Here is a 140,549-nt window from a genome sequence, read left to right as displayed (position 1 = left end):
TTTCATCCACATGGCTCAGAATAAAATGGAGAAAAAGTAGAAAGAATTTGTAGAAGAAAGAAAGAAAGAAAGGAGGGAGGGAGGGAGGAAGGAGGGAAGGAAGGAAAAAAAGAAAGAAAGAAAGAAGATAAAGTAAAATAAAATAAAGTAAGATAAAATATAAAGTTATTAAAACAAAAAATAATTATTAAGAGAAAAAAAAAAAAAAACAGACGGATAGAACCCTAGGACAAATGGTGGAAGCAAAGCTATACAGACAAAATCTCACACAGAAGCATACACATACACACTCACAAAAAGAGGAAAAGGGGAAAAAATCATAAATCTTGCTCTCAAAGTCCACCTCCTCAATTTGGGATGATCCGTTGTCTATTCATGTATTCCACAGATGCAGGGTACATCAAGTTGATTGTGGAGCTTTAATCCGCTGCTCCTGAGGCTGCTGGGAGAGATTTCCCTTTCTCTTCTTTGTTCTCACAGCTCCCAGGGCTCAGCTTTGGATTTGGCCCCGCCTCTGCATGTAGGTCGCCAGAGGGCGTCTGCTCTTCACTCAGACAGGCCGGGGTTAAAGGAGCCGCTGATTCGGGCGCCCTGGCTCACTCAGGCCGGGGGGAGGGGGGGGCACGGAGTGCGGGGCAAGCCTGCAGCGGCAGAGGCCAGCGGGACGTTGCACCAGCCTGAGGCGCGCCGTGCGTTCTCCCAGGGAAGTTGTCCTTGGATCCCGGGACCCTGGCAGTGGCGGGCTGCACAGACTCCCCAGAAGGGGGTTGTGGATAGTGACCTGTGCTCGCACACAGGCTTCTTAGTGGTGGCAGCAGCAGCCTTAGTGTCTCATACCCGTCTTTGGGGTCCGTGCTTTTAGCCGCGGCTCGCGCCCGTCTCTGGAGCTCCTTTAAGCAGCGCTCTCAATCCCCTCTCGTCGCGCACCAGGAAACAAAGAGGGAAGAAGTGTCTTGCCTCTTTGGCAGCTCCAGACCTTTTCCTGGACTCCCTCCCGGCCAGCCGTGGTGCACTAACTCCCTGCAGGCTGTGTTCACACCGCCAACCCCAGTCCTCTCCCTGTGCTCCGACCGAAGCCCCGAGCCTTAGCTCCCAGCCCCGCCCGCCCCGGCGGGTGAGCAGACAAGCCTCTCGGGCTGGTGAGTACCGGTCGGCACCGATCCTCTGTTAGGGAATCTCTCCGCTTTGCCCTCCGCACCTCTGTTGCTGTGCTCTCCTCCAAGGCTCCGAAGCTTTCCCCCTCCGCCACCCGCAGTCTCCACCCGCGAAGGGGCTTCCTAGTGTGTGGAAACCTTTCCTCCTTAACAGCTCCCTCCCACTGGTGCAGGTCCCATCCCTATCCTTTTGTCTCTGTTTATTCTTATTTCTTTTGTCCTACCCAGGTACCTGGGGAGTTTCTTGCCTTTTGGGAGGTCTGAGGTCTTCTGCCAGCGTTCAGTAGGTGTTCTGTAGGAGTTGTTCCATGTGTAGATGTATTTCTGATGTATCTGTGGGGAGGAAGGTGATCTCCGTGTCATACTCTTCCACCATCTTCCCCTCGTCCCCCTAGTTTCATTCTTTTACGTGTAGCTGTCCAGTTTTCCCAGCACCACTTATTGAAGAGACTGTCCTTTCTCTATTGTATATTCTTGCCTCCTTTTTCATAGATTAATTGACCAAAGGTGCGCGGGTTTATTTCTGGGCATTCTATCCTGTTCCACTGATCTATATTTCTGTTTTTGTGCCAATACCATACTGTTTTGATGACTGTAGGTTTGTAGTATAGTCTGAAATCAGGGAGCCTCAGTCCTCCAGCTCCATTTTTCTTTCTCAAGATTGCTTTGTCTATTTAGAGTCTTTTGTGTTTCCATACAAATTAAAAAAAATTTTTGTTCTAGTTCTGTGGAAAATGCATTGGTAATTTGATAGGGATTGCATTGAATCTGTGGGCTACCTACTCTTCATAGTTGAAGAGTGTGAATATATCAGGGTTACTCTGGAGGTCAGAACCGGCATCTGTGGCTGAGTTGAAGTAACAGGAAGCAATTTGGGGGCTGTCAGTTATGAAGTTATTTTCTCTAGTGCCAAACCAATTCTTTTAGACTCTGCTTTTTTTTTTTTTTTTGTGGTACACGGACCTCTCACTGTTGTGGCCTCTCCCGTTGCGGAGCACAGGCTCCAGATGCGCAGGCCCAGCGGCCATGGCTCACGGGCCCAGCCGCTCCGCAGCATGTGGGATCTTCCCGGACCGGGGCACGAACCCGTGTCCCCTGCATCGGCAGGCGGACTCCCAACCACTGTGCCACCAGGGAAGCCCCCAAGACTCTGCTTTTTGATGTAGGGCCTGGGACTCTGAAAATCATATTTCTCCTTTCCAGCTGGATCATCGTTAAGTTTGCCAGTTAGGGGGCATCAAAGGGAGCCTGGAGAGCAGGAGGAAGGATAAGGGACATCCATGTTCTGGTTTGCTGCTACTGATAGCGTTACTCAGCAGTGGCCCTCCGCCATGACAGTGGCAATTTGTTCTAGTGTTCAGCTGTTTTTCAGCACACCCGGAGCAAATATCATTGTGGCCCTTCAGAGGTTATCAGCACTGGGTAAAACTGCCCCCTCAGAGGTCTCAGTCACAGCTCCACTGGGCTCCTCTCCAACCTCCTGAGGTCCCAGCAGTAACGAGGCAGTGCCCTTCCTCAGAGGTCTGGGTCCAGCTTTATTGGGGACTCATCTAAGCTTCTAGGCTCCAGTAGCCTCTCCCCGTCCCTTTGTGCCCCAGCCTTGGATGAGGTGACTGAAGTTATTATCTCTGTATTACCTCAGTGTCCCCTTTTAGCTTTGTCAGTTATCCAGTACCTAGTTTCTTACAGGAAATTCTCTCCATTGAAATCACTAGTATGGTTTCTGGTTTCTTCACTGGACCCTGACTTAACTACTGTCAAGAAAGTTTCATTTAATATTTATATATAGCACTTACTATATAGAAGACACTGTTCTAAACACTTTGATAAATAGCTCATTTAAACCATAATCACATTCTCCTGTAGGTACTGTTATAAATCCCCCTTTCCTAGGGTGGGAAACCAAAATACAGCCTGGGTAAGTAACTTGCCCAAGATCACACAGATAATAAATTGCAAAGCCGAGGTTTGGACCAAAGATTTCTGGCTTGAGTTCCTACTTTTACCCATTTTCTCTCTGTTGCTGTTAACTAGCAGTAGTGCCCAGATTAGAGTCTAGGACAACTGACTTCATTCTAGCATTCTTTGCCACTCTAGGCTGGAATTCCGTTTGGTGAGCCTTCCAACACTCAGATACTAATTTATATTACCTTTTTATAAACTTCCTGTCACGTATCTCAAGAAGTTCTATGTTATATTGGTTCACCACCTATAGTTAAAAGTTCCCTAGGGCCTTGCATGGTGTCCGGCACTGTGCAGAGTAGATACACAAAGATGTATTTAAAGAGAGGCTGGGTATATAATTACTGTTAGTATTCATATTATCAGCAACACCTAATATTTATATTAAATGTTAAAAAAGTTTTTTTTTTAAGATTTAAAATATTTTTAATTGGGGTAAAATACATATAACAAATGTTACCATCTTAACCATTTTTAAGTGTACAGTGCAGTAGTGTTGAGTATATTCACAGTGTTGTACACCCAATCTCCAGAACTTTTCCATCTTATAAAACTGAATCTCTGCACCCGTGAAGCAACAACTCCCCGTTTCCCACTCCCCCCAGCCCCTGGGAAAGTAGAAGTACCATTATATTTTCTAACGGTGACTATTCTAGAAATCTCATATAATATGTAAGACCTTTTTATAGCCAACTAGTTTTTACCGTCTTAATCTTATTTGATTACAACAATCTCTTTTTAAAATAAATTTATTTATTTATTTTTGGCAGCATTGCGTCTTCGTTGCTGCACGCAGGCTTTCTCTAGTTTCGGCGAGCAGGGGCTACTCTTCCTTGCGGTGTGCGGGATTCTTATTGTGGTGGCTTCTCTTGTTTCAGAGTTCAGGCTCTAGGTGCATGGGCTCAGTAGTTGTGGCTCGTGGGTTCTAGAATGCAGGCTCAGTAGTGTGGCTTACGGGCTTAGTTGCTCCATGGCATGTGGGATCTTCCCGGACCAGGGATCGAACCCCTGTCCCCTGCATTGGCAGGCAGATTCTTAACCACTGCGCCACCAGGGAAGTCCTACAACAATAATCTTATAAGCAGGTAGGACAGAGCCTTTTAGAGTCCTGGACCATTTCCATTTTTCTTTTTTAGACTCTGAAGATATTAAGAAACCTGAAACTTAAAAAATTGTGATATATTAACATTTTTATTACATGGAATAAATGAATACTTTAAAAAATACAATGCCATATGCTTGTCCCAGACAAAATTGTTTTAAAAAATCCTTTAGAATGTGCCACAGAAGGTGTGGTGAAGCTGTGTGACACATCAGCTTGAAAGTGGAGGATGAACATCTTTCGCTCTCATCAGTATTTCTCTGCAGTTGAATGTACACTCATTTTGAGATAATGTCAAAATGTAAATTTAGGGAGCTTCATTAATGTGAGACTCAGGTGAAATGACTCTTTCTCTCCATCAACACTTCCCATTGGGAAAGTCCATGGGGTAGATGTCATCCCCATTTTTACAAACCAGAAGGGTCTCAGCAAGCATTGTTCCTAGTTGAAGATAGGACAGCAGATTTGGTGGTGGTGTCAAGATCTGAACTCAGGTTTTTGGCTGGAAGTGTAAACACTCCAAGCACCAAGCCCTACTCACCGGGCTGTCCACCTTTGGGTTCACTGCCAACACAAGCAGAATGTTAATAAGGCTGCTGTAAAGGACACTGGTGGGTTCTGCTGAACGTGCTGATTGAAGTGGGCTGCCTCGGAGGTAGTGAGAACCCAGACTCTGGGAGCAGTCAAGAAGAGGTTTGCCGAACATGATTTGGGTTTGCTGCAGAGGAGAATCAAGAGTAGGGGGTAGGAGTGAGGAGGAGGGCGTTGCGTGAGTTTATTTCTACTTTCCCTTCAGAGCCCCCAGCATGGAGCTAAGCCCAAACCATCAGCATGTCTGCTCTCTGGGGGGAGGCCGTCTGGGCTGCACGCTCATTCCCCCACCTTTTCATTTGCAGCAACCTGCCGCTGGTTGTTGGGCAGCCGCAGCTTAATTTGCGCAATTGGGCCCTGGTTTCCCTAGGAAAACAGTCCGGGTGCCTGGGCCATCCATCAGTATTCTCTTCAGTCCCCCGACAGCTGCTCACTGCGGGCTGGCTCAACCTGTGCTGACCTCATCTTCTCACACAGAGCACAGGAGGGTTTGGAAAAAATTAGTTATATTAGTGACTCCCCGAAACACTCCGTTTACTTGTGATATGACAAATATTTCAGCCATTAGGATCTGTCTCTTATCATCTTAAATGCACTCACTTACATTCCAAATCACTACTTAATTTAAAAGCCTATTTGTCAAGATTGTCGCAGGCCCAGGGAAAAGGAGAGACAGACACTCAGCTCTGGCTGGAATAGAATCAGACTTGGAACCTTGATTGAATCTTTCTCCCCAAGACTTATGCTCAGTCAGGTACGATCTAAACACGCCGGAAGCAAGAGACTTAAAGGGAAACCCACACTGGAGAGATTTATAAACTCTGCTCTGAAGTGGCAGAGTGGCAAATGTCTTTATTGCTGGGTGTCCTTGTGCTCCCCAACCCCTAGACATAGTGACTCATTCAGTGAACATTTATTGTACCCCTAGGATATGCTGAGGGTATCTGAGGGTACAAAGATGAAGGGGCAAGTCGCTGTGCTCAAAGCTGTTTTCAGTTTATTATTAACAGTAAGCATTTATTGAGCACTGTTGGCCAGCTATGCTATAAGAGCCAACCCTCCCTTGCCGGGGGTTCTGCATCCGCAGGTGTGGAGGGCCAGCTGTACTATGCCATTTTATATAAGGGACTTGAGCATCTGTGAATTTTGGTATCTGTGGGGGTCTTGGAACAAATCCCCCGCAGATGCCGAGGGATGCCTGTACATGCTTTTTTCTTTTAGTCTGCCCCATAATCTTAGGTAATACATTTTATTCCCATTTTACAAATGAGAAGACTAGTCTAATTCTTTAAAATCCATAATATTAAACACCGTGCAATACTGTCTCCCCCCAAAAAACTTCCCCTAGTGGAATTTGTAAATGAAAAGTTTCTGGAATAGACCCACGTTCTACAGACGTGTATTGCATGGTCAAGATATTGATATGCTGTCCGATCTGCAACAGGGACAGAACTGTTCTCAGCATGTGAGATGTAAGGACCGATAGAATTCATCGTGACAGCCATGTGTAGTCTGTACACATCAGACACCTTGTTATTTACATTATTAGATACTTCTCATTTTCCTTTATTTTGGTCTCTTTGGTTCCTCTTGAAGTTTGGGCAATTTTTTTTTTCTTTTTTTAAGTTTCAGCATTTTTCAGTTGTGCTAAAGTGAAGCGAGGAAGGACACTCATCCTACCTGGGCTTGGGTTTGAAGGTTAAAAGCAGAGATAGCAGCCTCCTTGGGATACAGCATGGAGGTGATGGGAGATTTTCAACTTGGGTGACTCCTGGGCACCCGTCTGTGCCAGGAGACTTGGCCCCTCACCTCCCAGCTGGTTGATTCAGAGGTAGACTCTTGACTCAAACTTGGAGCCAAGAGACCTGGACACCAGGTTTTGGAGCAGTCACATAATGACAACTCAGACTTTGCACAACTCCTGCTCAAATAGACATTTATGGTTTCCCATAACTCTGTGAATTGGCTGGGAAGCTCTTCTTCTGGGCCCACTCATGCAGCTGCATTCAGGTGGCAGATTGACTGGGAACTGAGCCTGGGGTGGCTTTCTTTTCATGTGGTCTTGTATCCTCATGAAGTCTAGACCAGGCTTCTTCACATGCTGAGACAGTGTTCCAAGAGGGAAAAGGCAAGACACTGCAGCCCAAGTCTTCCCCGATGTTTTACCATTCAGAACCTGCTGCAAGCTAGTCTGGAGTGAAGGGGTGGAGACATAGACTCCATTTCTTTTTTTCTTTTTTTAAAATATTTATTTATTTTGGCTGTGCCGGGTCTTACTCACGGCACACGGGATCTTAGTTGTGGCATGCATGTGGGATCTAGTTCCCTGACCAGGGATCAAACCCAGGCCCCTGCATTGGGAGTGTGGAGTCTTACCCACTGGGCCACGAGGGAAGTCCCTGAGCTCCATTTCTTTTTTTTTTTTTTTTGCGGATGCGCAGGCTCAGCGGCCATGGCTCATGGGCCCAGCCGCTCTGCGGTATGTGGGATCTTCCCGTACCAGGGCATGAACCCGTGTCCCCTGCATCAGCAGGCGGACTCTCAACCACAGTGCCACCAGGGAAGCCCTGAACTCCATTTCTTGATGGGAGGAGCTGCAAACAATTGTGGCCCAAGGATGGACTGTGGCAGATTAAAAATGGACACAAATTATTTTGTGGTCTTTCCCATTAAGGGGTGGAGTCTGTTTCCTCAACCCTGGAATCTGGGCTATTCTGGTGAGGTTCTTTGACCAACAGAACATAAGAGAAGTTACAGGCCTTACAGCTCCACTCTCACCCCCTTGAAGCATTTCCCATCACCATGTGAAGAGGCTGGTTTAGCCTCCTTGAAGATAAAAGATCAGTGGAAAGAGAGGGCCAGTCTTCACAGCCTTCCCAGCTGAGCCCAGCCCCAGTCTGTCCACCAGCTAAATGTTGTCACATGAGTGAGTCCAGGAGAAACCAACCGAAGTTATTTCCAGCCAACACATAAGGGGAATGAGAAGTAATATGCTATTATTTTAAGTCACTAAGTTTTGTGCTGGTTTGCTCTGCTGCAATAGAAAAATAAAACAGCTCCCAGCCTGTCCTACTCGAAGGGCTCTCCCCAAAGTGTGACTGGTCAGCACTTCGTTTGATCCTGTGACTATCCTGCTAATAGGTCTTTTTTCCCCTCAAGGCAGTCAGAGGCTATTTCTGTTGCTTGTAATGAATACTCAGTATAAGAGAATCCCAGGCAAAGGGAAGAAACTCCCTGTATTCTGGACCCTTTGGTCCATACCCAATCCAGGTGGAAGGTCTCTTTGCAAAATTAAAAAAAAAAAAAAAAGAAGAAGAAGAAATTAGGATTTTTTGCATAATCTCTATTTGCCAAGATCTTTACTAGCTTTTAAAAATTTACCCTTACATCTTTTTTCTTACATTAAAAATCTTGGTTTCTGACAATGTTAGTATAATTACTTATTAGCATTGTTCTACAATACATAAAATAGTTTTAAAATAATTGCATTAATATTATTACTAACAATTGAACTACCAAATGAAGTTGAAAGTTTCTCTCCAGCTTTATTTGCCTTTAGAATACATTTCTCTATTACTGTGGTCTAACGTCACTTGGACTAATTCTTCTCTCTGAGTGTTTATTCATCAAATTGATTTATAGTTAATTTTGCTCATTTTAACTTTTAGAAATTACTTTTTAACATACATACTGTCATTTTTAAATATATAAACCATTTATATGTTTCCAAAGTCAAATTGATATGTTATATTTAAAGAAATCTTGCTTCCAACTATCATCCTGCCAATTCTCCCTCACTTTTATTAGCTTTTGATCTATTTTTCAGTGTTTCTTTTTGCAAATATAAGCAAATACACATGCATATTTGCACTTGGTTCCTCCTCCCCCTTTTTACACAAAAGGTGACATTCTATATACATATATGTTCCACATCTTGCTTTTTTCACTTAGTATATCCTAGAGATCACTGTACATCAGCATATACGGGTCTATCTCATTACTTTTTACAGCTTCACTGTATCCATTGCATGCATGTACCATACATTCAACTAGACATCCATGGACGTTTGAATTGTGAATTGTTTCCGATTATTTGCAATTACACATAATGCTGCAAAGATTAACTTTATATAAGTTGTTTTGAATGTTTTCTAGTGTATCTTTGGGGTAGATTCCTAGTAGTGAGATTTCTGGATCAAAGGGTTAATGCACATGTTTTTCTAGATATTCACAAATCCCCTTCTAATAGAATGATGCCTTTTTGAGTCCCCAACATCGAATGAGTGCCTATTTCCCCACCACTTCATCAATAGAATATACTCTTGAACTTTGGGATTTTTGCCAATCTGATAGATGTAAAGCAGTATCTCAATATAGTTTTATTTTGCATTGCCCTTATTATGAGTGAGGTAGTGAGTCTTCCCATGTATTGGATGACTATGTTCATTTTTCTGCCTGTTCAGATCTTCGCATGGACTTTTAAGTATTATATTGACATACAGTAATAATGTCAGAACAACCAATGAGGTAGGGGGCTGGTATCATTACTTCCCCTTATAAAGATGAGAAAATGGCCGGTTAGAGAGGTTAAGTCATTTACCCAAGGTTACACAGCTAATATGCGGCTGAAGTCACACTCCTGACACTTAGGCCCTGTGGATTCTCTATGGATCTATTTCCAGGAGTGAAACTTGGAGCTTCAGTGTTTTGCTTTCAATAAAGGATCAGCATGTGGATGTCACATCCCTGACACAGGACTGCTTTAGGAGATTCTGCCATGACTGGGCCTAGTGGAGGGCAGGGGAACCTGTGCTTATAAACAGGAGGATGGTACCCGATGTGTCACCTAGCAGCACCCAGCACCCTGGGGCCTTTTGAGTCTCATTGGTGGAGGACAGTGGTGAGACCTGCAACCTATTTAATTCTGTTAGAGAATCAGTGAGGTGCTTGATGAAGCCATTAACTGGGGTTCGTGTCTCCATTCTACTTATAAGACTCCAGGAGGGCAAATGCTGATGGAAATTTATTGATTTCTTTTTCTGCCTTTACCGAATGGGTCAAATCCATGGTATAACACTGCTGGTTCCAATTAAAATCACCTGTTAGCTTACAAAGGTTGGCCCTTTCCACCCTCCCCCTCCTCCCCCATTTAAAAAGGGTTTAAAAGATTTTCATTTAATTGATTTGCTGTAAAATGCCCTTTACAATTACCCAGATAAACTAGGCATCACCTGTGGAGTAAGAGCCAATTTGAGCTGTTTATCAAGACTTCACCTCTGGCCACTTCTCACCCTGGGGTCTTGATTCTCTGTATTGATAGTTTGCATCTGTCAACATTGGATATTTTTAGTGGGCTGCAGAAAGCTTTTAGGGAGATGGGGATGGTGGGGCTGCATCTTTGAGCAGGTGAAGAAAGCATGATGGTTTTGTGTTTTTTTTTGTATGAAGTGAGAATGCCCTATTGTGCTGAAAACAAGTTCAGAAAATCAGTCCTGGCCCCATATGCCTAAAAATAATCAGAGTGGGCCCCATTTAAAAACCAGGCAGTAGGGCTCAAGGAAATGGGAAGGCAGGCAGTGGATAAAACTGAGTAACAAAATTTGCCCAGTTTCTCTTGGTCTGGGTTTAATGTCAAGCTGTATTTTAATGTTAGGAGAAAGCTGGGGAGCTTTTATAAGAGCTGTCTGTGAAGTGACATTTGTGTTCTTTGAGCTGATGGGGGGCAGGTTAGAAGTGATGGAGGATGGGAAGCAAAGAAAGCAGGACATAAGGCTATTTATTCTAGGTCTTGTGTATTTCTGAAGCTATGTTCTTGAATCCACTTAATCACAGAAACAATATCAGTCCTGGCTACAGAATTATGAAAAAAATTGATATCAGAAAGCAAAAAAATAGATAAATGTGGCAGAGGAAAGATATATTCTGCCAACTATAGACCAATAATGAAATTGATCATGGCAAAGTTATAGAATAAATCATGAAAAAGAAATGTTTTCTGCCATTTTTGAAGGAGACGTACCTTTGAAAGAAGAATGAGGTATAATTTCCATTCTGACAAGGCCATGCTCTAGACGTAGGGAGTCTTGATGTAATAGGGTGGTTGAAGAGAATAAATGACAGAAATTTATGGAAGTTCTTGGCACATAGTAGATGCATGATAAATACTAGTTGTTCTACTTCAGGCTTTCAATCCATCCTTGTCAAACGACTTCAGAGACTTGTCTCCTTCTGCCATCTCTCCTTCCTCCTCGCCTTCATTCTCGACTCTGCTGTGAACCCCACCTTCCACCAACACTGCTCTCTCCTTATTTCCAGTGACCAACTGGTCACTAAAGTCAATGGATATTCTCAGTTCTTATTTTGCTTGAACTCTTTGAGAATTTTGACATTGTTAATGTCTCTCTTTTCTACGAACTTTTTTCTGCCCTTGGGTTCTCTGACATCACGCTCTCCTGGGTTTTCTCTAGTCTATCTATAGAATAACAGAAATGCCAGCATTTCTCTGCTGTTCCTTAACCAATAGTGTTACTCGAGGAACGCTCCTAGATTCCATTCCCCACTCTTCTTTTTTTTTTTTTTTTTGGCCGCACTGTGCAGCTTGTGGGATCTTTGTTCCCCGACCAGGGATCGAACCTGAGCCCTCAGCAGTGAAAGCGCAGAGTCCTGACCACTGGACCGCTAGGGAATTCCCTCCCCACTCTTCTTGGAAGTGATTTCAAAACAATGCCTATCAAAATCTCATCAAGGTGGACAACTGAATAGCCATACAAAATAAAGAATTTAGACCCCTACTTCACACCATATACAAAAATTAACTCAAAATTGATCAAAGTTCTAAATGCAACTGCTAAAACTATAAAACTCTTAGAAGAAAACATAGGTGTAAATCTTTGTGAACTTGGATTTGGTCAATGGTTTCTTAGATATAACACCAAAAACAAAAGCAGCAAGAGAAATATAGACAAACAGGACATCATCAAAATTAAAAGCTTTTGCATGTTAAAATATATCATCAAGAAAGTGAAGGGGCTTCCCTGGTGCCACAGTGGTTGAGAGTCTGCCTGCCGATGCAGGGGACACGGGTTCGTGCCCCGGTCCGGGAAGATCCCACATGCCGTGGAGTGGCTGGGCGCATGAGCCATGGCCGCTGAGCGTGCGCGTCCGGAGCCTGTGCTCCGCAACGGGAGAGGCCACAACAGTGAGAGGCCCGCATACCGCAAAAAATAAATAAATAAATAAAGGACTTTATACTGATACCTCCCGTTTCATTCCAACACTCAGGGTTCATTCTACCCTTTCCCTTTATTTGTGATTACTTTCACTCACAGTACAAAAACCTGGTGCTTATTTTTAACAATATATTTACTTATTTGCTCAACCCTAGATTATACACAAAGCAGTTTCGGAATTGCTAACCTATAACCTATTTGAAAAACAAACTTTCTAATTAGAGTACAATACTGTGTACTCTTTAGCCTTAGAGTATATATTGTAAATTACTGTCTAAAGTTACTTAGGTTAATTCTTTTTTTCTTCACACCCTTTATTGTGGTTATGTTATTAACTTGTAATAAAGTCAATACATGTTTTTAAAAATGAATAGTATTTGTAAAAATATTTTGAAAAACATATGGACTGTTTCTCTCTCATAACCCTGAAGGCCTGGAGAAATATTCCGAGGCTAGGTACTCCTAGGGAGATCCCTGCAGGTTATTCTGTAGGGAGAGTCAAACCCTGATCACTTCCTGCCCTACTCCTTTCACCAATGCCCTTCTCTGCTCCTGTATCGCCTTTTTTTAAAATTTATTTTTTGACCGTGCCACGCGGCTTGTGGGGTCTTAGTTCCCCGACCAGGAATCAAACCCAGGTCCTCGGCAGTGAGAGTGCAGAGCCCTAACCACTGGACCGCCAGGGAATTCCCTATTTCCTGTTTCTTTAATGCTCTGAGAAGTGCTTTAAAAGTCCTGAATTTCAATCCAGCCCACCTTCACTGAACTCCCCAGTGCTTTGGCCTCAGCCCACGTAAAACCTTTTGATACCTGTCACACCAGCTTCATCCATGGGGAGTTCTCCACACCCAGTATCAGTCCTACCTGGATCAACCTCTTAATTCAACCCCCCTTTCCTTTCTCTTGAGTTGGAGGAGGCCACCAGGTGGCGCCTCAGAGTCCACTGCAGTCCCATTTTAAGAGTCAGCTTCTGGAATGGTGAGTTTGGCAGTAGTGATTGCATTTCTGAGAAGGGGGAGGGACATTCTCATTGTATTTTTAATTTAGTTAAAAAATTTCTTTCCGTTTAGGTCTTCAGCTCAGCTCTTGGCAAAACAACACAAGAACCACAATTTAGTCTCTGTCCTGTCTCTGCCTAGAAACGGTGGGTTTCTTCCCTTTTCCTTTCATTAAAACTTCCTCCAAAAAAACCCAAACTTTTATCGCTAGTTAACAGCTGTAATGGGTTTACCTGCCGGGGGCCTTCCCAATAAGTGTGACTGAGGGCCTTGGTCTGTCAGCCTCTCTGCAAAAAAATCGTAGCCAGGACATCAAGAGGCTGGAATTCATGCAGGAACTCCACCACAATCAGTGCCTCCTCAAGGGGTCACTGGGCTGTCCTGGACTTCAGTTTTCTTATGTGTAAAACGGAGGGATTACTGAACTCCGTGGTCTTAAACACAAATCCCTCAGGAGCCAGGGGTGGGGGTAGGGATAACATAAATCTAAGTAAAGCTGAATTGGAAAGTGCATGCCCTATTAAAATGCATTCATATTTAAACTTTTAAAGAACATTCAGTAGACCAAACAAAATTACATTTGGACATTGAATGTGTCCAGAAAGCCACCAGTTTGCAGTTTGCGAACTAGAGAATCTTTCATTAAGGTTTCTTTTGGGTCTGAGGTTCTGTGACTACTCTATAATTTATTCATACTCTTCTATCTGCTTGGTAGCCACAGCCATCCCTTTCCATCGCCTCTGCGTGTCTAAACCCTAACTCCTTCTTACAAAACCCAGTCAAATACCACCTACTCCCGGAAGTTTTCCCTGGTTTGTCCTCTGTAAATTGGAAAACATTTTCTCTCTTCTCTGAATTCTTCTAGCTTTCTGACATACCCTCTTCATGACTCTTATTGCTTTCTTACTGCGTTGTGTTTATTTATGTGCTGGTCACCAATCTTTCCCTACATATATATTTTTAAGCTCCTTGAGGGACTCCATAAATGTTTGCTGAGTGACTGGTATTAAGCAGGAACCAGAATAATGAAAATAAGAAAGACAGTCAGTATCAAATGTGGGGGAAGACAGAGAGCAGCTCCAGTGCTCCGCTGGCCCCATAACTTTGCCCTCTAGAGTTTCCCTTCATTATCTTAACGTTGCAGGGCAAGAGGGATTTTGCAGATGTAACTAAGATACTAGTCAGCTGACCTTATGACAAGGATTATCTGAGTGGGTTCAATTTAATCTTGAGTCCTTTAAAAGCAGAGAGTTTTCTTCAGCTGGTGGCAGAAGAGGGTATCAGAGAGATTCAGAGCCTGAGAAGGATTGATGCATTGTCGCAACTTTACTGGGCCTGGAATTGGCCTCTGGAAGCTGGGAGCAGCCGTCAGCTGAGAGCCAGCAAGCAAATGGGGCGCTCAGTCCTATATACCTGCAAGGAACAATTCTACCAACAACCTGAATAAGATCGGAAGCAGATTCTTCCCCAGAGCCTCCAGATAGGAGCCCAGACCAGCAGACGCCTTGATTTCGGCCTTGTAAGGCCTTAAGCAGAGAACCCAGCCGAGCTTGCCTGGATTTTTGACTACAGAACTGTGAGATAATAAGTGGGTGCTGTTTTAATCCACCTAAGTGTGTGGTAATTTGCTATGCAGCAATAAAAACCTAATACAGACGCTCAGCCAGCACTGTGGAGAGACCCTCGTGGAGCGGAGCTAAGGCCTCCAGGTAACAATCAGCGTCAGCGTCAACTTGCCACCTGGGGACGGGCCTTCAGGTGCAGCCCCAGCCAACATCCTGACTGCGGCCTCACAGGAGATCCCGAGCAGAAGCACCCAACCAGTGGCTCCCGAATTCCGGGCTTACAGAAATCATGAACTAAGAAATTATTATCATTGCTGTAAGCTACTGAGTTTGGGGGTAGTTTGTTACACAGCAAATGGAGTAAGTGCGCAGCAAATGTCTAGGGACTGCCTGGCCGCCCAAAGAATGGCCACCACGCGGGCCACCTCCGCCCCTTTATTCTCTGGCGTCCTGGAGTTCAGACGAGCAGGCAGCCTCACTCTCTCTAAAGACAGATCCTCTGGGTCTTTTGTCCAATTCCCTGCCCTTCCGCAGCCCCTCCTTGGAATTCCTGCCTTGGATTCTCAGGATCTAGAGTTGCCCGAGCCGCTCTGATGAGCGAGCCTAAGAGTAAACTAAGCCAATTTTTTGATTGGGTTGTTTGTTTTTTTTAACAAAATTAATTAATTTATTTTTATTTTTGGCTGCGTTGGGTCTTTGTTGCTGCGTGCGGGCTTTCTCTAGTTGCGCTGAGCTGGGGCTACTCTTCACTGTGGTGCGCGGGCTTCTCATTGCGGTGACTTTTCTTGTTGCGGAGCACGGGCTCTAGGCACGCGGGCTTCAGTAGTTGTGGCACGTGGGCTCAGTAGTTGTGGCTCACGGGCTCTAGAGCACAGGCTCAGTAGTTGTGGCACACAGGCTTAGTTGCTCCGTGGCATGTGGGATCTTCCCAGACCAGGGCTCGAACCCATGTCTCCTGCGTTGGCAGGCGGATTCTTAACCACTGTGCCACCAGGGAAGCCCGGGTTGTTTTTTTGATATTGAACTTCTCCAAAGAAGACATACAGATGGCCAACAAACACATGAAAAGATGCTCAACTCACTAATTATTAGAGAAATGCAGATCAATACTACAATGTGGTATCACCTCATACCAGTCAGAATGGCCATCATCAAAAAATCTACAAACAGTAAATGGTGGAGAGGGTGTGGAGCAAAGGGGACCTTCATGCACTGTTGGTGGGAATGTAAATTGATGCAGCCACTATGGAGAACAGTATGGAGGTGCCTTAAAAAACTAAAATTAGAATTACCATATGACCCAGCAATCCCACTTCTGGGCATATACCTGGAGAAAACCTTAATTCAAAATGCTGGACTTCCCTGGTGGCGCAGTGGCTAAGAATCTGCCTGCCAATGCAGGGCACATGGGTTCGAGCCCTGGTCCCGGAAGATACCACATGCTGTGGAGCAACTAAGCCCTTGCACCACAACTACTGAGCCTGCGCTCTCAAGCCACAACTACTGAACCCGTGTGCCACAACTACTGAAGCCTGCATGCTTAGAGCCCGTGCACCACAACAAAGACAAGCCACTGCAATGAGAAGCCCGCGCACCACAAAAAGAGTAGCCCCCACTCGCTGCAACTAGAGAAAACCCACACGCAACAATGAAGAACCAATGCAGCCAAAAATAAATTAAAAAAAAAAAAGACACATGCTCCCCAATGTTCATTGCAGCACTATTTACAATAGCCAGGACATGGAAGCAACCTAAATGTCCATCAACAGAAGAATGGATAAAGAAGATGTAGTACATATGTACAATGGAATATTACTCAGCCATAAAAAGGGATGAAACTGGGTTATTTGTAGAGACGTGGGATGAATCAGGAGATTAAGATTGGGAGGGGTGAGAGGATTAGGGAGATTGAGATTGACACATATACACTACTGATACTTTATATAAAAACAGATAACTAATGAGAGCCTATGCTATAGCTGAGGGAACTCTACTCAGTGTTCTGTGGTGACCTGAATGGGAAGGAAATCCAAAAGAGAGGGGATATATGTAAATGTATAGCTGATTCACTTTGCTGTACAGTATAAACTAACACAACATTGTAAAGCAACTATACTCCAATAGAAATTAATTTTAAAAAAGAGCAAACTAAGCTTCCTTAGGAGGAAGATGAGAGAAAAATCTATTTTTTTTAAAGTGGGAAGAAACAGATTTACTTCACAGGCATATTGGTTTTTTTGTTTGTTTGTTTGTTTTAGATATGGACCGTGCTTTTTGCCCAATTTAGGTTATTTTATTTTTATTGAAATGTGGTTGAGTTATTGCCTTGTGTTAGTTTCAGGTGAACAGTAAAGTGATTCAGTTATATATATATAAATATGTATATTCTTTTTTTACATTCTCTTTCATTATTATTGGTATTACATAGGTTATTACAAGATATTGAGTATAGTTCCCTGTGCTATACAGTAGGTCCTTGTCAGTTATCTATTTTACATATAGTAGTGTGTATCTGTTAATCCCAAACTCCTAATTTATTCCTCTCCCCACTTCCCCTTTGGTAACCATAAATTTGTTTTCTATGTCTGTGAGTCTATTTCTGGTTTGTGAATAAGTTCATTTGTATCCTTACACAAGCATATTGTTAATTAAGTGATAATAGTATGAAAACAAAACACTATATATAGACATCAAAAAGATAGGAAAAAAATCTCTCTATATAGATGTGGAACACTGACCAATAGTAACAGGCAACAGATCTATTTTTAAAGGAAAAGAGCAAGGTTCAGAACAATGTGTCCACTTAGCCATCACTGTTGTAAATATATACTGTGCAGGCATAGAATATCTCTGGTAACAAAGACTGACTTTGGGGAAGAGAACTGGATGGCTGGGGGCAGGGGTGGGAGGGAGCTCTCCTTTACTATGTATCTTTTGTACTTTTTAAGTCCATGTCCCTGTATTATCTACTAAAAATAAATTCCTTTCTTGGAAAGAGATGGTAGGAGCTCACCAACAGTGTACTATTCCCTACTCCCCTCCCTTAACACACTCACAACTAGAATTCTCTGCACACACACCCCTTTCTTCCACGCGTGCATTTGAACAGTTAACGTAGAGCAAATGCTCTCTCTTGTACCACAGGCCCAGCTAGGCACACGAAGGCAGCCATGCGTCTGTGGTGTGCAAGGAGTCCTCATGCATGTACCCAGCAAGAGTCCCATGTGTGAATATGTGTGCTTTAATGTACATTTATGTATGTGCATATATGTGTATGTGTGTATATGCATATGTATATATATGCATGCGTGCCTCTGACCCAGCCCCCTTACTTGCTACCCTCACCTGTGCCTGCTCCCATGTGTGTACACCTGGATGGAGGCCTCCAATGACAAGGCAAAATAGGTTAAAGGTATCCTATTCAGAAGCACTGAAGGGCCCTAATTATAGGTGACTATAAAAATCTAATTAGATGAGGACTCATTAACTGGCAAACAGGGAGGAGAACCAGACCTGAAAAGACCTGAATGACAAACGCAGCCTCCCTGACAGTTAGGAGGGAGGGGCTTAAATACCCTTTGAGAAAACCAGGATGGGGTAGACAAGAAGGAGGGCAAGGCCGATAATCAGAGGAGGGGGAATCGTGCAGACAAGTCTTTCCCTGCTTGTTCCTCCAGCATCTGCTGGGAGGCCATTCCACTTGCCTTCCAGTGCTGGTGGATGAAATAAGAGGAACTTGTGACTTGCATCCGCTCTCTCCTTCCTGCTGTCTGAGCTGCCTCTGGGCTCCCTCAGGAATCCTGGGTCCTTGGTCCCCTCCCACCCGTCTAAATCCATTTTGCGGGCTGCAAGCGTGCCTCGTGAAGATGGCTCACATTCTGATCCTGACTCAGCCACTCCCTAGCTGTGTGACCTTTGTAAGCCACTTACACTAAATGAACCTGTTTCCTCCACTGCAAAATGGACTGATAACATCTATCTTCCAGAGTTGTGAACAAGCACAGAATCGTAAACGAGAAAGTGCTACATAAACTGCAAGTTGCTACATAATTATTAGCTATTATGGACCATATCAACTGGACCACATTGGACGTTCCTGAAGGACAAGAATCATGTCTGAGTCATCTTTGCGTTCAGACTCCAACTATGGGTATCTGATTGAATGGAATTGAAGAGTCATTATCACTGTGGGTTCATTAGCAGACCAGAACAAATACGTCCTCTCTGCCCTGGTGTGAACAAATGGACAGAACCACTGGCAATGGGATGGAGCTGTGGTGACTGTACTTGAATTCCAATATTTATTGAGCATTTATTGTGTAGGAGACATCATCTTAAGTTTACATGTATTTATTTATTTGATCCTCGCCATGTCCTTAAGAGGAAGCACCTTATCAGCATCATCCCCATTTTAAAGATGAAGAAATGGAGTCTCAGATTTGGGAACTTACCCAAAGCTACGCAGCTGGTAATTAGGGGAGCAGGTCTTGAACCAAGGCAGTCTGGCTCCTCAGCCCACGCTCTTTAACAATGTAGAGTTTAGGTACCAGCTAGCATGGGAATTACATTTGGGGTTTGTGACCTTTTTGATGCGCTTGGATTATAGGTAACATTTCCTGAGTAATTATAATACACCAGGTACCATGTTAAGACTTTTACATCTTATCTCTTTTAATCCTTCCAACAACACTGTAAGTGCTACTGTTTATTTTCTCGATTTTACAGGTGAAGAAACTGAGGCCCAGAGAGGTGAAACGAATTACCCAAGATCACAGTAAGAGATCAAGGTACAGGTGTACCTCATTTTATTGCAATTGCAGCCGGTGTTTTTCTTCTTTTTTTTTTTCTTAACAAACTGCAGGTTTGTGGCAACCCTGTGTCAAGCAAGTTTAACGGTGCCATTTTTCCAACAGCGTTTGCTCACTTTGTGTCTTTGTGTCACATTTTGGTAATTCTTGCAATATTTCAGACTTTTCCATTATTTATTTATTTATTTATTTGGCTGTACCACACAGCTTGTGGGATCTTAGTTCCCCAACCAGGGATCGAACCCGTGGACTGTCAGGGAAGTCCTGAAACTTTTTCATTATTATTATATTTATTACAGTGATCTATGATGAGTAATCTTTGATGTTACTATTGCAAAAAATTACAAATCACTGAAGATCAGATGATGGTTAGCATTTAATAGCAATAATGCATTTTTAAATTGAGGTATATAGAGTGTTTTTTTAGATATAATGCTATTGCACACTTAATAGACTACAGTATGGTGTAAACATAACTTTTTAAAAAATTGAAGTATAGTTGATTTACAATATTGTATTAGTTCCAGAGGTACAGCATAGTGATTCAGTTATTTTTTTTCTGATTATATTCCATTATATGGTATTACAAGATATTGAATATTATTCCCTGTGTTATACAGTAAATCTATGTTGCTTATCCATTTTATGTATAGTGGTTTGTATCTGTTAATCCCATACTCCTAATTTGTCCCTCCCCCATCCCCTTTGGTAACCTTTGTTTTCTATGTCTGTGAGTCTGTTTTTGTTTTGTACATAGATTCATTTGTATTATTTTTTAGATTCCACATATAAGTGATATAATATAGTATTTGTCTGACTTACTTCACGAAATATAATATTCTGTAGGTCTATCCATACTGCTGCAAATGGCATTACTTCATTCTTCTTTATGGCTGAGTAATATTCCATTGTATAACTCTACCGCATCTTTTTTATCCATTCATCTGTTGATGGACGTTTAGATTGCTTCCATGTCATGGTTATTGTAAATAGTGCTACTATGAACATTGGGGTGCATGTATGTTTTTGAATTAGAATTTTTGTTTTTTCTGGATGTATACCAAGCAGTGGGGTTGCTGGGTCATATGGTAGCTCTATTTTTAGTTTTTTCAGGAACTGCCATACGGTTTTTCATAATGGCTGCACCAATTTACATTCCCACCAACAGTGTAGGAGTGTTCCCTTTTCTCCACATCCTCTTCAGCATTTATTATTTGTAGACTTTTTGGTGATGGCTTTTCTGACCAGGGTGAGGTGATACCTCATTGTAGTTTTGATTTGCATTTCTCTAATAATTAGCAGTGTTGAGCATCTTTTCATGTTCCTGTTGGCAATCTGTATGTCTTTGGAGAAATGTCTGTTTAGGTCCTCTGCCTGCCAATTGTTTTGATTGAGTTGTGTTTTTTCTGGATATGGTTTTATTAGCTTTTTGGATATTAACCCCTTGTTGGTCACATCATTTGCAAATATTTTCTCCCATTCTGTACGTTGTCTTTTTGTTTTGTTGATAGTTTCCTTTCTTGTGCAAAAGCTTTTGATTAGATCCCATTTGTTTATTTTTGCTTTTATTTCTTTTGCCTTGAGAGACTGATTAAGAAAATATTGTTATGATTTATGTCTGAGAATGTTTTGCCTATGTTCTCTTCTAGGAGTTTTATGGTGTCACGTCTTTATTTATTTAAAAAATAAATTTATTTATTTTATTTTATTATTTATTTTTGGCTGCGTTGGGTCTTCATTGCTGCACGCAGGTTTTCTCTAGTTGCGGTGAGTGGGGGCTACTCTGTTGTGGTGAGTGGGCTTCTCATTGCGGTGGCTTCTCTTGCTGGGGAGCATGGGCTCTAGGCGCATGGGCTTCAGTAGTTGTGGCATGCAGGCTCTAGAGCGCAGGCTCAGTAGTTGTGGCGCATGGACTCACTTGCTCCACAGCATGTGGGATCTTCCCAGACCAGGGCTCGAACCCATGTCCCCTGCATTGGCAGGTGGATTCTTAACCACTGCACCACCAGAGAAGCCCTCATGTCTTATATTTAGATCTTTGAAACATTTTGAGTTTATTTTTGTAGATGGTGTGAGGGAATGTTCTAATTTCATTGATTTACATGTAGCTCTCCAGCTTTCCCAATACCACTTGGAGAGACTGGCTTTCCTCCATTGTATGTTCTTGCCTCCTTTATCATAAACTGATGATGATAGGTGCATGGGTTTATTTCTGGGCTCTCTATTCTGTTCCATTGATCAATATGTCTGTTTTTGTGCAGGTACCATGCTGTTTTGATTACTGTAGCTTTGTAGTATATTCTGAAGTCTGGAAGGGTTACACCTCCAGCTTTGTTCTTTTTTCCTCAGGATCGCTTTGACAATTCTGGGTCTTTTGTGGGGTATTTTTGTTTTGGTTTTTGGTTTTTTTTGCAGTACGCGGGCCTCTCACTGTTGTGGCTTCTCCTGTTGCGGAGCACAGGCTCTGGACACGCAGGCTCAGCGGCCATGGCTCACAAGCCCAGCCGCTCCGCGGCATGTAGGATCTTCCCGTACCGGGACACGAACCCCTGTCCCCTGCCTCGGCAGGCAGACTCTCAACCACTGCACCACCAGAGAAGCCCTCTTCTGTGGTTTTTTAAATCCCGTATAAATTTTAGGATTCTTTCTTCTCGTTCTGTGAAAAGGGTCATGGGTATTTTGATAGGGATTGCATTGAATCTGTAGATTGCTTTGGGTAGTATGGCCATCTTAACAATATTAATTCTTCCAATCTAAGAGCATAGGAAACCTTTCCATTTCTCGGAATCATCTTCAACTTCCTTTATCAGTGTTTTACAGTTTTCATCATATAGGTCTTTCACCTCTTTGGTTAATAAACGTAAGTTTTATATGTACCGGGAAACAAAAAATTCATGTGACTCACTTTATTGCAATATTCTGTTTATTGCAGTGATCTGGAACCAAACTCACAATATCTGAGGTGTGCCTGTAGAGTTAAAGTTGGAACTTTGTTAGTCAGACGCAGAGCCTACATCCTGAACCCCACGATATTTTGCAGTGACTTTGCAAAAGCAGCCACCTCCTTTGTTGAAGCTGTAAGAGTGATTCTATGTGGACTTCTCTCCTCTTGTTCTAAGAGGAGAGAAGTCTGGTTGGGGAGGACCATTATGGATGTAGAGAAGAGACTGAGCAGGTCATGGTGCATGAGGGCAGAAGGAGGGAGAGGGAAAAAGAAAGCTGGTGACAGTGACAGTGTGTCTTCTAAAAGCAAGATATCTTGTTAGTCTCTTTGGGGTGAAAAGATGATATAGGCCTCCAGAGTATTTGTGGCCCGGAGGTGGCACAAAACTAACAGATGATTAGGCTATAAAGCTTACATGTTGAAGAGAGGTGCTTTGGAGGTTCATCATGAAGAGATATGCATATGGTGGAAGGAATCAGAAAGGATAAGGAGGTATTTGACCTGGGTCTTTTTTTTTGGTTGTGTGGCATATGGGATCTTAGTTCCCCAACCAGGGATCAAACCCTTGCCCCCTGCAGTGGAAGCACAGAGTCTTAACCACTGGACTGCCAGGGAAGTCCCCTTGACCTGGGTCTTGAAGGGAGGAGAGGATATCAGTGAATGAAGAGAGCTGAGAGCGCCTTTCCCGGAACTGCAGCTGTGATGCCTAAACTTTCCTTTTTGCAATGGTCCCACATTCGAAAGATTGTGCTATCAAAGTACAATAGATTTATTAAGTGATACGTTTTCCTATTTATAATTAAAGCAATAAAGCTGTCGATTAAAGCTCCGATCATCACTTATTAGCCAACATTTATTCAACAAAACAGGTATTTAGCGCCTTCTATGTGTATAGTGCTGTGCCTGGTACTTGAAATACATTGATAGATAAGAGACTGCCCTCCTTCAAGGGACTTACTGAGATTTCTAGTTGAAACCAAAGAAATTAGACATCTCTGTCCCATACTATCTTGGGTACATCTGTTATTAGGCCTTTTGAAATATTTGAAAAGAAAAATGATTACCATTTACTGAGAGACAGCGATCTGCCAGACATGCATTGGGCACTTTATATGTGTTTTTATTCATTCGTGTCTCCCCTCCACCTACACTCGAATGAAAGCTTCATGTTTTGTTCATTGCTGTGTCTCCAGTCTCACCGTGATGCCTGCCACATACTAAGTGCTCAGCAAACACTAGTCAAAGTGACCAGATTAACTCGAATCTCTCAACAATCCTGCAAGGTAGTGGTGATTTGTGTTCTTTCACTGCTGAGGAATCTAGGACTCAGAGAGACTGAATAAGTTGCTCAAGTTCGCGCAACTCTCAGTGACAGGGCGGGGGTTTAAATCTTAGATCTGTCTGACTTTAAAGGTGCTCCTCTCATTCTATTCTTCTGCCAGAGAGACCTAAAGAGAGGGACACTAGGTTGGAAAACCCTGAGATGAGAAACGAATATGCAAAAGAGGGTTGGAGCAGGGGGGGTGGCCTGGGCGCAGGGTCAGAAGAGGAGTGGGGATGAGGCTGCCTCGCGTGTTGGTGTGGAAGGCCAATGCGCTGGGCAGAGGACTTTGACTGGATTGGGAAGGCACTGTCTAACGCAAATTTCCACTTGATTGGAATTATGTTTTAGAAAGATTAGCAGCAATGCATGGGGTGGTTTGTCTTTTAGAGAGATGGGAGATGAACGGGGTCATTAATTCACCCATCGAGGGAGAGGTAATCAGTAATTGAATGGAGATGGTGACAATAGGAATGGGAAGGAAGCATGGTGTCAGGGCAGACTCAAATGCTCCAGTGAGGGGTCCAAGATAAAGCTCAGAGATGGATTTGCAGTGACAAGTGGGCGAGGCAGCTGGTATGAATGGTCTTCTCCCTCTTCCTAGAGTGACTCCAGGTAGATGGCAGCCTCTGTTTTAGGGCCGCAGCTGTCAACAGTCATTTCGGCAGAGCCTGTGGCTAGCCATTTCCTTTGCAAATATTTACGGAGCTCTTAGTGTGATCTGTTCACAGCCTCAGCATCAGCACTTTTTCGCACTTTGGGCTTAGGTCAATAACATGCATTAAGGCTGTGCTACGGTAGAGTTTGGAGATACAGTGAGAGCAGACATGTGGGACTCTAGCAGGCTTCCTAGTTCAATCTGTACATAACACCTCCTTTCACTTTCTTCAGCTGTAAAATAGGGATAATAATTGCACCCATCTTACAGGAGTGCTGTGAGGATTCAATGAGCTAATACAGGTTAAGCAAATAGAACGGTGCCTGATATGTACAGTAGTAAGTGATTAGTATTTGCTAATATGATGTGGAAGACAAAGTCCCTCCCCTCAAGGCCATCATCATGTAACTGTATTCATCCAGTCCAGCAAGATACTGCAATAATAGATACATATACAAGGGACAGAAAGAGTTCTAAAGGGGAGTGATTTTTTAAAAAAAATTTTATTTAAGTATAGTTGATTTACAACGTTGTGTTAGTTTCAGATGTACAGCAAAGTGATTCAGTTATATCTACGTATCTATTTTTTTTCAGATTCTTTTCCCTTATAGGTTATTAAAAAATATTGAGTATAGTTCCCTGTGCTATATAGTAGGTCCTTGTTGATTATCTATTATATATATAGTAGTGTATATATGTTAACCCCAAACTTCTAATTTATCTCTCCCCCGCTTTCCCCTTTGGTTTTCTATGTCTGTGGGTCTATTTCTGTTTTGTATATAAGTTCATTTGTATCTTTTTTTTTAAGATTCCACATATAAGTGATATCATATGATAGTTGTCTTTCTCTATCTGGATTATTTCACTTAGTATGATACTCTCTAGGTTCATCCATTTTGCTGCAAATGGAATTATTTCATCCTTTTTTATGGTTGGGTAGTATTCCAGTGTGTGTGTGTGTGTGTGTGTGTGTGTGTGCGCGCGCGTGTGTATCACATCTTTTTCTTTTTTTATTTTAAAGAAGGGAAGGAAACTACAGCTTTATTAAGATATAATTCACATACCCTTTTTCTTTTTGGTTGTGCCACGGGGCATGCGAGATCTTAATTTCCTGACCAGGGATTGGACCCGTGCCCCCTACAATGGAAGTGAGGAGTTTGAACCGCTGGACTGCTAGGGAAGTCCCCCACATCTTCTTTATCTAGTCATCTGTCGATGGACATTTAGGTTCCTTCCATGTCTTGGCTATTGTAAATAGTGCTGCAGTGAACATTGTGGTGTATGACTCTTTTTGAATTATGGTTTTCTCAGGGTATATGCCCAGTAGTGGCATTGCTGGGTCATATGGTAGTTCTATTTGTAGTTTTTTAAGGAACCTCCATACTATTCCCCATAGTGGCTGTATCAATTTACATTCTCACCAACAGTGTAAGAGGGTTCCCCTTTCTCCACACCCCCTCCAGCATTTATTATTTGTAGACTTTTTGATGATGGCCATTCTGACTGATGAGGTGATAACCTCATTCCAGTTTTGATTTGCATTTCTCTAATAATTAGCAATGTTGAGCATCTTTTCATGTGCCTTTTGGCCATCTGTATGTCTTCTTTGGAGAAATGTCTATTTAAATCTTCTGCCCATTTTTGAATTGCGTTGTTTGGTTTTTGTTTTGATATTGAACTGCATGAGCTGTTTGTATATTTTTAAAAATACTTATTTGTTTATTTTGGCTGTTAGTTGCAGCATGCAGGATCTTTTTAAAAAAATTAATTAGTTTATTTTTGGCTACGTTGGGTCTTCGTTGCTGCGCGCAGTCTTTCTTCAGTTGCATCGAGCAGGGGCTATTCTTCGTTGTGGTGTGCGGGCTTCTCATTGCGGTGGCCTCTCTTGTTGCGGAGCATGGGCTCTAGGCACGCGGGCTTCAGTAGTCGTGGCACGCGGGCTTCAGTAGTTGTGGCACACGGGCTCAGTAGTTGTGGCTCACGGACTCTAGAGCGCAGGCTCAGTAGTTGTGGCGCACGGGCCTAGTTGCTCCACAGCGTGTGGGATCTTCCCAGACCAGGGCTCTAAACCATGTCCCCTGCATTGGCAGGCAGATTCTTAACCACTGCGCCACCAGGGAAGCCCTGTTCGTATATTTTTGAGATTAATTAAAGGAGAGAGATTCTTATGGATGCCTGTCTATTGCTCAACCTCATCCCAACCACTGACAGCCAAGCTCTCTTTATATCTCCCCAAACTCCTCAGCAATAAAATGACTATAGCTCTTTCCAAGCCTCCATGACCCTAGGACTTCCCACAAATGTTCAGGAGTCAGAGCCCCCCGTACAGTTTTGGAGTTGATCTTTATCCCCCTCCAGCTCAGCTGATCTGCAGATATTAAGTCCCGGGACAAATGAGATTATGTTCCCTTTGGAGAGAAAAAGAAGACAATCATCTTCACCTCTCCCTGGACACAGATATTCATTTGCCCGATCACCTGCAAAGCAGATGAGCCTCTGAGATGCCCTTTTTCTGTTCACTTAGGGGTGAAAAATTACCAGCAAAAAACCAATTAGTATCTTCTACGAGCAAGTCCCAAGCCTTCTGGAGCCAATTCTTTTACTCCATCCTCTGCACATGAGCAGCATCTACTTTGGGATCTGGTCCTAATTGAGTCCAACCTGTGCTGTTATCATGTGTTAATTGTAGCCCCAAGAGAGAAGAGGGAGGGAGGGAGGGTGGAAGGGAAGGGGCTCTCTCCTTCCTTTGTCTCCAGCCTAGAAGAAGGCAATCAAGAAAGAGGGTGGTTGGCCAGAGGGGCAGAGGTCAGAGATGGAGGAACTACCTAGATGCCTGAGTGGCTGATTTACATGTGATGAAAAAGAATAAAAACGATTCTTTTTTGAGCACCTATTATGCACTAGGCATTATTATTATTATTATTATTATTATTAGGCTTGCGGGATCTTAGTTCCCTGACCAGGGATCGAACCTGGGTCCCGGCAGTGAAAGCGCTGAATCCTAACCACTGGACCACCAGGGAATTTCCACCAAGCCCTATTCTACATGCTGTATCTGGATTAACAGATTAACAGATTACCACAACAAGTCTCCAAGTTAGGTATTGTTATTAGTTCTCATTTAAAAAAATGAGGAAAATGGGGGCACTAAAAAGTTAAGTACTTTCCCAAGGCCACGCCACTGAAATGAAGGGAAGCCAAGATTTGGGCCTTGACATTCCTGCTGCTGCCTCTGTGCTTGTACCCACGGTGCTGCACTGCTTCTCCCCTCCGCTGCCCCTTGGCTGCACTTGGAGAGCTGAGTCAGCGGCAACATGGGGGCAAAGACTCAAGTGTAGGCGCTGCCGCTGAGAATCACCAAGCCTGGGTCTCCGAGGTCTCCCAGTTATCTGCTGAGAGAGCCTGGATGAGCGCCAGGCAGCGGGTGGCCCCTGAATGTAGAGCTCTGACCTGGCTGCAGACGGGAGGTACAGAGGAAAGAGACGCAGTGTTTGGGGACACCCGGTCTATTGGGGAAACAGGATATGCAACGGATTGAGATAAGCAAAGGCAAGTGAATACCTGCCATTTGGGCCACGGCCTGAAACCTGAAGCCCAAACTCCCTCGTAAAGCATGAGCGGTCCCTCGCCCTGTGGCCTCTGCCAACCTCCCAGCCTCAGGTGTTTGCCTTGGATGAAGACTGAGAAGAGGAAACCCCTCTCTCCTGTCACAGCTTCTTCTCATTTCCACCCTACTGGCAAAGCCCAGCACCCCCGACTGCAATAGCATTGCTTGGGTTCAAATCCAGATGCCAGGCTCCAATCCTATTTCTTAGAGCACAGGGCTGCCCGTTCACATGTCCTCGGGAAACAAGGGAGGTATAATCCAATAGTGAGTGAGTGGTGCTGCATGCCTTAACCTGAAGAGCGTGCATTTTGCCTGATGGCTTTCAGGATAAAAACATTTAAAAAACACTGCTGAGTAGTGCAAGGCTCTTAGCTCCCCAGGAGGAGGAGTGATGGGAGCAGACCTAGAATTTCTCCTTTCCTGTGAATTCCTAATAGTAAGGAAGCAGCACAGTGTGGTTCATCCACACTGTAAAGGCATGGATGGACTCCGAAGGCAGGTTACGTGATTTTGATCCCGGCTCTGCTATTTATTGCCTCTGTGACCTCGGACAAGTTATATGCCTCCCTCTGCCTCAGTGTCTTCATCTGTAAGATGGGGAGAATGGTAGGACTCACCCACTTCATGAAAGCCGTTGTAGGAATTAAATGAGTTACATGTAAAGTGCTTAGAACAGTGTCCCACACGCATTTAGAGCCATATAAGTGTTAACAATTATTATATCTATAGTGCACATTTCACAAGTTCTGGATGCTGTGGACATGTAGTGACAACCTACAGTTCTGTATGCAGCCTGACAGCAAGAAGGTAATCAAGAGTTACATTTGTCATGATATCTCTAACTTCCCAGGTTCCCTGGAGTTCACCATTATCTCACTACTTATTATTTTATAATTATTAATAATAAATAATTAGGAATAGTATTATTTATTATATAATACAATGTTTAATAATAATAAAAGTAATTAAAAGTAATAATAGTAACAGATTACATATAGAGAGAGCTTTCTGTGAGTTGGGCACCATCCTGTATGTGTTCTATATGTCATCTCAGTCTTCACATTAATTTTCTGTGACAAGGACTATTATTATCTCCATTTTACAGATAAGGTCCCTGAGGTTTAGAGAAGTTAACTAATTTGTTCACTTTTTAAAAGCACAAAAAATGTGCTGCCTAGATTTAATATAATCCTATGTCATTATCTGTGAATATTATGGACAAGAAATTCTGGGTATAAGAACTATTCTTTTTTTATTTGGCCTCGCTGCGTGGCTTGCAGGATCTTAGCTCCCCAACCAGGGATTGAACCCAGGCCTAACCACTGGACTGCTAGGGAATTCCCAGAACTATTCCTTGAAAGGAAACCCTTCTAGTGCTTATTTCCAGGTAATGACCTGTTAGGCTGGGAGGAGACTTCTTGGAGTAAAAGGAAGCAGAGAAACTCAAGACTGAAGATGTACATCTTAAACTGTGCAAATGTGAAAGTGGGAAAATGTGCACAGCACTTGGCATTTTATTAAGTGCTTTCTGGTTGCACCAGATCCTTTTTGAAACAAGGCATTGTGTAGCTAAATAAATAGTGATGTCACATTCTTTTTCTTGAAGAGTCCCCTACAACAACTGTGAGACCCTCATTTTATAAATGGGGAAACTGAGACTAAGAGGGCTTAGGTGACTTGCCTAAGTTTGGTGCAGAGCCAGGATTCAATCCTACGTCTTACAGATTTCCATCTAGCAGCCTTTCCTTACACTGTGCTGCCTAAGAGTTCGCAACACTGCTGGTGCAGTCAATCAAGCCACCATATTCATGACACTGTACTAAGCGCCATGGAGGAATCAGAGAGCATCTGGACTAGCCATTCCTTATGCTTCAAATGGAGAGGCAAGACACACGGGGAACTGAGTTAATGGTAGGAGAAATGTCCCAAAGCAGTGTAATCGGAAATAAAGGGAAAACAGTTCTCAAATGTCAAGGAGGAAGTCAGATTCTGTGCCTATAAAAGAGATTTGTGCACAAAGTATATGGAACATGCTGACCGACTAGAGGAAGCCAAAAGGGAGAGAGCCTGCTGCCCTGGTCAGCCCTCAACCCTGTCATCCAGCAGCCAGCTGGACCCTCACGCGCAGAATCCTCTACGGCCGCAAAATGGCTCTTCCTTTTCCTTTAGAGTCGCGAGCGTGTTGCCAGCGTGTTTCATCGTGGTTTTGATTGAGGACTGGAGAATTTACGCCCTGCAGCCCTTCTCCCCAGCATTCTCGTCACTTTAATTGGTGGAGCTGCCTAATTACCTAAATACTTCTGGCCCAGAAGCAGGATGGGGATGTTGAGGCCGGTGCGCCTCTCCCCTCCTCCTCCCCCAGCTGGGCCATCCCCATCTCAATTCCAAAGGCCCAGCAGTTTCCATTGAAGTGTAGCAGCTCCATTTCCCTCCAGTATTAATAATTATGACATTAGAAGGATGATCTGCTGCAATTCAGCCTTTCTATTTGCAGGCTGGTGGCTGCATATCAATGGCATGATTAGGCAAATGAAATCAGATTGACACTGTCGTGAAATATTCACATGGCCAGAATGCATATGCTTCAATCTCATTGTTCCCATTATTAAAGCCATTTTATAATCTCATAACATTTAGACTCACACTTTGCATTTCTAATTAACTTGAGGAGTGACTTCGCTGGGAATTAATTGCAACTTGTGCATTCTTATACACACAAACTCGCCGAGCAACAAACTCCGGTTGGCAATCATGCAGTTCACCCGCAGGATGGACCCTAGGCTGACTTCTGTTCTAAACCATCCTCTCTGTCAGTTGGGAAAAGTGGCTGGGGACATTGGTTTTCATTAAAATTTGGCTACAAATTGCATGCAGGAACAGTCTGAGTGCCAGAGTCCCATTTCCCTTTGGGGGGACTTGTGTCCACCTGAATAGCCTTTCACAAAGAAGAGGTTTGATGTGAGGCAGCGGTTTTCAGCCTTTTGGATTTCATGGATCAGTAATATCTTTAAAGTAATAATAATGAAGATTTGGGATATCTAAATAGCTGTCATATCGAGCTATTATATTGCCTTTATTGAAAATTACTTCGGGATGAAGAATGTTGTGTATCTCTCACACTTTAGTTGGTTAGTTAGCATTTGAAAATCTCTAATCAAAAGTCCATACCCTTGAAGTGGTCGCTACAAGCGCTTTAATGATCTCTGTCTCCTGTTAACATCAGAGCTTTGTTAATGCGCACAGTTGGTGTCAGAAATGTTTTTTTTTTTTTTTTTACTGGTGAAAGGAATGATGTTCAAGACATGTGGATTGGTTAGAAATATTGATGGGGCACTTTTCATGAATGAACTGTGTAGCCCGGTAGCCTGCACCCTTCAGAACAGTGCCTAGGCCCAGAATTTTGCCTGGTCGTATTTTGAGAAACGTATACAAGATCTGGCTGCCTGGCATTGCTTAAAAAGTGATCTGAAAAAAAAAAAAAGGTTCTGAAGAACCTAGGGGCAGGACAGGAATAAAGACATAGATGTAGAGAATGGACTTGAGGACATGGGAAGGGGGAAGGGTAAGCTGGGACCAAGTGAGAGAGTAGCAAGGACATATATACACTACCAAATGTAAAATAGATAGCTAGTGGGAAGCAGCCGCATACATAGCACAGGGAGATCAGCTCGGTGCTTTGTGACCGCCTAGAGGGGTAGGATAGAGAGGGAGGGAGGGAGACGCAAGAGGGAGGGGATATGGGGATATGTGTATATGTATAGCTGATTCACTTTGTTATACAGCAGAAACTAACACAACAATGTAAAGCAATTATACTCCAATAAAGATGTTTTTTTAAAAAAAGTGATTTGAGTCTACTGTGAGTGAAATTTGCTTGCAAGATGCTTGATGGAGTGACTGATTCTCAGCTGGGGACAATTTTGCACCTCCTGCCCCCGACCAGGGCATTTACAATGTCTGGAGATATTTTTGTTTGTCACAATTGTGTGTGTGTTTTGTGGGAAGCCATTGGCCTCTTGTGGGTAGAGGCCAGAGATGCTGCTAAACATCCTACAGTGCACAGGACAGTCCCCTTCCCCAACAAAGAATGACCCACCCCCAAACGTCAGTAGTGCCCAGAAACCCTGGAAAAGGATAGAGCTTCAACTTCATTGAGCCCACAGAGCTGGCTGTACGACTGTTTTCGTAGCTAATTGCTAATGTTTGCATGTGTGGCAGAATTTAGTCTGTGCCTCTCTTTCACTGTAATTTAGGACCTGCTGGTGAAGTTGGAGGGATGTTACCAATGTCTGTCAAAAAGAACCTAATAGGGACTTCCCTGGTGGTTCAGTGACTGGGAATCCGCCTGCCAGTGCAGGGGACATGGGTTCAAGCCCTGGTCCAGGAAGATCCCATATGTTGTGGAGCAACTGAGCCTGTGCATCACAACTACTGAGCCTGTGCTCTAGAGCCCGCAAGCCACAGCTACCGAGCACGCATACCACAACTACTAAAGCCCAGGCACCTACATACCATGCTCCGCAACAAGAGAAGCCACCACAATGAGAAGTCGGCGCACTGCAACGAAGAGTAGCCCCTGCTCGCCGCAACTAGAGAAGCCTGAGCACAGCAATGAAGACCCAACACAGCCAAAAATAAATAAATAAATTTATGGAAAAAAAAAAGAACCTAAAAATTGTGCAAGACCAAGCTGTCTTAGGTCAGTTTGACACAACAATGTAGAGGCTCAGGGGTGTTTTTACTTTGGAAACTTTAAATTTTGTTAATTCCTGCCTTTAAAAAGAAACAACTACCATCCACTATCACCATCATATAGTAACTGAATAAAAATCTTTAATACCAAAGACATTTCTTCCCCCCCCAACTTTTTTTTTTTTTTTGGCTGCATTGGGTCTTTGTTGCTGTGCGCAAGCTTTCTTTAGTTGCGGTGGGCGGGCTTCTCATTGCGGTGGCTTCTCTTGTTGCGGAACATGGGCTCTAGGTGCGTGGGCTTCAGTAGTTGCAGCACGCGGGCTCAGTAGTTGCGGTGTGCATGCTCTAGGGCATGTGGGCTTCAGTCGTTGTGACATGCAGGCTCTAGAGCACAGGCTCAGCAGTTGTGGTTCATGGGCTTAGTTGCTGCACAGCATGTGGGATCTTCCTGGACCAGGGATTGAACTCGTGTCCCCTGCATTGGCAGGTGTATTCTTAACCACTGCGCCACCGGGGAAGAAAGACCCTTTAATACCAAATACATTTAATAAGAATGATCCTTTAAGTAAAATATGTTCAGCTTTTTAAAAAACTCACTTTTTTCCCTCAACTCATTGCATTACGATTTGCTCCAGTTTCCCCTCATACTGGCAAGAATGTGCCCAATTTAGAAGGAGATGTTGCTCTTTTTCCCTTTAAAGGGTATCTTGGATCCAAGGACCAGCCTAGAAAAGGGACCATCTTTCCCAGAGAAGATTGAGAAAATCTTCAGGCAGCCAGGCCACTGGGACATCCTTCCTTCACAGGGCTGGAAATCCACAAACGGTACACCCCTCCCCCAAACAAAACAAAACAAAGACCAAGTAGCATGACTCCCATTCTACAGAGGAGAAAACACGCTTCAGCCACTTGTCCGAAGTCATATGGCTTATATGTTTTCCAGTGTCTGAGCCCAGATCTCTCTGCCTCTAAGATCTCAGAAAGGAAACATCTCTTCCGGGATGTGGCCTAAGGACTGTGAGCATGTTTCCATGCAGTGTCTGATGGATCATAGGATTGAATGTTCTTTGGTGGATCACCTGGTCCAGAGATTCCCAATCTTAAACATGATAGATCCGTGAACATTTTAATTATATACTTTGACTTTTTCCAAGGAAAAATATTTTTTTTAAAAACCCCAAAACCTGACACTACTAATACCATTTCAGCAAAGAAAGGATATTTTAATGCTAGGAGAATAGAAAGGAAATAATTCATTCCTTCATTCATTCAACAAATATTTATCAAGTGCCCATTACATACAGGTATTCTGGGTGTTGGTGAAAAAACAGAGAATGAGAATAGCAAAGTCCTTGTCCTCTTGGATCTGACGTTGCAATAACAATCTCCGTTCTTTAAGTGAAATAAATGTAACTCTATGAAAGATTCTTCCAGTGTTCTTATTGTTCTCTTTTCATCTTAATCAGTAAAATCCTTGTGTGGCAGCACTGGTCCACAGACCAGCATTTGGGAATTCTGCATCTAATGCATTTGTCTGTTTCCAGGGACAGAGCCCTGAAGTTACCTCAGACAGAAGAAAATCAAATCAAAATTTAGATGCTGTCTGGATTCTCACAGGGCTCAAGTGGGAAATGGGGCATGACTTTGCACACCACTGGGTGGCATGAGCCAGGTTTCCATGAGCGCAACTTCTGACGCTTTGGTTTTATCGGTAAAGTGGCGATGTCCGCCTCACTTTGCCTGCTTTTTCTACACCTTCACGGATAATTCTGGAAACCCTCCAAAGCATTCCAAACACCTTTCCATCTCCCAGTTCATTGAAGCTCATTAACAGCGCTGGGAGGCTAAGTTCATTTCTCAAACAGGGAAATTGAGCCCCAGGAAGAGGTCACCTGGCAAGGCAGAGATGGCTTTAGGACCAATCCCAGCTTTTCTGCTTTTCATCCATGGATCTACTCATGGGACAAGTCAGAGTTATCTCTGTTCAGAATAGAAAAGGCCAGAAGCATCTCCAGGCCTCTGTACCAACAGCCTTGTTTGTTTCTTCCCCCCAATTGTTTGGGTTCTACCTCTTCCAAATCACCCTTCCCACTCTGCCCGAAGCAGTGACCTAGGAGTTCAGGGTAACGGGTTTGCATGGCTAGTATCTCTTACTTGCTGAGCTATCCAGCAGGCTTGGAAATGGCAATAAAATTACTCAAATACTGGGACATCCCTGGTGGTGCAGAGGATAAGACTCCATGTTCCCAATGCAGGGGACCTGGGTTCAATCCCTGGTCAGGGAACTAGATCCCACATGCGTGTCACAACTAAGGAGCTGGCGAGCCACAACTAAGGAGCCCTCCTGCTGCAACTAAGACTCAGCACAACCAAATAAATATTTTTGTTTGTTTTTTGTGGGGTTTTTTTTGTGTTTTGTTTTGTTTTTTCTGCGGTACATGGGCCTCTCACTGTTGTGGCCTCTCCCTCTGCAGAGCACAGGCTCCGGACGCGCAGGCCCAGCAGCCATGGCTCATGGGCCCAGCCGCTCCGCAGCATGTGGGATCCTCCCGGACCAAGGCACGAACCCATGTCCCCTGCATCAGCAGGCGGACTCTCAACCACTGTGCCACCAGGGAAGCCCTGTTTTTTGTGTTTTTTTAAAAAATATTTATTTATTTATTTGGCTGCATCGGGTCTTAGTTATGGCATGTGGGCTCTTTCATTGCAGCACGGGCTCTCTAGTTGTGGTGCACAGGCTCAGTAGTTGCAGCGCGCAGGCTCCAGAACATGTGGGCTCTCTAGTTGTGGCGCACAGGCTCTAGAGTGCACGGGCTTAGTTACCCCATGGCAAGTGAGATCTCAGTTCCCCAAGCAGGGATTGAACCCGTGTCCCCTGCATTGGAAGGCAGATTCTTAATCACTGGACCACCAGGGAAATCCCAATAAATAAATATTAAAAAAAAAAAAGACTCAAACACACTGAAAAAGTGTCCCTGAGAGAGGGCACAGTGAAGAAGTAGGAGCAAAGGAGGAGAAGCAGGCCTGAAAGTCTGAGGTTGGAAGGCTGTTCAAGGAGCTCCCCAGGCCACCAAAATCCTCAAGGTGGAAATGAGAAGGCCGGGGTCCTTGCCAAGCTTGACAGCTGGAAAATAAACACTGAGCTTCCCCTACTCTGTGTGAGCTTGGTTAAGTTTGCTTTAGAGAAAGGAAAGTCTGGCTGGGATCTTCAAGCAGCATCCTGTCTCTCCTCTGGCCTCCAGGCAGGCCTGCGTTGCACCAGTCCTGGTGAGTGCCATTGGACTGCACTCCCCTCCCTCCAGCCAGGGCTGTGCAAGCCCTCAGCCCCCTCCATGCAAACTCCTGCTCTTCCCAGTGACCTTCCACGGAAGCTTCCTTGGCCGATGAGAGCGTGGGCCTTCACAGGCCTAACCTTGTTAACACTCATTCTACTTTCTTCTTTAAGTATGGAATTCATTCTCAGTCACTGGTGCTATTGCCACGGAGAAGGGTGACTGGGTGACCATACAAAACAGTGCCTGATACCAAGATCTTTCTGTTTGGTGCTGAGAAGTGTGAAGGAATTTTCTGAGGGAGATGCATCTCTTTTTATTTTGTTTTTTAGGCAAAGGCTAAAAATGAATTCATGGTTCCTGAGCCCATAACAACTGCAAATGAAATGAAGAATACCAGGAAGCATGGCTGGGATGGGAGAAACATCCTTGGAATGAATGCTTGGCCATGGATGATCTCCAACATGCACAACCAAGAGGTGATTTCTTTTGGTAGAATATTTTATTATTTTTAATTGAAATATAACTGACATGTTACGTTATATTAGTTCAGGTGTACAACATAATGGTTCCATATTTGTATATATTGCAAAATGATCACCACAAGAGGTCTAGTTAACATCCATTACCACACATAGTAACAAATTGTTTTTCTTGTGATGAGAACTTTTAAGATCTACTCTCTTAGCAACTTTCAAATGTACAAAACAATGTTATTAACTATAGACACCATGCTGAAGAGGTCACCTTTTATATATAGCGTTTATTATGCTATTTAATATATATGTCCAAACATGCGATGAGCTTAGTTTCTGCTGTCAATAAGTGTTGGATCAATTAGTTAATCAATGAGTGAATACAATCTGTATTTCTATCCAGCATTATTCAGACCACATGTGGAATATTATGTTCAATTCAAGGCAGGCTCTGTTTTAAAGTTCAGAGATCCATAGTGGTGAGAGGGCTAAAAAATGATGTGTTACAAGGAGCAGTGCAGGTTCTGGGATATTTATTCTGGGACAGAGAATACTCAGAGAAAACAGTAGAGCTTTGGAATGTTTGTTTGTTTGTTTAATATTGGAAATGCTTCTCTGTAGCAGTGAGTTTTCTTCTATGTGATTCTGGTGGTCAGAACAGGGATCCGTAGTACAGGTGACATGGAAGTAAACTGAGCCTTCATAAGAGGGAGTCATCGAACTGTCTCGGATCTTTTAGGTGGGAGGCCTACTTTGGGTAGAGGTTGGACAAAATATCTGGTAATTCCCTTTCCTGTTATAAAATTATACTACATATATGTATATGTGTGTGTGTAGCATATGGGTCTCCTGTACCCAGACATAGGTTTTTGTTTGTTTATTTTTATTTTTTTTTTTTGCGGTACGCAGCCCTCTCACTGCTGTGACCTCTCCCGTTGCAGAGCACAGGCTCCGGATGCGCAGGCTCAGCGGCCATGGCTCACGGGCCCAGCCGCTCCACGGCATGTGGGATCTTCCCGGACCGGGGCACGAACCCACGTCCCCTGCATCGGCAGGCGGACTCTCAACCACTGCGCCACCAGGGAAGCCCTGTTTATTTTTATTAATGGGTAAATGTAGGTAAGACCATTTATTCTCTGAAAGTACACTATTTAAAGGAATGTGAGTATGGTCATACGTAGATATGCATGGAAAGATGCAGAAGCACATAACAGTGTTTCCTAATTTTTATTAAACACCACGTGCTGGACTCACTAACCACTTTCCATGCACTGTCTCATTTAAAGCTCCCAACCATCCTGTGAGGAGGTGGGACCATTTATTTATGTCCCCATTTTACAGATGGGACAAAGACTCTGAGAGGTCCCAGATAACATACCCAAGGGCACACAGCCAGGTAGACTTGGGTTGAACATCCAGGAGCGTCTGATGATCAGCCTCATAAAAGAGGATCTGTGGGCTTCCCTGGTGGCGCAGTGGTTGAGAGTCCGCCTGCCGATGCAGGGGACACGGGTTCGTGCCCCGGTCCGGGAGGATCCCACGTGCCGCGGAGCGGCTGGGCCCGTGAGCCATGGCAGCTGAACCTGCGCGTCTGGAGCCTGTGCTCCGCAACGGGAGAGGCCGCAGCGGTGAGAGGCCCGCGTACCGCAAAAAAAAAAAAAAAAAAAGAGGCTCTGTGATTTGTATTTCAACGCAGACACACGTTCTGAGGCTGTGCATTTATTGCAGAGACCGCATGCATACCTGCTGTCGCCCTATTTAGTCATTGGCTCATGGGACAGCGGGACTGCAGAGCGGGTGGTGTAGCTTCTCTTCTGAGTGATGAGCTCTCCCCACCTCCTTCAGGATCTGCGTACCTCAACTTCAAGGAGCCCAAAGGCCCATGGCTGGGCTGGCCAGGCTGGGCCGTGATGTTGGTCTGGGGTTTCCCTGCCATGGCCCATCAGAATAGAAATAACCTCAGGTTTCTTTAGTTGAAGCAAATGAAGTTTTCTGTGCCTTATTTCATTTTGGTTTTTGTGTGTTTTGTGTGCATATGTGCACATACACATGGGTTCTTGTTTTTATTTTCCTAATGGACGAAGTTGGCATGGGAGAAGCTGAGCTCTCTGCAGCAGGCAGAAGCCTCCCAATGAATGAGGATGGTTAAATGAAAGGAGACGCTTTTCATAATTTGTCTCAAACAATCACTTAATGGGCGCAGGAAATTTCTGCGAAATGGGTGAATAGCGTAGGTCCATTTTATCAGCCCCTTAATGAAGTAAAGCCCGCTTGGCTTTTAAGACCCAGGCAGCAAACAAAAAGTGGTCTTTATCCTCACACACCAAATCTGTGCGTCAGTAAAGTGCAGGCCCTGACAGGAATTTCAATTATTTAATCAAAAAGAAAATGAAAGAGGTCTTAAGTGTTGTGATTCGAAGACAGCCTTTTCATAGACCAATCTAGTGTGTGCTCACATTGAATATGAAGCAAAATGGGAAGGAAATGAAGGCAGCTTCGGTTTAAATCATGTGATTGCAAATAGTAAATTAGTTTCTCGATGTTTTCATTTAAGTGTTTAAGTGGAAGGTTTTATTCCTAATGTAGTGTAGTGACACAGAACAGAACCCGCGCGGACTCCAGCCTCGCCGTCCTCGTTTGGGGATGCATTTACGCTGGGGCGGGAGAGGGGGGAAGGGAGGCCAAGATGGAGAGAGAAGGGGAAGGGGGCCTCAGTCACGTTGAGATGCTTTTGTTTCAAATTGCTACCGAAGTAGCTTTCACAGCAAACTCATTAATCGAGCAGATGAGTAACGTCTGTTGAAAATGTACTAAGCGAAATGCATTTAATTTGGAAGGGAAATCAGGAACTGCATTAGTCAGAGCATTTAAATGGCAACATTATCCATTCGCCTGTTGTTTTGTTTGATGCGGGCTCACTGAGTTTGTTCTTCAGGGATAAGGGTTGGTAAAACTGGTCGGCATTGAACTTCAGAGAAAACATGCCCCTCTGGCTTTCAAAGGCTTCTGGGTGGTTTTGCTGGGGCTCAGACGAGAGCCTGCTGTTGGCATGGGTGAGCATGTCACAGGAATCTCTCGGGTAAAGTACTAATTGGGTTGGACTGAGTTGACCTCTGGCTGATGCAACAAGTAGCTGGAGGTCATTTCTTTGCAAATGAGCATCCCTTTGTGTTTGTAATTAGCTTTGATTATTCGGCTGGGGGCTTGCAGCTGTGCGGGAGATCAGGCTCTGGGTTCACTCCATAGAACAACAGTGAGTGGACTTTTAACATCAAATTAAGCACTAGGGCTTGGCATCTCTGAGGGTTAGACCCGCCAGCGTCCCTCCTGCAGCCCACAGTGAGAGGAGTATTACGGTGAATGTGTCTTTAACTGGCACTGTCTTGGCTCTGCTAGGATTACTGACCCTCGTGTATGTTTCAGTTTCATTCACCCAAAGTCCCACCTCCCCCATAAAGTATTCCTTGCCTACCTCAGGCCAAGAGATCTTTTTTTTTCTAGACTCCTAGAAAGCTTTTGGTCCATGTTTCTGTGATGCTTTCTGGACACTTGATACTGAGCATACACTAACTTACCGTTGCCCAACTTTCTTTTTATGGTTGAATGGTATTTTTGCTCTTTCTTTTCATTATGGAAATTTTCAACAAATAGAAAAACAAAGAAAATAGTATAAGTAACTTCCAAGTACTGATCACTAAATTTTAACAATTATTTACCTCTTGTCATATTTATTTCATACCCCCTGACCCAGCCCCTGCGATTTACTTACATTTCTCCATTATTCTAAAAGTATTTTTTATGATTGGTGCGTTCAAAGCAGGATCTAATCAAGGACCACACATAGTGTTTGACTTTGTGTCTTAAGTCTCCAGTCCTCACTTTATTTTTATTTTCCTTGTGGCATTGCCTTTTTGAATGAAATGGGGAATTGTCCCATGGAATCCTGGATCTCCTGGATTTCTCTCACTGCTTCTATGCAGTAGAGTTTAGCTTGCTTTTGTATCCTGCGTATTTTCTGTAACTTAAAGTTGGATCTAAGCCTGATTGGGTTCAGGTTCAACATGTGGCAGGGATACTTTACAGGCAATGACGCGTGCTTCACGTAGCATCACAACAAGGGCACGTGTGATGTCTGGTTGTCCCACCATTAGGGATGCTAAGGTGGATCACTGGGTTGTAATGTTGACAGCCTGATGGCACTATATAAAGTTACATTTCCTTCTTTGTAAACAGCAAGTAATCTGAAGGGTATTACTTTGGTGCCATTAACAAAACCCAGTTTCCCTATGTCACAGCAAGTGAGAGCCAAGGATGTGCATTAGAGTTTCCTGTTTTCTGCAGCACCTCATAGGAAGAGATGTAGTCATATTAAAAAATACTGGTTGAAGGTATGAATGAACGAATGGATGGACACATGAGGTTCTGAGTGAATAAAGTGAAAAACTTAACATAATGAGAAATTCTGCAAACCCACCTGTGAAATATAAAACTAAGCTAATTATGTTTACTTTGCTGTATAACTTGGAGAGAATATATTAAAGCATGTAATACAATGCCAATCACAGAGTAAATGCTAGAAGCTATTATCCTTAATAATAATTAACATTTTCATCCTGCTTGACAGTTTTGAAAGATCTTTTGCATATTTTCCTCATAAAATAGTCCTACAATAGTCCTCCGAGGTAGGTGACATTATCCCCACTTTGCAGATAGAGTAACTAAGGCCTTCAAGGGTTAAGTGACCTAGTAAACACAAGAGTATTGTCCTTAGATCAGTTGCATGAGAATCACCTGGGGCTCTCTGATGTGCTACAGAAAAAAGTATACACTGATACTATCTTTATGGGGTACAATTTGGCAAAGCCAGTGAGAATTACAAACTTGATCCAGCAATTTATCATCTAAGAATTCCTATAGACATACTTGCCTATGTGCAAAATAATATATGTGTATGGTTATTTATTGCAGCATTGTTTGTAATAGCAAAAGACTGGAAACATCCTAAATATCTTATTATCATCGAAGGGGACTAGTTAAATAAAATCCTGGTCGTCCATAAATGTTATAATGTGCAACCAAAAAAAAGTTATCTAGAAAAACCAAAATGCAAAACAATTTGTATAAAAAGAGAAAGGGGGCTTCCCTGGCGGCGCAGTGGTTGAGAGTCCACCTGCCGATGCAGGGGACATCTTCCCGGTCCGGGAAGATCCCACATGCCGCGGAGCGGATGGGCCCGGGAGCCATGGCCGCTGGGCGTGCGCGTCCGGAGCCAGTGCTCCGCAAGGGGAGAGGCCACAACAGTGAGAGGCCCACGTACCGAAAAAAAAAAAAAAGAGAGAGAAAGGATGTGTGTATGTGAGAGGAAAAATTTATATATATTACATATTTATATTTCACTTATACATTTATTTATTAATTCACAAAATAATGTATTGGGTGGCTGGAAGAATGGGATGGGAAAAATTTTCACTTTGTAACTTCTATGATTTTTCACTTTGCATTATTTGAATATATTTCCTATAGAAAAAAAATGATACGTAATCTAGTTGGAAAAACAGAACCTGGCCGTAAAAAGAGATAAAACATATCAATGTAGTATTTAGCCTATTCCAAAAGCTCAATGAATAGAATATCTGCTAATTGCATGGTGATTAAATACTGTGGACCAGAGTGGTTTTCTGAGGGAAAAGGGTATGAACTGGATCTAGATTTGAATGGAAATTATCTACGTAGATGGGAGGTGATAAGGATGATCCTTCCCAAAAGAAGACAGATGAAAGCAATTTTTAATAATCAAGTTTTGCGAGGCTAAGACCTCAGAGTACAAAGTGGAGGCTGTGTTTTAGTTTAGTTTTGAAGAGATTTCCCTACACTTGCCAGTCCATATTTCTTTCCCCCCAAAAATCACATGGTATTTGTTTAAAAAGCACATGGTATTACCACACCATCTTGAGGGGCTGCCCACCTTCCAGCCAATAAGGAGGGCTCTGGTAACCTGCACTAAATTATTCTCTTACCTGGTAACTGTCAAATAATACTGCAGTCAATTATAGAAATATTTTCGTGTCAATTTTGGGGGATTCCAATACTGGAAAATATTAAAGACACAGTAGATAAAATTAAATCCATGGCTTAAAAGTGGAGGCAAGATATATACGTATGAGAAAAAGCCTCCAAATGCACACTCATGTTTTTATAAGGTACATGTTCAGTAAATGTTTGCAGATGTAAACGGAACAAATCACAGAGCTCTTGGCTTCCCTGTCTCCCAATATAATTTTCTCTCCTAGTTACAGTTGAGCCTGCATCATCTCAGTGATGAAAATATTTTGCTAATTAAGTAAAATGCACAGAGAATCTCTCGGTTGGTTGTTCGTTTTACATGTTTTTAGTTTCATGTGTTGAGGTGTGTGTGTATTTCAAGAGGAAATAAGGCTTACGCTTTTCCGACATGTCTTTGTTCCCTTCACTTCTCTACCCTATCTCTCCAAACCACCTCACAGGGAGCCTAGCAAAGGTAAGGTACCTGGTAGACACTCAGTAAGTAGTCTTTGTATGATTGGTTCTCCCCACCCTCCACCAGAAGAAAATAGACCTGGTGTGGATATCATGTTCTAATTTAATGTTTTCGAACCCTGTCTGGGGGAAAGTAGGAACATGAAGAGTGCAGCCATCCAATAAGAAGGCATCATCTTTCTCAAAATCATCTTCAAGGTATCTTCTAGAGCTAAATAGCTATTCCCCATTTGTATCTAGGAGACCACTCCCTCATAGCTTGTACTCATCACCACCTTCCCAATACATTGTTTTTTTTTTTCTTGACAAGAAACTCTTCCTAAGATTACATAAGCCTGCTTTTATGTAGCGACACGGTGTTGGATTCATTATTCACTCATGTCCATGGTAGCCCTAGGGTTCCAGTATTGATCATCTGCGCTTGCTTTTATCACCACCAGCATCACCACTACCACCGTCTCCATCACCACCTCCATCAGCACGACTGTCACCATAACCACCACCACCTGCAGTATCACCATCATCATCACCAGTAGCAGGGCTACTTATTAAGCATTAGCTGTGTGCCAGGCACTGAGCAAAATGCATTACATATATTACCTTTGAAAAATTGAGATGCAGGAATTCCCTGGTGGTCCTGGGGTTAGGACTTGGCGCTTTCACTGCTAGGGCCCCAGTTCCATCCCTGGTCGGTGAACTAAGATCCCACAAGCCACACGCAGCAGCGCAGCCTAAATAAATAAATAAATAAAATTGAGACGTAAGTGACACATACCCATTACCTTAAATTCTCTCCAAAACTACCCTGTGAGATACAAATATTGTCCCCATTTTACAATGGAGAGCAATAGAGCTTCGAAGGATTAAACAAAATTTCCACAGTCATACAGCTAGTATTCAGCAGTGATGGAGCCAGATCTCTAATCTCAGTCTGTCTGACTCTAAACCCTGTTCTATTTTCAACTGGTTATGTATACTGCCCTCAACATCTTGAAGTGTATATGTGTGTGTGTGTGTGTGTGTGTGTGTGTGTGTTCATATTCCAAAGTTAAAACTTTAAAACATCCTTTCTGGTTCTAGTTATTACAGGTCATGGTATGAATTTATAAATCCTCCAATGAGAAGATTTGGGGAGATTGCACTCTTAAATCAAGGGCGATAGTTTCAAGTTCCATTCCAGATGAGAAATGAGCAGCACCTATTATTGCTTTACTTGTCTATTTTTCAAAGATAATGTGGTTGGAATAAAGAGAGTATGGACACTGGGGTCAGATAAACCTGAGTTCAAATCCTAGCGTACAAAGCTGAATGATCTTGAGCTCATGACTCTACCTAAGTGATCTTCTGTTTCTTTGTATGTAATAAGGAAGAGTTGTGATACTCAAATGAGAAGGCAGAGCAAAATATATGATGTATAATATAAATGCAAGAAGTTCACCTCATTATCCATAGTGCCATCATTGAAATTGCTAAAAAACATTCTTCAAAGACTTTCTTTAAGTGATTAAATCGATATTATTCTTAATTTATGGATGAGAGTGAGGTGTGTGATCAACTTTGAAATCACGTATAGTTTATATGAAAATAAAGACTTGCAGAACTTTTACTAAGGAATAAAAGTTTCATGTCCCTTATAGGCAAATATCAATTAAAAACAACTATGTTCTAATTTGGGTCCAGTAACTTATGGAGAAAAGCTAAAATCATAATAAAAATAATGTAGTGAATTTTGATTTGAACATTTTGGGGTTAAAGTAAAATAATTCTTTTTTCTTTTATATTTTAATTTTAAAATGACTTTTGAATAAATATTACATTCATATGATTCTTACTCAAAAGATACAAAAAGGGCAATTAGGGAAAAACCTGCTTCCCATCAAGTCCCCAGGACCTCAGTCCCTAATGGCAACTAATGCTATGAGTTTCTTTTGTATCTTTCCAGAGGTATATATAGAATATGTAATCAAATTTGTGTAGTTTTCCCCATCCTTCCCCCTTTAAAACAAATGTTAGCGTACTTTGCTCTTTTCACTTAAAAATACATCCTAGAGTTCCTTTTGTTCCGGGTTTGTGTAATTTAGCCATGATGTGCAAATCATATCTGTTGGATAAATTACAATGTGCATTTGTAATTTTGATATATATTACTAAATTGTTCTCAATGGAGATTGTACAAATTTGCATTCCTTGCATCAATATATGAGAGTGATTCTTTCCCCCGCAGCTTTGCCAACAGAGTGGGCAATTAGATTTAAAAAATTTTTTATTCGACAGGTTAATGATGTCTCAGTGTAATCTATTATTAGTCTTATTTTTAGTATTATTGTTAGCATCTTTTAAAATGCTTAACAGCCATTTATTTATATTTTCTTTTTGGTGAACTCTTTCAATCCTTTGCCCATTTTTAAATTGTACTCTTGATTTTTTTTTTATTGATTTGTAGGAACTTTTTATGTATAAGGAATTATCCTTGTGTCTGGGATATGAGTTGCAAACACTTTCTCCCAGTTTATTGTTTGTCTTTTTCCTTTGCTTATGATAACTTTTGCCATGCAGAATTTTTAAAAATTAGTTAATTTTTTAATCAATGTTTTCTTCTCTGACTTCCAGGTTTTTATGTTATACACAGATTATCTACCATCTTGGTCACTGTAAGACAAATTCAATATTATTCTCTTTTTTTTTTTTAAATGTATGTATTTATTTATTTATGGCTGTGTTGGGTCTTCGTTTCTGTGCATGGGCTGTCTCCAGTTGTGGCAAGCGGGGGTCACTCTTCATTGCGGTGCGCAAGCCTCTCACTATCGCGGCCTCTGTCGTTGCGGAGCACAGGCTCCAGATGCGCAGGCTCAGTAATTGTGGCTCACGGGCACAGTTGCTCCGCGGCATGTGGGATCTCCCCAGACCAGGGCTCGAACCGTGTCCCCTGCATTGGCAGGCAGACTCCCAACCACTGCGCCACCAGGGAAGCCCAATATTATTCTCTTATAGTGACAACATTTGTACCTCCCATTTTTTTGGTCCATTAACTTGATTGCATTACCAATGAGAGTTTAAAGAATAAATATCATAAATATCAATCTGTTTCATGAACAGTATTCTCAAACAAAATATAAAAGGCCCAACATTTTAACAAAACATACCAAATATTTAGTTCCATGTACATAGTCCTTTTGGAAATGTTTACAAATTTCTATACCCAATAATAGAGTTTGAAAGGGTCTTACAATCTCTAACATTAGAAATTCACATTGTATTATGGTAGCAATTCATGAACTTTTATTTTTAAAACTATGCATACTAATTTTGTATTGTTTAAAGTACATTGTGCTAGTAGGTGCTGAATTTAAAATCTGACATAGAATTTGAATAGTTTGGAATGGGAGAAAAGAATACTTAAAAGACATTTTGTTAGCTTATTGGGTTTTTTCCTCTGGTAATACACTTGGCTACTCTTCTAGGGACTCAGTGAGGAAATGGTGGAATACTAATAAGAAACCTATTCAAACATCATTCTTATTCCACTATATGCCTCTTAGAGTATTAAGAAATGATAGGTAATCTCTCGTATTTCAAACCTTTAACTTCAGGTGTTTTTTTTTCTGTCACTTTTTGAAGCATGTTTTGAATTGAGATGCCAAAGGCAGCAGCATAGAAAACTTAAAGAAAGAAATAAAATGAAAGTTTTTTAACTCTTCAGACTGACCTTGTCCTGAACGAGCAAACCGGATAGAGTTAGTCCTCCTTATGTTAGGAATATTGTGATTTGAATACCCTATCCTTGAATGTGTTCTCATAGAATTCACATTCTAATTTTCGCTGTAAAAGCACTATTTGAAGATGCATTTGCAGGAAGCATTCAGTGACTCCTGTTCTTTTTCTAGGCATGTCATCCACTTTGGTAGTGCTTAAAATAAAGTACTCAGATAGAAGGTAAGTTGAAACAGACAACAAGCAATATAATACAAAATGTTATGGGTAAAGTGTGTTGCTCAGATCCTTCTAAAATACATTTCTCCCTTTATTTTGAAGGCCGCAGTATAGGCACCTTGGCTAATGGAATCAGTTTCTTCCTTTGATCATCAATAGGGTTATCTTTTCGGAAAACTAAGTCCCAGTTCAGATGACAGTTTTAGATGAGGCTGACATGAAAGAGAGAAGGCCTGTTTAATTATCAGCTCCCTGAAAAACATGTATTTTCTCTCTTTAAATTAATAATTCTTCAGATGAAACCATAAACAGGAGCTCGATCGGGTCTTGTGGGTTGGGTGGGGGAAAATTTATTTGATCCTTAACTTTTGCTCAGAGCAGTGAAGGGGATCTGGTTTTACGTGTCTGCCTTGCATACGGTGATAGCCTGCTGGCTCCAGGTGATCAATTTCGGTCAAATGAGAATGAGAAATAAATGTAACGAGATTGCATTTATTTAATCTCCTAAAGCTTGGTGAAAGCTTGCAAAGACAGGTAGTGAGTACCCTGGAAGATAGTAGATGCTCAATGAATGTTCACAATAATAGAATATAGTGGATAGATGAAGGGCAAGTATTGAGAATGTGCTAGGCTGGCTTCAGCAACTGCTTTCCATTTTTTAAAAATTTACTTATTTATTTTTGGCTGCGTTGGGTCTTCTTGCTGCACGCTGGCTTTCTCTAGTTGCGGCGAGCGGGGGCTACTCTTCATTGCAGTGTGTGTGCTTCTCATTGTGGTGGCTTCTCTTGTTGCGGAGCACGGGCTCTAGGTGCACGGGCTCAGTAGTTGTGGCTTGCGGGCTCTAGGCGCGGGGGCTCAGTAGTTGTGGCTCACGGGCTCTAGAGTGCAGGCTCAGTAGTTGTGGCACACGGGCTTAGTTGCACCGCAGCATGTGGGATCTTCCCGGACCAGGGCTCAAACCCGTGTCCCCTGCATTGGCAGTCGGATTCTTAACCACTGTGCCACCAGGGAAGCCCTGCTTTCCGTTTTCTATGTGTGTCTACCTACATTGGAAAAGGGTAAAAGGAATTATGGCAATTTACTAGACACATGCTGTCCAATAGGTAACCATTTGCCATATGTGGTTATTGAGCGCTTGAAATGTGGCTAGTCTGAACTCCTGAACTGAGATGTGCAGTAAGTGTAAAATACACAGTGGATTTTGAAGGTTTAGTATAAAAAAAGGAATGCAAAAAAAAATCTCAATGATACTTATATTGATTGTATGTTGAATAATAATATTTTTGATATATTGGGGTTAAGTGAAATACATTACTATTTCTCCTGTTTCCTCCTACTTTTTAAACGTGACTAGTAGAAAAATTTAAATGACTTATGTGGCTTGATTTATATTTTTATTAGACATCGTTGGTCTAGACTTTAGAGATAATCTAGGCAATGAAATATTTCTGCTTTTAAGGGGCAAACTGTTTGCAAGCTATATAAAAATATGACATTTACTCCTTACCTGGGCTGGCGGGAGTGGAGGGAAGAGGGAGGCCTGTTGGCTCTGGAATGCCTCTTCCTTCTACCCTAAGACTTACCCGAATTGATTCTCAAGATGGGGCTGGGCACCTTGGGGGCCTCCTTCACCCCACCGGGGAAGAAGGATGGGCCAGGCCAGAGCGCCAGCATCAGAGAGAAACGTGCCAGCTTTCTTCACCTCGCGATTTCCCCGAGGGTCTGGGTCGTAACTCTTAGAGGAATGTGAGGCCGGGACCCGAAAGGAACTTCTCCAGGACAAGCCCCGCGTGCACAGCCTGCCCCTTGCGCTGTGCTCAGGCCCCATAGCCCCCTTGGCGAGCCCAGCTGGGATTATCTGAGTGCGCTGGGATAAGGGGTTCTCCTTAATGGACAAGGGTGGCGACCGAGGAATCCCTGTCTCTGCCTCACTTCCGATCCCCCTGTTCCTGCCTCCGCGCCCCCAGGGGCCTGCATTGGTGCGGACGGCGGGTCGCACTCTCTCAGCCACGGAGCTTGGTTTCCCAGCATCGTTGAAAGGGGAGAGGGAAGGAAAACTCCCGCAGTCCTGGAAGTCCTTCCACTTCCCAGAGCTGTCCAGCTTCCTCCCTCCGTCTCTCACTTCCTAGGTTCCCACTGGGGCGGAGGCGGAGGCTGGAGAGCCGGACTCCCGAGGGAAAGTCTCCCTCGGCAGTGCTGGGCTCTTGGGCAGGCGGGTTCTGGCATGAGCAGAAGTAGAGAAAGGGGAGCGTGGGCAGTCGGCCCCTCCTCCCGCGCGTCTTGGCCAGCGAGCAGGGCCTGGGGAGATAGCCTTAGCTTTGGGGGACAGCAGGGAATGTGAAATAAAAGTATATGAAATAAGGGGGAGGGTAAGGACTGAGCAGGCTGTCTACCCCGCCCCTTCCCTTCCCTCCTCGGGTCCCTCGAACACTCCGGGGGACGTGTAAGGATGAATTCTGAGAAAGGGTTTGTAGCGCCTTGGCTCCAAGGTAACTGCTACCCAAAGGCGTTTTTTACTGCCCCTGGTCCCAAGGGACATTCAGTAATCTTGTCATTTCTGTTTCTGAGACAGAAGTTAGTCCCTGCCCCCAGAGTGAAGCTAAAATCCCACCCCCAAGGCTGGGTGCAAATCTGTGCTCGGTCTGTGTAGGGATGGAGTGTAAGCGCGCGCCGGCTCGGGAAGGCTCTCTACAGAGGCTACTTCTGGTTGTAAACCCGCCACGCCCTCAATAGCCTCTAATCCTTTAGGGTCTTAGGAGACAGGATGCCTCGGTTTCCACTCACAGGAAAGAGTAAGCGCTCGCTGGCAGCAGGGTGGATGTGGGTAAAGTGTGGACAGTCCCCTCTTCACGAGTCTCCTGGGTCTTCCTTTGGTCCTGCGGGAGATGACTGGACCAGGACTAAAGACCAAGCAACGCCCCTGGAAGTCTTCTATGTTCCCTCTCCGTGGCCACCTGCTTTCCGGTCTTCAGTTCTTACAATTATAAACTTTAAAAAGATCACATTTCTCACTCCAGGACAAAGAGTTCTGACTTCGTTTAGAGGCTTACTTGCCAAGAGCTTATTTTAAAGTTATTTCCCCCTTCGTCCTCCTTCTTCTGGCTCTCCTCATCTGTTTACCATTTACCAGTTCATCCGTATGGAATACGACGCTCCCACTTCTTGGAGCTCTGTAGTTTGGGGCCTAATTGATTCTGGTAATTAATTTGTTCTACCTGCTAGATCAGATGGAAATCCTACCCGTGCGCCCAAGGATTAGCACTTGGCTTCCTAACACCTCCTCTAATTATCTAATAGCATGGGTTGTGAGGACTCAGTCTCTATTAAAACACTTTTACTATTAGCAGTGGTGATTGGAATTGTGATGATGACTAGATTTCAACAAATTAGAGCTTAAAAATGGGGAGATGGAAGAGAAGTGGCTTCTTTTAATTTCCCTGAGTTTAACATCAATAATTAGAGCAATTTTCGGAGATGCGAGCTGAAATTACCCCTGCTGTGCTGTAGATGATCACCTTAATTTTAGCAAATTGACTCCAGGGAAATAAATGTGACAGATTTGAAAAAGACAAACATTAGAAAACAAAAGATTGGGAGGGAGGAAAATGAAAAGAAAGGCTGCAAAAGGGAATGGGAAACAAAAACACAGTACAATTATTTGGGGGGGGGCGCTAGGGCTGAAAAGGATAGTATAGCAGAAATAGCAGCCTATGTGAGCGGAATGAGGAGAAAGTAATGGAAATTTGAGAGGAGGTGGAGGCTGGCATTTAAGAGGTAGTTTTGGACATATTTACACAGATCAAATTAATTGACTAATGTAGGTATAACTTTCCTCACACCATCCTCTAAAACGGAGGTAAAGAATGTTATGATCATCATCAACGTTTTATTTATTTACCTCGACAATCCAGTCATCCCTCAGTCATCAACTTAAGGTGGGTCTAGCGGATATGGACTCTCTCCTCACTTCTCCTCTTCCCCCTGTGCTATCATTTCTCTAAAGTTTTAAAGCCCTGGCCCCAGTGCTGAAATAAGTGCTTTATTCCTGTTGCTTCGGGGCCCTTTAAATGCCTTCTGCTCTCTAAAGAGGAGTTTGTCCGAGGGTAGAGACTTTATCTCTTTCGTTTTCTTTAAAAAACGGCCGGGAGCTAGGCAGCTCCTGCCGTGGCGGGCAGAAACTGAGGTCGAGAAACCTGGTAGGAGCAAGGACCCGGTCCGCTCGGCTGCACTCTCCCCGGGCCTGGCCGGTCGTATTCAGCACCGCGGACAGCTCCCCGCCCCGCCCCGCGCCCACCGCACCCTCCCCTCTGCCTCTGGCAGCCTTGCCATTGGCTGTCCCGACTCCCCTCTCCAAGCTGCCAATTCTCCTACACTTAGACCCAACCTACCCAAGAGCTTATCTTCTTGCCTCTCCAGCGCCGGGGGTAGCCCAGGCCGAGGAGAGAGCATCAGGGATCCGAGCCTCGAGGGTGGTTGGCTCTCGACCAGGCGTGCTGAGACTCTGCCTGCTTCCTACTCGTCGTCCCCGGCCCCCGCCCTGTGGCAGGCGCTCGGTTCAAGATGAATCTCAACTTCACCTCCCCTCTACACCCGGCGTCATCTCAGAGGCCCACGTCCTTCTTCATCGAGGACATCCTGCTGCACAAGCCCAAGCCGCTAAGGGAGGTGGCCTCTGACCACTTCACCAGCTCTCTGGCCTCCCGGGTGCCTCTGCTAGACTATGGCTACCCCCTCATGCCCACACCCACCCTCCTGGCCCCTCACCCCCATCACCCTCTACATAAGGGAGACCACCACCACCCTTATTTCCTCACCACCGCGGGTAAGTAACAGGGGTCTCAAGGTATGGGGAGAGAGAGAGAGAGCACGTCTTCCAGCATAGACCCTAAGCCTGTGACGGATGAGAGGAAAGGCCAGAGCTGGCTGGGCCTGGCTTGGCTGGGCCTCCTTCCCTAAGTGACAGTGGAAGGTTGGGGATATGGCTGAGAACACAGGGAGCTCCCTTGAGGCCAATCCAGGGTCACTCCTCACTTTCTATAACGGAGGAGACGTGCCGAGCCAAGAGGTAGCTGCAGATTTGTCGATATTCTTGACGGGCAGTGTTCAGTTTCCTTTCTCTTGGTCTTCCTGGCCACTCTGGTCCATCTCTCGGTCCCCATCCCTACCTCTCCCACTCTGAGGGAGACCCCTGACTATCCCACCCCACGGAAAGGAACTCAACTTTCCAGCCCAGAAGCTCAAAAGGCTCCAGTGGGGCCAGCTCTCTCCTCCCAGGCGCTGAGCATTTGCAGGTAGACACTGCGGGGGTTTGGAAGTGAAGGAGGGTTTGGGGATATTCTGAGGACTGAAGGTTTGGGCTGGCCCGAATAAGGGAGAGAAGGTAAGGAAAAAAGAGGGAGAGACGCAGCTGCTCATTAACCCTCTTCACTCCCAACATCTAGCATTTAATTCACAATCTTGGGCTGCGCTGCCCTCCTTTGCCCCTGTTGCTGATATCTCTGGAGCCCAGAGCCAAAGTATTTTGATTTCCCAGGCACGGCAAAGAGCGGGGACCAGCCAAGTCTGGTTGGGACAGGGAGATGCGGGGAAATACCCAGGTTTCTTTTGTGCCTCTCTCTGAAAGGCCACATTCACGCTTTCTTTTCCGGCATCTTCATTCCAGACAGAATAGAATAATTCGTTGAGTCCAGATGCAGAGCGCAGCCGGAAAAACAACCCTAGTCGGGGTGGGGGCTGGACAGACGTGAGCCAGTTTGTGAAAGGTGGGCGCTGGAATCCACGACAAAAGCTAAAGCGTTTGTGAAGCGGTAAAACCCAGACTTCGGGGCACTGGGTTGGAGGGGCAATTGTGAAGCCTGCGTCCAAGTCCGCCTCTCTGCTTTGGCTCCACCGCCGGCCAGAGACAGTCTCTTTTGCGCTGCACCCATGTTCCCGGCAAATAGTAGTGGCCAAAGCCAGAGATACCGGAACTACTAGTTTTCTGTTTTTGCTGTTCCCCCCCTGGGATCAGCCGATATTTACGTCTGCGGCGGTTGGTCCGCTTGGTACGTCTCAGACATGGTAAAGCTTGCGAAGGTCAGGAAAGACACGAGAAGTCTCCTGCGGCCCGGGAAAAGCGTTTCAATCCTTCTGCGTGGGGTTGGAGGGAAAGAATGAGAACTAGATGGGTCCCCAGCGCGACGCCGAGACTGATAGGAAACGTGCGAGGCGGCAATTCCCCTTCCGTTCTCGCTCAGGAGCTGCCCCGCACGTGAGAGTGTTGGCCTGTTCCCTTTGGCCGCAGGCGGGAGAGTGGAGGCGGCTCAGGGAAGAGAACGGTGTTTTTTAGTGAGGTTGGGAAGCCGGATCACATTCATGCTTCAGCCCCAGGACATCACTGGTTGTCGTCAGGGGTCTGGAGGATTGGGGGGAGGGGGGATGGTGAGGAGGAGGATAGCTGCTGGACCCTCCGACGTTTGCAAGAAAACTTCGGGAGGCGCAGCCGAGGACTCTCCGGAAGTTTCTCCAAGAAGACAGTATTTAAGGCCTCCGGATCTATTTTATAATTTTCTTTTCCGTTTTACTTACTGTTTATTGTGTGTGTGTGTAGACGGCCTTTCTGATAAAGATCTCCAAGCGCTATTCTTGCGATTTATTCCCCCTGCCCTGCGATTCCTGGGAGAAGCCCTGGAGAAGCCGTGGGGCGAGGCGGGGACCGGCGGGGGCACGAGGTGGAGCGGGTGCCGGGGACGAGGGTGGGGAGTGGAGCGGGGGTCGCCCGGGGAGGTCGGGCTCTGCCCACTTGACCGCTCTTCTCTCCGCAGGGGTGCCTGTCCCGGCGCTGTTCCCGCACCCCCAGCACCCCGAGCTGCCGGGGAAGCACTGCCGCCGCCGCAAAGCTCGCACGGTTTTCTCGGACTCGCAGCTCTCCGGCCTGGAGAAGAGATTCGAGATCCAGCGCTACCTGTCCACGCCCGAGCGGGTGGAGCTGGCCACGGCCCTCAGCCTGTCCGAGACGCAGGTGGGCCGGAGGAGGGGGAGGCCCCATCTCCGCTCGCTCCTCTCCTCCCGACTCCTAACGCCTCTGGACCGGCCGCGGAGTTCTTGCGTGCAACGACCCCGCTCCCCTTTATTCTAGGCTTCTCCGAAGACCCGTAGTAAAAGTACCGACACCTCCAATCTCTTGTCGACTCACCGAAGCAAAATCTCTCGAGCGGGTTCTGGACACGGAGGAAAAACCCCTCGAGTGATTCTGATGCTCACTCCCCGCTTGAGAACTAGCATTTCTGTGCCTCCCCACCCATTTCTGATCAGGGCAGTAACCCGGGTCACACGTAAATCGGTAAGAGATAAGAGGGTTCTTGACCCGAGAGAAGCCCACACAAGATTTTTTTTCTTCTTTAACTTCTCTCACAGCCGCGAGTCTTCATAGCCACCCCTCCCAGCACAGACACAGACAGACAGACAGACAGACACACACACACACACACACACACACACTAATATAAGCCTCCTTTCTATTGCCCTGTCCTGAGTGGAAGGACTGTTTTCATCTTCTACCAGATGCTATTCACATGCAACCTCAAAATACCTCGCTCCACTCCCTTTCCTATTCTCTGTACCTGGAAACCCAACTTGCTGTGAAATCAGAGCCCTGCCAGGCCCCAGTGATTTTTCTCTCCGATGAGAAGCAGCAAGTCTGCTTCTCATCTTGCTGTCCAGCAGTCTTGCTGGACCCGGTATTTAGATGTCACAGTCAGAGGAACGTATTCTGAACAGAAAGGAAACTTATCCACGCAGCACTTACTATTAGAAATTCTAATTAATAGCACTATTAGTATTTACTAAACACACCCTTTTGAGCCTCATCGTTATTTCAGGACAAGTACTTCTGAGAGCTAGGATGTTTGATTCTCATTCAAGCTAAGACAATAACTTGTGAGCCACTCAGGTGTGACTTAACCCAAGGTTGGGACTGTCACAACTTCTGGATAATTCATCAGTGGATTGCGGTCTATTAAACTCCAGCAATCGCTTTTGTCTTAGCTCAGTAACCATGGGTCTGAAGGAATGACGTGATTTTCTTTGTTTCTCCCCGGAATCAGGTGAAAACGTGGTTCCAGAATCGGCGGATGAAGCATAAAAAGCAGCTGAGGAAAAGTCAAGACGAGCCCAAAGCACCTGATGGGCCCGAGAGCCCTGAGGGCAGCCCCCATGGCCCCAAGGCCGCACCCGCCGAGGCTCGGCTGGGCCTGCCCACGGGTCCCTTCGTGCTGACCGAGCCGGAGGACGAGGTGGACATTGGGGACGAGGGGGAGCTGGGCTCAGGGCCGCACGCGCTCTGAGCCGCCGGGCTGGGGAAGGCGGGGAGGACGCAGAGGGGCGGGCCACGGACATCGGCTCCGGGAAGATAAACACGACACACCTGTTAACCCTCCAATACCTGCGGGGCCTGCGCGGCGCGGCCTCCCGACCCCCTCCCCCGCCCGACCGCCAGCTCGCAGCGCCCGTGCGGGGGCGAGTGTGCGCCTGCTTGGTTCGTCCGCTCGCCCCGCGTCTTCGGCAGCGCAAACGGCAGCACGGGCTCTTGGCTCCCTAATTCGGTGGGGGACCTCTTCCCCGCCGCGACTGCAGACCCCTCGGCCCTCGCCCCTCAGCCACCTGTCCCCGCTCCGTTGGCCAGGCTCTCCACCGGACCCCTTGCCCTTCCTTGGGCAGACCGATGGGCTGCAGGTAAGGGACCGAGTGTCTGGGCCCTCCGCTCTGCGGGGATCCGGATCCGGACCTGATCCTTAACACATTCACTCCCGGACAGACTCGCGCGCCACCCGCCACTAACCTCCCACTCGCCCCCCCCCATCTCTAACTAATACAAAGGCGGCTCCCTCCTTCTCAGGGCGGCGCTTCCATCCTCTAGCGTCACAGTTCCCCTCAAGAGCTCATGGTTCTGCACCCAGGAACCCTTTTTGAGCTTGTGGTCCCCCAGGCACCCGCGCTCTTTACTCTGGTTCCCTCTCCCTCCGCCCCCGTTCTGAGCGGCGCTCACGGGAGTCGAGACACTTGGGCAGAGCAAACCCACCGAGCAATTTTGCTTCCCGGCCTTGTTGCGCGCCTGTCCAGCAACTCTTCCATGTCCCACCGGTTACTGATATTTTAAAAGCGAGCGTTCCTCGGGTTGTGTGTGGAAGTGCTCATTCTCATCGCATTTTAGGGAACTCGGAGTTTTAGCAAAAGGAAACCTAAAGGGGAATACGCATCCTCTTACAGGCGTGCACCTGTTTGGGGACCCTTGAGGGGCGGCAGGAGTCCTATTGGCTCTGCGCGTTGCCCCCTCCCTTTCCCCCTGGGAGGTCTGCTATTCTTTTCCCGGGTTTGCACTCTCTTTAGATAATAAAGGGCTCGCCGGGCAAAACTGGGAACAGACACGAGTTTCCGGGAATCGTTTGTTACCGCGACCTCCTACGCGCACGCTCCCTCCCTTCCGCCCTGGGCAGTTTCCTGTCCCCCGCAGGAATGAGCAGGGCTAGTAACTTTTCCTTAACAGATTCCCGTCTCCCCGTCGCCGATTTTTCTGTTTTTAATCGTTTAATAGTCTAGAGTTCCACCTACGTGAAAAAGGTTTCTGCAAATAGTATTTTTTGACTCTGAAGTGCTGAAAGGACAGAGATCTCTTGATATTAGGAGTGTGAAATTATGGTAATGAATTGTGTGACGACACTACATACCCAGTACACTTATCAAGTATAGCAGCCGTGCCAGAGGCGACCTCAGTTTCCCATCTTCCTTTCGCCCTGGTTGTGTATTCAGGTAACAGAGACCAGGAAGGCCAGAAAAGAGTGTCTGTGGCTAGGTAGAGGACTGACTCTTGGGTTCTAATGACTAATAGTAATTATGAAAATAACAGAGATGTGAGCTTGGGTTACATTTAATTACGCTTTTCCGTTCCTTATTTCTCTAATAAGAGGATGAATCCTAAAGATCCTTCTGGGTCAAAGTTCTATGATTCTATTAATGTAGCAGCAGATTTTTTTTTTTTTCCAGTAGGCTTGTTTGAGGAAACATTAACTTAAGCAAAGATAATCGTCAGAGTGAGAACTTTATCCAATCTGCACCATTTAGGAGGCAAAGCTATTGCTTTAAAAACACAAGCATTGTATATACTATTTGGGTTTGCCAAAGTGCTGTCAGTCAACAATCTGTGAGTCATGGCAAGGATTATTTTTCTCTTCATAGACAAGGAAATAGAGGCTTGGCGAGATGGAAGGATTTACCCATGAAATCAGGACTAGCTAAGAGCCAAAGCAGGACAGAAAATATCTCTTCTGACTCCTTGATCACTTCTTTGCCCAAAACACTTTGCTTTCTTCTGGTAACATGGTTGGCATTTTGCTTCTAACACTTTGTAAGGACCCCTCTTGTATTTATTTAGATTGTGTAGATGTGCTACGAAAGCAAGTCTAGGTTCAGATTTCTCCTCTCTCTCCCTGTTCAGATGATGACAGTACTGTTTTAAAGCAGGCGTTTTTGGCAAATGCTTTGTGAAAGACTTAGTTATATAAAGAAAGCAATTTGTGAATAAGAACGTTCCTAGTAACCTGGGAGAGAAAGTGGCTACTGTTACGCAAGGGGAACATCTCCAATACGTCTAATCCCAGGAAGAACAACTACTAAAAGGGATTTTGGGGGAGAATCTTTGAAGTGAGTAGAAATACTGTGTTTTGGGAGAAATGAAAACGGTTAAATTAGACGGTTAACACAAACCCCAAAGCACCAGGCTTTTCTTTCCTTCTTCTCTTGTCTTCACAAGAAGATGGCAGGGCTTGTTCTAGGTCTCAGAGTAGCAGACTAGCAACATTTTAAGACTCTCTGCCTTGAAAAGGCAGGTAAAGAGGAAACACTGTTAGCATAGGCACAGCTCTGCTTGATCAGAGGCAGGATGAATCCTGGGGCTCAGGGAATGGCTGTGTCTTTCATTTATGAGCATCAAACACAAAAAGATGCTCATTCTGCCTCGCCTTGTCTCCCTCTGTGGCTCTTCCTGAATAGATTAGTTAGGAAGGGAAGAGCTCAGATACACAGCGCCAGCCACACTGACGGTGGCATCATTTTCTCATCAGACAGTATTCCCTGAAATTGGCGGCCAACAACTCAATAGCAAAGTTCTCCTAGTTTTTCTTTTCTTTTCCCTTTCTTTCTTCCTTTCTTTCTTTCTTTCTTTCTTTCTTTTTTAATACACAGGGAGTTAGTGACGATAGTAGAGGATAGACACAATTTAGTCTCAATTTAATGTAACATGATAGCACTTTTTGGTTTCGGCCTTCAATACTGATCAAAGCCTCCATAGGCTGAAAAGATATTTTGTCTGAATTACCCAGGCTTTTGCCTCCACTCAGTTTCAGTTGGTGGTGAAGATCTGCAAAACCATGTTCATTATGATGCATTAAAGTAAAGAAAGACATACATAGGTCTGATTCTGAAGGGGCAAAACCATCTTAAAATAGCCAAGGTGGACAAGTCATCCTACATGTAATCCCAAATGTAGTAACTAATTTGTTCGGTATTTGTTCTCAATGCTGTATCTGATGGACTTCATTTCATAGCGTCTCAGAGAGGGACTCGATAATATTTCTACTCACGTGACATAAGAACACAATAAATCGACAACACGTTATTCAGCCCAGTATTAGCTGATAGTGGCACTAAGAAATGATTAATTGGAATCCATGACACCACTTCAAAAGACAGAGAACTGGCTTTTGTCGATGGATTTGATAACTAGAGATAAAGAGGTGTGAAGGCACAGAGCAAGCAGAATGCTTTCTTCTGCTAAGAATCGTGCAATAAACATACTTAGTTGAAGCAGTGACTCCCTGGTCTTCTTGAATGGGGCTCAGTGTGTGTGCAAAAATAATGAAATATTTTATATTTATGTTATATTCTTGGCAGCACATTTTAAAGAGGATATTGACAAACTAAAATTCATCCAGGAATGAATACAGGAACCTAGATAGTAAAAGGTATAGGAAACAGAGGAGTATGAGCGTTTCAGCTTGGAGAAGCAAGGCTTTAGAGAGGGTTGGGAGAGGAGATTGGCTGTGTTAGCTGTATTTCAATGGCTACAGAGCAATTACGTATCGGGAGGGTATGTCTAGTCTGTCCTGCTAGAGACGGCAGAACCAGAACCAATGGATGGTTCCAGGCAAGCAGATTTTGGAACAATATTTGAGCAATTTCTATAGGCCAGGTACTGTGTTGTCCATCAGTAGAACAGGCTAAGTCCACAAAACACTAAGCACTTTTCACTAGCAAAGTTTGATCAGAAGCTGGAAGGCAAAACATTTAAAATTATTTGTCATCTTACTAAGAATAAGATTTTACTTTATACACTCTAATTTAAATAAATAGACCAGGACTTCCCTGGTGGCGCAGTGGTTAAGGATCCACCTGCCAATGCAGGGAACACGGGTTCAAGCCCTGGTCCAGGAAGATCCCACATGCCACAGAGCAACTAAGCCCGTGCACCACAGCTACTGAGCCTGCACTCTAGAGCCCGTGAACCACAACTACTGAGCCCACGTGCCACAACTACTGAAGCCCGTGCGCCTAGAGCCTGTGCTCCACAACAGGAGTAGCCACTGAAGTGAGAAGCCCGCGCACCACAACGAAGAGTGGTGCAACTGGAGAAAGCCTGCATGCAGCAATGAAGACCCAACGCAGACAAAAATAAATAAATAAATAAGATCCCACGTGCCACGTGGCCCGGCCGCCCCCCATAAAAGATACCTAGAAATCAACAAAAATAAATTTAAATAAATAAATAGACCTATCACAATTAGAAGAGTTAACGGAAACAAGAAAAAGAAGAAAAGGATATTAACTTTAATTCATTAAAGAAGTCCCAAAACCTCATTCTAGAAAGTAAATGAAAACAAGGTGATATCCCACTGAGTTGAAGACAAAGTTATAGTCAGGAAGGAATTGTCAGTGTTAGAAGAGACATTTGACAAAAATCTAAGCCCTTCATTTTATAAACGAAGACATTAAGATCTAGATATAATGAATGTCTGGCCAATGTCAAATAGACAGTGGCAGGGACTTCCCTGGTGGCACAGTGGTTGAGAGTCCGCCTGCCGATGCAGGGGACGCCCGGTTCGTGCCACGGTCCAGGAGGATCCCACATGCCGCGGAGCGGCTGGGCCCATGAGCCATGGCCGCTGAGCCTGCGCGTCCGGAGCCCGTGCTCTGCAACGGGAGAGGCCACAACGGTGAGAGGCCCGCGTACCGCCAAAAAAAAAAAAAAAAAGACAGTGGCAGAATTAAGACTAGAAGCCAATTTTAATTATCGTAGCTTACCACTGATTCATATTGTGATAAAGGTGGCAGTGGGGCTATTGTCATTGTATTATGTGGAGGAGAGGGTTTTGCATAGCAATTTTGGTTGTAAAATTTTTAAAAATTACCTGGAAATTATCTAGCAAATTCTTAGATCAATTTATGGAAAACCTTCTAATTAAGAGCAATCTGAAACTTAAATTGACATTCCTAGGATGTACTGAATCCCTTAGCCCTGTTTTCATCCAAGCCACAGTTGAATAACCACTTGCTGGGGTGTTTTCTTTATTTTTCTTTTTTAATTGAAAATGATGTTTTATTTGAATAAGGCATAAAATAAATTTATACTATTATAATTTATGCCAATCCCTATATTATGCTTACGTTTTATTTTTTTTCTTAACTACAAACTTTTACTATGTTAATATATGTTGTGAATGATCATAGGATACATTTAACATATAGCGCCGGGATGTCTTAGAAGAGGTTCATATATCCTCTTGTAGGATGAGCTAGATGATGTCTCAGCTACTTCAAATCCCCCCACTTTTCTATTCTAAAATTTTTGGCTTAATCTCCTTTAATTACAGACAAAGCAACTTAGAGTCAGAGACTGACTTGCCCAATGTCATACAGGCTATTAATTTGGTGAGTTACAGAATTAATACATGCAGAGGTCAGAGATAATTCCGATAAGTATTCAGAAGTGAGATGAAAATTTGAAATGACCCTCATGTTTTCTCTTCAGTCAGATTCTCCCTGTTGTATTTTCTGATTTTAATCCCACCTCCTAAAGACACGTTTCTCCTTCCCTCTCAGAATTCCTGGTGTGTACACTAGATAACCGTCCCTCCATGATTTCATTTATAATAATTCTGTGAGCTCTCTCTTATTACTCTTTATAATATTGTGGAACCACATCTGATTTGGCATCATTGCCACTGGCTAGATGGCTTAGAGACTTCAATTCTAATCTTACATTAGCTAATGATTACATTATTTCTCTTACTTGGCATCCAAAACATGAGGAGAGTACCCTATAAATCAGTTAAGAATGGGGAGGGGATGTGAGATAACAGTTATAAAAGTATATACTGTGATATCTTGGATGAAAAGTGCTAGAGAAAGATGACGAATTACAGTATACATCTGAACATAGCAGTTTGTTCATTGATACCAAACTTCAGAGGACATCAACTGTAGCAATATGGTTACCTAAAAGATGAGTATTAGTCTTGTGTGCCTTCACTATCATTACAAAGGGGATATTATGTCTCTTTCCAAGGAATTTTATTTTTTTATAACTTCATCTTAATTTCTCTTTGTCACTGACCTCCCATGTGGACTGAGGGGACAAGACAGCCCTGGATGAAATAGGAGTGAGAAAGTGTCATTGAGGATGCTTTATCTGGAAAGCTCCTTTTTCTCCCCCTTACCTGTCCCAGCCCCATTCTGCCCCAGGTTTCTCTTATCCCATTTGGTGACAGACATGATGTTATATAAGGAGTCAATTTAGAAAGAATTGCCTATGATTCCAATACAGAATGTACGATGGAAATCCAGGATTTAAGCTTCCTTCTGAAGCCTTTAAGAAATTTTTTTGAGCTTAAAAAAGGCACACCTTTTGCATATATCTCTGTAACAAGAATAAATAAAAGAGTTGTTTAGAAATATTAACTAATATAGTCCCTGGGAATTAGCTGAACATTTCTAACATCTGTGCCCTCCCTAGCCTCCAGGGCTGCAGATAATGGAGTAATCATGTGTGCTTGCCTTCTAGCCAGAAGTTAACTTAGCTTAACTTCTAGCCAGAAGTTAAAGAATGGCCAAATAGGGAATTCCCTGGCCATCCAGTAGTTGGGACTCCGCGCTTTCACCCGCCAAGGACGTGCGTTCCATCTCTGGTTGGGGAAACTAAGATCCCGCAAGCTGCAGGGCGGCAATCAGTACCCACGTACATACATACACATACCAAATAATCTATTCCTCTCAGTGCTTCACTTGGGAAGGGAAACAAACTATAGAAAGCAATGGGAATAAAGATAGGAGATGGCTCTTTATCCCAAGTTTAAGATGGGAATAATTTACAAGCTAAAAACAAAATAATGAATACTTTATGCTTGCTCTGCTCTTTTCTCATCTGTTTTTTTCCTCCAGTTCCTAAGTTCTCTAATTTTAATTTTAAAGATTTGAGCTTTATCATTTACCTGTGCACAGTGTTTAAAAAGTCAAATAGTTCTACAAGGATTATTTAAAAAGGAAGCGGTCCCCTGTCCCCTTCCCTATTTTCTTCACTACAGAGGCAACCAGTTTCTGTTTTGGGCTGATTGTTTTGGTATCTTATCCACCTTCATGTTTCTAAATGACTTCACTGCATTGCTGCTTTTTGGTGTTTCTATTTCAGAAATTATCTAGTACTTCATGCTATAAAAGATGAAGGCGTAGTTCTCTTTCTCGCCTGTTCCCACCACATACGTGCACCCTCTCTTATCTCTCCTCTCAAAACTGTAATTTATTATGATGTGCATGTGTAATTCTCAGCTAAGCCAGGTAGTCAGCTGCGATTACTTTACTTTTTCTGCAAGACTTTTTGTTTTTCTTGGAATTAAGGCTCATTGTATTATTCTTAATTTTTAGTGTACTTGTGACTAATTTAACTCCAGTTCTTCACCATTTGTCACTACCTCCCTCCCAAATGTTCATGTATTTTAAAAAAATTTTTACTGGAGTAGAGTTGCTTTACAATATTGTGTTAGTTTATACTGTACAGCAAAGTGAATCAGCTATACATATACACATATCCCCTCTCTTTTTGGATTTCCTTCTCATTTAGGTCACCACGGAGCATTGAGTAGAGTTCCCTGTCCTATACAGTAGGTTCTCATTAGTTATCTATTTTATGCATAGCATCAATAGTGTATATATGTCAATCCCAATCTCCCAATTCATCCCACCGCCCCCTTCTCCCTTGGTATCCATACGTTTGTTCTCTACGTCTGTGTCTCTATTTCTGCTTTGTAAATAAGATCGTCTATACCATTTTTTTTCAGATTCCACATATATACGTTAATATATGATATTTGTTTTTCTCTTTCTGAGTTACTTCCTTCTGTATGACAGTCTCTAGGTCCATCCACGTCTCTACAAATGACCCAGTTTTGTTCCTTTTTATGGCTGAGTAATATTCCATTGTATATGTGTACCACATCTTTATCCATTCCTCTGTTGATGGACATTTCAGTTGCTTCCCTATCCTGGCTACTGTAAATAGTGCTGCAATGAACATTGGCATGCATGTGTCTTTTTGAATTATGGTTTTCTCTGGGTATACGCCCAGGAGTGGGATTGCTGGGTCATATGGTAGTTCTATGTTTAGTTTTTTTAAGGAATCTCTGTTCTGTTCTCCATAGTGGCTGTACCAATTCACATTCCCACCAACAGTGCAAGAGGGTTCCCTTTTCTCCACACCCTCTCCAGCATTTGTTGTTTGTAGATTTTCTGATGATGGCCATTCTAGCTGGTGTGAGGTGATACCTCATTGTAGTTTTGACTTGCATTTCTCTAATAATTAATGATGTTGAGCATTTTTTCATGTGTTTGTTGACCATCTGTATGTCTTCTTTGGTGAAATGTCTATTTAGGTCTTCTGCCCATTTTTGGATTGGGTTGTTTGTTTTTTTGATATCGAGCTGCATGAGCTGCTTGTATATTTTGTTAATCCTTTGTCAGTTGCTTCATTTGTAAATGTTTTCTCCCATTCTGAGGGTTGTTTTTTCATCTTGTTTATGGTTTCCTTTGCTGTGCATGTACTCTTAACATTTTGATTTCCTGAACAGATTTCTCCCAGAGGCCCCTGGTCTGCTCCCCTATGGATTCTGGGTCAATGCATCTTCCTTCCTCTTCATCTCAGGCATTGCTTTCATTTTACTCTTGTTTCCTCTATCTTCCTTTTTCTTGGTTTACTCTCTCATTTTGGTGGAGCACACGGTCCTGTAGTTTCCTTATTGGTGTATGAAAAGTCAATGTTTTGAGATCATTCTTGTATAAAAACATCTTTATTCTAGTTTCATGCTTTATTAGTATTTTGTCTAAGTATAGAATTCTCAATTGGAAATACTTTTGAATACTTTTGAATGATTTTGAAGGCATCTTTCAATCGCTTTTTAGCTTCCAATTGCTGCTGTGAAGTCTAACGCCATTTTGATTCTTGATTCTTGATTCTTGATTCGTGATTCTTGATATATCCTGTTTCATTTATTCATTTGTTTTCCTTTTTGGAAGCTTGTAGGGTACTCTCTTTGGAGCCAGTGTACTGAAATTTTGCAGTGATATGCCTGAGTTGGAGGTCTGTTTTCACCCACTCTTTTGGATACTCAATAGACCCTTTCAGTCTGAAAACTCATTTTTTTCAGTTATGGGAAAATTTCTTGAATTAATTCTTTGATGATTTCTGTTCCTTTTTTTCTATGTTCTTTACGGAACTCCTATTATTTTGATTTTTTTCAGCCTCCTGGATTTATCCTCTAAATTTATTCCTTTCTCTCCTATTGTCTATATTTTTGCCTTTTCGCTCTGCTTTCTGAAAAAATTCTGAATATTATTTTCTAACCTTTGGATTTTTTATTTCAGCAATCATGTTTCTAATTCCAAAGATCTCTTTAATTTCCTCCTCCTCCTTTTTAATGGTATCGCATATAATATCCTCAGATGTTTGGAAATCCTTGATTGTGTGCTCATATTTAAGTAGGAGAAATAAAAAGCTCATAGGAAGCTCTGAATACCCAGTGCGACCTGCTGACTGTGAACTTTCCTATAGGATAACATGGTTGCGTTCTTCAGTTGGAGAACCTCTGAAATCAGAACTTTTAGCTCTTTTCTTTTAGGCTGGTCAGATTCCCCAGAGAAGAGTTTTCCAAATTCCTGCTTATAGGATGAAGGCCTAACATTCTGGGGACCACGTGTCAGAGGAGGACCAGAGGTCTCTGTATTTAGAACACCTGTGCTCACTGTTGTCTCTGTTCTCAGGATGGTGCCTCCTAACAGCCCGTTGTTTCTCACTCCTGAGACTCTGTAGAGGGTCAAGCAGCCTTTTACCAGGGTGGTGGAGGGAAGTCATCCTTCACTTAACCCCCTCACCCTCTTCCCCCCCTACTTCCAGCAGTAATTGACACCATCAGTTCCAGAGCATTTGGGGCATTCTGTAGTGTATATCAGATTGATTCTTGGATTTCCCCATTGCCTGGTTACAATTTAGTGTTTTTGGAGGCTTCCAATTATTATTATTATTATTTTGCAATTTATTCATCTGCTTTCCAGTTTTTAAAAAGTTGCTACTGGTATCCCTCTTCCTATTCTCCCTGTTCTTATATGTTTATGCCTTAAAAAAAACCCGTTACTGTGATTCTAGCGGGGGCTTGCCAAGGGAGGGAAACAGATGTGTGCGTGCGTGTGCATGTGTGTGTGGGTGCTCAATCTACCGTATTTATCCAGATGTCTCATAATTTGAATCTAAGATTATTTTATTCTGGCTTTTACAATGAGTGATGGAGGTATTGATCTTTTACCTTGATGTTTCTTTTATGTAACTGAATTTGTTAAGTTCGAGAGAGTTGCATTATCATTAGAACATATTAAAAGGCTGACTTCATTACCAAAGCTCAGGATAGCCCTTCTTACCTCATATTCAGTGATGTACTACCAACGGCTTGGGATCTATCCATTTGAAAGCATTGGAGGTTAGTTAGTCCTTAAGAATCTTTGTCTGTGAAAGGTCCTGAATAGTTTTGCAGGATATTCGTAGAAATTTCAAGGTGAGGGAATTTATGTTATTTCATTTTCCTTGGTCTCAGATTAATTTAAAACCTGGGTCCGTAATTCTCTGAGAATCAGAAAAGATAAACAGAGAAAGCAAAACAGAGCCACACAGAAATACACACACACATGCACGCGAGCGCTTATAAAGAGAATGATGCAAACAGGACAAGGAGAATTGGAAGGTGATCAGTTAAGACATTAAGTGTTTTGTGACACACGGACGCGTCTGCATTTTGCCCTGATAACAGGCCATCAGCTCGTTTTCAGAGGGCTGCTGCCTTCTTCAGCTCAATCCGCAGATCAAAGCAAAACTGTCTGCTTGCATTTTGCAATCAGAATGGGGATGCTAATTTATACTCCTTAATGTGTGAGGGTAAGAGACTCCTTCAATTAACCGAATTCTATAGCTGGCAAAATAAAAGGTACACAAAGAGGCGCAGGCTGGAAGAGCCGAAATTCTCATTAAATCAAAAGGTCCAGTATTCATTACCGCGTGCATCTGAGGCTAAACACTAAATATGGGGCTCATCAAAGGAGGTTTAATGGGTTAAATTGAGAATATAATCTAATTAAAACATTAGACACGGCAAATAGTTCTTTGATATTCATCTAAAGGTTTCATTAAAAATGGGTACTTGAGGCTTGTATGATAGATTATCAATTTTAAGTAGAGACAGCATCCTTGGTACTGATTCAAAGTGTCACCATTGTGTGGAAGCAGGGGAAATGGGAAAAGACATCACTGCCAGGTGACAGGTTAGAGATACAAGGTAAGGCCAACCAGGATTCATGATAGTGATTTTGATCACTGTCTGCATGACAAAAAAGAAAGCGTAAGGATTAATTTAGGAGACAAATTTGCCACAGAGGAAAGAGTCCATTTGGGGCCCAAATTATTTGGTGTAGAGATCTACAGTGGTTTTTTTCACTGGACATTCATTCTGTTCTCTACTTCCTTCTCCTGTATAGACAGCTTCCCGAAGGATAACTGATTATACTTTGTGGGTTTTAAATTTCGGAAGGTTATTTCTCCCAGTGTCAAATTCGCACCATAAGCATATCTACTATTTAAGCATCTCTTGCAAAAGCTTGGGACTCTAGCCATAAGAGGTACTCTCAAAAGCCAGTCTGGCAGCCCCGGTATCAGGTCTGGTCTCTACGAGCTGTCAACTCAGTAAAGAAAGTCTGTGAAATCTTACTAGATATTTTCAGGGTTGCACTAAATTTATTTGCCTGAAATGCTCATATCATTGTAATCCTCTCGACCTGTTAGAGCTGTTTAATAGCGGAAGACCATTTATTCAGCTTATTGAAAATTAATTACTTATATTGCCCAGGTTTGCAAGGGGACAATGAAAAGGCAGTGGAGAGGCAGCAAGGGAGATAAACCTTGCCCACCAAATTCTTTTTTCTTCTCTTCATTTTACCCAAAGAGGCCCTATACTGAGTGGTAGGGAGAGCTGAAAAATCTGTTCATTTTGCATCTTATTGCATCTCTCACTGTGATGTTTTCATAACCTTTTGGGAAAGCCCCAACTTTTCAGTTATTCCACTGAACCAAAATTAAGTAACCAAACATGAAGAATGGGAATCTTTAAGATGAGAGAATAAAATGAATGAACGAATAAATGAATGACTGAATGAATGAAAAAAAACCCTGCCATCCAAAACCTTTTGCTTTCCATTGAATGGATGTTTGCTTAGGAAATTGAGACATTTAGTATTTTCTCTGTACCTCTGTGAGAAAGATGTGTGGCTTTGCTTCATGAAGTTGAGAGGGGGAGCAGAAACAAATACTGTACTTAGTCTGGAGGCAGTGAGTTGTGGGGACAGTTCTGAATATCAGATTTTTAGCTATTCTGAGATCCTACTTCAGTATATTTTAAAAAGTGGAATAAATAGCTAAATAAAATTTTGTTAGAATACATAATTCTCCTTTTTTGCCTTTATAATATAGAAATTTTGTCTGACAATATAGACCATTTCTTATAATGAGGGACACAGAGGGAGGAGACCCTGGATAGACAAAATCCACAATAATGAAAAACTGACTTTGTGCTACTGTTTAAATCCTGTCTCACTGGGAAAACAACTAAAGAGGCAATGCAGCATTTATGTGGCCTTTCGTCTTTCTGTTTTTACCCATTAGGAATAAAAGTTATGAAAACTCACTTAGCATTAGGGAGAAGCCCTATAGTCACATCCTGTAGAATACTTGCGTGTTAGAGGAAATGTGTATTATTCAAGATTTATTCTTACTCTGATTCAAGATTCCTATTCTTACTCTGATAGGAAAAGATGATCTTTAAAAAGGCACATTTAGGGGCTTCCCTGGTGGCGCAGTGGTTGAGAGTCCGCCTACCGATGCAGGAAACGCATCGTGCAGGACCGGGTTCGTGCCCTGGTCCGGAAAGATCCCACGTGCCGCGGAGCGGCTGGGCCCGTGAGCCATGGCCGCTGGGCCTGCGCGTCCGGAGCCTGTGCTCCGCAACGGGAGAGGCCACAGCAGTGAGAGGCCTGCGTACCGCAAAAAAAAAAAAAAAAAAAAAAAAAGGCACATTTAGGAAAGCAACCTTGATTTTTCCTTAAGAACTTTATATTTTCAAGTGCAACTTCTAATATAATGGTAATATCTGTTTTGAAGCACATGTTAGAGTTAGTTAAACTTGTCCTGGTATGTGCAGACTATCACCCAAATTCAATTCATTTTATGCAATTTTTCAATAAGTAATTAAAAAAGAATCCCTCCTGAGTTTATCCAGTCTGATATTGTAGACCATTTGCTATCAATTCAAAGTTCTCAATTAGCTCCAGTGTTGTTCTAATTACTGGATGTGTTTTCAAGCAACTCCCAGCTAATAACTGTTGGGATGAAGAGTCATTTTCTCGCTCTAGACTAGACTGTGCACGCTCATGCTTACTGTGATGTTTTGACAATGATTCATTAACCAATAATAAGGCCCCAATTGGAACAATTAGACATCGATGCCTTTGCTAGGCTGACCTTTTATTTTGTTCCTCAATATTGTCTTTTCTTCAGTTGGTTTCTAGATAACTCCCAAGAGACTCCTTACTATACAAAGCAATATCATGAAGACAGCTGTCATTAAATTCAGCTACTTGTACAAAAGCTGCCTCTAGGAGGATGCTCTTGTTGGAAACTCAAGATGGAAAAACATCATAAAAGGAGTCTATAATAAGAGAATACATGATTTAAAGGTCCTTTATACCAGTTCATAGAGATTAGGGAGTTAGGCACTATGTCTTTCAATGGCTTGTATAACATCTGGTCAAATCCAGGCCCTCCATCATTACGTCACTCAAGTTTATGGTTCCTTTCCTTCTAATAGGCAGATTATTTTTATTTCCTAAATATCTGAAATAGAAATATGATAAAAATTGATCACTGATCCACTCAGGTCTATAAAAGATCGATGTTATTGTTAATAGTACAATTGCCTTTAAAGGAGGAGCCAGACAAGCGTTTGTCATTTACTGCTTTTGCAGAACGTCTACCCTGTCTTAGTATCATGGTGCCTTAGTGACATTCTGCTGGATCTTACCATTGTGGGATGACTTGGGGCCAGATGAAGCCTATTTTGATCTATTCTTTGATTTCAACCCCAAGCTCTCAGCAAGTATGTTCTATTTCTTTAGTCAAACTCATTTTAGATGCTGCCTGCCACTTTCCGTGTTTGTGTACAAAGAATTTTGATTGCTGTAGGGTCATATATACTGGATGGTAAAGCTTTGCCTTGAGTGTAAAGTTCCTGTGAAATGTTGTTTGATATCAACTGGATCTCTGAACCTGCTTCAGCTGGGTGTGGGTTCTTAATAGGAGGTGTGAAAGTGCCTGAAGGATTTAATGCTTAGGCTGAGAGAAATGGTTAGGGAGAGGTTTTTAAATGTTCTGAAAAAAAAAATTGAAATAGTGTCTCTTTTATTGGTCAGCATTTGAGTTGCACTGTAGATGTCTCTTACAACTTCATCAGTGTAGTAATAAAGTTGCCAGACTGTACACGTTAAAAATGCAAGGTAGATAGTAATGCATATTTCTAAAAATGGAACTTAAATGTTGGAAGTTCATGTCCCAAATTGAAATGTATAATTACATCCTCCTTGCCCACACAGAAAAACAAAAACTCTCTTCCCACAAACAAATAATCAAACAGTGCTCTCCTTGCTGTTGAAAGATTGGAGTTTAGACCTGGCTAGTCTCCCATTGTAGGACTGAAGGACTTCAGAGTCCCTTATCCTTTCTTGATCTCCATTTCCTCTTCTGAAAGATTGGCACTTGAACAAGATAAACCCCTTCCAAGCTCTAAATTTCTTTAAGATAATTTAGTAGAAATGGAATGTTTAAAAAATTTACCCTGTCCCTTTAAAAATGAAAATATGGCAATGTCTCTTATGCATTATTTTTAGCTTCCAGAGCAAGTTTTAAAATATAGGGAAGTTTTAAAATATAGGGGGAAAAAATCATTCTATCTCATGTTTCTAGAAAAGTCTTTAAACATGTACCTTGAAGGGTCCTCTTCTTTTACAGATACATTTTAGGAGCACCTTGGGCTGTGATTTTCCTGAACTAACTCCTCATATATGCTATGATTTTCCAAATACTACTGAAACATGATTCTCCAGTTTACTGTTTATGTTCAGATACTTGTTATCTTTCCAGACTTTCAATGCTGTTTCCAGTATTAAGAAAAAGTTTTGTACAGGCAGCTTTTCTACCACATTGTGGTATATGTAAAATTTATACAATATAGATATAAACCTCCAAAGCCAGTCCTTATGCCACCTGTATAGAGACACAGATTTTCCCTAAATTATTGTTAAATGTGTCCATTTCTGGATGTAGCCATCTAAGAATGCAATGCCCATCTAGTACAAGCAAGTAAGTAAAATTTAAATCCTAATTTAATAGGATTTAAAATAGTCCCAGGGACTATTTTAAGACCTGGGAATTTCACAATGTTTATGCAGTTTCAAAAGATTCTTTAAAAGGGAAAAAATATTCATGAATATTGACATTCAGTAGGATGTTTCTGTGGGATGTTTTTGTCTTACCTAATGTTTTTGTGTGGAAGCACACGTTTGATGATATTTTAAGATATTTTTGAGGGCAAGATGTTCAGCAAATTTATGTACTTGGAGTCAGCAGCTTTGAGCAAGTGTCTCTCTCAGGGGTGCCCGAGTTGAGTGCTTTTGGACTTGGTGGATTTCTGATTAATATCTTGATGCTCTGTTAGAACAACATTGAGATTTGTTTTACTTGAGTAGCACATCTAGAAGCACTTTCATTTTTTAAATTTTACATATAAACCCTTGGCTAAATTTAGAGATTTCTGAAATATTTTGGAAATGATATTGCAAAATTTACCGGTGTTTAGTCCAAGTTGAGTTCTTTTCAATAGAAACTGAAGTGCTTATAGTTTTTTTTTAATCAGAAAAATGAGAAAGAAACACAAGTAGATACATTTATTTCTGGGTAACTTTAAGAGTTTCATTATGCTAAGAAAGGGTAGCGATCATTTAAGAAATTAAAAGAGCCAATATAAAGCCAAAAAGAAATCAAAGGATCCAGGATAAAACCAAAAGGCTTTATTCCCTAGTTCTTATTCAGCCCCAATATTAACTGATTTGAAAATAAATAATTAAAATAGTTTTTCTTCCTGGAAAGTAAAGTATGGCGCCGTAATGTAACAGGGCCCCATATTTTAAACCCTGTACGAAGCAAACGTGGACTGCAGTTAGGTGACGATGCTAGGTCATCACTCTCAATGCAGAGCAGTGGGTTGGAGTTTCTCTTCTCCAAGTCCATCCCCTGGGCATCTCTGGTCATCTCTTGTCTATACAATATGAAGGGCTTTAAAAGCAGCCACAGCCTGTTTTTCCCTTTCGTGTCTGTTCTGCAGTACTTCCAGCAGTGAGATTTCAGGTAAAATGTCTCCGTTTCCAGCATGGGTTGGATTTTTCTTTTCCTTTGAGGCTTGACCACTCAGATTTGCAGGTTTGGGTTTGGGGATGGTCTTAGCATATTCCAAAGCCTAAAAGCATAAAGATAAAATTTTATTTGAGATGGGAAGTGAACCCTGGATTCCTTAAATTAAATCTAGTCTTAGGAAAGGTTTATTGATAATATAATTGGAGACTATTGCTACAATAATGTACTAAGGGATGGATGGAAATGGAGACCAAATGGAAAATACAAATAATGCAATATAACGCACAGTTTAAACAAAATCAATTAGCCACGTAACAAAATGCTGTGGAAAAAAAGAGTTGAAGAATGATATGTACGGTTGTGACTCTGGACGTTTTCTTTATAAAACTGAGTTTTATTCAAGTGCTTGAAAATAGATTTCTTATGTGTTTGATCTGTTTAGCTTCTGGCAGTCTTATTAAAACCAAACTTTTATTGAGGAGATATTAACTGACCTTTCCATCCAAAGAGGACTTGTTACAGCTTGAGACCAAAGACATCACTGTAGTTGAGATAAAACTGAGTCTCCATTATTACACCAACTATTCTTGTTTCTGGGTTCTTGCAACTCTTGCAAGTATTTATTAGAGGTTGAAAATTATTTTTTCCTTTTCTTTAGCATATCTATAGATACCTGGATACTAAAAAAAGGCAGTCTTTTTTTCAGTGATGTCAGTTCTGACAGGCATTACAATAAAAATGAGATTACTGAATATGATTTCTAAATCTGCCTTTATATGTTTTACTTTTCTAAAATTAACCATTTTTAAAAATTGAAGTATAGTTAATTTACAATGTTGTGTTAGTTTCAGGTGTACAGCAAAGTGATTCAGTTATATATATGTGTGTGTATATGTATATATATATACTTTTTCAGAGTCTTTTCCATTACAGTTATTACAAGATATTGGCTATAGTTTCCTGTGCTATACAGCAGGTCCTTGTTGTTTATCTATTTCATATATAGTAGTGTTATATGTTAATCCCAAACTCCTAATTTATCTCTCCCCACCCCCAGTTTTACAGTTTAATAAGCGTTTCTTGAGAGCTAAAATGGGAATGGATAATATATGTAGGTCCTAGAAGGGGAAAAATCTCCAAAACACAAAAACTCCAGACTTCTCAGTGTGTGTAGTTGACTTCTATTGGAATTTCTAATTATAGACTTGTTGCCTTGAATCTCTTCATGAACAAATAATGGATTGGAGAAAAAAAGAAAAAGTGGCATCATGGAAACTCAATCAAGTGGATTGAGGTCTTCAAGGTCTGAGGAAGAAAGGCAATAGATAGAAAATATGAGAGTCTGTGAAAGAGAACACGAAGTACAAATTCCTAAAAGCACCAAAGGGTCACTTGTCCCTCGTGCAAAGGGTCCCACGTCCTTACTGGGACTGAGGCAGAGACTTGTACTGCAAAGCTCGGTGTCTCCATAGAACGTATTTCATTCACATCACAACTTAGAGTTGGATGACTTCTGAGAAGGAGAACATCCTGTATTTATCATTTTTATTGGGTAGAGGAACCTATATAGTACCATCCCTCAGGAGAAATATAGGGAATGAACTTGAGAGAAACAGTGAAGGACTTTCCTCTGACATAAGCACCCGGACATGGCAAGAAGATGCTAATTTCTTAAAACTTATTTAATGGTAGAGAAGGAAATTGATGGTTAATCAGGATTATTAGTTTTTTTTCTATGAAATCACCTAACCATTGAATTTTTGTGTGAGAAACTCAAAATACTATACTTGGAGGAAAACATGTGGAAGACTAAAGATAACAGTGAACTTCAGGGGAAAAAAGAGGCTAACCTTCCAGCATCATATGTGTGTATATCATTTTTACATCAATATCTGTGAATGATGGGGAGCCGCAGGAACAGTAGTAGCTAAAACATCCTCTGTGTTCAAATAATGTGGGGAATTCATTGTCGTGAGGTCACAGAGGTTTCCTTTTCATTGTAATTAAAAAGACAACTGCCTTGGTGAGAATTTCTTACCTTCTGCCGAGGGACAGCAGATTTATTTTCAGTCTTTGCTATTTGTGGCTTTGACGGGATGGATAGTGCCTTCATGTTGTATTCCTTTACTTGTCTTGCATATTCCTTTTGCTGTATTAATTTCTGCATCTGTTCAGAGAAACAAAGTGAGGGTGACTCACAGGTCCTGCTAGATCGCTCTGTTCTCTATCTAAATTGACACTAATTTTAGTGAGCTGGGCACGGGGGAAATGGGATCACCGCGTGTAAGGTGACAGCAGTGAAATGGTTAAGTTAATGTCTCTCCTAGAAATAGTTTCTCTTGAGGGGCGGAATGTCACTGCAATAGCACACCCAGTGTTCACTTAACAGTGGCTAAATCACATTCAGCCTCTTCTTTGTTGCGTTTACCCAATTTATTTTCACTTTTGCTTCCAACTTTGAACTCTACTCTCTTTTTATGCCTTGAGTGCAGCTGCAGTTAAAACACATTAAATGAAGATCTCCTTTCACTAGAGGAAAGAGAATAAAGTGGATGTACTTTTCATGGCTTGGGAAACTCTTACCCTGAGTGTCTTCTCTGTAGCCACTCCTCAATATTATCAAGATAACTCTATTGGGAAAGACCAACGACCACATAACACACACATCTCTTTTCATGTGCATGTGTCCCACTTTTCTGTTTGGGCCTTCAAAACTAACTAAAAGGTGGATACATAAAACAACATTGGCTGAGTAACTTTTATTTTATGGTAGAAGTAGTGCCCGGGGCTTATTACCAATGCTACTTCAGAAGGGTCTCTATTCAGAGGGAGACATTTGAATTAGGACTTGGTTCTGGGGGTATCTTTTTTTTTTTTTTCAGGTCCATACCTTTGTTTTTATTTATTTATTTATTTTTTACATCTTTATTGGAGTATAATTGCTTTACAATGGTGTGTTCGTTTCTGCTTTATAACAAAGTGAATCAGTTATACTTATACTTATGTTCCCATATCCCCTCCCTCTTGCGTGTCCCTCCCTCCCACCCTCCCTATCTCACCCCTCCAGGCGTTGCGGAACTGATCTCCCTGTGCTATGCGGCTGCTTCCCACTAGCTATCTACCTTACGTTTGGTAGTGTATATGTGTCCATGCCTCTCTCTCGCTTTGTCACAGCTCACCCTACCCCTCGGTTCTGGGGGTATCTTTATACAGTTTTGCTGGAAGACAAAAGGCAAATCCAATCCTGGAATTGCTGTATGTACATCACACTCACTTTGTCTCTGATGGACTCAAGGTCAGGTCCGAGGCCTCCAAGCTTCATGTCTCTGTTCTGATAAGCTTTCAGCTTGGAACTCTAAAAATACAATCAAAGAGACAGTTTCTTTTAAAGACTTGTATGTCCCCCACCCTCGAGTTGTCATGGCCACATAAAAAAGGGAAGAAGCAAAATGAAGAATGGCAGCCTGTGTGGACCGTGGGAGAGTGGGTGTGTTTCCCAACAATTCTTCCATTTTAGTGGTCGTCATTGATAACAGTTTCCTTGGTAATTTGTAGCTGGTGAGCTAACATGTTTGGACTTTTCCACTTCTGCAATAAAAAACATTGAAATTCTGAAAATTATAAATAAAAAATTTCAAGTGAGTGAAGTGCTGCTTTGTTATTAACATTTTTATCATAACGGATCCATTACTAATTTGCTGCTGCTGCTATGAGTAGTATGTCTAGTTTTGTACCGTTCACTGAACCAACTGATTTCCCTGGAAGAGGCGATCTAAGCGAATCAGGTAAGCACACTGCTTCGAAGAGAGAGCACCCTGTCTAATGTCATAATATTCAAAAGAAAGGAAACATTTAAGGGTTAAGAGTCTAAGCAAGACCCACTGAGAAGCTCATTTTATTCAGTGTGATTTTGGATATTTTGAAAGGTACAAATAATTTTACACGATAATGCTTATTACTATTGCATATTTAAAGGGACAGAGTATGGGCTTCCCTGGTGGCGCAGTGGTTGGGGGTCCGCCTGCCGATGCAGGGGAGGCGGGTTCGTTCCCCGGTCCGGGAGGATCCCGCATGCCGCGGAGCGGCTGGGCCCGTGGGCCATGGCCGCTGAGCCTGCGCGTCCGGAGCCTGTGCTCCGCAACGGGAGAGGCCACAACAGTGAGAGGCCCGCGTGCCGCAAAAGAAAAAACAAAAAGAATAAAATAAAATAAAGGGACAGAGTAACAGACCGAGGCTATTTAATTACTAAATTATGTCAGTTGAGCACAGTAACAGGCAGGAAAAATACTAACGTGCTCCTGACTGTAGGATAGGTTAAGATACTCCCCAAACTCCCACTTTTGACGTGAAATCTGACTTGCTACTTGCAGCAGATACCCTTGTGGGGAAACAAAGGCCTCTTTTCTTTGCATTTGTGAGTTCATTGAGTTGTCTTCCGTGGGAAGGGCAGGAAGGACAATACCAAAGAGATGGTTTGGGTGACGGCAGTGATCTTAGGGTGCCTCAAAATTGGTGCTTAGGGTAAACAGCCATACCGCAGAGGCAGCAGTTCTGAGCTAACCGTGTATGGTGCCACCTGTCTATATGCTAATGGCAAGGCATGGTATTTTTCTAAATTTGGAAAGTTCCTGTTAATTATTAAGTCCTAAAATATACAATATATCTGACGTGCCCTTTCCTAAGAGAGAATTTGGCAGAGATAGTCCAGAGACTTTAAAAACAGAACATTTCATCATATAGAGAGTTACTGCATATAATTCTCAAATCTTAACAATGAACTTACGTAGACACTTATATCAACTGTTACTGCTCACAGGGCCTATTGACCGACTACCTGGAGGTCAGACCACTTAGCTTCTCCATTGCCATTTCCCAGGCTCAGAGCCAAAAGCTCTTTCCTCCAGACCCCAGCACTGAACTCTGGCCCATGAGATATGAATGAAGGTTTGCTGGCATAGACAGAGGGTGCATCGTGGAAAACCTTTAATTGGATTGGCACAGCCCCTCCCCCTTTCCCTTTATCTTGCCTTGAATGTGGATGTGATTTCTGGAGATACAGCAGCAATCTTGTAGCCAGGAAAGAAAAAAAGAACAAGAGAATTGTACAAATACTGGTTCTGATGTTTTGAGCTATAGAACCACCGGTGCTAGCAACTACCTACTTGTGGATTAACTGTATGTAAGAAGAATGAACCCTTATTTTTGAAATTGCTGTAAAGAGTAGTTCTGTGGCTTGTAGCTGAAGGCAGTAGTTCTAAGGTCCTACAAAATGTTTATAGTACATAGCGCTTCACAGGGCCAAAATCATGTGTCATTTAGGCAACACTTCTACACTGCAAGGATTAAAAGTTCTGTAAACAGAATTTGCCTGATTAGTATGTTAAATATTTGTAGTCAAAACTCTTTCAGTGCATCTAATTCTAAAAGGTCAAAGAAGATCCTTTCTTAAGTCTTTGGACTAAAATAATTAAAATATAGTATACAGAAGAATATAATATATAGAAGAAGTATATAGAAGAAATATTGAAGGCATTTCAAAATCATAAATCTCCTTTAGGAGAATAGACTCATCACCCAGCAAAACCACTACAGCTGCTTCCTGCCCTTTAGATGTATCCGTTCATACTTTTATAAAATTGTCCCTATGCTCAAATTATTTTGTTATTTTTTTTGCTGAGAAGGTTACCATTACACTGTATTTCCCTGTCACTACATGTTTTCTGAAAATGTGATTTTTATGTATAACATTCTATTGTCTAGTTATAGTTGAATTATTTAGCGATTCTTCTAAATGTTGAACATTTAAGATGTCCTAGGGATGAGCGTTGTTTGTGGGCTACTCTGATTATTTCTTTGAGATAAATTAAGAGAAGTGAGATTATTGAGACAGAATCATGAACATATTCAGGGCCATTCATGAACACTTCTGTTAACAAGGTAGAAGAATGCTCTTTTTGTCCAAACCTCGATGACACTGGGTATTATCACATTTTAAAACCTCTGCTAATTTTTAATAGGTGAATGAACTCAGATATCCTATACTTTGCGATTGCAAATTTGTTCTTTATCTGGCATATGCCATCTCCGCCATTGTTTTGAAATCACTAAGTTACCATTTGCCAAAGTAAACCAGTAATGAAAAAGGAGAGAACCCCACTCACATCCAAGTCATAAATCCAGTTTGTCCAAAACTGATGAGACAGAAATGATCAGTGCCCAGAAATCGCATCCTTAGTCTGAAGCAGCTTAGCTTTAATCATTCCACCAACTCACAAAAGATGTAATGTAAAGCATGAATAATTGCTTATTGCATCCTCGTTGAAGTTCTTACTATCACCTCGAATAAACATCGTGGCTGTCACAGAAAAACAGAGCCGACGGTCTAGCACTGCAGACTGACACAAGGAAAGAGTGTGGCCCGAAGTGGTCATCTCCAAATGCCACTGACTCCTTGACAGGCTGAGCTGCTTCCAGTGAAGAGATGTTTCTCAAGGGAGAGCGATGGCTCCTAACAGAGTTTGTTCTGGGTGACTGGCAATGAAAAATCCTGGATTTACTTGTTAGCTTCAAGTAATCTTGATTGGTTCCCAGTGCTGTAATTTTGTTTGATCTCTTCCCATCAAAATTCTTTTTCACAGGTTTATTGAGATAAAATTCACACACCACCAAATTCACCCATTTGAAGTTGTACAGTTCAGTGGTTTTTAGTATAGTCATCAAGTTGTGCGAAAGTCACCACAATCCAATTTTAGAACATTTTCATTGACCTAAAAAGAAACCCCGTACCCATTAGCAGTCCCTTCCCTCCCCCCACCTCCAGCCCTAGGCAACCACTAAGCTACTTTCTGTCTCTTCAAAAGGCTTTCATAGTCAAATAATCCCTAGAATTTAGTTTGATTTACCTCTCTTTGGCTGTTACAAGACCAAAAGGTCACAATAGCACCATGCCACCCCCCATTTTTAAAAATTAAATCAACAATAATAGTCTCATTAGGTCTCCAAACACGGGGAAAATAAAAGCATGTTTTCAAAAAATCCCCGGCGGGGTTTGCTGCTACTCTTTGCATGAGATGCACACAGGGTGACATCAGCCAACCCTGGCTCTAGCTGACGGCTGACCAGACCAGATCTACCCCTTGGAATCGGTGTCCACTGGTCGTGGCTTTGGCAGAGTCTGGCATAGGATCTCCTGGTGGAAGGTTTCTGCCGGCCATCAATCACACGTCTTCTCAAGCCGGAAGAGTGACTTTTATTGTAAGCGGTGGGGGGGGGGGGGGGGGGCAAAAGGTGCCTGACTTGGAAATGACATTGACTGTCCCGGGAGGACTTGTTTCAACTCTGAGAGGTCGTGCCCCGCTGTGGGGGACACTGCGGGGCTTTCCTCCAGAACATTCCTCAGATGTGTAAGGGTGAGAAAGTTACTCAGAGACGGACGGAAAACAATGCCTCAAATACTGCGGAACAGCAAGTGAAGGAAATTTGCTCTGCGGTTGCTAAACTTAATCCAAATAAACCTCGTCTTAGAAGCAGTCAAGCAGCAATACCCGGATTGTCTGTGACAACAAACACACGGGTTAATTACTGCAGCTCAGCGCGACACAGCTGTCAGAGAACTCCTTAAGCAGTTACTTTGTGGCCGGTTGCGGTAGATATTTTTATTACTGTTTGTCATCACTTGTGCTGTGTTACTCTCTCACTGCCTGATGTCTGCATTCAGTGGCGTGGACAATGCTGAATGTTCGTAAACTGGTCACAACAGAACTGCCAGGAGAAGAGGAACGGTGCTTGGGCCTATTATCTTGACAAATCCTCAGATTTTTAATGTGATTCGAGTCGATTCCCTTGGCAACCATGAGATTTGCTTTGACTAGGAAATGGGCATGACCTGGGGAATGAGTCCCTCTGTCTGGGGCCCCGGCTACCTGCTGTCCTATACAAATAGCTCGGTTCTAAATCATTTTAGCTTCTGGAATGGCTTCCCGGACAAAGAGTGCTTCTGTGTCTTTGTCGGATGTAGGCTGAAAGTCTTGGATGGAGAAAATGGATACGTGTGGATTGCAACATCTCTGAGAGAAAGCAGGAAGGCAGGGATTTCCCAAGTTGGAAAGAGGGCTTGGGAAGTGGGAAGTGGAAGTTCTCTTTCTTCCTCTTCCCTTCCCTCCCCGATCTTAGATGTGTCATGATCCACATCATCACTGGGTACTGTCCTCTGCCTTCCCTCGGTAAAACACAGATTCGAACCACCAAAAGGAGAAGGAAGGGAAAGGAAACTAACATTTAGTTGATGTCTATTCTTTGCTAGGCACTAAGCTTTTTTTTTTTTTAATTTATTTATGCATTTATTTATTTTTGGCTGCGTTGGGTCTTCATTGTTGCGCGCGGCGAGCAGGGGGCTACTCTTCGTTGCGGTGTGTGGGATTCTCGTTGCGGTGGCTTCTCTTGTTGTGGAGCACAGGCTCTAGGTGTGCAGCCTTCAGTTGTTGTGGCAGTGGGCTCAGTAGTTGTGGCACACGGGCTTAGTTGCTCCGCAGCATGTGGGATCTTCCCGGACCAGGGCTCGAACCCGTGTCCCCTGCATTGGCAGGCGGATTCTTAACCACTGCGCCACCAGGGAAGCCTAAGCTAAGGTTTTAATACATTGTTGCACTTAACTGTCAAACCAAATCTACAAAAAGAACAATTCTGATTGTGCGTATGAGGAAATAGGGGCTCAGGTGAATTAATAACTTGTCCGAGTCACAGAGAGGTTAGGTGATGAGAATTTAGAAATGGCTGAGTGCGTGACTTCCACTAAACCCTGCTCATTAGGAATTGTTAAAAGCTTGCATTGTCAACAATAATCCACAGTTGGCAAGAACCCTAACCCAGAAGGTTCTCTTCCGAGGTAGTGAGTTTGAGCTCTTTTTTAGGCCCTGGTAACTCGTAAATTCCAGAGTGACAGCACGCCCTCACCTTGAGAATGTGTTGGTTCCTGAGCTCTGAATACATTTCCCTATAGAAGTAATAATACGCACAGTGTCTGGCTTCCTAGTCCAGCCTACAAACCCTATTCTATTTATGAAGTACTTGAAAACAGTGCTAATCATACCTCAGATTAGGTACGATTAACTGTCAAGTAATAATGTTTTGGTGGAAAAATAAGTTACTTATGAAGCCAGGAACATATTTCTTCTTATTTACTGTGAAACTGGGGATCATCCCAGCTCTAAACAACCAGTAGTGGTTTCCACAGCCTGGGCAAGAATTAGGTACCCCGGCAGGACGGAGGATGTGAGGGAGGGTCACGTGAGGAGCTCAAGAAGCCCTCAGGTCAGCATGTGGGAAGGGGCAGAGGGAAGGACCCCGGGGCTGTGAGTGAGCTGAAGGCCTAGGCTCGCAGGTGGCGGCAGTGGGCTGGGGCATTTCATGTGCACCAGCCTCTGAGGTTCTATCTCAGGAGGACACACCAAGATGGTCCTCCTTTTCTTCTCTGCAATAGGACCCACTGTCATTCTAGTCCAGCTTTCCCTTCTTCTCTTCAAGGCCACCCTTTCCTTTTTTTCTGAGGCTCGCATGTGGGTGTCCACTGACTTCACGATCCCCTATTCCTGGAGTGCCCTGCACCTGCCCTGCACACCACAGCCAGAGCAATCTTTCTAAAACATTAATCTAACTGTGGTTAAAATTCTTCCATGCACCCCACCAACCCCCCGCCCCAACACCAGCTGAGGGATTAGAGCCCTCCTTCTTCCAATGACGAGCAAGATCCTCGAAGACCCGGTGCCTGACCTACTTCTCCACTGCCACCTCTCAACACTCAGCACCTCCCAGTTTGAGTGACAGCAGCCCTAAAATGCATCAGTTCCCAGCATGCTTTGTGTTCTCTCAAGCGTCAGAACATTCACTGGTCCCCCTGCCTAAAATGCTTTCAGTCTTCCTTCTTTTGCTAACTCTCAATCATCCTCTAAGATGCCTCACGATCACCTCCTGAAGCTCTGCTTGGCTCGCAGGTGGGGATGTGTCCCTCTCTGTGCTCCTCTGTGTTCACTGTGCATCTCTCTCTCTTTTATTTCAACATGATACTGCTGGGGAAAGGGCATGGCTCGTTTGCTATACGTCCCAGCACCTGACACAGTTCCTGGTGGGAATTCAACACATATATGTTGAGTTGAACTAAGGATGGCTCCCTAAATCTGCCTTATAGTGGACGCCCCACGGGTGTCCACTGGTTCCCCGGCTGCTGGGAGTGTTGTCTGCTACGGCTCACAGTCGAGTCCCTCCCTAAGAACTGACCTCAGTCAGATGGAGCGGCTGTGCCCAAAGTTACAACCCTCCCCCAGAGACAGTCAGTAGCCAATGGCTGCTCCATGTGGGGAACATCCAGGTTCCTTGCCTCTGAAGGGCCATCCCAACTTCAGAACCCTCATGGGCTTGGCGGAGGCGTCCTTTGCACCAGCCTCAAAGCCGCCCCTTCTCCCTCACCCGGCCCTGCCCTCTCCCTCCCCGACAGGGGTGGTTCCCCGGTAACTCTCTTGCTCACAAATCTCCATTTCAGAGTCTGTTCCTGGCGGGGCCCATCCACCACAGGACTATTGCTTCCAGCCAGTAAACTGAGCAACTACTTCCCTGTTGCCCAGTAAAGCAGAATGCATTTTCCAGCCTTTTCCTTACTATTTGACACTAGAAACAAGTGATCTTTCCTGAGGGGTTTTTATTGTTTGTAACAGTAGAGAAACACAAAGGACATAAAAAGACTCCTTCAACGCTCCTTCATTTCTTCCTGGAAACCTTCCTCTTTGCCTCCTATCCCCATTTCCCTTATTTAACAAAGCAGACCCGATGGGAAAGACCTAAGTGCACAAAGGTGCTAGTCATGGTGAATCTTAGGTAAACACAGAACTCAGTAAAGCAAACATTTCAGAAGAAAGCTCAGTCATTGGCTGTCCTGGGTGTTTTACTGCAGGAGCTGAGGTGAGATGAAGGCTGAGAAGGGGTGGGGACTAGAGGAAGAAGGAGGGGCAGCAGCACCCCTATTCCAGGCCTGTGATAAGGAGAATGAAAATCAAGGTCCCTGTGTATTATCAAAATAAAAGGTTAAGTAAGTAAGATGCTTTTATTACCTTAATGCTGCTTCTTTTCCTATGCTTCTTCCCCTTTTCCAGTTGAAACAGATAGCCTTCAGAATTGCTACGGCTAATTTTCACTTGGTTTCTTTGGCTTCTCTCTGGACTGAGCTGGGATTCACTTTCCACCCTTGACGGTATGGGTGGAAGCGTGACGCCGGGTAAGGCCCCTTCGTGGGGATGCACCTCAGTCAGATGCATCAGCGCTTGCTGATGCTGCTCCATTGTCTGGGTGAGCCGGGAGTCTGGAGAGGCACTAGCAGGTTGGCTCTCAGAGGAAGAATGGAACTTCCTTAAAGGAAAAAAAAAAGCACAAATCTGTTAATGAAACCTAGATACATAAGACTTTTAGCATAGAAGTCTTTATGAACCATTAATTTGATGTATTTATCACTCCCCCAATCAAATTAATGTTCTTTAGCTTAATCTTTTCATAAATACATTAATTTCTTAATATCCTCTATTTTTTCTTTAGGATATTCTAGCTCTTACTTAGAACTTTCATTTAGTGCATTCAGAATAGAAAAAACATCATTCTGAAAACTCAAAGGCATTCCCACCACAAAATACCTGGACAGGTTGGATTAAATTAAACAAATGCCCTTTTAATTAGATAGTTGGATTTGTAAGAGAGACAGGGAATCTTCAGAGACCACAAACTAAACAGAAACTAAAACTAAAGCAGATTTAGATAAGATGAAGCTATGGCTTTCTTTGAGGGAGTTTGGACCTAAGTGCTTGAGTTTCACCATTCAACACTGGTATGGGATATGTGAGATCTTGGCTCTGTATTGGGCAGAGAATCAGAACTGAGATGCCTGCGTGAAGGCTGTATGTAACCCTTGAAGAGCTACACCCTCAATAAAAAGGCAAATTAGTGAAAAACTCATTCACCAACCTTGGGAAACAACAAAGCAAGACTATCTGTCTTAATGTAGGCTCTGAGCTAGGAAAAAAATTCCCTGTGAATATCTACGGGACAACATTTGGGGTTCAAATTTACCTTCCCCACATAATCATGGAAATCCAACACCAAGAAATTAACATAAAGTGATCCTAGAGGAAGGATACCTCTGTAGTATCTGGCAGAAGCAAGTTCTCTGGAAGGATACATTCGCACCCAAGCCTGCCTAGGTGTCTACAGAGAAGATGGATAAACATAAGTTCACAATCCAAAATCCTAGAACATGTGAGTAAATAACCTACCAAGTATGAGAATGAGCAGATACACACACAAAGCAGTAGTAGATTTCTAAGAACTTAAGGTAATTGAATATTAGACAGCGTTCATAAGGAAGCATGTTTATAATGATTAAAGACATGAAAGAAGAAATCAAAACCCCGAGAAATATATTCTGAAAAAATAACAGGAAGGTTTTAATCAGAACCATGTAGAACTCCTAGACATGAAAAACACCATTACTGAAATTTACAACTCAGTGGATACACCAAAGAGCATATTGGGGCTGAAGAGACTTAGAAACTTAGAGGAAATTTCTCAGAAAGAGGCATAGAGGGATAAGAGATGGAAATAAGAAACAGTTAAAAAGACACAGAGTCTAGAATAAGAGAATCAAATATACATCTACTTGGTGTTCCTGAAGGAAAATGAGAGCAAATTTGGGAGACATAATATTCAAAGGAAAAATGGGTGATAATTTTCCAGAATTTATGAAAGAAATGAACACTCAGATTTAGGAATCCCAGAAAAATCACAAGCAGGATTACAAATTTCAAACCTAGATACATCACAGCAAAGCTTCAGAACACCAAAAACAGAGACCTCAAAACCAAGAAGAGAAACAAAGACAAAGACAAAAAGAATGATAATTACACTGATAAAAGACTTTTTGAAGAAATAGAGAAGCCAGGAAATAGAAAAACAATGTTTTCAAAGAGGTTAATTCTTTATCAAGTTAAACATAATTTAAGATAGAGAGGAAAGTAAAGGAATTTCCGGTAAATTTACCAGTGAAATGTACTTGCTGAAAGAACTTCTAAAGGATCTACTTCAGGAAGAAAGAGTAAAATGGAAAAAAGAATGGGAGGCAAAGACGATAATAAACAACTGGTTAAATCTAAAACAGCACTGACTCTATACAACAATAATAAAACAATGATTAGTTTTAGAGCTATAAGATGCTGGCTAAAAATAATATGTATGACACAAAGGGTGATTGGATTACAACAATCCAATGATTTGAGTATGTCTGCAGGAGAATAGAAATTTTAACACTAGACTAGTTAATAATGTAAGTTTAAAAAAAAAGAGAATAGAAAGAGAATATGCATTTCCAAATCAGTAGAGGGAAGAAGTAGCAGAAAGTTCTATCAGTTCAACAGACAGTATTAAAAAAATAAAGACAATATGTATTGGAAAAAGTAGGGTGGCTAGGACAAATTAACATAGTAGAAATTAATACAAATATATGAGTATCACAAAAAAAGTAAGTAGTTTAAAGTTTAATATCTGCCCACAAATAACAACAAAAGAAAAGCCGAACAAAAAAACACATGAGAACTAAATAGTTTTACTGGAAAATTCTATGAAATCTTCAAGAAGCAGTTGCAGTTGTACATGAAGTCTCCCAGAGGATATAAAATGGGGGAATTATTTTAAGGCTGGTATAATCTTGATAACACATCCAGGCGGGGGCCAATGGCAGATTGGAGAATTTTAAGCCAGTCTCACTTCCTGCATGTGAATGTTAAATCCTAAACAGTGTTAACAAATCAAATCAAGCAATATATTAAAATCGTGTGACAAGTTGGGTTAGTCCTAGGAATAAAAGGACGATGGAATGTTAGAAAATCTGTTAACACATTTAGCCACATAAAGGATTCAAGGAGAAAATTTTTCAATTGATGCAGAGAATTTGATAACATTAAATATCTATTTATGATAGAAGTTCTTTGCAGGAAAAAAATAGGAATAGGAGGTCATTTCCTATTTATCTCCCTAACTACTAAAAATTAAATATTTTTAATGGCAAAAATGTTAGACTCACTCCCTCTAAAGTCAGGAAAAAAAGATGAGAATGCCTGCTATCTATCTATCACTATCTCTTCTAGGAAGCAAATTCTGAATCTTATTAATTGTACATTCCATACCTCCACGTGGAGCACTTAAATGTCTTCTCATTAATTCATGTGTGTCAAACTGTCTCCCTACTTTGAAAATAAGCTCCTTGAAGGTTCCCATGCATCATACTACTTTTGTATCTTTTATAGCTTTTTAGTCCTATATTCAGCCCTATCAGGTATGTAATAAACACATTTGACTGAATGATATCAAGAAATACCCCGATTTTAAAAATAGCTTTTCTTTCTTCTAATTGTAGAAGTAATGCATCTACACTGTAGGGAACTTGGACAACTCAGAAAATATAAAGAAGAAATTAAAAATAATCCCAATCTCTCTTGCCAGAAATAACCGCTATTGACACTTTGGTGCATTTTTCGTCTTCTCTGCACATTTTGACAGAGTAGATAGAGCTCATACTCCTTAGGTGTAATTTTTGCACTGTACTATTTTCTCTTTATAGAAGAATTTCCTCATAAACATGGTTTTTAATGGTTACATGATATTAAATATTATAATTAATCTAAACATTTCCTTATTCAATTATTGTTGTCATTTCTGTAAATGATATATATATATTTTTTATTGAAGTGTAGCTGATGTACAATGCTGTGACAATCTCTGCTGTACAGCAAAGTGACTCAGTTATCCACATATAGACATTCTTTTTTTGTATTCTTTTCCATTGTGGTTTATCACAGGATACTGAATACAGTTCCCTGTGCTATACAGTAGGACCTGTTGTTTATCCATCCTAAATGTAATAGTTTGCATCTACCAACCCCGAATTCCTGGTCCATCCCTCTCCCTCCCCGTCCTCCCCCTTGGTAACCACAAGTCTGTTCTCTATGTCCGTGATTCTGTTTCTGTTTGGTAGATAGGGTCATTTGGGCCATATTTTAGATTTCTCATATAAGTAATATCATATGGTTGTAAATGATATTTTTATACCCAAGTGTTTTTTTCCTGTATTTTAGATTATTTTCTTAGGATAGACCATTACAGAGCTGGAGAGAATTTGTTCCCTCTGAACATTACTTGCGACCCTCAAAATATACTGATCTTTTTTGACTGGGTCCCTCTGCCCTTCTCCCTCCAACCTCTGGTTTAACGACAGTGAAAAAAGTAGAGGAGACAGGGAAGAAGAAATACATCAAAAGTGGACTATTTTCTGCAGAAATCAAAGGCAAGAAGGTTGTTAGGAGAATTTTTCCTCTTGCCTGACCATCGCCATGAACAGCCCCCGCCCCTCCACCCCGTCCTCCCTGTCCTGTCTTTCTCTAGCAGCCTCTCATTACTCTAGAAAACCACTTGAGAACAGGAAATTCTTACCATAATATTTCTAAGTCCTTATACTTTGTTTCTGTATAAGTCCGTTTGGGTTGCTTCTTATTTTCAGTGGATCCATTATCATTTATGTTAGAAACAGACTGAGAGCCTTTCTGGCTAAGGGATGCATGCTTCTTATTCAGTTCATGAAGATAGTTCAAGTCCGTATTGGAAAGAGTGTCGATGTGTAGCTGCTGATTTGAAAATCTTTTCTCTTCTTGGTCTTTGCGTCCTCTTTCCGTATTAACGTTCATCATGGAGTGACACCTGGTAGAATTTCTATATAACACCTTGTCAGAAGCCTGGTGTGGTGGAGCATATTTATTGGAGGTTACTTTGGGTTCCTGGCTTCTCGGTATACCTGAGTATTGTAAATCATTGTTCGGGGCATTCATAACCACGACTGTTTCCTGTTTCACTGCCGTAGGTATAGGCTTAGTTGGGGTTTGCTGCTGTCTGGAAGCGTTATTCTGGTTTCCTTGACTGACAACCAGCTCTTCAGTCACCAAAGACTTTGGGCCATGCCAGTGTTCATGCTGTTTTTGAATCTTGTGCTTGGCTGGTCTTCTGGAAGGTTGCTGGCCATTGGTTGTTTCTGAAGATTGACCTCTGGGTCCATTGCTTGATTTTGCATTTTCAAATTGAGACCAGTGTTCCTGGTAATCCTAAAAAGATATTTTTAGTTAATATAAAGTTAAAAGATTGACACTCTTCACCAATTTTAGTGTTTCTCAAACTGGGAGTTAAGACTTCTAGGAAGGTGACCACAGAATTGAAAAGAGCTAAAGAAGGAGAACAGAGGGTCCTTTCCTCATTTCGGGCAATGAAAGGGTGATTAGCTGAGTGGTTCCTCCTGGCAGTTTCAGGTTATGAATTTTCTAGAAAGAAATAGCTTAGAATGGGCATTATATTAAGGGCAAGTCTTTGACTTAAAATGTTGTAAGATGAAGTATTACCAAATGGGGGAAAAAAGCAGCTTTACCTCTAAAGAGCTGCATACAAAGGAAGGGCGAATCAACATCAAAATATGCAAGTTTATCTTAACTAAGATGAATATTTTTAAAAATATTATCCAGAAAGAACATCAACAATTTGCTTTGCTCACCAAGTACAAGTTTAATACAAAATACAATTCAGATTATCAGATCTTCTTACTCACATAGGTCAGAAGCTAGAAATGATCTCTTCACCAGATGAAACAAATTAGATTTTATTCAGAGGATTATAAAAGAGTCTGTGCGGTGATAGGACATCTGTGAAACCACAAGGGTTGTTTTGCTTCTGTTCCTTAATATAGCCTGTACTTAGGCAATCAAACATCTGGGGGAAATATTTCAATTTCAGAGCAGTCTTTATGCTTTCCAAAGTCTTATAACAACAAAATGTACTCCTGGTATAATAGATGCACTATGTAACTATATTGTGCTAAGCCATTTAGACATATTTCCCGAGGAATAAAGCGCTCATTACTTTGTGAAAAACTAGCTGAGTTAAGAGGCCTTTGGAAAGAATGATTAAATGCTTACTGAAAACAGTCCGAGGACCATATGCCTCAGTGTGTTATATAACTGCAACATAATTCTTCCTTGCTGAACACACGTATAAAAAGCCTCTGTGGCCTGTATCTATGCAACGTTAATCGAAAAATGCAAGTTACCCAGATCATTTGAGAAAAAAACTTGAATAAATCATGTTTTTGCTCAAATTGTTTTAAGGATAAGTTCAACTTTTATTTCACTTTTCTGATATAATTGCTAAGGCTCATCCTGCTCCTGTGTAATATTTACTGGTATTCTACTTCTCATGAAATCTCATTATAACGATAAGGTTGAGATTATTCAATTTAAAACAGTAATACACAATATGACTTCTTATATCAGATTTTCAAGTAAGAATGACTTATAATTCAAAATGTAGAGTAAGTTCTCCTTAGAATTTGAACTTTTTGGAGGATTGGCCAGGTTCTTAGTAGCTCCTCTAAACTTTAAGTTTTTACCTGTGGTGCTCCAGAAAAGAAAATACTTCCTTTTCTGTCTGTATTTCAATTAAGAAGGGTCCTTCTTTTCATGCAATATATTGAGCTGCATGGGGGAAATGTGGGCAAGGCGGCGCTGCCAACAGACAGCCCAAGAGCATCCTTCCTTGTAGTGGATCCAGAAGAACATTGTTATCTACACTCTTGTAGGTGTGTCCATGAAACACAGCGGCTCTTTTCATGGCTGTCATCACTGTTCTTGAAGGTCAAAAAAGATCCCTCTTTGCTATGACCTAGAGATATTTATTAATGCTGATAATGTCATTCTTTTCAATATTTGTTCAGCCTTCTTTTAAATTGAAGGATAGTTGATTTACAATGTTGTGTTAATTTCTGTTGTACAGACAAGTGACTCAGGTTAACACATATATACATTCTTTTTGTCTATTCTTTTCCGTTATGGTGTATCACAGGATATTGAATATAGCTCCCTGTGCTATACAGTAGGACCTTGTTATTTATTCGTCCTATATATAATGGTTTGCATCTGCTCATCCCAAACTCCCAGTTCATCCCTCCCCCACTTCTCCTTCCCGTTGGCAACCACAAGTCTGTTCTCTATGTCTTTGGGTCTGTTTCTCTTTCGTGCATAAGTTCACTTGTGTTATATTTTAGATTCCACGTATAAGTGATATCATGTGGTGTCTGTCTTTCTCTTTCTGACTTATTTCACTTAGTATGATCATCTCTAAGTCCAACCATGCCTGTTCAGCCTTTTAATTGCTAGAAAAATAAGTGACCAGGAACTCTTTTTCTGCTGCCATATGACTGTACTTGTCCAGCTCTGTCTCTCTCATTTCCACCAAGAAAACCTATCAAGAGTGTTCTTTCCTGGGGTACCAGACCCAAAATCTTGGGTTACCGCTTGGTCTTAATCCTGTTATACATTTGCAGCCGACAATTCAGATGACAGTAGTGCTCTTCACAGGGTGCTTTGTCAACAAGGCCAAGGACTCATCATTTCATGAGAAACTTCATTTGCCTCGAGTGTTAAATCCACTGTTCACGTAAATGTAAGTGCCCAGAGACGGCATTTCAGTCTCCAGAAAGAAAGACGTTTATGGGCTTGATGCGATCCCTCTCACCTTCCGAGCAGCCTACTTGAGATCTGAGGTTTACTAAAGGTTTATTACCTACAATTGAGGCATCAGGTGTCACTCTTTAGGTGGCAAGACCCTAGTTCCCTGAAGTTAATATACAAAGCCATTCTCAGGCTATTTAATCTCCGTCAGCACCGAAATCCTCTATTTCATCCCCCTCTCACTGGGGTTCTTTTGTTACCAACACTCACAATCAGTCCGGACCAAGCACTCAGAATAACTGCTTAATGGCAGTAGGTTTTCCCAGCACACACAAAGCAGAGTCCTTTGGCTGCAGCGTTAGCACCGGGGGCTCCTGATGCCTAATGCTGGGATGGTAATTTCTCAGTAAGATCTGTGCTCAGTTATTAATGCTCCTTCATACTGTGCCATCCAAGGGAAGTCTGCCCCCAACCCTGAGACAGGCAGCATCTGGCTATTTCTCTTTCACGACTTTTTCCGTTTACATGACCTAAGCAGAGGGGAGAATGCACGCTTTGATGTCAGCCAAAATGTTAATCTGCTTTAAAACAAAAGCCGTTCTTGTTCTTAGTCACCCTGATCGACCCTGGAGTCCTGAGGTTGTGCCTGCGCTCCAAGATTAGCTCTGAAGTTTCTTTTGTGTTTACTAACAACAAAACACACATTCTCTGAGTCTGGGTTATACATTCCATTCGATAATATTAATAAAATTTAGAGAACACAGTAGCTCTAATATTCAGTGCTAGTATAGAAGGACTCTGTGCTCAGGTGAATAAAAGCGGCATAGCTCTGTTGATAGTGCTGGAGGAAAACCAAATGAATAGCTCTTTGGAAAGGTGGGAAGATCACTTAGGATGTGGTCACAAGGATGCTGACATAGATAAGTCAAAGACGCTGCATATCTTTTGCGCTATCGTTTCTTTTCCTTGTCTAGAGAGGCAAGAGTTATTTTATTTAGAGGCAAGAAAGGAAACATCCTGTTTCATCCTTTTGAAGACTCATGTATTTGGGGAACTTTCTTCTTTCCCACTGACAGCATGCTCCTTTCCTGGGAAGGATCTTCTGCTGGTGGGAGTGTACCCTCTTGCACTGGCCAGCAAGGGTCTGACCCTTAGCTCAGTACTGTGTCTGGTTCTGAGCACACAGTGGAAATGGGATTTGGAAAATCTGTGAAGGTTCACAGGAGAGCACAAAGCGATTCAGGTCAAGACCTATGTGGACAGGTAAAGTGACGACGGATTGCTTGGCTTGAAGTAAGGATCTTAGGCATGTGTACGGCACTTAAATAGAAAATGATGAGGATGACCATCAATTCTCAGTATTTTTTTAAAATAGATCTTTATGGGAGTATAATTATTTCACAATACTGTGTTCGTTTCTGTTGTACAACAAAGCGAATCAGCCATATGCATGCACATGTCCCCATGTCCCCTCCCTCTTGAGCCTCCCTCCCACCCTCCCTATCCCACCCCTCTAGGTCATCGCAAAGCACCGAGCCAATCTCCCTGTGCTATGCCGCTGCTTCCCACCAGCCAACTATTTTACATTCGGTAGTGTATGTATGTCGATGCTACTCTCACTTCGCCCCAGCTTCACCCTCCCATCCCACATCATCAAGTCCATTTTCTATGTCTATCTCGTTATTCCTGCCCTGCAACTAGGTTCATCAGTACCATTTTTTTTTCAGATTCCATATATATGTGTTAGCATACGGTATTTGTTTTTCTCTTTCTGACTGACTTCACTCTGTATGACAGACTCTAGGTCCTTCTACCTCACTTACAAATAACTCAATTTCGTTTCTTTTTATGGCTGAGTAATATTGCATTATATATATGTGCCACATCTTCTTTATCCATTCATCTGTTGATGGACACTTAGGTTGCTTCCATGTCCTGGCTATTGTAAATAGTGCTGCAATAAACACTGTGGTGCATGTTTCTTTTTGAATTATGGTTTTCTCAGGGCATATGCCCAGTAGTGGGATTGCTGGGTCGTCTGGTAGTTCTATTTTTAGTTTTTTAAGGAACCTCCATTCTGTTTTCCATAGTGGTTGTATCAATTTACATTCCCACCAACAGTGCAGGAGGGTTCCCTTTTCACCACACCCTTTCCAGCATTTATTCTTTCTAGATTTTTTGATAATGGCCATTCTGACTGGTGTGCCATTCTGACCAGCGTGAGGTGACACGTCATTGTAGTTTTGATTTGCATTTCTCTAATAATTAGTGATGTTGAGCATCTTTTCATGTGCCTCTTGGCCATCTGTATGTCTTCCTTGGTGAAATGTCTATTTAGGTCTTCCGCCCTTTTTTTAAAAATCAATTTATTTATTTATTTTTGGCTGTGTTGGGTCTTCGTTTCTGTGTGAGGGCTTTCTCTAGTTGCGGCAAGTGGGGGCCACTCTTCATCGCAGTGCGCGGGCCGCTCACTGTTGCGGCCTCTCTTGTTGCAGAGCACAGGCTACAGACGCGCAGGCTCTGTAGTTGTGGCTCACGGGCCTGGTTGCTCCGCGGCATGTGGGATCTTCCCAGACCAGGGCTCGAACCCATGTCCCCTGCATTGGCAGGCAGATTCTCAACCACTGCGCCACTAGGGAAGCCCTTCTGCCCAATTTTTAACTGGATTGTTTGTTTTTTTAATATTGAGCTCCATGAGCTGTTTGTATTTTTTGGAGATTAATCCTTTGTCTGTTGTTTCATTTGCAAATATTTTCTCCCATTCTGAAGGTTGTCTTTTTGTCTCGTTTATGGTTTCCTTTGCTGTGCAAAAGCTTTTAAGTTTAATTAAGTCCTATTTGTTTATTTTTGTTTTTATTTCCGTTACTCGAGGAGGTGGGTCAAAAAAAGATCTTGCTGTGGTTTATGTAAGAGTGTTTTTCGTATGTTTTCCTCCAGTTGTAGTTTATTTTTGTGTATGGTGTTAGGTAGTGTTCTAATTTCATTCTTTTACTTGTAGCTGTCCAGTTTTCCCAGCACTGCTTATTGAAGAGGCTTTCTTTTCTCCATTGTACGTTCTTGCCTCCTTTGCCATAAATTAGGTGACCATATGTGTGTGGGTTTATCTCTGGGCTTTCTATCCTGTTCCATTGATCTATATTTCTGTTTTTGTGCCAGTACCATACTGTCTTGATTACTGTAGCTTTGTGGTATAGTTTGAAGTCAGGGAGCCTGACTCCTCCAGCTCCATTTTTCTTTCTCAAGATTGCTTTGGCTATTTGGGGTCTTTTTTGTTTCCATACGAATTGTAAAATTTTTTGTTCTAATTCTGTGAAGAATGCCATTGGTAGTTTGTTAGGGATTGCATTAAATCTATAGATTGCTTTGGGTAGTATAGTCATCTTCACGATATTGATTCTTGCAATCCAAGAACATGGTATATTTCTCCACCTGTTTATGTCGTCTTTGATTTCTTCCATCAGTGTTTTATAGTTTTCTGAGTACAAGTCTTTCACCTCCTTAGGCAGGTTTATTCCTAGGTATTTTATTCTTTTTGTTACAATGGTAAATGGGAGTGTTTCCTTAATTTCTCTTTCTGATTTTTCGTTGTTGGTGTATAGGAATGCCAGAGACTTCTGTGCATCAATTTTGTATCCTGCAACCTTACCAAATTCATTGATTAGTTCTAGTAGTTTTCTGGTGGCATCTTTAGGATTTTCTATGTATAGTATCATGTCATCAGTAAACAGTGACAGTTTTACTTCTTCTTTTCCAATTTGTATTCCTTTTATTTATTTTTCTTCTCTGATTGCCGTGGCTAGGACTTCCAAAACTATGTTGAATAAGAGTGGTAAGAGTGGACATCCTTGTCTTATTCCTGATCTTAGTGGAAATGCTTTCAGTTTTTCACCATTGAGTATGATGCTTGCTGTGGGTTTGTCATATATGGCCTTTATTATGTTAAGGTAGGTTCCCTCTATGCCCATTTTCTGGAGCTTTTTTTAATATCATAAATGGGTATTGAATTTTGTTGAAAGCTTTTTCTGCATCTATTGAGATGATCGTATGGTTTTTATTCCTTAATTTGTTAATGTGATGTATCACATTGATTGATTTGCATATATTGAAGAATCCTTGCATCCCTGGATAAATCCCACTTGATCATGGTGTATGATCCTTTTAATATGCTGTTGGATTCTGTTTGCTAGTATTTTGTTCAGGATTTTTGCATCTATGTTCATCAGTGATATTGGTCTATAATTTTCTTTTTTTGTGATATCTTTTTCTGGTTTTGGTATCAGGGTAATGGTGGCTGCGTAGAATGAGTTTGGGAGTGTTTCTCCCTCTGCAGTTTTTTGGAAGAGTTTGAGAAGGATCGGTCTTAACTCTTCTCTAAATGTTTGATAGAATTCACCTGTGAAGCCATCTGGTCCTGGACTTTTGTTTGCTGGAAGATTTTTAATAACAGTTTCAATTTCATTTTGTGATAGGTCTGTTTATATTTTTTAATTCTTCCTAGTTCAGTCTTGGAAAATTGTACCCTTCCAAGAATTTTTCCATTTCTTCATGGTTGTCCATTTTATTGGCATATAGTTGTTTGTAGTAGTCTCTTATAATCCTTTGTACTTCTGCAGTGTCAGTTGTGATTTCTCCTTTTTCGTTTCTAATTTTATTGATTTGTGTCCTCTCCCTTTTTTTCTTGATGAGTCTGGCTAAGGGTTTATCAATTTTGTTTATCTTCTCAAAGAACCAGTTTTTAGTTTTATTGATCTTTGCTATTGTTTTCTTTGTTTCTATTTCATTTACTTCTGCTCTGATCTTTATGATTTCTTTCCTTCTACTGACTTTGGGTTTTCTTTGTTCTTCTTTCTCTGTTGTTTTAAGTTTAGGGTTAGATTGTTTATTTGAGAATTTTCTTGTTTCTTGAGGTGAGATTTTATTGCTATAAACTTCCCTCTTAGAACTGCTTTTGCTGCGTCCCATAGGTTTTGGGTCATCGTGTTTTCATTGTCATTTGTTTCTATGTATTTTTAAATTTCTTCTTTGAGTTCTTCAGTGATCTCTTGGTTATTTAGTAGCACACTGTTTAGCTTCCATGTATTTGTGTTTTTTACAGTTTTTTTTCCTGTAATTGATTTCCAATCTCTTAGTGTTGTTGTGGTCAGAAAAGATGCTTGATACAATTTCAGTTTTCTTAAATTTTCTGAGGCTTGATTTGTGACCCAAGGTGTGATCTATCCTGGAGAATGTTCCATGTGCACTTGAGAAGAAAGTGTATTCTGCCACTTTTGGGTGGAATGTTCTATAAATATCAATTAGATATATCTGGTCTATTGTGTCCTTTAAAGCTTGTGCTTCCTTATTTATTTTCTGTTTGCATGATCTGTCCATTGGTGTAAGTGGGGTGTTAAAGTCCCCTACTATTATTGTGTTATTGTCGATTTCTCCTTTCATGGTTGTTAGTATTTGCCTTGTTTTGAGGTGCTCCTATGTTGGGTGCATAAACATTTATAATTGTTATATCTTCTTCTTGGATTGACCCTTTGATCACTATGTAGTGTCCCTCCTTATCTCTGGTAACAGTCTTTATGTTAAAGTCTATTTTATCTGATATGAGTAATGCTATTCCAGCTTTCTTTTGATTTCCATTTGCATGGAATATCTTTTTCCATCCCTTCACTTTCAGTCTGTATGTGTCCCTAGGTCTGAAGTGGGTCTCTTGAAGACAGCATAATATGGTCTTGTTTTTGTTTCCATTCAGCCAGTCTGTGTCTTTTGGTTGGGGCATTTAATCCATTTACATTCAAGGTTATTATTGATATGTATGTTTCTATTAACATTTTCTTAATTGTTTTGGGGTTTTTTTGGTGGGTCTTTTTCTTCTCTTGGGTTTCCTGCTTAGAGGAGTTTCTTTAGCATTTGTTGTAAAGGTGTTTTTGTGGTGCTGAATTCTCTTAGCTTTTGCTTCTCTGAAAAGTTTTTGACTTCTCCATTGAATCTGAATGAGATCCTTGCTTGGTAGAGTAATTTTGGTTGTAGGTTTTTTTCCTTTTATTGCTTTAAGTATATCCTGCCACTCTCTTCTGGCCTGCAGAGTTTCCACTGAAAAATCAGATGATAACCTTATGGGGATTCCTTTGTATGTTATTTTTTGGTTTTCCCTTGCTGCTTTTAATATTTTTTCTTTGAATTTAATTTTTGTTCGTTTGATTAATATGTGTCTTGGTGTGTTTTTCCTAGGGTTTATCCTATATGGGACTCTCTATGCTTCCTAGACTTGGGTGACTGTTTCCTTTCCCATGTTAGGGAAGTTTTCAACTATAATCTTTTCAAATATTTTCTCAGTCCCTTTCTTTTTCTCTTCTTCTTCTGGGACCCCTATAATTTGAATGTTGGTGCACTTAGTGTTGCCCCAGAGGTCTCTGAGAATGTCTTCAGCTCTTTTCATTCTTTTTTCTTTATTCTGCTCCTTGGCAGTTATTTCCACCATTTTGTCTTCCAGCTCACTTATTCATTCTTCTGCTTCAGTTATTCTGTTATTGATTCCTTCTAGTGTATTTTTCATTTCAGTTATTATGTTGTTCATCTCTGTTGTTTGTTCTTTAATTCTTCTAAGATCTTTGTTAAACATTTCTTATATTTTCTCAGTCCGTGCCTCCATTCTGTTTCTGAGATTCTGGATCATCTTTACTATCATTACTCTGAATTCTTTTTCTGGTAGATTGCCTATTTCCTCTTCATTTATTTGGTCTTGTAGGTTTTTACCTTGCTCCTTCATCTGTGACATATTTTTTTGCCATCTCTTTTTTTTTTTTAATGAGTGTGATTGTGTTCCTGTCTTACTGGTTGTTTGGCCTGAGGCTTCCAACATGGGGGTTTGTAGGCTATTGCATAGAGCTGAGTCTTGGTGCTGAGATGAGGAACTCCGTCAGACCTCACTCCGATGAATATTCCCTGGGGTCTAAGTTTCTCTGTTAGTTCAGTGGCTCATAAGAGGGAGGCCTGGGAGATCAGGAGGGGCAGGTGGGAGGGGCCCTCCGGGAGGAGCTGAGCAGGAGAGAAGCAGAGGGCAATTGCCCAGCCCACTCGGGCCTGGGGAGCCTGCTGACCTCCCAGGCCGTTCCCCTGCCCTCCAAAGCCCTCTCCAGGCTGCATAGCTCCTTGCGGGCATAGGAGGGGGGACAGGGAGATCAGGAGAGGCAGGCAGGAGGGGCCCTCCCAGACGGAGGAGCAGGAGAGGAGAGGAGGGCGTTTGCCCTGCCCATTCAAGCCCAGGAAGCCTGCTAGGCTCCCAGGTGAGGTCCCCTGCCCTCTGAGACCAGGGGTGGAGGGCACCCTGGGCCCCTTCTGTTCCTTGAGCCTAAGCCCCACCCTCCACAGCCCCCAGGGCCTTTTTCAGCCCTGTGGGTGCTGAGCATTTTGCCCCACCCACTGCCCAAACCTCACCCTTTCTTAGGCCCCACCCTCCACAGCCAGGGCCTTCCCCCCCACCCTTTTTTTTTTTTTTTCTCTTCTTCTTTTTTACTATTGTGATATTGTTGTACCTTCCGGTCGTTGATTCATCTTTATTTTTATATTCTTCCTAACATATCTGTTCGTTTCCTAGTGTAATTTTATTTTTTACTTTGTTATTTATTTTATTTTATTTTTTTTGGCTGCCCCAGGAGGCTCGTGGGATCTTGGTTCATGAACCCAGGGTTGGGCTGAAGCTCCTGCGGTGGGAGCTCTGAATTCTCAGTATTTTTAAAGTGAAAACACACAGGCTTAAATGGTCCAGGGACCTTGTTTCCAGCATATCACCCTTTCTTTTCTTGTCCTCTATCTCCAGTTTCTGATCCTTTCAGCATATAAATGTATTTAAACCTCTTCTATTAAAAAAAAAAAATGAAACCAATCCCTTACTTGATCTCATTCTCTGGTTAAACCTCATCTCTTAATCCACAGCCAGGCATCTTAAAATGTAGGCTGGTCTTCATTTCCCCAGCTCTCATCCTGACCTCTGTACCCTGCAGGAGAGCCCTTATTCTCACTGAAACTGCTTTGCTCAGGCCACCAATGACCTTTGAGTGCTAAATCCTATGGTACCATCTTCTTTAACTTTCTATTTTTTCAAACTTACACAATTATTTCAAACTTACAGAAAAATGGCAAGAATAGCACAGAGAACCCCCAAATATCCTCACTGATCCACCACTTTTTAACATTTAGCCGCATTTCTTCATTCTCTCTCTTTCTGTAGATCTCCCACTCTCCATTTGTAGAGAAACAGATCTACATTCTATCATTTATAGTATTATTGTTTGTATCATCATTACTTAGTTTGTCTGAATCATTTGCAACTTGCATATATGAGTTGCATACATCACTCCCTTTTCGTGGCACCTTTTTACTTGTCTTCTCTGCAGAGTTGAACCCTGTTCACTGATTTCCCTTCCTTGAAGTTTTCATGTCTCAGGTTCCATGACACTGTTTTATCCTGGCCAGCTTTCTGCCTCTCTGGCAATCCCTTTGTAATCTTTTACCTTCTCTACCTCTGCTCTCCCTTAAAATATTCTTACCAATTTCTCCAGGGCCCTGTTCTTGACCTTCCTTTCTTCTCCCACTACCTACAATTCCTGGGGCAGCTCAGCAATTCCCATGGCTGTAACCCACCAGGGAATTCTTATGATGCAAATGTATACAGGCTAACTCAGATGTCTCTCCTGAGTTCTAGGTCCTCCTCCCTACAGACACCTCCTAACTCAACGTCAGGCCCACTGCTGGCCTCACGCAGCCCTCTTTCATTCCCAGAACCAAAGCCCTCCTTTTCTTGCTCAGTGGTGTTGGTGCCACTAATCAGACACTCAGAAACTATTCTCTTTCTCTCTCCCACATTCACCTTGTATTTAAGCAATTGCTAAGTTTGTTCATTCCACTTCCTGACCACCTCAAGGCAGGGGCTGAGGGGGATCAGGTGCTGTCCTAACCTGACAGGAGTTCAGTCCAGCCAGTGGAAAAAGATATACCCACCGTCCGGCAAAGTGAACTGATGGCATGTGGAGTGTGGGGCAAACAGAGCAAATGCTGCCACCTTTCCAGTTCTCTCATCATCTCTTGCAGAAATTACAGCAGAAGTCGCCTGACTGGTTTCGCTGTCTCTGCAACCTCTATGATTCTCTTCCAATCTATTCTTCAGACCTTGGCAGTGTGTTAACATGCAAGCCCAATGATGTCATTAACCTGCTTACAATTTGCCAATGGCTTCCTGCTCTCCGTAGGATAAAATTGAAAATCTTTTGATCGGCATAAAAAGCCTTTCATGGCCCCTCGCTGACCTGGCCAGCCCTGTGTCCCTCATGCTTTGCCCTTTAGCTACTGAACTCCGGGTAATACTCAGGACAGACTAGATTGCCCTGCATTTTTACACCTCTGCTCCCATTCGTCTGCTTGGCGTGTTTTGACTCATCCTTCTAGGGGCAGCTCAGGTGCTATCTCTTTTCAGGAAGCTTTTCCTGTCTTTTTAGGGCAGAATTAGGTGCTCTTTTAGTTACACTAAAAGAAAGAATTAAATTATACCTACTTTTATATCACTGCATTATAATGATTACATAACTGTCTTCCCACTACCAAAAGTTTTAAGCTCCTTGAGGGTAGGAATCATTTTTTTTTTTTTTAAAAAGGATCTTTTGTCAAGTTTTATTTACTTTTCTGAAGAGTTTTTTTTTTAAAAAAAAAACATGTCTTTTGGGCTAGTCACCTAAAAGCTGGTGGTTGGAATATAGTAGGTACTCAATAAATATTTGTTGTCTGAATTATTTTGATTTCACGTAAAGGTATCTCTTAGTAGTGAGTTACTCATTGTTAGAGTAAGTTTACTGAGGGATATGCAGATTCTTTGAAAATCATCTTTCAAGAAAAAGATTTCAAATGAGGCCCATTTTTACTTGAGATTCACTAAATGACCTTTAAATGGTTTTTTAATCAACCATTAAATATTGAGATCAGCTTTGGGTAAAGCAATGTGCCAGGAGGTGGAGAGGAATACAATGCTAAGGTTCAAGGAGCTTATCGTGTAGTTGGTACAAAAGAAACACAGGCAACAGCTAATGAGACAATGGCCGAATAGGATTAAACCCTGGCGGAGTGGTTCCAGCCACAGGCACACCAGGACAGGGGTGGGAGAGGCAGGAGGGGGACCACAGAGAAGCCACCCGAGGTGGGTAGTTGAAGAGGAGAAAAAAAGTCAGCCTGGAGGTTTGTATACTGAGTGACCCGCCAGCATGCAGGACGCGCAGCGAACACCTAACAAATCCTTTCCGAATAAAGAAAGGGAAACATCCCTTGGGCTGCTCGGTCTTGCTGTCATTTTAGATGCAACAATCTTAAGATGCTTTGCTCCTTATTGCCTTTACTCAGGAGTGGGTTAGAAACAAATGAGTCTTGTACCCTCAGAGATGAAACAGTATCCTTTTTGCTTTCTTCTGAGTTTCTTCTGTACGAAGTTTTTTACTGTCTCTGCCTAGGGCCATGCCATGCGTTAAGCACCGTGATTTGACCTTGATTATTTTATCATTGGCCGAGACTCCTAGTGACAAGTGTGAAAGCTAGCGTTTGCAAGGATCCTACATGCTTCAACTGTGTTTCCTATAGTAATTTAAGTAACTAGAGATAAAGGATCATAGATTTATAGCATTTTGCAGCTGGGATGGACCTTGTAGTTCATTTCGGCCAATGCTTCGTTTAAGAAAAAAGAAACTTAAGGCTCGGGGGAAGCTGAGATTTGCCCAAGTCACGCATTGAGTAAATGGCAGGTCAGGGCCCAGAGCTCCCTGTCTTCTGACCCAGTCCTTTACCCACAACAGGTAACAAGCCTTAAGGCGTTTCCTTTGTCCCCTCGATCCTGTTGGCCGAGCTGCCTAGGCTCTCCATCAGGTCTGGTAGGAGACCCTGTCCTCTGGGTCCACTTCTAGGAGACATTTGTCCCCATCCTCCCAACCTCTGGGTGTGGCCTCCCTGGCATCAGCTTTCAGGAAGCTTCAGGTGAATGGCTGTTTTCATTTCTTTCTTTCTTTCTGTTTTTTTTTTGGCAACTCTAAGAGTAGCCTGGAGGCTACTGCAGAGGCAAAAAGATGATTTGAGCCGTCCCTCTTTTCTAACTTTTCTGAAACTGGAATGAATTTTCTTCTTCTTCTTCTTACTTTTCCACTGTACATAGTTTTAACTAATGACGTCAACAGGCCCTACAGGCTGGGTGATTTCAAAGGGCTTTATCCCTTATGAAGCAGGTATAAAACCCGGTACAAGAGCAACCGCCCCATGTAACACTATACACTGGATTAAGAAGACATCAACTGCTAGAACTTTTCTTGATTCTTCTAGAAAAACAATCAGTGGGGACGGTTTCATAAAAATCTTCCCTGAAACCATATTGTGATTTCAAAGTAGTAAACCCATGGCCAAAAAAAGGGATGTCATCACGCTAAATTACTAGGTAGTAGGCGTTTATGTTCTGCAAACGAGGGCTCAGTGAGGCTCTGGGGATTCCCACCCATTTTTAGGAACCATATCCCCCATCACCTAGGGATACTGTATGACTGATAACTCCAAAAGGAGACAGACTTGGGAGCAGCACAGTGTTGGACAATATTTTGGAACTGTGATTTTTTTTTTCCTGCCTGTATTTTCTCCATGCCATTCCTCTGAATGTTTGAAGAGTGATATGATGATTTTTCTCTAGGAAACGGAACGTTGGGAAAGTGGGTAGGGTTGGCTCGCTGAGCAAGTAATGACCCATCTGGGCAGAAGGCAGTCTTTTACCCATCAGAAGGTAGGTAGCTATTCTCAGGCATAAGAATAAACCCTTAAGTGATAAGATGTCAGTCACAAACATCACTTAGATCCAGCAGTAACCCTTGAAACACACTTAAAATTCAATCTAGCAGGTGACCTTTAGCTGTTGGGCTTTTTGATGCCATTTGTCTTCAGGGTCGATAGCGACATTTCCAATCTCTCTGGTGTTCTGAGTAGACGTCTTGTCAGTTACTCTGACGGGGTAGGAGATCTAAGGGGGTAAAACATACAGCACGTTAACTGGATTCATTTTAGTCTTATGGCCATGGGGCTCGAGTCTGTACTCTAGAAAGAGGTCCTGCAGGGTTACATTTTATTTATAGTTCATTTCAAGGATTCATCTCAGTCCTTAGGTATCTGGATTATTCCCAAGGAAAATGGGAATAAACAACGTTTTCTCTTGCAGGGATGATGTGAGAATTGGTGTTTTGAGGTCAAACTACTAATTATTGGGTTGGCCAAAAAATTCGTTCCGTAAGAGTATGGGAAAAACCCGAATGAATTTTTTGGCCAACCCAATACTTTAAATGCTCAATACATACTCAGGGGACCTGATTTTCGAACAGTTATCTGAGCCGGATGCTGCAACTAATGCTTAAGTATGCCAAACAAATTATGAAATAACACTATACCCCAAGATGATGATAAGAACAACAAAAATAACTAATATACATTGAATGCTCATGATAGCTGTCCTAAGCACTTCGTATACATTAGTTAATTCTCACAACAGTCTTACCAGGTATGTACCTTTTATTATCCCCTTTTTGCAAATGACAAAACTGAGGAACAGAGAGGTTAAGTAACTTGCCCAGAATCAACAGCTAGTAAGCAGAGGAGCCAGGCAGTCTAACTCCAGAGACAGCACATTTAGCGATTTTGCTAAGTTAACTCACTTACTGGAAATATCATCTTTGACTTGCAGAATTTGTAGTTTTGACACCCCGTAAATTGGAATGATGTAGGTTAGTGGTGCTCAACTTTAGATAGATATTAGAATAACCTAGGAAGCTTTTAAAAATTAATGTTCTGGTCCCATCCCAGATCAATTAAATCAGAAGCTCTGGGAGTGGCCCCAGATATAAGTCTCGTACTTTAAAAGCTCCCCAGGTGGGTCTAACCTGAAGACAGGTTTGGGAGCCAGTGATGAAGGCAGCTGTGTGGGATTTCGGTCCCCAAATTATTGATGGATTTAGGTCCCCAAATTATTGATGGATTTAGGTCCTCAAATTATTGATGGATTTAGGTCCCCAAATTATGGAGGCTCTCATTAGCTACCTGTTTTAAGTCAAGGAATTAGATTGTCTTCTGTGCTATACGGAATTCTAGCCACCAGCTAGCATTTCAGAAACAAACTTAAAGTTCTGCGATAGTAATGTTGGCAAAGATTCTGACGGTAATTATCCAATACACCCTCCATCAACAACGTCTATCCAGTACACCTGGTAGACGTTCCTCCCCTCACTGCCTAATCACTTGCCCCTTCTCCAGGCAGGAGTTATCTGCTTGTCACTATTCGTATAGGTTTAAAGATCTTGACGGAGGAAGAAGGAACAAGGTGGCTTGTGAATAGTTCCTTTCTCTGGGAGACCTGGTCCTTTCAAACACTCCCTGGAGTAAAATGTTAGACCTTTGAATCTCTGTTGTATCAGTGATAAACATTATTTTCCATCCTCCAGAAACCTAAATGCTATAAGGCTCTTCCTCATAAGAGCAGTGATAGGTCTGTCTGTAATTTCTATCCCTCTGCCCTTTGAAATAACGTAGAATAAGTCAATCCCTCTGTCGGAAAACAGCCCTAAACTGGTAGAACCTAAGATGCCTTCCCCAAGCCTTCTCTTATATAGAAGACTTCTCAAGATGTCTTTGTCATTCCTCCTGGGAAAGATTATTCATATGGGGTCCTGTGGCCACCCTGCTTTGTCACCTGCAAGATGCTGGTCTCCCCATTTCTAAACTGATGTCCTTAATTTTAAAATTTAGATTCAGGATTTGATACTTGTTTTGTTAAATTTCCCCTGGTGGACTGTGTGGTGTGAGAAGTAGCAAGGTGGAACGCTGGAAAGAGCATGGGGTTTAGAATCTGTTATGGCTGCGTTTAAATTCTCCCTCTGCTGCTGACTTTTTATGCAGACTAGTATTCAATGCAGAAAGAGGCAAAAATACTTGTTAAATATTAACTAGTAAGCAGGCATTTGACAGTGAAGATAACCTCATTCCTTACCACTCAAGGTGGCTTCTCTGACACAAGAAAGACTATTTGTTCCTTTTGTTTTGGATGTAACCCCCTCTCTCCCTGAATGCCTCCCCATCACAACTGCCCTACTAATATATACAAATAAGGGAAATAGTGTGAAAGTTTCAGTACTTAAAGGATCTGAAAATGGGAAAAAATGAAAATATAACTTTTTCCATGTTTGAATTCTCACCGCTAATACAAGGTACAAAATGTACTATTGGATCATGGCAATTTTTAAATGACAAACGGAAGTAATGAACAGGTTTTGAGTGATTACCTACTCTGCAAATGGAAAACTTCACAATACTGTGGAACAGTTTAACTTGTGCTGAGATGGAAAGTTTGGAGTTGTAAATGTTATAAATGCCCAAGGTCAGGAACCACTTCTCATGTTTCCATCTCTCAGTCCCTCACTGGTTCCAGAAACATGGGATGACAGTAAAAGTATTAGATTTCACAGCTTCTGTCATCATTTGCTCAAAGGCTTCAGTCCCTTACTGCCATGACGTTAAACAGATACACAACTCATTTAAAAGAAAAATCAACTCCATCCTGGAGGAGAAATGAAGGTCGGGGCAGGAAAAAAAATCTAAATAGGCTGCCTAAGCAGGCGAGGAAATCACCCTTTTTTAAACCTCAAACACGCAATGTCTTGGACAAGCTGGAGCCTGGGAGAAGTTGGGTTTATTCCTAGATCTGCCACTAGGGGGTCTGATGCCGGCTTTTGTAAAGGGGACTTAGTTAATTTGGTTTTTCACTGGTGATATTAATTGTTTGATTAACAACGATGGGATCCCTTATGGAGCTCTGATAAAAATTTTACAAATGAAAAATACATTGTCCTACGCTTCCTTCCCCAGAGAACATAGGATGTATAATATTTCCATCCACAGGCTGTTTTGGTAGAACTTGGTGTCTGAATCACTCCACTGAGTCTCTGAGTGAGTAAAACATACTTCTACATTATCTCTTTGAAAGTGGAATGGGACACAACCTCTGCTAGCTATTTATTTTTTTTCCTTGGTGAACCATTCTATTAATACCAATCAAATCGAGAAAATGATCAAATGAAATTGCATTTTGAGCATCATAAGCTGTGTAATGTCTATTCTGTTAAATTGGGGCCATAATTGCTTCTCCACTGAAAAGATACAACAAAGACAGCAATCATGGCATGTCATTATCCCAGACTAGAAAACCGGCCTTTCCTTGGAGGACTTCAAAGGCTTGTGGTTCTCGAATTGCATTTGCTGCTATTGTCGGAGCGCAGGCAATCTTGATTAGGTGTTTACACTGAGGTAAGGCGCAGAGCAGAGCGCCTGAGTGCCTGGGTCTAGAGCCATTAAAAAATTGTACATTATGTCCCTGGCTTTGAAGTGAGGGTTTATATGTAGGAGAGCAACTCAGATCGAGTACAGCTGAGCTAGATTGGGCAGCTACTTCTCTCTCAAAGAAACTCATCAGGTTCTTGGAGAATCAGCGCCACAAAAAAAGTTGATGCTTTTCCAAGAGCTGTATGTGAATCACTGTGTGTCCGCAGAGACACACACTGAAACATGTTTAAATAGAATATCACTGTGTGGTCCTGCAGTCGCGGGAGGTTCGGGTCCTTTTTTCCCCTCTATTGTTTTCTGTTAATAACCTTGTGTTTAGATGTCCTGGGGAGTCTCGCATTAATTTATTAGGTTCCTTGTTGTTCTCATTCCTTGATGGTGTTAACAACGAGCGTATATCCCCGTTAAAATAGGCCAGAGAGTCCTAATTTTCTAAATGTGGCATTTGCTTGCCATCATTCCAACACAGCTGTTATTGAATCCCTCTCTTTGGGGCGTAATCAGCGGACTCAGTTGATGTTTCTTTGTTAACTTGGCTAATGAGTGATCTGCAGTTTTAACTGTACTATTTCTAATACACTTTGCTCTGTGTCAGTCTGCACCTGCTAAGATCAATGGTACTGCCCCCTGTATTGACAAACGGCCAGCAGAGAGGTGGAGGCATGGCAACCCACAGAGCCTGCCACGGTCAGGCTCCAACACGGGGATTTAGGACAGCTGTTTGAACTATCTGGGGATTTGTATTAATTATTCAGCTATTTAGAGACAAAACACCTGAAACCTGAAATGTTTTGGCTCTGCCTGGCCACCGTCTCCATCCTGTAGAACACTTCGTAATGTACCAGTATTTAGCACGTACGGGCTCGGGAAGAAATGGATGACACTGACACCTCTGGATATATTATTTTTACATTCATTTTCCAGATAAGGTACTTGAGCTTTTAACAACCCCAGACTAATTATGCCAGTCCCCTACTTTAAAACCCTTTGATGCTTTTCCATTGCCCTTGCCTTTTAAGGTTCATAAGGCCCTGCATCCTCTACTCTTCAGCCTCCCCTCCCTGCTCGCTTTAGACTGTACTTTTTCAGGTCTGCTGCTGGGCCACATGCTCTGGGTCCACACACACAGGGCCATTCTTTGACTGGAAAGTCCCCTTTACCTCACTTATTCTGACCAATCCCATTCGCTGTTCTAGCCTTGGCTGAAATATAGTTAGCCTTCCCTGATACCCCGGAGGAGGTTATAACAGATGCACCTGAGCTCACGGCCTTAGCGCTCTGTCCTTTCCCTTGTGTGACAAGTTTCACCCTGGTCATTATGTTTGTCTCGCCTCTAGATGTTAAGTCCCATGAGGGCAGGAAAAGTAGGGACTCCGTGCTGGACTGTTCGGCCCCAGAGGCGCTACTCCCATGAGCTACGTGGTGGTTCTGGATGTGCCTGGTGCATATGTGCTCAATAAATGTTACTGAGTGAGAAGATCAATCTACATTGCTCACTGGACGCTCCGTTTACATCAGAACACATCTAATCTAGCGTTTATCTGGCTAGATCTGTGGTTTATATTAAAGCCTGGAAGCTGTCAGCTAAACAAGGTGGAAGCTGGGATCCCATCTCTGTTCTTTCCCTCGCTGGTTCGGCCCCAGACCCAATGGCCCTTCAGCACTTCAGCCCTCGGCATTTGCTGTTCCCTTTTCCAAGGAAGCCCTTTCTTCAAATATTTGCCTGGCGGTTTCTCCCACCTCCTCTGTGATCTATTTACAGTTGTAACCCCGCTCCCAGCATCCCCTCTCCCTCTGCTGCGCTTCATTTCTCTCCTCACCATTACATCACCTGCTAGTACGCTGATGATCTGTTCCGTCTATTGTCTGTCTCCTCCTAATAGAAAGTTAGCCCCACAAAGGCTGGGATTTTTGTCTGCTTTGTTCACGGATGTATTCCAAGTACTTAGGACAATGCCTGACACCTAATAAGCTCTTAATAATTATATGCAAAGGAACGAAGCAATCAGCTGTTTTCAAGAACGTGAAAGAGATTTTTAGGAATGTGTCTGAACTTCCCGTTAACACAACTCAGAATATTGTAGGTGTGACCTCTGGTTGGTCACAGGATGCAAACTGCTCCATTACTAAAATCCTTCAGCGATTCCATGTCATGTAGAGGAAAGGCCTAACTCTCCAGCACAGTAGGCTAAAACTTGAGCATGTATCAAGAATCAGTTAGAGGGCTTGTTGAAACACAGAGGTGAAGGCGTCACCCCAGAGTTTCTGACTCAGGAGATCTGGGCTGGGGCCCGAGAATTTTCATTTCTAATGAGTTACCAGGCGGTTCTGATGCTGCTGGTCCGGGGACCACATCCTGAGAGCCCCTGCTTTAAAATGACACACAGGGGCCTCCATGAAAGGCCCATGCCCATTTCTCTAGCCTAAATACGCACACGCCCATCCTCATGATCTAGTCATGCACGACACGGAAGTTCTGCTTAACTAACTTGCTAGATTAAGTAACACTCTCCAGTTCTTTCTTAAGATAGTGGGCCAAATGCTCATGGCTGGTCAGCTACTCTGTGGTATGCCTTGGTATGTCTATTTCCACTAGTTGAGTTATATATTTACCAAGAGTCTTTTATGAGTGTTCTCAAACCTGTCTATTCCTATTGTACGTGTTGTTAAAATTATGAACTTCCTTTTTAAAAGTTAGATCATCTGGAGAAATCTGAGTGTGAATAGAGAGTTGTTTCCATGAAAAAATAAGTTAAATAATTTAGAATGACCCAATAAAGCAAATGGAAAGATAACTGGGGAGGGGTGTCTGTAAAAGACTAGGGGAAGAGTCACAAAAATCTAGAAAGATTATGATCTTAGCTCGTTTCTAAACACTTTTTAAGTTTTTACGTTGCTTTCAAGAAATCGGGGGCTTCCCTGGTGGCACAGTGATTGAGAGTCCGCCTGCCGATGCAGGGGACGTGGGTTCGTGCCCCGGTCCGGGAAGATCCCACATGCCGCGGAGCGGCTGGGCCCGTGAGCCATGGCCGCTGAGCCTGCACGTCCGGAGCCTGTTGCTCCGCAACGGGAGAGGCCACAACAGTGAGAGGCCCGCGTACTGCAAAAAAAGACAAAGAAATCGGAAGTGAACACCATAGATGTTTCAAACTGACGTGAGAAAGATAATACAAATCTGTAGTCCACTGAATATACGCTGGCAGGAAGGCCCAGCCCCTCAGTAGAAGGTTGGTGAAGTAATGCGTATTTATATACTTTAAGTGAAAGTAAAGTACTTAAGGTCGTCGTTTGCCACGTCTGCGTTAACCACTTCACTTGATTGACTGACCAACTGCCAGGTCATGACCAGCACCGAAGTGCTTCCCCCTGTACCCACAGGTCTCTACTTAAACAGTGTCCTTTCTCACCCTCACGCCATCCCATATGCTCTCTCTGCCTGTGGTAACTTTGCTGTCCACCTCCACCTGTTACTTTCTACTTCTCCCTAAAGAATCAGTTCAATGACTGCCTCTTCCGTGAAGCCCTCTCTGACTTCCCCCGACAGACTTGGGTACTTCTTCTTCTGGGTTCCTTTGGGGCCAGACATGTATCCAGGACAGCAGTTATCACTTGGTTCTGACTGTTTACATGTCTGCTTCCCACTTGGCCAGAAGCTCCTGAAGAACATATACACTGACAGCAGTTTATAAAATGACCACAGGATCGTAGCATCTGGGGGAATTTGGTAAAGAGGCAAAGGATGGTTCCCATCGCCATAGCTCTCGGCTTTACTGCACAACAGTGCACTATGGCCTGGGTTAGAGAGCACAGAATTATCAGGTTCTCCAGGCACATTTTGGACACCTATCCTTAGACAGGATTAATTCTGTTCAAGTTCTGGTTTTTGAAAGGGCGTGCTTCAGTTATGGGGAAAGTTTTCTTTCCATGGATCCCTCCTCAGTGATGTCGAATTAGTGAAGTGTCACTCTACAGATGAGATAAATAAGTGCCGAATAGTGCATACAAGAAAGATGCCTTAAGAAACTTCTTGTACTGAAAAACCATAAAGTTCAGTTTAAATTATGCTGTCATAAGTAAGTGTTCTTGTTGTGGTTGCACAGGGCAAAATAAAAAACAAAAAGTCAATCAATGAACATACCCAGAGTACCTACTCTGTAGAAGCATATTTTTAATGAGTATAATATGAGATATGGGACTCAAAAACACCATCAGACTAGAGGAATTCTATAAAAAAGAATTCTGTGTTTCTAGCCAAACATAATTAGAAAAAGATGATCATAATTTAAATGAAGGTAAAGTTTAATTTTATAGACAACCAAAAGTTTCACAAACCATGAAATTTAAAACCATGGAAAAGGAGAGTGTCACATCACTTCGATATTAATCTTATCCAATGGGAGGCTAAATTCAAATCAAATGTTCAATAATAAATATATTTATACAGGGCTATATGATTATGCAAAGTGTTCACGTACAGCATCTTATTTGGGCATCTAAATAATCCTGGGTCTGTAGAAGAAGGCAAACATTTGTAACCTCACTCTGATGGGGAAAAACAAAGCTCAGCAAGGTTTTTTTGTATTTACCAAAGGTAATAATTGGCTCTAATAATAACGGGGCTCAAATCTGGTCTTTCAATGCCACATTCCATTATTTAAGTCAAGAGCACAAGCTCGCTAGTCTTTTTTATTTTTTCATTTTGAAAGTGGTAAAATTCTGAACCCCCCCAAAACTATTTAAAAATCACATTCCTTCATAAAAGATGTAGAAAGTGCTTACTGTATGCCAGGCTCTCGGAGTTCAGAGATGAGCCTTTAGGAGCTCAGAGTCATGTAAAGACATACAGACACATACAGTAAATAGTGCAGTGTGGTGGTACGGATTCTACGGTGGGTGTTCAAGGATGAGGGAGGAACTCAGAGAGTCTTCATAAAGATAGGGGATTTTGAGTTGAATCTCAGAAGGAGGCTGAGATTTTCCCAAGCAAACAAGACAGGGAAAAGTAATCCATCAGCCTGGACAGAGGCCCAGGGGAAATACTGGGTTCTGGGAGCTGTGAGTTCCCAGAGTACGACTGGAGCATAGGATGCAAGGGAGGAGTGACAAAGGATGAGGCTAAAATGGCAGGAAGGAGCCAGGTCACAAAGGGCCTCGAGTACCACTCTGAGAGTCAGAATTTTATCTTGAAATCAACAGGGACTCTCATTAAGCAGGAGATTGATATCAGATTTGTATCTAAGAAGAACATTTGTGAAGGCAGTGGAGAAGATAGATTTGAAAGAGTTATGATGTGAAATTGCACTTCAAAGTGTCAAATATTCATACGTTCCTTATCACCAAGTGTAAATATTTGAAATACAACTGAGACCAAAGGCAACTATTAAAGAAATATTGCCAACAAGTTGGGTACAAGACTGTAGGGTCCTATAATCCATGGGGCAGTGTTTGATTGACTGGGGACCCTCAGGAGACAGCATGGTGAGTGTGAGGTGTGTCCACCCCCGTTGTATACAGTCTTTTGGGAGTCACATCATAGAATGGGCTGCAAGAGCCTACAGATGTTATTCTTTTGACAACACTTTGTTCTTATTCTACCTGCAGTCATGTCCCTTTCATTTTGAGACACTGTAGCCTGGAAAAAAAAAAAAAAAAAAAGCTGTTTAGGAGAACCTATTCCCGGGGTGGATTCCTTTCTCGTGGCTTAAGGAATGACCAGTGGTAATAACAGCTTCCTTTCACTGAGTGTCTGCCACGTGTCAGGAGCTTTGTATAAGCTCTTCCAGTAGCCCTCCAAGGCAGAAATGGACCCCATACAATAGACGAAGAAGATAAGGTTTGAAGAGTCACTTGCTCAAATATCTAGTTGGTGGTACCACCTAGTACACGGAAAAGCCAGCATTTAACCCATGATAGTCTGACTCCCAAACCAGTGTTCTGTTTCAATTTCATCTCTTCTCCCACTATATTGTGTTGCCCCCTAGGAGAGAATGCTGCTTCCAAGGCTGAGGTCCCAGAGCTTACACAGTCTTTTCTTTTTCGTCCATTCACGTTTCTACTCGAATGATATCTCCTCAGAGAGCCCTTCCCCAAGTACCTCGCTAAACATCCCAGTTACACCCTGCTCATTACTTTATTAAAGAAAGTTGATTCAGTATCCTTTGAGATGTTTATCCCTTCCTGAAGTTGTTACATGTTTCCTGTCACCTGACTGGATGTAGGTCCCTTGCAGGCCGGGCTCTGCATGTCTTGTTTTCTGTTACATCCCTAGCACTAAGAAGAGTACCTAGCACACACTGTTGCTCAATAAATGCTTGTTGGCTGAGTTACCTGCTGCCTCAGCAACGGTCTCAAAGATGTGCTGATGCTCAGAATGGGTAGTGGATTCTATATAGGACTTTACATTGTTTAGAAGGCCATAGCTAGTTGAATAACCTTTCTATATGCACACTGCAAAGTATCTGTGATTTCTTTAAGAAATTTCAAGGAAAAAACCAGAATAACATGTATGAAGCTTACTGCTCCTTTCTGAGCCTGTACTAAATTTCGCCTTCATCAGCCTTCAAAGTCACATTAGAATCAAGATAGAAAGGTAGCTCAGGACTTCCCTGGTGGCACAGTGGATAAGAATCTGCCTGCTAATGCAGGGGACACAGGTTCGAGCCCTGGTCCAGGAAGATCCCACGTGCCACGGAGCAACTAAGCCCATGCGCCACAACTACTGAGCCTGTGCTCTAGAGCCACGAACCACAACTATTGAGACCACGTGCCACAGCTACTGAAGCCCGCATGCCTAGAGCCCGTACTCTGCAACAAGAGAAGCCACCGCAATGAGAAGCCCGCGCAATGAAGAGTTGCCCCCGCTCACCACAACTAGAGAAAGCCTGCACACAGCAATGAAGGCCCAAACGCAGCCAAAAACAACAACAAAAAAAGGTAGCTCATTGTTGAAGAGACAGTTTCCTTTAATGGTAGATCATAAATTGACTCAAATTCTAGTGAGTTTCAGACAAATACTTATGGTTATGAAACAAATCATAAATAAAAGTAGCACTGAATATTCACCAGCGAAGTTATTGGCTGACTGTGATACTTAGGTGCCGTCTAGCGTGTGTTGGTTTTTACATCAGTTCCTTGCCTCACACATCATGTGACTAAGATCTTGTAATGTATTCAAACGTGATTTTTCCAGTGCATTTTAATGTGAGATTAACAGATCTATGAAAAATGGTGAAATGATTGTGGAGAAATTGAATTTAAAAATTAGTGGTTCTACTCTGAGCCATTATTTTCAAGCAAAAGTGCAATTCAGGTGACCCTGAGCAATCAGGGGGGTGTAAAGTTACCAGGGTTCCTACAAAACACTGTATATTCTAAACACATAGGCATGGTTCAAAAATAAGAGATATGGAAAGGTATAAAGTGAAAAGTTTTGCTCCCACCCTACTCCCCCTCCGGCCTCTTACAATTAACCACCTATGTATCTTTCCTCACTATTTTTTTTTTTTTTTTGGCGGTACACGGGCCTCTCACTGTTGGGACCGCTCCCGTTGCGGAGCACAGGCTCCGGAGGTGCAGGCTCAGCGGCCATGGCTTACGGGCCTAGCCGCTCCGCGGCATGTGGAATCTTCCCAGACCGGGGCACGAACCTGTGTCCCCTGCATTGGCAGGCGGACTCTCAACCACTGCGCCACCAGGGAAGCCCTACTAGAGCCATCTTACAGAAAACACAGAACAAACCTTTTGGCCAATCCAATAGTTCCCTGTGCTGTACAGTAGGACCTTGTTGTTTATTTTATATATAGTAGTTGGTATCTGCTAATCCTAAACTCCTAATTTATCCCTCTCCCACCCCCTTTCCCCTTTGGTAACCATAAGTTTGTTTGCTGTGTCTGTGAGTCTGTTTCTGTAAATAAGTTCATTTGTGTCACATTTTAGATTTCACGTATAAGTGATATCATATGGTATTTGTCTTTCTCTTTTTGGCTTACTTCACTTAGTATGATAATCTCTAGTTGCATCATGTTGCGGCAAATGTGGCATTATTTTGTTCTTTTTTATGGCTGAGCAGTATTTCATTGTATATATGTATTACCTCTTCCTTATCCATTCATCTGTCGATGAAGATTGTTTCCGTGTCTTGGCTATTGTGAATAGTGCTGCTGTGAAAGTAGGGGTGCATGTATCTTTTTGAATTATAGTTTTGTCTGGATATATGCCCAGGAGTGGGATTGCTGGAACATATGGAAATTCTGTTTTAGTTTTCTGAGGAACCTCCATACTGTTTTCCACAGTGGCTGCACCAACTTACATTCCCACCAAAAGTGTAGGAGGGTTCCCTTTTCTCCACACTCTCTCTAGCATTTGCTATTTGTAGACTTTTTAGTGATGGCCATTCTGACCAGGGTGAGGTGGTACCTCACTGCAGTTTTTTTTTTTTTTTTGCGGTACGCAGGCCTCTCACTGTTGTGGCCTCTCCCGTTGCGGAGCACAGGCTCCGGATGCGCAGGCTCAGCAGCCATGGCTCATGGGCCCAGCCACTCCGCGGCACGTGGGATCTTCCCGGACCGGGGCACGAACCCATGTCCCCTACATCAGCAGGTGGACTCTCAACCACTGGGCCACCAGGGAAGCCCCTGTATACACTTTTATACAACTTTAGCTTCTCTTTTAGTAATAATAAATCCTGATAGGTTGTCCATCCATAATGGTTCATGAAGAACATCTCTTTTTTTTTTTAATAGCTACAGTGTACTCTGTTATATGAATATACTATAATTTATTACACATTCCCCAAATGATAGACATCTGGGTACTTTCTAATCTTTTGCTATTAGAAATGAGGACGAAATGAATGATTTTGTTCAAGGGTTATTTCAAAACTGCACACATATAACTAGGATACATTCCTGGGAGTGCAAGATGTTGGGTCGATTTAAAAAATAATAATTACTAACATGTATATAGTGCTCGCTATAAGCCAGGCATTGATTTAAGCACTCTCCATATGTTAACTCATTTAATCTTCTTAATAATCCTTTGAGGAAGGTACTAGTATTATCTCCATTTTAAAGATGAGGTTACTGAGGCACAGAGAGGTTAAGCAACCTGCCCAAGGTCAGATGGCTAGCAGGTGTCAGTGTCAACCAACCTGGCTTGAAAGCCTATACTCTTGGCCATTATGCTTTGCTTTCTCAAGGAGTGTATGTAGTATTTGTATTTTAAGTAGATATTAACAGATTGTCCCCCATACTAGTTAATCCAATTTATTCTCTCATCAGCTTGACTATACTTTTTTGCCCAGAGGTAAACTGGGCAAAAACTGGGAATTTTGTTGGTTTAATTATAGATGAAAAATGGAATTCCAATGTAGTATTAATTTGGATTTCTCTTATAATGACCAAAGTTGGATATCTTTTCGTATGTTTAATAGCCATATGTATTAACTTTTCTGTGAATTATCTATTCATATCTTTTGTGAATTTTTATATTGGGATATTGGTCTTTTTCTTATTGATTTTGAGGAGCTCTTTATATATTAGAGCTATTAGTGTTTTGGCTGTGATATGAATTAGAAATATTTTTTCTAGTTCTTTATATTTTGGCTTTCTTATGCCTTTTTTCTTGCAGAAGCTTTTGATATTTATGTATAGTTGACCCTCAAACAAAGTGGGGGTTAGGGGCACTGACCCTCCAAGCAGTTGAAAATCTATGTATAACTTTACAGTCAGCCCTCCATATCTGTAGTTCTGTATTTGTGAATTCAACCAACTAAAGATCGTGTAGTACTGTAGTATGTATTTTTAAATAATCCACAAATAAGTGGACCTGTACAGATCAAACCCATGTTGTCCAAGGGTCAACTGTAGTCAAATCTATCAGTTTTTTGTAGATTTTGGACCTCAAATCGGGTCCTACCTTTATCAAATCACAATATCAGATCATATATTCTCACACTAATTTGGTTCTATTTCTAGACTTTCTATTCTGTTCTTCTATTTTTCTGTTCATACATTAAATATTACCCTACTATTTAATTACTGAGGCTTAAAATATACTCTATTATCTAGTGGGGCTAGATTCTCTCATGACTCTTAATTTCCGGAGTTTGCTTTATCATTCTTTTTTTTAAAAATTTATTTTATTTACTTTTGGCTGCATTGGGTCTTCATTTCTGCACGTGGGCTTTCTCTAGTCGCAGCGAGTGGGGGTTACTCTTCCTTGTGGTGTGCGGGTTTCTCATTGCAGTGGCTTCTCTTGTTGTAGAGCATGGGCTCTAGGCAAGTGGGCTTCAGTAGTTGTGGCATGTGGGCTCAGCAGTTGTGGCATGCGGGCTCAGTAGTTGTGGCATGCAGGCTCAGTAGTTGTGACTCACGGGCTCTAGAGCCCAGGCTTAGTAGTTGTGGCATATGAGCTTAGTTGCTCCGCAGCATGTGGGATCTTCCCGGACCAGGGCTCGAACCCATGTCCCCTGCATTAGCAGGCAGATTCTTAACCACTGCGCCACCAGGGAAATCCCTGCTTTATTATTCTTGCCTGTTTTTTTTAATGTGAACTTTTCAAGTTTTATTTTTTTTAAAAGGTTCACATTTTTTACCGGGATGTTGTGAACTTCTTAGACTTTCAAATCTTCCCAAATACAATACACTGCTTAAGACCCTGTCTGATTCAACTGGGCATGGAGGCTTGCAACAAAATGATATATTAAAAAGCTGGGTTTTCTTGGCCATGTAATGGTAACTGACATTTATTCATTTATTGAACAACAGAGGTCATTTATCCTTTCAGTATTTCTAGTTTTAAGGTATTTGTCATCTCTTTCAAAGAAATGAGTCGGGGAAAACAGACTTTCAAATATGAAAACCTTCCAGGTGGATGCTGCTTAATATAAAACAGCCTCCAAACCTGCCACCCTAACTTCTTACCTCCCACCCCCCAAATCAACACAATAATCCGATCCGCCATTGCAAACATCAAGGGTCAATGGGTACTGACTTACACAGTTGTTCCTGTAGGTTTCTGAAAAACCCTTTATGTTCTTTCTGTGTGGTCCAAGCACCAACAGCCTTGGCATCACCTGGGAGCTTGATAGAAATGCAGACTCTTGAGTCTCACCCCAGATTTACTGGATCAAAATCTGTATTTTAACGAGATCCTCAGGGCATTCATGAGTATCTTAAAGTTTGAGGGAAAAAAGGATCAGTGGTTCTTAAAGTGTTGGCCTGGTAGCAGAAGTGGCGTCCCCTGGAACCATGTAGAAAATTCAAATCCCTGGGCCCTACCCTACCCCTACTGAATCAGAAATCCTTGGGTTAGGTCCAGGAACATGCCCTCCCGATGATTCTGATGTTTGAGAATCACTGCTCTAGATCAGTCTTAATGAAACACGAGGAATACCTGGGGAGCTTTGAAAGCTCCCCATGCTTACAGTGTACCCCAGATGACTTAAATTAGAGTTTCAGGGCTGCAGGCCAAGGAACCAGTATTCTTTTCATTTTCCAGGTGATTCCAATGTGAAGCCAAGGACAAAAGCCACTGCTCTAGTCTGGAGCAATGCTTCTCAAACCTGGCTTCATGTTAGAACCGCTTGAGGATCTTTAAAAAAAAATACTAATGCTTGGGATCTCACCCAGATATGTAAACTGGTCTGGGTAGAGCTGAGAATCACTTTGGGTTTTTTTCTCTGATGAATCTAATATCCAGCCAGAATTTCAAACCACTGCTCTAGAAACACCATTTCTCCCACATAAACTTCAAATCACAGTAAAGAGAAGGAGATGGTAAATAGTTTGGAGGTGATGGAAGACAGATGCGTTGCATTTCCCATGTACTTACTGAGCCCTTACAATGTGTTAGGCTAATTACCATGAAGATTAAAAATAAATACGGTGCATAGTTCTTGCCCATCAGGGGACATATAATCTGCACTGGTAGAAAAACCTGTACATACTGCATATATAAATAATGATTTGAAGGGAACACATTCCACGCTACTGACTATAATTCAATAAACAAGTTATACCTATCATTCTATCATTGTAAGGTCAAACTAATTTGTATTCTTTTTTAAAAGAATAGGAGTAAAATGAAGGAAATATAGGTTGGAAAATGGTGAAGAAACAATTTTGGATATAATTAGCAATCAGCCCTTAAACATTTGAACCTGGAGAAAGTGGTGGACAAGGTCAATGGCCACTTCAAAGAATAATTCACAAGCTTAAAGACTGGGCAAGCCTAAAATGCTTTAAAGTTTCCTCCTTGGCATAATGAGAAGAAAATTATGCTATGGAATCACTGGCAACACACCATGATATTGTTTGTAAATTAAGTTATAACTATTAAGAAAAATTAGCAATTACAAAATCAATTAAAGAGTTTATAGTAAATCTTTTTTCACTTTTATTATTAGAGATATAACTAATTTTTTTGGCCTCACTATTTGCCTCTTCTCTTTTGAGAACACATTTAAAAATAAAGGAAAAATATTGCCCTAGTCTAGGAGAAATTATTGGCTATAAACATTTTTCACAGAATTTATATTTTAAAATGAGCAACCAAGCAAAATTCAAAATTTCACAGAAGTTTTATGGAAAAGTACATTAACAACTAAAACTGAGTCAAAAATGTTAAAAATTCTGTTTGAAGTCAGCTAAGTATTCATTTTGATAATCAACTAAATATACACACCCATTCCTTTGTTTTATTATTAGTTACAAAGGCAAGGATGTGACATAATCTTTTAAGACCATATAAGGAGTTTCTCAGTTAAGAAGAAAAAATCACAAATGTTCACCCACCTCACCCCTCTTGTTCTATCAGGAAATACTTACAGGTTAGAACAGGTGAGAGTACTCTACACAGCATCAGTTTGAATTTGGGGGAGGTCTAAGGGCATGCCTATTTAATGTAATAACCTCTCCTTCATATTTGAAAATGATCCCACATTAGTGGGTGATGAATTTCAAGTTGTCTCCTCAATAAGGGTGGTGGATGCACTGATCCAGCCAGTTTTCCCATGTTCACGAACATGTCAACTAGGAAGTGGGCAGATGTGATCTTTATGTGCACCCATGAAATAGAACTAAGTTTACTGGCTCCAACAGGCTTTTTTTTTTTTTTTCTGTTTTTTGGCCGTGCCGCACAGCATGCAGGATCTTAGTTCCCCCACCAGGGATCGAACCTGTGCCCCCTGCAGTGGAAGCGGGGTGTCTTAACCACTGGACCACCAGGGAAGTCCTCCAACAGGTTTTTTTTGTTTTGTTTTGTTTTGTTTTGTTTTTGAGTTTTGTTTTTTTTTTTTGCGGTAGGCGGGCCTCTTACTGGTGTGGCTTTTCCCGTTGAGGAGCACAGGCTCCGGACGCGCAGGCTCAGCGGCCATGTCTCACGGGCCCAGCCGCTCCGCGGCATGTGGGAACTTCCCAGACCGGCGCACGAACCCGTGTCCCCTGCATCGGCAGGCGGACTCTCAACCACTGTGCCACCAGGGAAGCCCCCTTCCAACAGGTTTTGAATCCATCATCTGGGATAGAATATACCCTCAAAACGATCAGATGAGAAAGGGACGGCACTTATTATTATTCCAATTTTATAGATGGGGAGACTAAAGTTTGTAATGGTATCACATCATTTGCACAGGATAAAAGACGGCACAGTGATTATCAATGGAAGTTGGAAAGATAATAGAAAGATAATAGGATCGACTGGATAATAAAAGAAAAATACTCATGTTGTATCCTGCCCTCCTTGCACCACCACCCAATATGTACACAGAATCTAAGTTGAGAATCACTTCTGTAAGTGAGCTGCTGTTATTGATATGAGTGTGTCATTGCACCTCCAATGTACTGGAGGAATTTAATAGGGTTGAAAACCAGTGCCTTAGTGGGAACAAGGCAACTAACATAGGGAATCAAACTCTCAGCCCTGTATTTTATCTAATGGAGCATACAGTTAAAAAGAAAATTCTACGGTTCCTTGAATAGAAACATTTTGAATATAATAATTGAATTACAGCACTGTAAGCCATTGACGGCTTTTATTTTGCTCTTAAGACTTTGTGGGATAATTCCCTTGATTCTTCAAAGAGGGGCGAGGGACACGGAGTTCATTTTACTCAGCCAGGTGGTTACAATGACGTCACCATCCCAGAGGAAGTGATACCTAGCCGTTTCAAACAAAGGCAAATTCCAGTCTAGTGCTCAGAAGGGATTTTTAGGTAGCTGCTACATACCTGTTCTGGGTGAGTTTCCCGCCTTTTTTTATTGTGAAGTTGAAGATAAGAGTCCGTTTTCGGAGTGCGTAATCCCAAAGTCAGTTTGTTTTTTTCCACAAAATACTGTTTGGACTTCCTTCGCCGAGGGCCGTGTGATCCCGGCAGGAATACCTCACTCTGTGAACTTGAACTCTTCAAGTACTGAGAGAGGTTGCTGGACTTCTCCTCCGGGTCACTGCTGCTCAGCACTGAAAATGGCCCGCTGCGATGGGCACCATGTTCGTAGTTTGGGCTTAAAAATTCACTCCCAAGTAAGGAGGCTGTGCTCGGTGGGCTCTTCTTCTGTTCACCTTTCCCCCCTGAGAGTTCCATCGAAGTCTCCTTGGAAGGGTAAAGTGGATTCAAAGTCAGATTTTCTGCAGAGCTGTCCACAGACTCTGGCAGTGCTTCCACAGCCAACAACTTCCCCTCCTCTTTTTTCCTCTTCCAATTTGGGTCATAGCGCAGGTCTGAGTATTTGTCTTCTATGGGTTGTTGACTGCCCAAAGCAGAAAAGAAATGTCAAGTCCTTTATCCAAACAGATTTACTCGTTCTCTTTAGCTGATCATCTTATTCAAAATCAATCTCCATCTTTCTCCTACAATTTTCCTTTTACCATCTACATGGGAAAGACACATCCCAGGCTCAAATTAGACCTACACACTACACATAAGGGCAAAAAGTCATAATTATCTAAGTTCATTGAAATATGGAATCAAAATGGGGGATGGGGACTTCCTTGGTGGTGCAGTGGTTATGAATCTGCCTGCCAATGCAGGGGACACGGGTTCGAGTCCTGGTCCGGGAAGATCCCACGTGCTGCAGAGCAACTAAGCCCGTGCGCCACAACTACTGAGCCTGTGCTCTAGAGCCCGCGAGCCACAGCTACTGAGCCCACATGCCTAAAGCCCGTGCCCCACAACAAGAGAAGCCACCGCAATGAGAAGCCCCTGCACCCCAATGAAGAGTAACCCCCACTGGCTGCAACTAGACAAAGTCTGTGCACAGCAACGAAGATCCAACGCAGCCAAAAATAAATAAATAAATTTATTTTTAAAATTTAAAAAAATCAAGTGTACAATTCAGTGATTTTAAAAAAATGGGGGATGGTTAATTTATATATGCTGGAAAACAAATGTCTATAATGTTAAACCAGTAAATGGCCTTGATGCAAAGAATGCTGTTACTTAAGACACACCATAAGTTGAATAAGTACCAAGCTGCTGAAGATAAAATGGATTTCACACTTAGCTAGTGATCTACACATGTAGCTGTTTATCTGGGAAGGGAAATTCGACTGTTGCCTGAACAACGACTCAGTCTGAGCCATTCGTGGGAGGAAAGCAAGACTTATCCCAACTGAATACCTACATAGGTTCATCCTCCTGTATCAGTGATTTTTACTTGTGACTTCATTTCGTCTTTGTAGATTTTATCAAATGTGCTACAGAAAGACCCCTAACTTTTGGAATCAGATGGTGCCTCTGAAAGCTCTCAGTTTGTACTCTCTTGGTCAAGTCTATGTACACAAAACTCAGTAGACAGGTCAGTGTGAGCTTTAAGCTGTAGACAGCCCTATCTGAATAAAAGGTTAAGCACAGGGTCCAGCCCGAGGGGAGTGAACTGGTCTGTCATCAGTACATATGACCCCAAATAAAGTCCTCCCTTTTCTCTATGACGATCACAATTTGCAAAGTACCTCCTAGTCTTAACCAAAAAAGAAAAAAAAAACGCTGGTAATATGGCATATTTAATGGCTGCTTTGATCTTCAAAAGCTAAATGGGAGAGATTTTCCTTCCTTGGTACAGTAGATGCAATCCTCTAATCAAAAAGAAAATGTAAATCATCTGGGCTTTTTATGCTATTTGATATTCCCGTTTATAGAGGACATAATTTTATGCTGGGTAAACAAACTAATGGTGCCCCTAATGTTAATTTTGTCTTCTTAATGTGGACCTAGAGTTCTTTGATTTGATGTAAAGCAAAAACTAGAGCAGAAAGCCCCAACTCCTATGTCTTGCTTAATTGTCACTTTGAATTTTTAGTGTCTTTTTTTTTTTTTTTTTTGGCTGCGCTGCGAGGCTTGCGGGATGGGATCTTAGTTCCCCGACTGGGGATTGAACCCGGGCCACGGCAGTGAAAGCGCTGAGTCCTAACCGCTGGACTGCCAGGGAATTCCCCTTGTCACTTTGAATTTTTAGTTTGCATATTAAGACAGAAGACTTCTTGGGATAGGCTTCTCTTCCTTTTCCACCAAGGGAAGAAAAATGATATTCTCCTCCAGCAAAGTGCCTGAATGGAGATGGTCCGCGTTTGTGAGGAAATTGACATCAAACCGTGCAACTCCCCGCTCCCGAAACTCCACAGGGCTGCCTGCCTCTGAGGCTTTGAGGAGGTTTCTCCGTGTGATGTCCCCTCATGTGAACTTACAGGAGTTTGGGGCCCTGCCTTTCACTTGGCTCCAAGGGTCACTGGGCATGTAGTGTCCCAGGGGCAGGGAGGGGGCCAGCAGGGCATAATCTAGATTTGGGACTGGACAGACCTGGGCTTAAGTTCTGGGTTTGCCACTACCTATCTGTGCATCAGCTGGCAAATCATGTCACCTCCGAGCTGGTTTCTGTCATCTGTAAGTAGGGATCAATTATATTTGTTCTGTTTATTTCTCAAGGTTGCATAAAATCAAAATGAGACAATATAGCTTACTTCATGTTCTGTATTTGTGCTTATTTCACTTTTCACTATGGCAACCGCATCTTCTCACCTGGTTAAGGTCCTGGGCAGCAGGGACAGAGGGTTATCCTTCCTTCCCTAACCTCTACCCTGTGCTATGGGCAGAAGAGGCAACAAGTGATGCTTCCATCAATAACTGGGCATTAGATATTTATTTTATTTTTATTTAGATATTAAAAAAAAACCAACAACAGTAAATTAGAATCTAAACATGCAGAAAAACTTCCTGCATTGGACCAAATCAGTGAATGATTTTAGGGCTTATCTTGTGCTGCTTTAAGTATAAGGTTCAGCAGTGGTTGTTTAGATGGGGAAGAAAAGATGAAAGTACATCTTCAAGTAAATAAAGATATAAAGATTTTTTGAAATGAAGAAACATGCCATTTCCCATATCTATGATATATTGAAAGGAAAATGTGAGCCTAACTCTCCTCGTTCATTCATTCACTTGATTTGACAGAATTTAACTTTCCTCATGCATTTGCTCGTTCACTGATTCTGTATTTATTGAGCACATACTAAGTTAGGGGGATACAGTGGTGAGCCCACAGCCTAGTGGGGGATACAGACCAGGAAATGAGCTATTTGTGATTAGAGTGATGAGTGGCCATCAGGGCTCAGGAGGGACATCCAATCCCATCTTGGGGGAAAGGGCAGCTTTCTGAAGGAAGTGATGGCTTAGCTGAGACCGAAGGCTAAGAAGGGCAGGAAGTGTAAGCCAGGCTGAGGAAACAACACGTAAAAAGGAATGGAGGGGAAAGAGAACGTGGGGCTTTCAAAGAACAAATTCTACGTGGATAAAAGGGAAGGTGGGGGCTTCCCTGGTAGTGCAGTGGTTGAGAGTCCGCCTGCCGATGCAGGGGACACAGGTTCGTGCCCCGGTCCGGGAAGATCCCACATGCCGCGGAGCGGCTGGGCCCGTGAGCCATGGCCGCTGAGCCTGTGTGTCTGGAGCCTGCGCTCCGCAGCGGGAGAGGCCACAACAGTGAGAGGCCCGGGTACAGAAAAAAAAATAAAAATAAAAATAAAAAAAAAAGGGAAGGTGGGAGGATTAGAACTCAGGGTTAAGCAGAGGTGAAATCTTGAAGGGCTTTGTAAACTCTGTGAGGGGTTTGGCTTAACTACATTAACTTGAGAGTTTGGATTTATTTAATTAAGTAAAAATCATTTAATTAGCAAAGATGTTATAGTAAGACAAATACTTTTGGATAGGCAAAGTGAGGTTTTTGGAAAGGATTATGTACAGAGGCCATATGGTTTTTGGGGGCAAAGTTTTAGAACAGGTAGCCCTGTCCTCTGCACTATTTAGAGCAGGGGTTGGCAACCTTTAAAAGTAACACACGTTATTGGAGCCCACTGTCTTGCTGCTTTTCTGGGTGGGTTGTAGAGTGCTGGCTTTGGGAAGATAGCACATAGCACACACTACTTACTATGTGCTGATCTAGGGAAGGCTTACAGTGAATCTCTAGTTTTCTCCTTATGGCAACCCTATGGGGAGGTACTATTATTATGCCCATTTAATAGATGAAGAAACAGGCTTCTGTCACTTTTCCAAGGTCACAGAGCTAATACGTGGTGCAGCCAGGATATAGACCCTGGCAGTTGGCCCTGGGATCTGGCTCCTGTCCAGTAACTCGCCCTGTATCACACAGCCAATCCCAGAGGTGGTGGTGAAGCAGGTGTTGTTGCAGGGCCTGCCTTAGGGGAGTTAGTGAATCGATCGGTCAGTCAGTTGGCCAGTCAACAAATATGTACTGAGTGGCTCCCCAAGTCCTAGGCACTGGAGGTGAGCGGTGAGGGAAACAGAAACAGGCGGATGGACTGGCTGCTGAGTGAGGAAGACAGGCGGACGGATCTTATGCACCAACAGTACAGAAGTACAGAATGTTATGGGCATTTAAACTAGGAGGACAGACCTTGTTTATCAATGAAAATATGTTGACCTCTTATTTCCAGATCCAACTGCTAGATGATATCTCAAAGTTCATTCCAACTCTCTTGTTCTGTGATCCTATGATGAACTCACAAGAGTCGGTAAGCGAGGAATGCCCACTCTTTTTAACAACTAGGTAGTCTTTGATGATGGAAGGAAATGGAGTCTCTGACTTCCGTCTCTGCAGTTATACTAAGAAGACTGGCACTCACACTGGTCACCAGACTTAACTAGCATTAGTTGATGATGGCATGATGTCCACAGTCAGGGCTATAGACACCCCTCAGTCTCATGGAATAAATGATATGGAATATTTTGGTTCTGAGAAATGGTACCGTAGAAAGTCAAAGGACGAGGGTCCTAGAATCAGACTGCCTGTGCTCAATTCCTGGTGCCACCAGTTACCGTGGGAGTGTGGGCAAGTTATTGTTCTTTTCTGTGCTTCAGCTCCTCAACAATAAAATGAGGATAATAATAGTACCTACCTAAAAAAAAAATCATAGTGCCTACCTCATAGTCGTTGAGAGTATTAAGCACATATATATACGTATATGTGTTTAGAACTATGTTCTTGGCATGGAGTAAGGAAGGTCCCAGGAAGGGCCGGTTATAAAAGCACATGCCAACGAGCTCCATCACTGGTCTTTGCTTGCTGTGTGTTGTGTTCTGTCACCAGGACACAACACTGGTGTGTACTATGCTTCCTCCTGATGGATCTCAAGGGATTCTTCTCTCCCTAGGGCTTAAGTTATTTCCAGGACACAAAGTTGTCTCGTGACGCACTAAGTGGGACCTTAGTGGCCTGAAAGAATGAACACTTATCTTTAAAAATCCAATTTTTTTTTTTTACCACGACCTAGGCAGCATGGAGAATCTGTTTGAACTATAATTTAGGAAATGGGATTAAGAAATGTCAGTGTTTCCACATGATGAGATATTTTAAGAACTGCTGGAAGATGATGAGGAAGATAAAACTGGGAGAATTCAATTACTTTAGACCTTCAGAAAGAGCCGTAATTTCCAGCCTCGACAAATTGCCATGCTTAGATGCCCGCGGAAGCAATCTCACACGCCCTGGGGAAGACGGACATTTTAAGTGAAACCTGGAAAATACAGAAGGGTTTGAAACAAATCAGACATAATGAGCTGCTCTGGCTGCGAAAGATGCTTTTGAACCGATCGTTTGAAGAGACACTCTAATAATGTGTATTTACAAGATGAGAATCGGAAAGTGTGGCTCTTCTAAGAGCTTTAATGACACTGTACCGTGTACACCTGCCATGATTATCTTAAAACATCCCCCTTTCTTCCCTTTCTGATGGAAACCATGTGTTGAGACAAATGGGAGTTTATGTTTTGCAAACTATCGAGCATGGAAAGCTGTAATACTTCACAGAAACAAATCTAATGGTTGAAATAGAACATGATACTAAAGAACCCCATTGTTCTGAGCTTGTGTGCGGAGAAGCTCAATTGTGTTGTGTGGTCCAGGTCAACACACTGGAACAAAATGAGTGTGAAGTGCTCCTTCATCAGTAATCTTGTGCACACAAAACACATACCTCATTTCCTCCCCATTTGATAGGAAGGTTATACAGACAATGAGTATACAGTGCTTTTGTTGCTGTTCAGACAACAGATGCCAGGTCTGCCGTTCAGATGCCCAGGTTAGAAATGGATGCAGAGAGGAAGGGGAGGGTGGTTTCATATGCATATGCCATCCTATCTGCTGGCTCTAATGGACCATATTTGAGCATGACTGGGACAACTTCAGTCCAAATAAAATCAAATCTCCATTTGACGAAGAGCCTCATATTCAGTTTAGTATTCAATCAAAAAATTACTAAAATTGGAGCATGTTTCTAGTACAATGAACATCCTTTGCACTCACAGGAAAATATTCAATAACTGGCCATTTTGCCTGTCGAGGAGGTGAATAAAAGCATTGCTATTAATCATTTAGCAGTTATTTATTTGCCACTTTAAGTAGGCAGTTAAATTGAAACTGCACATGTTATTATTGATTTAGGTTTAATTTAATCCTTTTAAACAGAACAATTATTCCCAATTTATATGCCATTAAATCTTTTATGCATATGAACAGCAAATTCAATTTCTGTTTAAGTGTAAAGTGTTTTTTGTGTTTTTTGTGTTTTTTATTTTTAAGTGTAAAGTTTTTAATGCTTCTTTAAGGAGCTATAAAACTGACAATTGTTTCCAAGGATTTCTGAGTTCTGTGTTCATCTTAATCTTTTTATCAACAGCTTTTAAGTAAATAAATCCAAAGGATTAAAAAATCACTTTTGCAAGTATGAAATAAAATGGTTCCACAAGTGTATTGAAATGCTTTGGGGAGGCTCTTTACAGCCCAGAAAATTTCATTTAATGCAGGCATTTATTCTGCTAAAAATATTAAACATCTTAATAGAAGAAAGGTAGTTTAATGAACCGAAGGCCAAAGACTGTCTTTAGAAACACACTCAAGTGAAGGGACTGGATTGTTAGCTGGTGAATTTTATTTACCGCAATTATAGAGTTTAGATAATTCCAACTAAAGTCCCTTTTTTTTCTTTTTGACAACAGGTTTATGGCTGCAAAATAACCAGATATTTGCCCCAAGTTCTTATTAGTGCCAGTCTTGATTCAAGGACAATCTGAGTGTTAAATGAAAATAAATTATCTTAAGAGGGCGTGTTAGTAATTGCGATGTAAAATTCTAGTACCTCGTTTCTAATTAAGATTATCTTATGTGAAACAAAGGCTGCATCTTCACAAGGGAAATGCTGTATGACACAGAACCTATTTAGAAACATGATTCCCCTCGTTCAGTGAGAGTTTACAGTGTTCAAGCCAGACATTTTCTGTGGAAGGCTTGGATATTCTTTTCATTCTCCAGAAACAATGGCTAAAAGCCAGGGACCCAGATTTACAACATCTCCAGGTGCATACACTGTCTTTAGGTAGAGTCTCTTGTATTTTAAATGCCAGATATTTACAGCAACAGAATTTCCAGGTAGCTGTGACTTCATGGGAAAAAGCACTAGACAGGTCTTGACACCTGGGTCCTGGTCCAGATTTTGCCACGGTGTGAACTTGGGTGAATCTGTTATCCACTCCAGGCCTCAGGTGTCTCCTTTTACAATAAGGAATAGACTGACCTTTAAGAGTCCTCACAGCTCTCAGAATTCACTAATTTTCAAACTGAATTGGACCTATCATGCGAAACTCAGCAATGTATGTAAGTGTTGGGGAAAAAAACATTTATTTTAAATTCAATCCATTAAAAAATTATAGTAACCAAAGATTTCTACGTTTCCACATTTGTCAGGGAGTAGAAACAGAGGAATACAGTGGAGGTCGTGAATTAAACTATCTCCTTAGTTACTTGGTTACAACCTTCCTAATCCTCTTGATAAACCTGCAGGATTGCAGGTGATGTAAATTTAAATTACACTTTTTGAGGTTTCAAACTCACTATTTATTTACGTATTTTAACACAGTAATGCATCCCCATTTGGAAATAAGCTAGAAAGGAACTCGTGGTCATCTCCGAGGGCAATAAAATCCCAGGAGTCACAGTGGCTTTAGCATTTCTGGTGGGGACTGTGCCTCTGGTAGACACAATTCATGCCCAGGCACACGCCTTACTCCCTCCTCTGCTTGTCTGTCACGATGGCACCATGCCTGCTCTGAGGAGTGCATCAGGGTTTGACTGCTGCACAGTTTGTGAGCAAGTGAGCATAAAACAGCAATGATGGGACTTCCCTGGTGGCGCAGTGGTTAAGAATCCGCCTGCCAATGCAGGGGACAAGGGTTCGAGCCCTGGTCTGGGAAGATCCCACATGCCGCGGAGCAACTAAGCCTGTGCGCCACAACTACTGAGCCTGTGCTCTAGAGCCCGCGAGCCACAACTACTGAAGCCTGTGCACCACAACTACCGAGCCTGCACACCTACAGCCCATGCCACAGCTACTGAGCCCGCGTGCCACAACTACTGAGCCTGTGTGCCACAACTACTGAAGCCACCACAGTGAGAAGCCTGGGCACGTCAACGAAGAGTAGCTCCCGCTCGCCGCAACTAGAGAAAGCCCGCACGCAGCAACGAAGACCCAATGCAGCCAAAAATAAATAAATTTATATAAAAAAAGACAGCAAGACAAGTCACCTCTCTGCTATGACTATACCCATGTGATCAGAAATAAATTACCAAAACGCTAGTAGCTATCCCCAAATACCTAGAATTTGGTATATAGTAGAATGTGTTTGAAAGAGGTTGGCCAGCCAATGGCCTTAAATTGAAAATCTACCTAATCAAGACAGTATAAATCAACACGGATGAATGCTGCTAGAAACTAACAGGAATGAGAGTTGACTCCTGGAAGCTCTCAGAATGTTCTTGGTTATACTAGAATATTAGATCTAGCCTCAAGTGTCACGTTTACTCTCCCAACCAGAGCAAAAAAACAAAACAAAACAAAACTCTACAACACTTATGAGAGGAAGTAATCTCCCCTCAGCTTAAATATATCCAATGTGTCCTACAAAACAGTCGGGGAAATTAAAATACTGAGTTTTAGTTTTTACTAAGTCTCCCTTTACCCACTTTCTGTTTTGCTTATCCCATACTGCTACTGAAGTCCTAGAAATCATCATTCAATATTTCACTTGATTCTTGTATTATTAAGCAGAAACAACATACAGTGGCCCCTTGGTATCTGCGAGCGACTGGGTCCAGGACAGGCAGGGGATACCAAATTCCACAGGTGCTCAAGTCCCAGAGCCGGCCCTCTGTATCCACGGATCCACATCCGCTAATTCAACCAATTGTGGATTTTCTACTACTGCAGTACTATTTATTGAAAGACACCCTTCTATGAGTGAACCCGCTCAGTTCAAATCCATTTTGTTCAAGAGTCAACTATATATGAAAGTGTTTGAGAGGAAAAATTATATACCACCATAAAAATGAAGATGATTATTCCTGAGTCCTTTTCTTACCTTCAGACAATTCTGAAATTCAGTTCAACTAAGAATACCTTACTGTGCCTGTCTCCCACCCAGTAATTTCTGGCACACGGTGGTTTATGAGACAGAACGTGGGATCTTTTGTGAAGGCTACACTTCCCAGGTGATGAGAGAGATCTCAATGAATGAAAACATTCCGTTTCCCAGGAGAGCTGCTGAGGAATACAGGCTCTATGACCTTACTGCCCAGAGTAAAATGCCGTTAATATTTATAGTATTCTGAGGGCACAGGATCCTTTATACATTTGTATTACTTTACTAAAATTTATAATTTTACATGCATATTTTAATCTGGCCTCAGTTTAGTCCATATTGAAGTCGTTACACCTTTCATTTTTGCTAGAGAGCAAAACTGAATCCTTTATCAGATCAGCCCTTGATCACCTATCTAGATACTTATAATTAGAGGCTCAGATCTTGATGTTAAAAGAGAGTTCATTCAGTTAAATTTCTGGCTCTGCCACTTAGTGGCTACGTACACCTACACAACTTTCAGAGCCTTGGTTCCTAATCTGCAAAATGGGGATAATAATGTCGATATCTAAGAGCCTCTTGTAAGGATAAATGAGATAATATATATCAAGCAAATAGTCCTACAAATGGTAGCTAATTAGATTGAAGTATTTTTGTAAATAAGACCTTATCAAACACATATACTAGTTACTGTACTGCTGCTTTCTGGTTTTCTTTTTCTTTAACATATGAGGTTTCAGAAGGCCCCAGAGCTGAAGAGGTTATCTCTAATGCTCTAGGAATTACATTGATCTCTTTCTTCTGAGTGCCGAGTGTCATGGGGCTAGTTCTGGAGTGGGGTTGAAGGATTATCATATGAAGATCCTCTTTCCACTCTTGATTCATTCACTGCAGTCAATGCTGCTCCAATTTCCATTAAGTAAAAGGTTTTCTCTAATCCATATACATCGAACTGTGGCTTGACTTTGCTGAGGAACAAGGGAGTAATTGCTTTGAGGAGCTTCTAGTAACATCAAAACACAAGAGTAGGGCTCAAGTGATTTTGTCAGGCAGCTTTTAAAACGGTTGCCCATAAAAGCAAGAAGAAAGAGATCTTCTTCCGTCTTAAGGCAAGGCTTTGACTAATTATTTTGAACTACAATTCCCAGAATGCCATCTACCTGACAGAAATGAAAGTCTTCTTGAATTTCATACTGAGAGCCTGAGATCAATTTGTCTATTTCATGGCTAGTAAACTACTCAGATCCAAGTAACAATACACCTAAGAAAGGTTTCCAAGGCTAAAGTGAGGCAGAGAAAAGGGGCCAGTAACAAAACACTCGCCTGAAGGATGTTTTTAGGCATTACTTGGCTACATGCTTCAGTTCAGCTTTCCTTTGTAGTACAGAACTGGTCCTGTAAATGTTCAGTGTATGAAGCACTGTACAGCCAAGCAATGACTAGGGCTGTAACCCATTCTAACCCTGGGGATTATAGTCTATCATTAAGGATTTCCAAGGCAAATCCGTCCAAGGAAAATACCATTATTTAAGGATCTCTGAATCAGAAGGCCAAGGCCCTAATGATGCTTTTGACTTTGTAAGTATGGTTTTTTTATTTTGAAATATACTGAGAGGTATTTACATTGTCCTTGGGTCAAAAGCAAAGTTAAAGTCAGGTCTCTGAGCCCCACTCAAAGAGGAAAAACTCGACATTGGAGAAATGAGGTCATGTAATGGATCCTTTGCCTTGGTTTCTTCATCGTAAAAGTACAGACAAGAATACCTATCCACCACAAAAGATATTTCTTTTCCGATGCCCCTCCCACCCCCGTAGTAAATAAAAGTACCATTTATTACCTAGGAGACTGTGACTCTCCTAGATTAGAGCTACAATACAAACATGGTTTAAAGGTCCCCAGCCTTTTTGGCACCAGGGACCTGTTTCGTGGAAGACAATTTTTCCATGGACGGGGGTGGGGGTTGGGGAGGGGTGTGGTTCAGGCGGTAATGCGAGTCATGGGGAGCGATGGGGGGCAGCAGATGAAGCTTCATTCGCTGGCCCGCCGCTCACCTCCTGCTGTGCGGCCCCGGGGTTGGGGACCCCTGGTTTAAAGCATAGAGTCGGACTGCAGGAGTTTTCTGTTCCACCACCCACCCGGTGGAATAAATGGGTATAACGTAACTGGTTTCTTTAAGCCTCATTTGCAGTCTACAAGATGGGAGCATTATAGTGTCCACCTGTTGAGGCTGCCGTAAGGATTAAATGAGGTGATACATGTAAAGCGTTTGGCACAGGGATGGGCTCGGGACGAGCATTCTATAAATGCTATTGTTGTTAGAACCTTAAAGTAATCTGTGCCTTTTCTTGTTCCTTCCAACCCCAGTTCTAAACTGTCACCAAGTCCTATCAGTTCTTTATAAACATAAAGAATTACCTATGAAGTAATTAATTCATAAATTACCTATGAAGTAAATGAATAAAAGATTGCTACGAAGGATATACACTCATATAAGAGTATATGTGGGTTGGGACTTCCCTGGCAGTCCAGTGATTAAGACTCTGTGCTTCCACTGCAGGGGGCGAAGGTTTGATCCCTGGTCGGGGAACTAAGATCCCCCATAACGTGTGGCGCAGTCAAAAAAAAAAAAAAAAGAGTATGTATTGATGTATTGGTTATCTCTGAGAGGAAGACGGGGATGGATTTGAGAAGGGGATCCAGGAAACTATCTAGCATTTTATGTTTTAAAATATATATCTGAAACAAACATGGCAATAAGGGTGAGACGGTATTTTTCTCTGTACTTTTCTGTAGGTTAGAATTTTTTCTTGATTAAAAAAACTCAGGGAGTTTCCTGGCGGTCCAGTGCTTAGGACTCGGCGCTTTCGTGCTTTCACTGCTGTGGCTGGGGTTCAATCCCTGGTCGGGGAACTAAGATCCTGCAAGCCGCGCGGCGCAGCCAAAATACATAAATAAAATGAAAAGTATTTTAAAAAACACCTCAACATCAATAACAAAGCACTCTGACGTTGGGTGACTTTATCTCTGCCAGCTTCATCTTCCTAATCTGTAAATGGGAATAGCAGCACTTTCTTGCCCGATTACAATGAAGAATTGAGTGAAATTCTTCAAAAGAGATGGCCTTTCAAAAGAGACGTCATTACTGTTATTGTTGTCATTGTAATTATTACCATCTGGTAGTCTCTTTGTCCACTGTGTTTTTACCCTCTAATTCATAATGCACCAGCTTGCAGAATAATCTTCCTTGAACACTGCTTCATCTCACTGCTCTCCCCAAGAACCTGCATTTTCTCCTCCAGGTGGCCCAACCCAGTCCAGTCAGGGGCGGCTGGCTGGTTAAAGCCTTCCTAAGCCCCTCTTTTGCCCCCCAGCTCTATGGCTGCACCTCAGTTATAGCATTTATCACTTATACAGTGGACGTACGAAGAGCGCGTTCGTTAAGTCCAATTTGTTCTTAAGTCCAACAAAGTTAGCCTAGGTGCCCAACTAACACAATCGGCTGTAGAGTACTGTACTGTAATAGGGTTATGATACATTCGCATCCTTGAAAGTTTGCAACTTGAAGGTTCGTATGTAGGGGATTTACTGTACTGTGCTGTGAGATCCCCTAAGGAGCAAATGAGCTCGATTCAACTTGACATTTCCAGTGAAAGAGAGAAAGAGGGAAAGACGAAGAAAAAGACTCAGGGCTGGGCTCTCATTCTGGCTCCACACAAGTCTTCGCTGTGACTGCATTCTTGGGACACGTCATCTGAGTTCTGTGTTCCACGTCCTACGCGCGGCGTGGGCTGGGGGCACTCCACGACAGTCCCCGTCAGCAGGCCCCTCCTCTGTCTACTTTCCCTACACTCAGAACAAATCCTCTGCCATCAAGTGGGGCTCAATGTGCCACACACATTCATTCTAATTTTATTCTTTTTTTCCCAAATCTTACCTAGTCTCCAAAACCCTCCCTGCCCAAGTTCTAGGCCTTCCAATAAACTTTCCTCAATTTACTTTAACCCTAATTAAAAAAACATCTAACACATATAGAACTTATAGTCACTGTTTGAAGCACTTTTTATATATGTATACATAGACTTACTTTAGCCTCACTGTAAGTCTGTGAGGTAACTATTATTACTATCCCATTTTTACTGAGGAGGAACTGAGGCACAGAGAGTTTAATCGGGCTTGGCCAAGGTCACACAGCTAGTCAGCGGCACAGTTCCAACCCATATGGTCTGCTTCAGATGCTCTGTACTTTACCACCATCCCAAGACCCCTGTCTAATCAATAGCTTTTAACTTCAGTACTCTAGCATATCATTTATATTTTCATGAAAACTGAGTAAGATTGTACTCATTTAAATCCTCTTAGATGTTTTGGTGGCTTCTAGCCTAAAGTTAATACCCCATAAGTACTGATTATTAGAAATTAAATCTTTATGTGATTATATAAGCCCAGGAAGGTAGACCTCTCCTAGCTCAGGTAGGCTTCTACCCCCAGAACGTACTCTACTGACAGTGATGGCAATCCTGTGAGAGAAGCAGGCTGGCTCATTTGACAGATGAGAAAGACTGAAGGGACTTATTTCAAATTATACACTAAACGGCAGTGCCTGGACCAACTCAAGGCCACCCGGCTCCAAGTCATGGTATTTGCTAGACCAGGCTTTCGTGGATTTCTCCAGGGTGAGGTCACAGCAGTGGGGATACTTGGAATATGGACAGGAAATGAGCATAAGAAAGGCAAATGCCCTTATTATTAATAACTATTCTCATCTTATGCGTTTTTTTAAAAAAGAGAAATGAATGTGACAAAAATCTTGGCTCCGAGCTGTGGTTAGCTGCTTGGAGACCTGTCTCACACACACTACAAAGGTGCTCATTCCAACAGCCTGTCCAGAAACAGACTCACAGACTTAAAAAATAAACTTATGGTTATCAAAGGGGAAAGGCTGGGGAGACGGATAAATTAGGAGATTGCGATTAACATGTACACCCTACTATGTATAAAACATAATCAACAAGGACCTACTGTACAGGGAACACTACTCAATATTCTGTAATAACCTATATGAGAAAAGAATCTGAAAAAGAACAGATACATGTATAACTGAATCACTTTGTTGTACACCTGAAACTAACACAACATTGTAAATCAACTATACTCCAATATAAAAAAAAAACAAAAAACAAAAAACGAAAACCGAGAGCCTGTCCTAACTTTCACTTGGGACAGTACCAGTAATTATGTAACAATGCCTTTCGGAACCCACTGTTTTCTTACACAAGCCAATTCCTTACCTGTTCTTCGCACCAGCATCTTGGGTATGGAGGTTTCTCTGAGCTGCTTTTCTGCTTGCTTCCTCTTCCGTCTCACTCAAGTTCTCCTCCTCTAAGCTGTCAGGCTCCATGTCGTTGTCCTGAATTTGGTCTTCAAGTTTAGACGGGGACTTGATCTCTTGAGTGACGCTTTCTGAATCAGATTCCAAGGAGTCTCTTGAAATCAAATGTAAGTCTTCTTTCTTAAAAGGTGGCTCTGTGGACTGGACCTTTAAGTTGGTGTGATGAACAGGAGACAGAATAGAGCGCTTGGGAATTAATTTACGATGAATCATCTTGAGAAAATACAAAAATGAACAGGGATACTCTTGTGGATGGCAGCAGCTGGCTGAATGTTTAAAGTCGTGGTTCGCAAAAGAATTTGCCTAAAAAAATTATATTTATGTTACTCTGTGACTACTGAAATCTCTTTAATTCCAATGTTAATCAAAAAATTAAGTAAGAGAAACTTGTTATTACCTGCAGGCTTTTGTATGCCCCCTTTTGTGTGTATGAGAAAGGTCTATTGGAAAAACTATTATGTTTTTCTCTCTACAGAAACACATCTGATGTAGAGCTCATAAACAGTCTGAGTAATCAAATGCAGCTTTATTGAGAAAATTAAATGACTGGATTCCTTTTTTGAGCTTCCAAGGGCCTGTTACAGATAAGCCCGGACAAAGCGAAATGGCTAATCAGGGACAGTACTTCAATGCCTTATTTCCAAGACCGAGGGCACTGATATAAATATGCCATGTTCAGTAGTATTTATGGACAGAGTAAAACAGGTTCAGGGTCTGCCTTTTGGAAAATAAAGGAGGGGGAGAGAAGTAGAGTATGGTTTCCACAGTTGGAACTGTAAAACTGATGGAAGCTGTTTTGCTCCTCAACCTATATTGGCTGACTCTATCATTTGGAAGATTTTTTGATATCCAGATTGCTGTTAGGTAGGAATGTGTAATTTAGGTGGACATTACATAGAGATCAACCTCAGCTCAGAGGAAAAAACAAAAAACCCATGATAATGATTAAAACTGTTCAACAAAAGATTTGGTGGCCTTGTGAATTCTGCCATTCAGTGATTCATAGCAGAGGCTGGGTGTCCACCTGCCTGAATGGAATGCAGTTCTGGGGAATGCTGGGTGGGTGAAAGATTGGCCTGAATAACAGCTCGGGTCCCTTGTAACTAGCTTAAGAGTATGATTCCAAGTGAGCCCTCCCTGTCTCAAAGGGCTGTCATAAAGACCCACGAGATGGTTTACGGAAAGGATGCTTTGAGTTCAGATAGGATTGAAAGGAAATGATGTTTTTGGATGTGCTTCCTTTCATCTCTACTTGGCATTTCTATTTGCTCTGTCTTCCATCTCACTGCCTTTATGCTGTTTTTTTTTTGTTGTTGTTGTTGTTTTTCTGTAGGTCAGGTAACAGAAACAACCTTTCTCATCAGAGATTACTGTAAAATTTGTTTCAATGGCTTTCTCTTGTTCTTTGGGCAAATCCTCTCTTTAATTAAATAACACGACCTTCTTGCTAGTCCTAGTTGACCTTGTTGCTAATATTTCCAAGGAACATCCTCAACTCCTTGGAGGAAAGCACCTTAACAAACAAAACAGACCAAAGGTAACATTCATACTTAAATACATCTGATATTTAAATATCTATGGTTTTCTTTTTAATTCAAAGTTCCCCCTGTTGGTAGACTAACATATTATTGTCAAACTGCACAGACCAGTTTGCTGTATTAATTCTCTTATTTTAAAAATACGAATTTCATTCTACCGTATTATTTTAATTTTGATAAGCAGATCAACTGTTGCTTTTAGGATATTTTTAGAAAGTGTCAAATCCCTCAAATACTAACACATTTTAACTGAAACAGTTTGTAATAAACACCAGTCTTACTTTAAGAGTTCAAGTCACTGTACTTGGGATCTTAAAGAAAACTTAAAATAATCATTATATTTCAATTTGGAATTGCTCCTTCATGAAATAATTCAGTCCCTTCAATTTCTCTTTTACATACATGGACTAGGATTTCTTGGAGTTAATCAATTAAAAATGTCCATAGAAGAAGATATAATTTTTGTCATTAATGAAGTTTGGGAGATTATGAAGAGAGCAAAGGCAGATACCATCCAAGTTGGGTCGTCTGTGGAAGGTGTGACTTTATGAAAGCATGGGATTAAAGTAGGAAAAGCTGATAGCTGAAATAAATTAAAAGTGGGCCTTTTAAATGTAGCGAATGTGGCTGCCTAGTGGCACAAAGTTTCTCACTGAAATTTCTGACCAAGAGGGGCTGACGCATCTCCTAAATAAGACAGACAGGGATAAACCGGTGGCACTAAGAAACGGCTAATTCCCTAGGGGTCCCTTCAAGACCTTGGGCCTAGCCCATTAGTACTGGGAGAAACACATTTCCTTCTGTAGGTGAAAAGGAGCCCTGCTTTAAGGACTCACCTACCAAGATGAGTGGTAGAGGAAAAGGTGCCCTGTTTTGGAACAAGCCCGAAGCTGCCCAAAGGGGAGTTGGGTTTATTTTCTCCACCCCTCTTTTCTCCGATGGACAAGACTGGGCAACCAGGAGCATTTTAAGGCCCAGGAAGTGATGGGTCCGGTGGTTCTGATGCCCTGGACCGGTCTAATCAACCCACGCTAGGGCTGTTCTGGGAGTCTGGGCGCCAAAGTCTTTCCAGATCCCGGCCACCTGGGCCCCGTCCCTGCCTCGGCCACCGTCTGCCCTTCCCGCCTCGGTCCCAAGTGCTCCCCGGCGCGGGCTCCTTTGAGTTCGCCCCGTCCAGATCCAGTTTCCTCGAGAGGTTTCCTGCCGTCCCCACTCCGAGTCCCACCCCTCCCAATCCCCTCCTCTGGCGCACCGCCCACCCCTCCTGTCACCTGCCCGGTGCTCCTGGCTGCCGCGACCCCGGTGGGCCCTCATCCTCAGCGCCTCCGCAGCCCGGCTGCCCGGCGCCTCCCAGTCCCGCCCCGCGTCGCCCGGCGCTGCCCTGGAGACCGGGGCCAACAGGACCCACCCCGCGCGGCTCGGCCGGCACGGCCGTGGGTGGGGCCGCACCGGGGGGCGGGGCCGGTGCGGTCCAGGCTCCAGCCTCCCGATCACTCGGTGCCCAGTCTTGTTCTGGTGGAGACGGTGGGAACGGTTGTGATGAGGATGGCCAGGGGAGAGCTCCCAGGACCCCGGGAGCTCTCGAAGAAGCTGCACGCAGGTCACACTGGCTTTTCCAAAGTTGTAATGCAAGGAAAGACAGGGCACCGAGTGGGAAGAGATATTTGCAACACATACTGCTAGGAAATGTGAAGAACAAGTTAGGAAGGCAAAGAATCCAGTTAAAGAATGGGCAAATGACTTGAACAGGAATGTCCCAAAAGAAACCCAGTGGCCAATAACTGTCTGTTGTTGATTGAAAAGGTGCTTAATTCGTTAATAATCAGAAGCGGATAAATTAAGACCACCGTGGATATAGCTCCATACTCACCAGTTGGGCATGCGTTAAAATATCTGACAGCGCCCAGGGTTGGAGAGGAGGGAGAGCAAAGACCCCCCCGCCCCCATATACTGCAGACGGGAGTGTGAGGCCTTGCAGACACTTTGGAAAATGGCTTGACATTAGCTAGAATGTGTACACTCTATGGTTCAGCAATTTCACCTTTAGGTATTTACTCCACAGCTGTGTGTGCTTCTGGGCACCCGAACTGAAATGTCCATCAACAATAGAATAGTTAATTAAACTGTAGTATTCCGTATACTGACCTACTATACAATAGCGAAAATGAATGAAACACAGCTGTGTGCAATGATACAGAGGCAACTTAAAAATATATTGATAATATTGAGTTTAAAAAAAACCAAATAATTTTGTATATAAATATTTATAAAGGCAAAATTAAACTGTATTATGTTTATGGATGCATACTTAGTAAAGAAAACTATGAAAACAAAACCAAAGTAGTGATTCTCATAAAGTTAGGATTGTGGTCAGTTCTGATGGGCAGGGCAGGGTGGGGATTTTTAGGGAAGAGTGCCTTTGAGATTGTATTTCCTGACTTTTAATGGTGGTTACATAGATATTCATTTTATAACAGTTCATTAAGCTATACATTTATGTACGTGTAGAATATTGCACTATTTTAAAAATCTTCAAAGAAGTGTAAAGAAAGGAAGGGTTAGGAATTATATTCATATTAACACAGCATTAAAACCACAAATAGATTTGAATAACTGACTTCAGAGAGGCAGGAATTCTTCAATATCAGTTGTCTCATTAATGATCGGAAACACAGAGAATTGGAAAAATCTTGAGTACTCAGTTTTACCATTTTTTATTCTGCTTTTTATTAGAGTTAGTTTTTTTTGACAAGGGAATTAAAACCTTTATTATGGGGCTTCCCTGGTGGCGCAGTGGTTGAGAGTCCGCCTGCCGTTGCAGGGGACACGGGTTCGTTCCCCGGTCCGGGAAGATCTCACATGCCACGGAGCGAGCCATGGCCGCTGAGCCTGTGCGCCCGGAGCCTGTGCTCCACAGTGGGAGAGGCCACAGCAGTGAGAGGCCCAAAAAACCTTTATTATGGTAAAATAATTGAACCCTACAACATTGCTTGCTGTATTTGATTTGATTATGACTCAGGGATGCGTGACTGATTCAAGCTACATCCTAGTTTTGTTTCATATGCTTGTGGTTGATGGTATTATTTTTAAAAATATCTATTTGCTGTCACCTTTGACTTTTGGTTCAATAGTGATTTATTAATTTACTGGTCAAATTTCATTATAAAAACTTAACGTAATTTTCTTCCACCTTCCCTTATTTTATTGAAATAAATATAGTTGGAATTGACTTAAGAGGCCTCTGACTGATTTGGAAATAACTTTTTTTATTAGTGGCATTTTTCTTTAATTAATTTATTAATTGAAGTATCGTTGATTTACAATGTTGTGTTAGTTTCAGGCATACAGCAAAGTGATTCAGTTGTGTATATATATATATATGTATTCTTTTCCAGATTTTTTTCCCATATAGGTTCTTACAAAATATTGAATATAGTTTCCTGTGCTACACAGTAGGTCCTTGTTGTTGGTCTATTTTATATATAGTAGAGTGTATATGTTACTCCCAAACTCCTAATTTATCCCTCCCCACCACCATTCCCCTTTGGTAACCATAAGTTTGTTTTCCTTTTTCTTTTTTTTTTTTTCTTTTGGCCGCACCACATGGCTTGTGGGATCTTAGTTCCCCGATCAGGCATTAAACCCTGGCCCTGGCAGTGAAAACACCGAGTCCTAACCACTGGACCCCCAGGGAATTCCCCATAAATTTGTTTTCTAAGTCTGTGAGTCTATTTCTGTTTTGTAAATAAGTTCATTAGTGTCATTTTTGTAGATTCCATGTATAAGTGATATCATATGATATTTGTCTTTCTCTGTCTGACTTACTTCACTTAGTATGATAATCTCTAGGCCCATCCATGTTG

At 42.3% G+C, this 140,549-nt stretch overlaps 2 protein-coding genes across 2 annotated transcripts; one reads left to right on the top strand and one right to left on the bottom strand.

The window, feature by feature from the left end:
* The first annotated feature begins 51,385 nt into the window (after nt 1-51,385).
* Nucleotides 51,386-55,975, top strand: BSX (brain specific homeobox). Its single transcript, XM_067747681.1, has 3 exons — nt 51,386-51,647; nt 53,629-53,825; nt 54,910-55,975. The coding sequence occupies exons 1-3, from the start codon at nt 51,386-51,388 to the stop codon at nt 55,147-55,149; spliced, it is 699 nt and encodes a 232-aa protein (XP_067603782.1). The 3' UTR covers nt 55,150-55,975.
* Nucleotides 55,976-71,763: 15,788 nt separating this feature from the next.
* Nucleotides 71,764-138,045, bottom strand: JHY (junctional cadherin complex regulator). The gene is made up of 9 exons (XM_067751364.1): nt 137,958-138,045; nt 135,048-135,451; nt 120,075-120,594; nt 102,372-102,485; nt 87,414-88,075; nt 82,997-83,291; nt 75,172-75,252; nt 73,936-74,064; nt 71,764-72,000 (listed from the first exon to the last, which is right to left on the bottom strand). Exons 2-9 carry the CDS (start codon nt 135,359-135,361, stop codon nt 71,803-71,805), a joined length of 2,313 nt encoding a protein of 770 aa, XP_067607465.1. The 5' UTR covers nt 135,362-135,451; nt 137,958-138,045; the 3' UTR covers nt 71,764-71,802.
* Between the last annotated feature and the right edge of the window lie 2,504 nt (nt 138,046-140,549).

Source organism: Pseudorca crassidens, chromosome 9 (genome assembly GCF_039906515.1).
Source record: "Pseudorca crassidens isolate mPseCra1 chromosome 9, mPseCra1.hap1, whole genome shotgun sequence".
Lineage (NCBI taxonomy): Eukaryota > Metazoa > Chordata > Mammalia > Artiodactyla > Delphinidae > Pseudorca > Pseudorca crassidens.
This window is presented reverse-complemented; position numbering and strand designations above follow the sequence as displayed.

Coding starts and splice junctions, on each gene's coding strand:
- BSX (XM_067747681.1), top strand. CDS start 51,386: ATGAATCTCAACTTCACCTCCCCTCTACACCCGGCGTCATCTCAGAGG. Junction 51,648..53,628: donor TTATTTCCTCACCACCGCGG/GTAAGTAACAGG, acceptor TTCTCTCCGCAG/GGGTGCCTGTCCCGGCGCTG. Junction 53,826..54,909: donor TCAGCCTGTCCGAGACGCAG/GTGGGCCGGAGG, acceptor CCCCGGAATCAG/GTGAAAACGTGGTTCCAGAA.
- JHY (XM_067751364.1), bottom strand. CDS start 135,361: ATGATTCATCGTAAATTAATTCCCAAGCGCTCTATTCTGTCTCCTGTT. Junction 88,076..102,371: donor AAAAAGCCCAACAGCTAAAG/GTCACCTGCTAG, acceptor ATATCTTTTTAG/GATTACCAGGAACACTGGTC. Junction 74,065..75,171: donor TTGAGTCCATCAGAGACAAA/GTGAGTGTGATG, acceptor TTCTCTGAACAG/ATGCAGAAATTAATACAGCA.